Genomic DNA, 144179 nt, shown 5'->3' with positions numbered 1-144179 from the left:
CTAACTTTCCTGTTAAAAAAAGTTGCAACCAGACTAATTGTACTCTATATTTTAGCTAATAAAAATATGCATCATGTTCTTGTAAAAGATTTTAAGAAAGTTTTCCACATTGAAACTATTAAACAGGTAGATTAAATTATTATTTTTAAACTGGTGAATAGCATTTTCATTTCGAAAAGATATACCATTTTTAAGGAATTTATTTCCAAATCGAAAGCATTTTGGTTTTCAATTTTTTTATGATTATTTAATTACTATTATTTGACTAATTTAATAAAAATATGAAATAAACATAATTTTAACAAAAAAACATCTAGAGATATTACAATATAAAAATCTTATTGAAAATATATTTAAATCAATTTAATATGTCATTACGTCGCTCATGTTTCTTTTGATTATAGCATTTTCATTTATAAAACATATATTTGTGGGATTTTTTTTCCAATAATGGCTTAAAAAATACAGTAATTCTTACTATATAACTAGATTTTAACATGCGGTACACCGCGTGCATATTATTTTTATTACTATTTATATTTTATATTGTATTTGTTTGTTAAATATTAGATGTTTTCCGTATAGAGGAATAACTAAATTTCACGACCGTTTGTGCGGCTAAATGCAGAGCCAGCCCTTGATATAGGCAGGTGAAGCACATGCTTGTGATCTCCAAATAAAATAGTGAATATTCAGCCCTTTTTCTTAAAAACTTCATTAGTTCTACTGGTAAAAAGGTAGGATATTAGTACCAAAGGTCAATGACTCAAATATTTTTTAGTCTTCTTTATGTTTTTCATGTTTTTTTTTAAATATTAATGTATAATTGGCTCCACCAAAAAAATGGGCTTGTGGCCTTAATATTTTCAGAAAAGACTCTGGCTAAATGTTTATATTAATTTTTTAATCCGCAATATACTTCATTACCATTTCTTTGTTTTGTTTAGTGTTTGAAATTCTATTTTGATTGTTAATTATTATAACAGAAAATAAAGGATCTAAATACATAGTAAGTCATTTATAATCTATGATTAAATAACGTTTTTCCTAATGATTTAATTATTTTACACAATCTTAGTTAAATCAACTTAATTTTTATGTGTCAAATATTCTAATACTAATAGTATTGACAAATAATAAAATGAGGATTTGACCCGTGTTAGCACAAATTTAATGATATTTTATTAATTCTAACATGCTCTCTTTATAACTCATCTACTATATAACCATAATATATAGTATTTCAAAAAAAAAAATTACATATTTGTAATATTTTAAAATTTTATTAAGTTTATATATATTAATTACAATATTTAAATAAATGTGAATCAAATTTCTTCTTACATTAAGAATCAAAGCTTACAGGTTTTGAAAAATAAAATAGAAATCAAATTATTGTTTTATTTGTTTGCAAATGATTCATAGATAGAATATCCTTAATACACAATAAAAAGTGTGGTTAAATATATCATAGTTTCTGTTTCCATATTTATTTTGCTGTATTTTTTTTAGTTGGAATGGTATGTAAAATATTTAGAAAACAAAATCTGAAATAATGTTAATTTTAAAAACTTTTTAGAGGTTAATGTTGTAAATAAAATTTTAAATAAGCAAAACTAAAAGGGCATAACACAAAAAGTACTTCAAAAATGTTAATATAAATTGCTCCTATCGGGTTTTTTTGGACACTAATATTGTTTGTTGGTAAAAGAATTTGGAGTTTCTCTTGATGAGCTTTTTTTCGTTACTCTATTTCATCTTTTAGTTATTATTGATGCAAGACGTTAAAAAGTACTAAGAGTTGCTTCTGTCATTTCATTTGTTAAAATCAAGAGTTTCTCTTGATGAGTTGTTTCCCATATACAACGAGAAAAAACAGATTACATAACCAACAACATACTAATCATGTAATTAAGTAAGTAACTATTAACACATTATATATGTTACGAATAGTAACATGTAGAAGGGGCTAAAAGGAAGTGAACCCCACGATCCGTTTTATAAAAATTGACACTAAATAAATTCGGTACATGACTCATGAGAAATCATAGATTATTACAAGTTTCGTTTTTTTTTTTTTTTTTTTTTTTTTTTAAACAAAAAAAAAAGTTTCGTTTTTCATAGGTCTCATCAGGTCTTACTTTTATATATATTTGGCTATATATTTTCTAAAATATCAACAATTCTTCTTATACTTGGACCTCAACTTTTTTTTTTTTTTTTCTGTTTTTTTTCCATGTTGAACTAGTCTTTTTTTGTTTTTTGTACAAACCCATGTTGAACTAGTCAACATCCTTTTTTCTTAATAATTATACTAGGAGACTCCGAGACTGTGATTTCTTCTTGGAGTGATTTGCAAAATTGAGATAGCAAATTTTAAGAATTAGGAAAACAATATAAGGGAACACATTGTGGAGTTTTTTTGTAAAAGATTAAGTTTTATACTAATTTTCATTTGTGACAAAAGTTTACAAAGAAATACAGGTAGCAGTAAAAGATCAAAAAACTACAATGCAAAAAGAAAACAGAACAACAACAAGCAAGCACACACAACAAAGCACATTAAGATGAGACGAAAGAAACCACTATAGAGAAAAACAAATGCAGAGCGCAATATGAACTCGAAATTGCCGCGAGCGTACGCAATCAAGGCAGTCTTCAAACCTAATACCTACAGCTTTTTTTTATCACGAAAACGCTCGAAACCAGAGACCGGAACCACCATTGATCAATCAAGTGACAACACTAGCGGTTTGGGAAATGCTCATCAGAATCTAATGTTGTTGCTATAACATCTAATATTTCTTACATATATGATATCCATAAAAATAATGTTATGTTGAAATATGGTTTCTTAAAAAGAATTTAAAAAAAATCAGAAGTACAAGAAACACATAGCATGTTACTTGACTGCTCTATGGGCCTGCTGTTACTTAATTATACCGCATGATTTTAAGATGCTAAACATAATCTGGCGAATTGACATAATATATTAAAAATTAACATATACAAATGCATATATATGTAGTAAAACCTCTATATATTGTTTTCTCGAGTTGCATTTTTACATTACAGAAAGTTATAGACACAATAAACGTTTTCTTATGTGTAACAGGTTATAGAATATGTATTGTAAGAAAACTTTTTATTTTAATATCTATTATTTATAAATTACAAGAAATTTTGAAAATCTCTCTATTTATGTTAAAGTCTTGATATTATTAATTTATAGAGATTTTCGTGTAGTATTAACCTGCGAATAAAATGAAATGACGGCTAAGTAGTAATTTCTCTGTTTCAAATGGAAATTCTTTTTTGCAAGGTTGATTTCCTAATATCTCATTTGACTCTTTTCCAATTATTTTTTAATTCACTAGTTTCCTTTTTTTTGGGCAAACTAGGGGGTGAAAAAACTTGAGATAGAGAAAAAATAAAGAAGAAAAAAGATGAAAAGGGAATTGGGTGGAGGAGATTCTAAAAAAACAGAAAAAAAAATAGAAATAGGAAGTGATGAAAAATTCGAATATAAAAATAGAAAAAACGCAACCAAGTAGAGACGTCTCTATACTTTACACCCATCCAATCCTTTATGGAATCTTCTCCTAATGTTGGCCAAGGTGTCTCACTTCACTATCATCAACGTATCTATCTTCATACTATCTCATATTTCTATTTTTCTGAAAGATCTCATTATTCTTGATAAACTTCAAACTCATCATCTCTTATTTGGACCTTTAAAAAAATATCATAAACATAAATTCATTCGAACTGATTCCGATTGTTTTTGTTGTTGTTGTTGTGGCTTGTCATCACTTCGTATAAATGATTGCATAGGGAATAAAATAAATGATTGGCTATTACTTAATGTAACTCTTGTGATCTCACAAGAATCTAATTTTTAACGAGCTGTTGATTTAATTAGTACTCGATCACCAATTATAAGGGTAACTAAGAATATAATTTTTAGTGAGTTAAAGATATTAGATAGAATTAGTTTAATTTTTTTCTTAGAAATAATTTAAGAATAGATTTTGATTGTTGGAAGCCTGTCGGGCATTTGTTTTTCCCTATCCTTAATCTATGTTTGCCATTGTCGATGTAGTTTTTACCTTTTTGGATTGACCAAATGTTAAAGTCAAAAACACTTTCAAAAACAAGAAATTATACACTTTGTTACATAACAAATTATCCGATCAACTTCATATGATTTGAAAAGAATTAAACGTCAAAATTCAATTTGAAAAAGCATTTGTATAATTACTGTAGGATTAAGGAATCAATTTAGGCAAATGTCATATATAATATGGAATCAAGAAAAGCATGACGTGGTATATCAGTTGAAAGCATGACGAAAGTTGCGTGAGCCGTGAGGGTAAGCTCGTGGGAAAGAATACAAAAGCATATAATGCCCACCAAATTGTGTATTGTATCACCCTTTTTGGATATTTGATTTTATCTTATTTACATTTTTCATAAATTCTTTTTGATTCCCATTATGAACAACATCCAATCAATAGTTTTTTTTTTTTTGATAAATTATCTTGTTTCGGACAGTACCACCAATTTTGCTTTTTATTAATTAACAAAAAACGTTGAGGGGTCTTTTTTTGCCTGTAAACTACCCTTATAAATGATATACCTGAGTTGGGCCACGAAACAATCTAACAAAGAGGAAACCCAATAAAAAAGGTTGGTCAATACTCTCAAGTCATGACAAAGACTGTACATGCAATTCCCCTGTTCCATAACCGATTCGGTGCTCTGCAAGATAAGGATGATGACTAGCTCATCACAGCTGTCATGAGAGCTGTCACAATGACTCACCTCTTTCTAGATTGTTCTCTTTGTTCCTATATAAGACATGCGTTCTAAGAGTGTAAGATATATCTTGAGATTATAATAAAAGAATCAAGTTCTTCTCAAAGTTTTCTCTTTATTCTCATGGTATCAGAGCCTTGTAAACCTTAACAGGTTCTACAATGGCGACCTCGTATCCATTCCCTGACAACATTCATGTCACGAGTACAATTACTATCAAGCTCAACAACACAAATTATCTCCTTTGGAAGACTCAGTTTGAATCTCTCTTATCGTGTCAAAAACTCATCGGGTTCGTAAACGGTGCCGTGACAGCTCCTTCTCGTACCACCTCGACAACAAACGACGCAGAGGTTCCTAATCCACAGTATGAGGCCTGGTTCTGCACAGATCAACTCGTCAGATCGTGGCTTTTTGGTACTCTGTTTGAAGAAGTCCTCGGGTATGTTCATAACATTCCTACCTCTAGAGATGTCTTGCTTTCTTTAGCTGAGAACATCAATAAAAGTAGCATTTCTAGGGAATTTGCTCTTCGCCGTAGCCTATGGGTTCTAGAAAAGAAAGACATGTCCTTTGCTGCTTATTGTCGAGAGTTTATAGCCATTTGTGATGCCTTGAGTTCTATTGGTAAACCAATAGATGAGTCTCTGAAGATATTTGGCTTCTCAAATGGTTTGGGTCGTGATTATGACCCAATCGCAACTGTCGTCCAAAGCTCCTTGAGCAAGATCTCTCCACCAAGATTCGGTGATGTGGTTTATGAAGTTGAAAGCTTTGAAAACAAGCTTCAGTCGTACAATGTCTCAGATGCTGTTACTCCACATCTTGCGTTTCATGTTCAACAAAGTGGCTATGGCAACCAGTCGAGAGGAGGCTATCGTGGTAGAGGTCGTTCTTCAGGACAAAATAGAGGACATGGAGGCTACTCCTCTCATGGCAGAGGTTTCTCTCAACACCAAACAACTTAGCAGTCCTCTGGTGAACGTCCCATTTGTCAGATTTGTGGTCGAACAGGACACCTTGCGACTGATTGCTGGAATTATTTTGATCACAACTATCAGAGACCTGACGTAGCTCAAGTGTTTTTCTCCCTGCAAATCTCTGATGGTAATGACTGGGTAACTGATTCTGGAGCTACCGCTCATGTCACTTCCTCGGCCATTAATCTGCAGTCTGCAACAACATACAATGGGAATGACACCGTTCAGGTTGGAGATGGCACTTACCTACCTATCACTCATGTTGGATCAACTACCATTGCTTCCTCTACAGGTAAAATATCGTTAAATGACGTGTTGGTCTGCCCGGATATAAAAAAATCTCTCATTTCTGTATCTAAACTGTGTGATGATCTACCTTGTGGAGTTTGGTTTGATTCTAATAAGTTCTGTGTTGTTGACATACCAACTCAGAAGGTGGTAGCAAAGGGTCCACGAAATAGAGGGTTATACACTTTGGAGAATCAAGAATTTGTGGCACTGTTCTCTAATCGACAATGTACAGCCTCTGAAGATACTTGGCATCATCGGCTTGGACATACAAATTCTCATGTTCTCCAACACCTCAAGAACAGCAAGGAAGTTAACATTAATAAGAGCAGAACAACCTCCATTTGTGAGCCTTGCCAGATAGGGAAGAATAGTAGATTACAGTTTTTTGAATCGGATTCAAGAGTTTTTTGTCCCCTAGATCAAGTTCATTGTGATCTTTGGGGACCTTCTCCAGTTGTATCTCAACAAGGGTTTAAATATTATGCAGTTTTTGTGGATGAATAATCAAGATTTACTTGGTTCTACCCTTTGAGAGCAAAGTCTGAATTTTTCTCTATATTTAAGATCTTTACATCAATGGTTGAGAATAAATTCAAGACAAAGATGAACGTGTTTCAGAGTGATGGAGGAGGAGAGTTTACAAGCAATGTTCTTAAGCAGTTTCTCTCAGAAAATGGCATAATTCACAGAATTTCATGTCCCTACACTCCTCAACAGAATGGAATTGCTGAAAGAAAACACAGACATATAGTTGAGTTGGGTTTAACTATGTTGTTTCACAGTCACACTCCTCTACATCACTGGGTTGAAGCATTCTTCACAGCAAGCTTTATCACCAATCTTCTACCCTCTCCAACACTGAACAACTGCAGTCCATTTGAAGTTTTATTCAAAGAAAAGCCTAACTATTCTATGTTAAGAGTCTTCGGTTCAGCATGTTATCCTTGTCTCAGACCTATGGCAAGCCACAAATTCGATACAAGGTCTCTTCAATGTGTTTTTCTGGGTTATCATACTCAATATAAAGGGTATTGATGCTTATATCCTCCAACAGGAAAAGTTTACATCTCGAGACATGTTATTTTTGATGAAAGTTGCTTCCCTTTTCAACAACAATACAAGCATCTGCTTCCAACATATCAAACTCCCCTGCTCCAAGCTTGGCAAGCAGCATCGCCATCCCCACAATCAGTTCTTGTTCCTATTCCTTCTCTGGTTTATCCAACTCAAGGAACCACACCAACAATCATTTCAGAACCTGAGAATATTACTACAAACATTGGTGAGCCTGACAATTTGACAGGTGAGAATGAAGATTTGATAGGGGAGGACACTGAGAGTTAAGTTGCTGATGAAGAAGATCTTGAAAATCAACAAGAAGAGCTCCAAGAGATCAATGCTCATCCCATGACTACTCGAGCAACAGCAGGGATACACAAACCGAACCCAAGATATGTCCTTCTTACCTCACATTTCGTTCCTCAAGAACCAAAAAAACATAACTGAAGCTCTAGCACATCCATGATGGAATGATGCAGCACATGATGAAATCACAACAATACACATGCTTCATACTTGGGACTTGACGGAACCTACAGAGGATATGAACATTTTGGGGTGTAAATGGGTCTTCAAAACCAAACTTAGGCCTGATGGTTCTGTTGACAAGCTAAAGGCTCGATTGGTTGCAAAGGGTTTTGATCAGGAGGAAGGTCTGGATTATCTGGAGACATTCAGTCCAGTCGTAAGAACAGCAACAATTCACATGGTGCTTGATGTTGCGGTTGCAAAGGATTGGGACATCAAACAACTTGATGTTTCTAATGCGTTTCTTCATGGAGAATTAAAAGAACCTGTATTCATGCTCCAACCTCATGTTTTCATTGATAAGCAGAGACCTTCTCATGTTTGCCGACTCACAAAAGCTCTATACGGTCTCAAACATGCTCCGAGGGCCTGGTTTGATACCTTCAGCAAATATTTGATTGAATTTGGGTTCACCTGCTACAAGTCTGATCCATCCCTCTTTACCTATCACAGAAATGGTAAATCTCTAGTTCTCCTCTTGTATGTTGATGACATGCTTCTTACAGGGAGTGATAAGAGTCTAGTCAACACTCTGTTAGAGTCTCTGAATCAAAGGTTCTCTATGAAAGATCTTGGAGCTCCTAGCTACTTTCTTGGTGTTAGAATTCAAAAGTGTTCAGAAGGATTCTTTCTCCATCAAACAGCTTATGCAAAAGACATTCTTTATCAAGCTGCTATGTCTGACTCCAATCTGATTGCAACACCACTGCCACAAAATCTGGACAAGATGAATCCTGAACTCTTTTCTGAGCCTACCTACTTTTGAAGTCTTGCGGGAAAGCTTCAATATCTTACAATCACTAGGCCTGACATTCAGTTTGCAGTCAACTTCGTATGTCAAAGAATGCATGAACCTACAATATCTGACTTTGGTATGCTCAAACGAATCCTGTGATACATCAAAGGTACGTTACATATGGGTTTGTATATTAAGAGGAGTTCCAATTTGTCTCTTTCAGCGTATTGTGATAGTGATCACTCTGGTTGTAAGAAGACCCGTCGTTCCACAACAGGATTCTGCATTCTTCTCGGTCCGAACCTGATAAGTTGGTCTGCTAGAAGGCAAGAAACAGTGTCTCATTCGTCTATTGAAGCAGAGTACATGGCACTTACAGCTACAGCTCACGAAATAACCTGGCTCTCATTCCTCCTACGTGATCTGAGGATCTCTCAACAGTTTCCAACCTTGCTCCAATGTGACAATCTCTCTGCAGTGTACCTCAGTGCAAACCCAGCTCTTCACAAACGCTCCAAGCACTTTGACACTCACTTCCACTACATCCGAGAACAAGTAGCATTGGGACACATTGAGACAAAACATATACCAGCTCAACTTCAACTAGCGGATATCTTTACCAAATCTTTACCAAAGCATGAGTTCGAGGATCTAAGACACAAACTTGGTGTTGGTGTTTCACCCACCACAAGTTTGAGGGGGAATATAAGTGATATATGTGAGTTGGGCCACAAAACAATCCAACAAGGAGGAAGCCCAATAAAGAAGGTTAGTCAACACTCTCAAGTCATGACAAAGACTGTACCTGCAACTCCCCTGCTCCATAACCGATTCGGTGCTCTGCAAGATAAGGATGATGAGTAGCTCATCACAGCTGTCATGAGAGCTGTCACAATGACTCACCTCTTTCTAGATTGTTCTCTTTGTTCCTATATAAGACATGCCTTCTAAGAGTGTAAGATCTATCTTGAGATTATAATAAAAGAATCAAGTTCTTCTCAAAGTTTTCTCTTTATTCTCAACTCTATCTATATAAAATATTTTAAAAAATGCCCTAAGTTTTTTTTGAAAACTAAACTTATGTTTTTGTATAATAACATAACAATTACTAGGATTTAATTTGTGGTATACCACGAGATAATTCTTTATATATATATATATATATATATATATATAATTTTATGATTTTATATTATAATTTATTAAATTTCTTTGATTTTTTAAAAAGATGATTCGGTTTTATATATATTTTAGTGTACTGACAATAAAAAAATTGTGTTATTTAAATTGTGATTTTGTATAGACATTTCCATTAAAAATTGTAATTAAGAAAGGTAATATATTGTGGTTAACATTCTCGAGTAGACCATGATTTTATTACAAATATTCATCCAAGTTCTAATATTTATTCAAATAGAAAAAGAATAATTATGCAAGTCTAAAGATTATAATAAAATGTGCACTTCAAAAATGTTAATATAGATATATCTAATAAAGTTCTAAGAATTGTGCCAATCATTATTAATTCTGTACCAAAATTTTATAAGAGTTCAAATGATAGATAGTCGTCCTACTAGATAGAACCCATAGTTTTGTGTGAAAATTATTTTGAACCACACTTAGTTGAAATTTAAAACAAAACAAATTCATATCTGACATATATATTATCAAGTGTCAGGAAGATAGCAAGAAGCGAAATTGTGGATTTTAGATTTTATACTGAACTAATCATCACTTACATGTTGCATGTTGTCACATAATTTTAATAATGACTGAATTCCCTACTGAGGAAAAAAAATAATACATCGTAGTCACAATATTTAATTATAATTATTTAATCATTATAAATTATATAAATATAACAAAATTTATTTCAATATATATATATATATATGATTTTTTTTACAATGTATATTTTAGTCCATATAGGTATTAGTTAGGGAATTTAGTCGAAATTACTACATTTGAGAAAGATCTTTTCCAAAGTACCACATTTTTTTTTTGTAACTACCATATTTTAGATTTTAGAGAGAAAGAAGATGAAGAATATATTTTTGGTATAAAGAGCCAGAATATGGAAGCTTGATATATAAATATATATTGTTATGACACATTACCTATGTGATTGGATGTTATACATGCTTGAGGCAGGTTTGGCATTTATTATGGACAGAGAAAAAATTCACATTGCAAACGTTTGTAAAAAATATCTATAATAATAAAAGAGAAAGGACAAAAGGCATAACAAAGAAAAAGAACACTTTGAAAAAGCAAGATGATTATTTACAAGTTCGCGAGGAACTTTTTTTTTGTGCAAACGAAGTTTGAAAGGAGCTAAAACCTATTATTGGTGGTTGTTGTCCATACGGTAAATGAAAAATTGTTCACAATCAAGTAGAGGACAATTAGTCTACTGAAAAAAATTGTGGTTAAGTTTTGTATTCAATTATCGAAATTGTCTATTATTGCATTTGAACTGGTGGACTACTTGTACATAGATAGTTGTCCATGATATTTAGAAATTAGAGGACACACCTGTCCATCGATATAGTCTAAGATCAAATTTGACATATCTATAATATCACAAAAATGGTGGACATGATTTTAAAATGTTGTACATCATCGTTCATAACATGTCCACGATGTTTTATTTGACATATGAACATTTGAACGACTTGTTTTGAGATGAAATGTCCATTGTGTATGATCATTGCAACATTAGAGTATTTACAAACAAATCTAGTCCATCAACTTATCTAGTAGGATATAAACCTTGTCCACTAACTAACCTATTAGTGTATATACATTTTCCACCAACTAACTAGTCCATTAACTAAACTAGAAGGATAACAATCTTGTCCACATGTTCTAAAATGTCCACGGTTTATTCTTTGATATAAAAGCATGTATATGGTGGAATTAGTATTCCAAGAACACTTCATAACAACAACATCATAAACAAAAAAATGAGAAAGTTTGTTTCTGAAACGATCCGACCCGTTTTTTAATATAATAATTAACTAGTGGTCCCATACCCACTAGCCACCTGACCACAATCAAAGCAAACAGCGGAAATAACCAAATGATACCAATAAACAATAACCAATGACCAATTATTAATAAACCAATAATTCAATAGCAATATTAAACCAACCAACAGAATCAAAGAACATTAACCAGCAACCTAGCAATGTTCTGCTGACCCAGCTTTAGCAACCTAACAGAAGCCAGACAACAACCAATCGAGCCACTAGAACATCCTTCTCTTCATTGCCTTGATTCCACGATCACACTTTGCCTTTATCTACACCACAACACATATGAGATGCGTGAGTATTTAATAAACACTCAGTGAGGCAATCCTCCCATCTACTAGGCTCTAGTATATACACACAAGCAATTGAGATATCTCTAACCATCAAACAGTAATCAACAAACAAACAACAAACTAGGACAACTGCATCGACCGACACCAATCAATGCATCGACCGAAACCAACTGGGGTTGCATCGACCGACACAAGCTTGGATCGACCGATGCATGCTCCACATTGCACGAAATCCCTAATTGCATCGATCGACGCCTCCACATGACATCAACAGATGCTCCTAGGTCAAATCGCACCGTCCTCGCATCACATCGACCGATGCATTTTATGCATCGGTCGACACACATGCCGAGCATCATCTTCCCTGCAGCTCCTCACGGATCTCCGTCCCTAAACCACCAAAACACAATCCAATGCCACATAGAAGCCTCCCAAAGCCTTTTGTGACTCAACAACATTCTAACAAGCCAAGGAATCAACCATCTAACACATAAACAAGCAAAATCAGAGAATCTCAAGCTTAGATAAGCCATGGTCCTGCACTCACCTTTGACATAAAGATTCTGATTCTAAAACCACAGGTCTACACTCCTAGCAAGCTCCTACAATGATCCCAGCTACAGATCTCCACTCCTTAGTCAAGATCTCTCAGGAAAAAGGTAGAAAACTCCAAAACCCCATAAGAACAGTTTCTCTCTTCTTTTCTCTCTAAAAAGCGGCTAAACCCGACTAAAGACGACAACAACTCCTTTTAAACTCGACTTCAAGGATTTCCTAACCCCAAAGCGTTTAACTTACTTGTTCCATGACCAAACTGGCCTTGCATCAACCGATGCCACACTTGCAAGGATCGATGCACATCCCAAACAGGGATTCCGGTTCGCGGATGTTACAATTCTCCCCCACCAAAATAGATTCATCCTCGAATCTCAAACAACCATCAGTCAAGGACTCTCGTGCACCCATCTCCACGGCCTGCACTCCTCCGACCGATCTACGAAGGTCACCTCTAGGCGATGAACTCATGTTCCAGTCATTATTTGCTCTCGACTTTTGGACTTACCTTTACTCATAGGTCTCGACCTTGAGTTATGTTGGCTCCTCATCAGGCCTAAGCCTGCATGCCACAATATAAAAGGAAATCCAATATTTGACTCTCGGGTTACCATCCTACAGCGCGTCCCCGGATTGTCATCCGAAGTCGATATATCAACCATACCCTCAAGCCACAAAGTCTCAGAATATGGCAGTACTAGGAGAACTAAATTCCACAAAGATCCGTTCAAGACCAACTGTCCTTAGAGCAAACAATTTTTGAACACGTCTGAGCCCTATCCCTAACCAGGTTTCCTTCATGTGGCTCTTGTAAAACAACACAATGACCACATAAGGATCATCAAAACGCCATAAGGGCCGCCACAAAGACAAACAAATATCCTAAAAAGGACTGCCACCAAGGCCGAATGTGTAAACAGACCGCCAATAAGACCAAACAAATGTCCTAAACAGGACCGCCACCAAGGCCAAACGATTTTTTAAACAGGACCGTCACAAAGAGCACTTTTTCCGAAAGACTGTCACGAAGACCACTTGTCCCGAAGAACGGTCACAAAGACCACTCGTCCCGAAGGACCGTTACAAAGACCACATGTCCCGAAGAACCGTCACAAAGAACACATTTCTCAAATGACCGTCACGAATACCACACATCCCAAAGGACCGTCACAAAGACCACACATCCTGAAGGATCGCCTAAACATTCCACATGTCCTGAAGGACTGTCACAAAGACCACACATCCCAAATGATCACCTAAACAGACAACAATGACTAAACAACCCACCATAAAAACCACACAATTAGCTAAAAAGCCCTCCACAAAGGCCACACAATTGGCTAAACAGCCCACCACAAAGGCCACACATTGTCTAACAAGACTGCCCCACACGGCCACAATGACTCAAAAGTCCGCCACAAAGGCTACACAAGCCCCACCAAGGCTCACAACCGCTGAAAATGGACAAATTCTAACTCCCATAAAACTTTCTATTTTTAGCAACTTCCATTTCTGGAAAGTTTCCACTTTAAGAAACTTCAACTTCAGGAAACTTTCCTCTTTTAACATCAGCCTCGTGGAAATCTCGTATCCCGAACACCACCTCATCTTGGTACTTAGTCGCACAACCAACCACCCAAAGAGACCAAGTAACAAGAGAGATGGGCTGGAATACTCCATTCCCACTCCAGCCACGGACTACAGCTGGGACAAAGCTAGACAAGCTCAAGCCGCGCCCTGCTTCTCGAACAACTTCTTGAACCTTACCTTCATCCTCGCCTCTGGCTCCCAAGTCTGCTCCTCAACACCATCACAGTCTGAAAGGACTCTCATCAAAGGAATCCTCTTCTTCCGAACTTCCTCGACTCTCCTCTCGAGAACCCTCACTGGTCTCGCCTCCAAAGTCATGTTAGGCTGAAGATTCTTAGGAATCTTAGCCAACAACTGATCATCCTCGCAGAGATACTTCCGCAACATCGACACATGGAAAACCTTGTGGAACTCACGCATAACCTCAGACAACTCCAGCCTATATGCTATCGGTCCCACCCGCTCAATCACTCTGAACGGACCCATGTACCTTGGACTCAACTTAGTCTCCGTTAATGACCTATTCGAACCCTGCAACATGGCCATCTTGAGGTACACTTTGTCTCCCACCTGAAACTCAAGATCTCTGCTCCTCTTATCGGCATAACTCCTCTGTCGATCCTGAGCTTCCTTCATGTTCAGCTTCAGAACCCGAATCTTCTCCGAGGTCTCTTGAACGAAAATTACCCGGTACATGCTCCTCTTCCCCACCTGAGTGCAGCATAATGGTGTACGACATGGCCTCCCATACAATACCTCATAAGGAGCCATCCTAACACTCGCCTGATAGCTACTGTTGTAAGCAAACTCTACCAAGCTAAGGTGATCTGCCAAATGGCTACCCCTATCCAACACACACATCCTCAGGAAATCCTCTAGCGTCTCGATCGTCCTCTCTGACTGTCCATCTGTCTGGAGATGATAAGCTGTACTAATATGCACCTTAGTGCCCATCTCTGCCTGAAATGCCTTCCAAAACATTAAGGTGATACTTGGAATTCCGATCAAACACTATATTCGCTGGCACCCCGTGTGTAACATCCCTGATCCGTTCTAGGACTAAGACAAATCAAACGCGTTATTTGTGATACCCGTAGACGATCCAACCGAGGTTATTAGAACGAATCCAATACCTTAGTAAGTGATATGTATATATTTTACCATATTGAACCACTGTTTATTCACATTTTTTACATGTTTTATTAGCTTGTTTTGTCACTTCCATGTAGTTTAAGGACCGTTTATGCATTAGAGTAGGATTTGCATTGCATTTGCATTCTTTCTTGTGTTAACAAGTGAATTGGACAAAAAAAGGCATGGAAATAGCATTTGGGATGAGAGGAGTGTAACAATTGAAGCAGATGGGAGTTGAATCAAGGGGATGACCAGCAAATCATGAAGCACTCGACCATCACCACTAATGCACTCGACCGTTCGCATCTGAAGCACTCGACCGTGTGCGACTCATGGACTCGACCGTGTGATATTCAGCAACTCAACCGTCTGGAAGCAAGGGAATGGACCACTCGACCAAGCCACTCGACTGCTTGTGGTCGAGTACATCGAGCCGACTTTCTATTTTTTCATCCAGCCAAATCAGGGCTTCCTTCCCTCACTATATTTATTCTTTGTACCCCATGGCCGCCAACAACACTCTCTTTTAGGAAAAAAACACATCAGCAGCCACAAAAACCTTAGTTCTTACCCCTTAAGGGTTTTTAGCTATTATTTACTGTTTTTCTCAGATTTCAATACTTTGTAAGTCTCATAACTTTCTGGGTATTGAGAATCTGAGTTTGCTTCTTTATATTAAGTTGTTATTCATCATCTCATCTATCTTATCATGCTAGTTTTATCATTTTCTGGGTTTATGTTCATCATCATCATGTTTTGTTCATCTGAGTAGTGAGTTAGGATTCTGGACATGGATTAGGCTGGTTTAGGGTTGTGGCAGTCTGGAATGGTCAAGCTTGATTGTTGAAATATCTCTTCTGGGTTGGGTATGCTCTAAGCTGTTCTTATATCTGAGAGGGTAAAAATAGATCTTAAGCTTCCTAGCATCACATCAATGTCTAGGTTGTTAAGATAAAGCCAACACTGGAGATTATCATGCTTGTCCCAAGAGATTGGTTGCACAAGGTGATTTTTGACAAGTAATGGTCTGGTTCTTAATGCATGTTCAGTATGGTTTCACCAATGAGAGTTGGGTTAGGATGTTACTGTAACTTGATCACTTCTATCATGAGAGTGGATTAGTGAGTCATTAAGATCATTGTCTAGAGATAGCTCATGTTTGATTGAGGTTTGTTGATAAGTTTAGATAGCCACAACTTGAACACCAGCCCATGAATCCATCTTTGGAAGCCTACTTTGTTATCTGATTGTTTATTACCGCATCTTATCTTGTTTCATTGCATTTTGTTCTGTTTAATTTTGTCAAGATTGCATCTTTTATTCGTACTGTTCAACTCGACCATACACACGGTCGAGTGCTTGATCGAGCACCTTCAGTTCCTTTATTTACTTCATGTTTCATTTCTGTTTCATTTAGTTTAATTTCTGCATCTTTATAGTTTTGTTTAGTTCTTGCTCCTGCTTAATTTACATTCAACACTATTTTACTTTCTGCATTTACATTTCTGTCATTAGGATTGTTAGTATCAAAACCATTCTCATATTTGGCTTGACTTGAGTCTCTGGTTACATCTTGATTACATGCATCACACACTTTATGGATTGACATCCTTTATGATACAACAACATAAGGGAATTGAAACACCTTGCATCCCATTCTGATCATCTCTGCTTATGTCCATGTTTGCATACACTCATTGCATAAGTTAAGCTAGAGAGATCTTTGAAAAACAAAGTGTTCCAGTCAGTCCATCCGCGGGTACCGTTCCTCTCGAACACGGCCTAAGGCTTTCAACCCGTACCATGTCCGCGAGTTGTGCTAGTCCAGAAAAGAATAATATCGAGTGGAAAACAAAGCTTTTAATAAAAAACTCATTTTATTAATCTTCAAAATACCTTAAAATACATACGTGTTTGGCGCCAAGGCCTAATGCCCAAATCGAGTCATACAATAAATATTCCAAATTTTTTTTACAAAGGCAACAAACTCTACACCAGTGTTCAGCTTCCGTGCTTTCCCAAAGGTCTCCCAACTATGGTTCCCAAAAAAACAAAAGTAGAATCTTGAGTCATCTAAGATTAATCAGTGAGTCCGGGATCTAACAAACAACAACCCCAAACCCAATCCGCCCAAACAACAATCAAGCACACAACACACAATCAAGCTTAACAAGCAATCATACTCAATACAGAGTATTTACAACGGAAGCTAACTAACACTACAAACAACATGGCACCACAACCATCACACTACTCACTACCAAACCTAAAGGCATTTACTACTAATGCGACTCGGATTTCCCACAAGGCAATGTCTTCTAACCCTTAGCCACAAAGGCTAGAAGGATCACATCCCTTCCCCAAAACTGTGTACAAGGGACCTATTCCCTTACGGCAAAATTTACTACTTTGTCAAGTAGTGCCCGGTGGTAGTGAACCGCTCCGAGCCGTTGGGACAATCACGACCTCGCCACACCCTAGCCATAGAAATGACTAACACCAGACTACTTACTACGAGCCTAACATAATATCAGTACTACTCGCAATAAGGTCTACTAACATAAACAAGTCAATCAAGCAGCAACAAGATTAACTAACAACAAACAATCAATCAAACAAACAAACAACCAAGCAAACAAACAATTAACCAACACACACACAAAGCTAGCTTATCATGCCAACAAATACCAAGTAATGGCCATGAATAAACAAGCAGCATAACAGTTATACCAACGATAGCCTAACCTCATAAAATTGCATAAGCAACTTCACAACAACAAATAGATCTCGAAACTATACCAAGTATAGTTCCTAAACCTCACACACACTTCAAAAAATAAAAATAGATCAAGCAAGGATGCTAGATCTAAACCAACCAAACAAATTGATCTCACACAAAACGTAGATCTAACTATCATGCACAAGTATAAACATGCAACCTCAATCCTAAACCCATACACAAAATAAAATCCTAGCCATGTGCTACTACACATGCTTCGGTACTTTCCTTGGCCATAACGTCGAGAAAACGACGTTCTACCCTTGCCCGCCTATTGATCTCGATAAGACTAGCTTTCTCCAAGGATGGATCTAAGCTTCGGACCAAACCAAAAACTTAGAAAAATATTCTAAAAAGAATAACAGACTACGAGCAGAATTTACTTATCGGAAACCCGACCACGACTCTCGACTCGACCAACTTCTACCTGACTCGCCTCCACAAGGTACTCAAACTAACTAACGATCTAACTAATCTAAGGGGGGGATTTTTGGGTGGAAAGCTAATGAACTAAGCTAGATTTCGAGGCTTTATATAGGGAGAGGAGTTTTAGCTCCCAAGCTAAGGCAAGCACGAGGTGGTGGATAACCATTATCTAAAAGCTTATCCTTATCCACTTCCACTTTCATCCTTATCCAACTCAAGCTTGTGCCAACTTACGCTCCACACACGCCAAGCTCATCCAAACGTGTGGCACCATGTGGAAGACACACTCCCAGCTGGTGACACACCTACTTGCACCACAAGCACCTCTACAACAAAGCAGCTTCGCGGCCAAAACTGAACCGAGAGTTCTCCGACCGACTTTTACAACTAAACTCATGTAATGTGGCTTGTCTTTAACCACTTACTAACATGGTTGTCTCCGTATCCAAACACGTTCGATCATCACTCGTTTGTCTCGGCCATAGCAACTCCTTCTCGATAAAACTAGTTTTCTCGGTACAATTGATCTTTCCATCGACCAAATTGTTTAACCATTAATAGCAACCTCCATAATCTTTAGTAAACACTCGATCAGGTCTTTTGACCGAATGCATATCATCTTCCCATAGCCTTACTGCCCATTTCCACTGATAGCTGGTCCTTCCCTTCTCGATACTTGCCGGTAGCGAATAGAAATCTCTAACTTGGTCATGGTTTGATATAAAAATCAATTCAACCATTTTTCTTTGATCAATACTTCGAATAAGGCTTGGTTCACTGATGGCTCCATTGAATTTTTCCTTTCAAAATTTTTTTCAAGTCTCGGTCGCACGTCTACGTTCGCAGTCGTCCGTCCGTATACTAGGTCAAAGTCAGGATATTACACCGTGCAACCTGACTATCTTCTTCACATACTTCTTAGCCAAGACTGCTGTCCCATCGGTCTTCTTAATGGCCATAAAATGTGCCGACTTAGTCAACCGGTCCACGATGACCTAAATAGCATCAAAGGTCCTAGACACTAGCAAACCTACCACGAAATCCACCTTGATCATGTTCCACTTCCACTCTAGAATAGGAAAACTCTTCAACAAGCTTCCCGGAACCTGATGCTCAGCCTTCACTAGCTGGCAGACATCGCACCTTGCGACCCAACTAGCTACATCCTTCTTCATCCCAACCCAATGATAATACCACTTGAGGTCACGGTACATCTTAGTCGCTCCTTGATGAATAGAGAACATGCTCACATGAGCCTCTCTCAGGATCTCCTGCCTCAACTCCTCACCTTGGACACACAGATCCGACCGTGCAAAAGTATGGTACCATTGGTAGAGACCTAATTCTCCGAACCAACAACTCTAGAGGCATTCACCAGCCCCACATCCTTCATCTAAGCCAACAGCACACTGCTCAGAAGATTTGCTCTATCATCCACCTCCAAACTAAATGGCTCCCGAGAAATAGCACATAACTTCAATTCACTAATCTCTCTAACCAATGTCTCCATGTCCTGCTCCTGAGCCGAAGCCGCCAGCTTCCGATTCAGCGCATCTGCAACCAAGTTAGTCTTACTGGGGTGGTTAACTATCTCAAAATCATAATCTGCCACCAGCTCCATCCACCGCTTGTGCCTCAAATTCAACTTAGGCTGAGTGAATATATACTTCAGACTTTTATGATCTGTAAACACCTGTACCTTTGCACCATAAAGATAAGATCTCTAAATCTTCAGGGCAAAGACTACAGCAGCCATCTCCAAATCATGAGAATGATAGTTGTCCTCATGCTTCCGCAACTGCCGCGAAGCGTAGGCAATCCTCTTCCCATGCTGCATCAACACACACCCCAAACAACCTTTGGATGCATCTGTATAAACCACATAGGGCTCTCCCGGCTCTGGCAATACCAACACTGGCGTAGTAGTCAACATCTCCTTCAGGCTTGCAAAAACCTCTTTGCACTCATGTGACCAAACAAACGGAACATCCTTCCTTGTCAACTTAGTCATCGGTCCTACTCTGCTCGCAAACCCCTGCACAAACCCCCTGTAATAACCTGCCAACCCAAGAAAACTCCTGATCTCTGTGGCATTTTGCGGTCTAGGCCAATCCCTGATTGCCTGAATCTTCTGTGGATCTACAAAATCTCCTCCAGAAGACACAATGTAACCCAGAAAACCCATCTCCCTCAGCTAGAAACTACACTTTCTCAACTTAGCATACAACTTCTTCTCCCGCAGCTTCAGATGCACTGCATGCTCCTCAGGACTCTTAGAATAAACCAGGATATCGTCGATAAAAATGATGACAAACACGTCCAGAAACTCTTGAAATATGCTGTTCATCAATCTCATAAACGCTACTAGCGCATTAGTCAACCCAAACGACATCACCATGAACTCATAATGCCTATACCTCGTCCTGAATGCAGTCTTCCTTACATATGCCTCATCTATCGGGATTTGATGGTAACCCAACGCCAGATCTATCTTGGAGAACCAAGTAGCACCTCTCAGCTGATCCAACAACTCATCGATCCTGGGAAGAGGGTACTTGTTCTTCATAATGACCGGTTCAAACCACGATAGTCAATACACAAGCGAAAACTCCCTTAGAGATACACTAAGACAAATGAATCCCTTGTTCAACAAATCCTCCAACTGATTCTTCAGCTTTGCCATCTCTGCTTAGCCATCCTATAAGGAGTCTTGGATAATGGCTTCGTACTCGATTTCAGCTCAATATTGAAAGGATCAGACCGCAAAGGTGGTAACCCCTGGAACGACTGGAACACATCCTCAAAATCCTCAACATCCTGAATATTGCTAATCGTAGACTGCCCCACTGACTTCGACATCGATTTCGTAACCAGATAAGCCTCACGTCAAGATAAGACTCCCCGAAGTCGGTCTAACTCACTCAAGAACCAACTTTCCTCTAGGACGCTCAAACTCCACTCTACCCTGATGACAATCAAGGTGAACCATATGACGATGCAACCAATCCATCCCTAGGACAACATCATACATCTCCACTAGGCCGATAAGCAAATCCGCTGGCCACGACTCCCCTGCGATCTGAATATCAACTCTCTCGCTCGTCCAATGACTCTCAGAAACTTACCTCCCGCAACTCTGACAACTCCCGCTCACTCCCCGGGATCTCCTCTGATGTTAGCGCTCTTTGTGCACTCCGAAGTAATGAATCTATGGATTGCTCCAGAATCAAACTTAACGTGGGACCTAAACCCACCCACCAACAAGATCCTTAAACAAACTTCATGTGCTGGGTACCAGAAATTATCAGATGAAAAAACATAAAATCTGAACGTACTGAGATTTACAAAGTCTAGGTACCAGAAATTATACATGTGATCGCCCCGACACTAGTTCCACCAAACTCCACAGTCGTGTACACCCGTGGCACCTGCTCAATCCATGCCACCTACTGCATGCTGCACCGCTGCTACCGCCATCTGCTGTAACTTAGAACACTTGGGCTTGATATGCCCAGGCTCCCTGCAATGATAGTATACACAAACCGCTGACTGAGCTGCCGGTGTGGCACTCCTCTGGAGACAGCTACATACCTTGTTCTCCATGCTACCGCACCCATAGCATCCTGCACCACTCGGCCTCTGTGTAGCCTCCCACTTCATCTTGGTTCCTTGCGCAGGCTTGCCGCCTTTGCTAGAACCTCCATGATGTTGAGCCTTCTTAAGCTGAACTGCTGGACTAACCGTCATTGACTGTGTCGGAATGTCCTCCTTAATCTCTACCGTAGTCTCAACCAGCTATGCCCGCGTAGCGTAGCTCCGCCCTCTACAACGGAGCCTCAAACCTCACGAAGGGTCCTCATAAACCTTCTGATCTGAACCTCCTCGGACTCTATCTCCTGAACCCCAAATATCAGAAGTCTACTGAACTCCATGTCTAGCTCCTACATTGACCGAGTCCCATGAGATAACATAAGGAGATACACCTCCAACCGGTCTAATGCCTCCCTAGGAAAATACTTATGGTTGAACACCTCCATGAAGTCAGCCATAGACATCTCTCTCTGCACCCTCCTGGCAGCTATTGATCTCCTTCACAAGAGAGCATCACCAATCAAGTTGTGAACTTCTATGTCCACCCAAAACTCATGAGGAGATATGAGAGATTGGAAGTTACATTCCACTCTCGCCCTCCACGCATCTGAGATAACGAGAATGAGCTCCTACATCCGCAGCCACTAGTTGTTGTACCTCTACCACCACTGGCGATACCACCTGAGCTTGAGCCGGTACCACTCCCGGTAACCGCTTTAGCACTCGCGCCAACAAGTCCACAAGATCAACACCTCCCCCAGGGACTCCACCTGCTGGGATTCCCGCACCCGGAACCCTAGCATCACCGGTCAACCCAGTGCCGACAACGCCCACACCGACTCTCTCAGCGCATACGGTCCTATCGGTACCCCACCGGCTACACTCATGGAGCCCTCCTGGAAGCCCTACAACTCGTCGATGCCCTCTGTTATCACACTCTGGTCTACAATATCACTAATCGTTGGGCCTCTGCCCCTACCATGACCATGTCTACATCTACGACCACATCCGCATCTACGACCAGCAACAACACCACCTCAGACCATCTGCACTACCATGAACAGAAGGCTAAGCAAGCAATCTCAACAGAACACAAAACAAAACTCACCGTAGAATTACATTGTAGGCTCGTAGAGAATGTTCTAGGACTCAATGCCACACACAATTAACTAACTCACATAATCAGTCACAGCATGAAAATCCCCAACATCAACAACAGAAACCTAGTGAACCTAAACCTAGAACCGTAAGGGCTCTGATACCAAACTGAAACGACCCGACCTATTTTTTTTTAATATAATAATTAACTAGTGGTCTCATACCCATTAGCCACCTGACCACAACCAAACCAAACAGCGGAAAAATAACCAAATGATACCAATAAACAATAACCAATGACCAATTATTAATAAACCAATAATTCAATAACAGTATTAAACTAACCAACATAATCATAAAACATCAACTAACAACCTAGCAATGTTCTACTGACTCAACTCTAGCAACCTAACAAAAGCCAGACAACAACCAACTGAGCCACTAGAACGTCCTTCTCTTCATTACCTTGATTCTACGATCACCTTTTTCCTTTATCTGCACCACAACACATATGAGATGTGTGAGTATTTAATAAACACTCAGTGAGGCAATCCTTCCATCTACCAGACACACAAGCAATTGAGATATCTCTAACCATCAAACAACAATCAACAAAAAAAACAACAAACCAGAACAACTGCATTGATTGACACCAACCAATGCATCGACCGACACCAACTGGGGTTGCATCGATTAACACAAGCTTGCATCGACCGATGCAAGATCACCTGCATCGATCGACACCAACACTGCATCGACCGATGCATGCTCGACATTGGATGAAATCCCTAATTGCATCGATCGAAGCCTCCACATGGCATCGACCGATGCTCCTAGGTCGAATCGAACTGTCTTCGCATTGCATCAACAGACGCATAGAGTGCATCGATCGACGCATATGCCGAGCATCATCTTCCCCGAAGCTCCTCACCGGATCGTCGTTCCTAAACCACCAAAACACAATCCAATGCCACAAAGAAGCCTCCCAAAGCCTCTTGTCACTTAACAACGTTCTAACAAGCCAAGGAATCAACCATATAACACATAGACAAGAAAAATCAGAGAATCTCAAGCTTAGATAAGCAATAGTCCTGCACTCACCTTTGCCACGAAGATTCTGATTCTCAAACGACAGATCTACACTCCTAGCAAGCTCCTACAATGATCCCAGCTACAGATCTCCATTCCATAGGCAAGATCTCTTAGCAAAAAGCTATAAAACTCCAAAAACCCACAAGAACAGTTTCTCTCTTCTTTTCTCTCAAAAAAGTGGCTAAACCCGACTAAAGACGACAACAACTCATTTTAAACTCGACTTCCATGGTTTCCTAACCCCAAACCGGCCTTGCATCGACGGATGCAACACCTGCATCGATCCATGCACATCCCAAACCGGTTTTGCATCGACTGATACATATATTTAGTGGCCACTTTAATTTAAAACTTAAACAACGAGAAAAAGAGTAACCTTAGGTAAGGGATCTTGCTGTCATTTTACATGAACGTTGTGGTATAATAGAAAAGGTGAAAGAAATGTGGTATTTTGTATAAGTTTTGTCACTGTTCATGGTAGTTTATTAGTTTTATCTATTAGTTATAGAATAATAGATAAAGCCCGCGTAAATACGTGAAGTATTAAACTTAAAATGATAAGATTTTAGTTTTAATAGGTAAATTACGCACCTATTAAAAAATAGTTGAACATCCATGAATAATTTTAAGTGTGTAATTTAGTAGGTGTGTAATTTATGTGTGATTAAAAAAAAGATTTGAATCAAGTGTCTGAAAATGGATAAGGTCAACTATATGCAAATAATTGATAAAAAAAAATAACAATAAACATATAGTATAATTTTGAGAAACCCAAAATAGAAAAACAGTTGACATTAAAGATTTCTCCTCCTACATGCATTAACCTCAACATATCTGACACTACCTCCTCTAAGACGATTGTACCCGGATTCCCAGTCCTCTCACAGGATCCACGGGAAACGATCTAACCGAAACCCAATAATTTCAACGAGACAACTATCGTGAAAATCGCTCCTTACAAAAATCCCACTAATACACCAAATCCCACCTCATCTAATTAGTAAGTCGAACAAGCAACCACCCCTAACGACCGAACAACAAGAGAGGTGGACTAGAATATTTGATTTCGTCCAGCCACGGACAACATTTCCCACGAATACTCTGATTTCCTATCAACTCCTCAAGTGTCGATCGGCACCTCCACCTGGTACCACTCATCACCCAATGTAACACTTGCAAACCAACACACATGGTGTCGATCGACACCCTCCCAATGTATATAGACACCGACGCCCTCAGCATCACCTCCGTCGATCCTCCCTTGATGAACCCAAACTCCAGCCATTCTCCTGCGACCCAAACATATAACCACATGCTGGTGTCGATCGACACCACGTTGGTGACGCTCGACACCCCAACATAGACACAACACGACCATGGAATGTATCCATATTAACTACAGATTAAATCACAAACTAACTGTTCATTTCACAAATTTCTCATTGGATATGGAGCTTGTAGCACCACGAAGCTTCCCACCAAATTTCAGCAAAATCGGATCATGTTTCATCCTCCAAACGTTTCTGCAGTAGCTATCTCAGACCAGTCCGTGCAGTCCATCTACAGGTGTTGGTGTCGACCGACACCAAAATGGTGACAAATGAAACTAACCCATGAATCATGACCCGAGCCTCCCTTCAGACTCCTTCTCGCTGTAAACCCTAATCCTTCATTACTAACGATTTCCCAATCGATTAAACAACAACTAACACGATTTACCTCGATAACAACCATGACAAAGCCCCCTTGACTCTTCCAATCCACCACCAAGTAATTACATCCTTCCCCACACACATATAGAAGATGGATCTCCCTTCTCCTTCCCCTATCCCCAAAGCACAAGGTCCCTCCCTCCAGCATCCTTGCTGAACGACGAAGGAGAAGCTCCCCTGCATCCACTTCTCGATCTCTCCTTCTCTCTCACACCAAGACCTCCTTCCGTTTCCCGTCCATCCCCAAACCATCCTCCTTCTAATCCCTTTCGAGAGAGAACCGACAACTCTTTCCTCTTCTTCTATGGCATGAGACGGCTTGGGAGGAACCCCTAACACTAAGAGGGCGTTCTCCTGTTATAGGGAAAGTATAGGGTTTTTCCAAAACCGCTGAACAGCACAAAACCAAGAAAGAACCAAACTGTCTAACCAGAAACGTTGCTAGTGTCGACCGACACCAACGTTTCCAGGTTACGGACGTTACAATTCTCCCCCTCTAACAAAAGTTTCGTCCTCGAATCTAAGCACCAACAGCTCCTCTGCGAAGCGGCTCCACTCACCGTTGCAATGGTTCACACCATGTAAGCTCAAATTGTAATACCCTATAGGTAACAACAGCTTTGTAGTTATAGTACTTGGGGGTCGAATCCACAGAGACTCAAGATCACACAATAAATTAAAGAGTTTTATTATTACGCTAAACAAAAGTATTTGAATTAAAAATAGCAATGCAAAATATTAAATAAAATGTGTGTAAATTCAAGGAATTAAACGCTAGATTTAGGGAAATTCTCGGGAAATTATAGGATATTAAAACAATTAATAACTCAGGATTCAATCAATTAAAATCAGATCTCGAACTCAAAATTTTACTGTAAAATAAATCAGTTCTCACTGCAAATATTATCTAAGTTTAAAACACGAATATCCAAATCTCTTTGTAAAATTCAAGTTAAAAACAAGTTAAGTTTGTTCACAAAATTACTAACTCAAATCTCTTTGCAAAAAGTAAATTTGCTCATCGGTTTTATCAAGAAAATAAATTATATTAGGTTATTAATTCTTGGTGATCAGTCAAGAATTAATATGGCAAACAACCAAAGATGATGATCACAAAAGATACTGAATACTAAAAATCAACAGATCTAATAAACCATAAAAACCCTATAAAAACCATGAATCTAACAAGAGATCTACTCAGACATGGTGAAAGAAATAACCATCATGAATAAAATAGATATCATAAAAGAATCAAAAGAGAAAACAAAAGGAACTTAGAATCTTCTCTCAACATGCTGAGTTCTTGACTTGTCTCTCTAAAAGTTCTCTAGGTCTCTCTCTCAAAAGTTTACAAAAAAATAAATCTTACAGGTTTCTAAGTCCTAAAAATCATATCTATATATGTCGTAAAACACGTCGGGGACTAATGTTGCAATTAGGTAAAACTTCGAGTCACTTTGTAAATCTTAAAACTTGGGTTTCTTGGTCTGTCGGCAAAAGGGTGTCGAGTGAAACCAAAATTGGTGTCGATCGACACCATCATCCTAGATCGTCTCCAAGTTGATTTCCTTCGGTCTCAATGCTCCAAAACGTTCCAAATTGCTTCATCTATGCCAAAATCCTAAAAACCCTGTAAAGACTCACAAAGAACCTAAAAACACATCAAAAGACTCTAAAACACTCCTTATATCATGGTTAAAAACAGTATAAACCATGATATATCACACCACCACCTACCACACTGGTCAACCCGACTCTGGTCCCGCCAGCCAGCACAAACCTGACTCTCTCGGTCAACACAACTCTGGCCAGCATAAACCTGACCCTCCTGGTCAACACACAAAAACTCCGAGATTAAAACCCCATCAACCCCGAGATCCGCATCCGATCACAACAGAAAATTTGAGATTGAACCCCCATAAATCTCTTAACTCTGCATATGGTCGTTATCCTTATCCCCATGTCTTTGTCACTTTTGCCTCCAACTCATCTGCTCTTAGGTCGTAACCTTCAAGCCATACCGATCTCACTCTCAGACCACCCGTCTTCGAGCCATACTGTCTCACTCTCGAATCGTCACCCTCGAAACTTTGGAACCAGGAGAACCCTAATCTCCTCAGGAGAATCCTCATCTCCTCTGCTACCCTCAGAACCGCAATTCCTCGAGCTATATGTATCTAGAGAAGCCCATGTCCCCTCAGAAAAATCTTCATCTCCTCATGAGTTGTTCAAGACTCCCCGCCCTTAGAGCAAATGGTCATAACGTCTATAAACATTTGCTTAACCAGGACCACCCCCGTGATCCGCTTAAAACATCGTATTCTCCTACCAACCACCATATTCCCTCCTGGAACATCACCTCCACCTTGGCCACTCCTAGGCCACACTCCAAAACATCCTAACCACTTTGGATGTTCACACACACTCTTTCGAAAAATAGACAAGTTCTAACTATTCATAAAACTTTCTATTTTGCGAACCGCATAACCATTTATATCCATGACACACAAGTCAACTATCCTTTTCCAAAATCCTTGTCAGCAAATCCGCATTACGATCATCTCGGGTTTGAACAAAACCTGTTGTCCCAATGACAACTTCCACATTGGCTACCCCACCGGCAACACCCTCAAACCCCCTCTTGACCCACATGTGAATTCTTGACTTGCTATCCCGTGGTACTCACAGGCACCCGACGAAGAAAGTACATAATTTAGCTTCTCGGAACTACACTAACAGATCACATCATTTGAACGATTATTGTTATTTTTATTTTTTCCTACTTGATCAAGTATCTAAACAACACTACCATTTTTTTTAGCAACATTACCGCGTCCCCACAACCTAGACAAGTTTACTTCCATTCAAAAACATGTCGTAGAATTGTATACGCTCTAATACCAAACTAAAACGACCACACCTGGATTCCAAATCCTTGCACAAAATCCACGAGAAACGATCTCACGAGAACACCATAATTTCGATGAGACAACCGGCGTGGAAATCTCTCCTTACAAAAACTCCGACAAATACACCAGACCCCATCTCATCTAGTTACTAAGTCGCACAATCAACCATCCCTAGCGACCAAGAGAGAAAGGCTAGAATATTTGATTTCGTCAAGCCACAGACAACAATTCCCTACAAATACTCGGATTCACTATCAACTCCTCCATTGTCGATCGGAACCTCCACCTGGTGTCGCTCATCACCCAATGCACCACTGGCAAACCAACACACATGGTGTCGATCGACACCCTCCCAGTGTTGATCGACACTGACGCCCTCGGCATCACCTCCATCAATCCTCCCTTGATGAACCCTAACTCCAGATGTTCTCCTATGACCCAAACACATAACCACATGCTGGTGTTAACCGATACCACGTTGGTGTTGCTCAACACCCCAACATTGGCAAAACACAACCATAAAATACATCCATATTAACTTCTGATTAAATTACAAACTAACCATTCATTCCACAAATCCACCATTGGATATGGATCTTGTAGCACCACGAAGCTTCCCACCAAATTTCAGCCAAATCAGACTCTGTTTCATTCTCCAAACGTTTCTTCAAAGTAGCCATCTTGGACTAGTCCGCGTAGTCCATCTACAGGTGTTGGTGTCGACCAACACCACAATGGTGTCGATCGACACCAACCCAGAAATCACAAACCGAGCCTGCTTTCAGGCTCCTTCTCGCTGCAAACCCTAATCCTTCACGACTAATGATTCTCTAAATAATTAAACACCAAACAATACGACTTACCTTGATAATAACCATGAGAAAACCTCCATGACTCTCTCAGTCCACCACCAAGTAATTACATCCTTCCCCACACACATATAGAAGATGGATCTCCCTTCTCCTTCTCCTATTTCCAAACCACAAGGTCTCTCCCTCTAGCCTCCTTGTTGAACGACAAAGGAGAAGCTCCCCTCCAGCCACTACTCGATCTCTCCTTCTCTCTCATGCCAAGACCTCCTTCCTTTTCCCGTCCAACCCCAAACCATGCTCTTTCTCATGTCTTTCCAAAAAGAACCCACAACTTTCTCCTCATCTTCTAAGGCATGAGACGGCTCGGGCAGGAATCCCTAACACTAAGAGATCGTTCTCCTTTTATAGGGAAAGTTTAGGGTTTCTCCAAAACCGTCAAACTGCACAAAATGGAAGAAAGAACCAAACTGTCTAACCCAAAATGTTGCTAGTCTCGACCGACACCCCTTGGTGTCGCTCGAAACCAAACACACAAATGTTTCCGGGTTACAAGCGTTACATCCTCATCACTAAAACTACTTACAATGACACTTTTATCAACAATTGAAATATTTTAACAACAGTTGAAAAGCTTACAATGGTGTTGATAAAATGAAGTGGCAGGTTTGAGTATTGATAAAATTCAAAACCGTTAAAAAATATGGGTCCTTTTGGTATGACATGACAGATATTGATAGACCAAAAATAATTGTTGTTTATTAACATTTTTTTTGGTGAGGAAAAATGTAGATGAGGATAAGTGGGACACATTGATTGAATGTTTGAATTGTTTTTTCCCTGCAATTATTTAATAGAATTTGTTAGAAATGCACCTTTTGAGATACCCCTTTACAAAAATACTTATTTTTTTAACATTTTCATTTTTGCCATCTTTTAAACAATTACAATATGTTAAATTAATGTCTAGAATTTTTTTTTGTAGGTTTGAGTTCTTTATTTTATATTTAGGTTATAGTTTTCATAGAGTAGGGTTTAGTATTTGGAGTTTGGTAATTAGAATTTAGTCATTTTATACATAAAAATGGGTATTTTTTAAAATGGACAACATAAAAGGGTATTTTTGAAAAGTGGTCTAGGAAAATGAGTATTTTTGAAAATGACCCATTATTTAACATCAATTATTTCAAAATATATATATGTATATAAATAATAACACCAAAATTAATCATTTTCATATTCTATAAATAGAGACTTAATTCATTGAATTTGGAAAAAAAATCCATTGTTATATGTGTTTAAAACTATTTAATTTTATAAAGTTAGTTAACTCTTATTTATTTTATTTTAATTTAAATCAATAATTAATTGTTTTTATCAATAATTTGTAATCATAAAAAAACAAAAGCATAAAGAAAAATAAAGGAAAAAATGGTAGGGTCGGGTGGAAAGACTTAAACCAAACAGTAACCAACCTTAATACCCGGACATCCATATCTTAGAAGCTATTAAGTACATAAGTATCTTCGTCTTGATGTGGAGAATGGAGTTGTGAGAATGTGTTTGGTAAGAATGGGTAATGTCGTGATAGGGTGAAGTTTCTTAAAGATTTAGCCAAAGAAGTGAGTTTGGCAAATATAGCGAGCCAAGAACATAGTAAGGCACCAGAATGGGTAGAGCGAGTGATTGAGTGGACAGCCCCAATTAGGAGTTGGCTAAAGTTGAATACAACAGAGCTTCGCAGGAAAATCCCGGTCTTGCAACCGCTAGTGGCATGTTGCGGGATGGTGAGGGGAAATGGTGTGGAGGTTTTCTCAACATAGGAAGATGTTTGGCACTTTTAGCAGAGTTATGAGGGAGCTTATTATAGTCTATACATGGATTGGGAGAAGAGTTATGGGGATCTTATTATTTTTGGCACCTTTAGCAGAGTTATGAGAAGCTTATTATGTTTGACACCTTTAACATAGTTATGGGAAGTTTATTCTGTTCGGCACCTTTAGAGAGCGCTGTGTGTCGAGTTGGAGATTGATTCTAAGTTGGTTGTTGGGTTTCTTATAACAGGGATTTGTGATTTACATCCTATGTTTTTTTTGGTATGTTTATAGTATGAATTCTTTTAAAAGGATTGGTTAGTTCGAGTTGTTCACGTGTATAAAGAAGTGAATCCTCTTCCAGATGGAATGGCTAACTATATAATTAGAGAGATTCTCAAAAATAGCATGTTTTTCTTCCAAACTTAGCACACATTCTAAAAAATGACAAAACTAGCACAAATTAACTTATATATCATTAATAATAAAGTTAAAGAACTAAAAAAATGTTGAAATTGGGAGAATCAGAGACTCTATGTTCCTTCGGTGAGAGAATATGGTGAGAGAGAATCAGAGAAATATGAATCCGGCGAATCCAATCAAATCTAAAGCGGAGATGAATCATAACCTGAAATCAAGGAATCCGAGTGAATCATTAGTGAAAAATTTGCGTTGGCGACATCACATGCGAACAACGAGCTCTAATTTAAATCTAGTCGAAGATCTTAGAGCTCTGGTTCAGAAAGATGATCTACCCAAAGCTTCGTTTTCGTCTGGTTTTGTGATCATGCTTCTTCAAATGTTTTAAGGATTATGACGATTTGTGTACAGATCAGTAGAATGGGATCCATTTTGGTTCGATTTCTATGATTCCAAGGCTGCCAAGGTTTAGATTCTTCATTTCATAGTTCCCCATATATAGAAATTGTAGTTCTGCTGTAATATTCTCCGACAATTTTATGTTGAAAATGATGTTAGCTTGATAAGATTCACATTACAGTTTTGTTTTGTTTTTTTTCATCTATGTTTGCTTCAATCACTAGTTGTGGTTGAATTTGGTCACATTGGTAGATGGGTTGCATAAGTCTACTAGATCTATTTTTTTGTCTGCTTGCTTACTGCTGGTAAAGAGAATCCTCCAAGGTGAACTTCTAGTTTAAAGAATCATGGGCGCATGAATATTCCAAACTCTACAATGGAAAATATTTGTTGACTGTTTCAGTCTTATGTACCTTATTTCATCATGAGTGTCTCACATTTGTAGGTTTTTGACAAGAACATAAAACCATGATTTACACCATGATTTGGAAATGACATCTTTTACATTAAACCATGATTTACACTTGATCAATTCAACAGTTTAATTTTCGATAATGATGATTTTTTCCCATGTTTGTTTTGTCTTGCACATTAGATATGTCATTTGCTTTGGGAGCCACATTTTCTCTTACTTGCCTTTCAGGTTCGTCTTATGAAACCTGTGGTGATTGTTAATAAAGTTGAAACCTTTAAGTTAACAAAGATGATCAGCAGCAACTATTCCAGCAAGAAAATGTATGATGTTAGTTGGTTGTGATAATGGTGAAATTCAGGAAGGATTCCTTAAATTCATGATGACCTTCATAACAAGTTTAGATTTCAGGATGACTTTCATAAAAATTTGGATATTGCTAAACACCAAGATAGCACAAAAATGAAACCACTACCCTGTACTATGGAAACTTTTTGTATGTTTTACAATTTTTTTTAGTAATGCTGAGTTTTTATGTTGAATGTTTCCTTGTTTTATGAATTCAAATTTCTTTTCATAACATCATTATTCATACATGTTTCCTTGCTCAATTCAAAATTTTGTTGATAGCTCATAAAAATCCCTTCTCCTATTCTTGTAACTTGAAAAACTAACACCGAGCATCCATCATTACTATGAAACGTTTAAACTTTGGTTGGTAACCCAGTTACATTACACTACTTTTATGCACAAGAAAAATATTTTAGGAAGGAGATCTCGCATTTCAGGAAGGCCTTCATCAAAATAAAATAAAAGGAAAATAAAGAAAACAAAGCATTCACGCCCCATAACGATTCGAAGACACGACCTTTGAGTTTTGTACCAGCATGTAACTAGTAAGACAAAATTTTCATTCAAATATAATATAAAAATAAATGTATATATATGGATACTACCCGAATAGGTACTTCTTTGAAATTCAGGAAGTTTTCCATGAAATTCAGGAAGTTTTCCATGAACTTCATAGAAATTTAGAAATATACAAAATCAAACCATTGGTCATATATATATATATACATCTCTCGCTCCTTTCCTCCGCCTCTACCACCATTTATGCTGCCACGTCTCTTGCTCCTTTCCTCCACCTCTCACCACCATCTCCGTAGTTGTTCCTCTTCCTCTTCCATGATCATGACAAAAGTCTTCGATCCACCAACTCCAGCAAATCTATAAACCGTACCAGATTTTGTCATTATGTAATTAATACTCCTCAATTTGATATGTCCCTCTTCAAAGGCCAAATCGAGATAGATGACTAGCCAACGTCGGAACAAGCTGAGACGATGATGACAATATATTCCTTGTGTGTTGATTCGATTTGAGAGGACCACAGTCACGGAGAGTCTCGTCGTGAGTTCAGAGTAAGGTTGAGTTTTTCTTGCGACGGTGGAGGTCATAGCGGTTAAAGTGGTGGAGTACGGTGAAGAGAATAAACAAATCGTTTATGTTTTTCTTCCAAAAATTGATGAGCATGAACTAAGAAATGAAGATCTCATATGAAAAGATTGAACACAAGTTTTGTTGGAGAAATCTAAAATCGTGAATATGATTCTACCACCATCTTCTTTGACATAGCGGCGGAGACGACGACCAAGCCATCAGAGCAGCTTAATTGAGTTGAGACGTAAGGAATGTAAACACTTTGACATATTTATGCCATGTCAGCAGAGTTAAGTATATAACACAGAAGCATAATCACTCGTTTTCGAAATTAAAAACGAAATTTCTATTGTTTATATAAAAAATGTTACATTTGGAAAAGTTGAATGGGTGTGCTAATTTTGGAATAAAAATATAAAGTATGTAGTGGTATATTTATGTATGTAATTTTTCAATAAATTCATGGAGGCATCGTGTCATTGTTTCCTACCCAAAAAAATATCTCCGTCTTGATGGGCCGAAAGAAACAAAATTAAGCCCATATATAAATGAGCTTCGCAATCTCTCTAAAACATAAGTGGCGCCAAACCTTAAAAATTTGCATCTGAGTCATTTGGAGGCAAACCCATCCGTCAAATCCTTGGCGGGGAAATCAATGACTCCTCCATATTCCTTTGTTTTTTTTTTTTCTGTGTTAAGTTCGCCTTTAGTTTTTATTTTTTTCCCTTTTTTTTTTTCAAAACCATTCATCTTCCCACTCCTCCACATTCTTCTTCTTCTTCTTCTTCTCCCAAAACCTAACAACTCAGAGACCAAAAAAGAAAAAAAAAAATCCAAAATCGCAAAAGTAAACACAAAACCTTTCTCTCTATCGATTTCTCAGATTCTGGATCTTGTTTCATTTTATTCACCTGGATTTATAGATTCCCAAAATTTCTAGGGTTTCGCGATGGAGGAAGTTACGCCGGTGAATGAAATCGAGAATCAGAAGACGCCGATTGAGCCGAAGAAGTCGTCAAATAAGCGGAAGAGAGAACCTGCGGCGATTGAGAATCTGACTTCTGAGGAGAAAGAAGCTCAGATCTCGTCGTTGAATCGAGAGATGAAAGGGCTTTTTGATTATTTTCGTGAAATGATGGACGATGAGAGTAAGAGAACAGATCTGTTTTCTAGGTTTAGTGATTGTTCGTCTGTGAATTCTATGGTTGCTTTGTTGATGGAGGAGATGAGTTTGCCGTTGTCGAAGCTTGTCGATGAGATTTACTTGAAATTGAAGGAGAAGATTGAAACTGTTACTTTGGTAGCTGTGAAGAGTGCTGTTGTTTCTGTCGGTCAGAGAGTGAGTTATGGTTTGCCTAACGCAGATGCTGATGTTTTGGAGGATGATTCTGAATCTTGTCTCTGGTGCTGGGAGGTAATTTTTAATTTTCGATTGGTAGTTTTTAGCTTATTGTTCTTGCTTCTGTGTGGGTTTTGATCTTTGAATCTTGATAGAAATGGTAACTTTTAGTGTGGTGATATCATTTAATGTTGAGATGTTATGTTTATTTGATGTTATAGACGAGAGATTTGAAAATGATGCCGAGTTCTGTTCGTGGATTGCTTAAAGTTCGACGGACCTGTAGGAAGAAGATTCATGAAAGGATTACAGCAGTTTCTGGTAAATGTCTTATCTGTTTGATGATTCTTATTGGCTGTTTGTATAAGATGTGAGGACTTAAGCCTTGTGTGTTGTGTTTTAGCAATGTTAGCTGCATTACAAAGAGGAGAAACTGAAAAGTCGTGTAGATCTAATCTGAGCAAAGCTGCTGAAAAGCTTGGTAAAATACTGACTGAGGTGGATATACGATCATTTATGGATAACATGTTGCAGAAGAACAGCGCAGAGATGTAAGCATCTTATTTTAGTGTACTTGGGTTATATTTATTTCTTGTTTTTATCTGACTCGGTTATTGTGTTGATCGTTAAGGGCTGAGAAAGACTCAAAGCGAGAAGGGAAGCTGCTTCTTAAACAATTGGAGAAAAGTAGATGTGAAGCTGAGAAGGAAAAGAAGAGAGTGGAACGTCAAGTATTGAAAGAGAGATTGCAACAGGTAAGCAGATAGTTTTCTTCATTGTCTTCTGGAATTCTTGTCTGATGATGCTTATTCTCTTTTGGTCATCTTGGATGGTGTTATTTGTTTCCAAATTCTGACTTCTGACTGAGCATTTGTTTGCTGTGCCAGGAAAAAGAGCAGAAGCTAATGCAGAAAGCAATTATTGATGAAAATAATAAAGAAAAGGAAGAGACTGAGTCAAGAAAACGGTTAAAGAAACAGCAAGATGAGTCGGAGAAGGAGCAGAAGCGTAGAGAAAAGGAACAAGCCGAGCTAAAAAAGCAACTTCAAGTACAAAAACAAGCATCAATCATGGAGCGGTTTCTTAAAAAGAGCAAAGACAGTTCAATAACCCAACCTAAGCTTCCTTCCAGTGAAATAACTGCTCAGGAACCTTCATGTGCAAAACCTGAGAATGAAAGTGGAACAGTTATTCAGGCCATTGACAATGCCTTTTCAACAACTTGTGAAGCTACACTTGATGATATTCGCAGGTATGACAGTGGTTTTCCTTGGTGATTTATCTGTAAGGTGTCACTTTGGATATTGTGATCTGAGTTGTATTTCTTTGTAGGGAACACTTTGCTTCTTGGCGACAGTTGGGTCATTCGCTCTCCAGTACGAAAAAGCATTGGGGTATGCGTAGACAACCTAAGAGTGAACTGTTTCCGAAACTAAAACTATCTACAAATAGGGGAGCAACATCTGACGGTGAACCGAACATGGAGAAGCAAGTGGATGGATGTGAAGAGAAAAACTTTGATGGTATATCTTCCATTGGGCAGTGTGAGTCTTCGTCATCTGATCGTAAGAAGAAGTCCAGGAGGGCCAAGCAGTTGTTACAATTTGATAAAAGCTGCAGACCAGGCTTTTATGGTATCTGGCCTAGCCAAAGGTTAGTACTTAATTTTGAAAACTTTCATTCCCACAGTAAGCTAAGATAAGATAGATTGTAAGTTAGTTTTGTTAATATATGTGAAGCCTTGACTAATTCAAAGCTTTCTTATGAGTTTGTGTGTTACTGCTTTTTCATTTCTGCTTTTTTGCATAACATGTTTCACTGAAAAAGTCATGAAGTTTATCTCAGCTATGTGACTACTTTATTGTGGTGTTTAATAGAGCATGATAAAAAAGCCTCTGAAGTAAACATACTCCTGCTCTACCCTTTTATGTTCCTTTGTACAGGCTGATCCTTAAATTAACTAAACATCGTCTATCTTAGATCTGTGGTTAATATTGTCTGATGCATTTCAGTTTGGATTGAACATTGTAGTGAACACAGGTAACGTAGAGAACGTTTTTCAGTGATTCTGCTAGAGTTACTAGGAATATCAAGGAGGAGATAACTAGTGTTCACTCTCTAAGTTTGCTTACAATGGTACTGAGGGTTCTTCTTTTTAACATTTGCAGTCAAGTTGTGGGGCCACGTCGTCCTCTGAAAAAGGATCCAGAATTGGATTATGAAGTTGATAGTGATGAAGAATGGGAAGAGGTAGTTTTATTGATATCAGTACTTGGTTTTGGATATAATTATTTTGTTACAACCCAAAAAAAACTCACCAAAAAAATCCTTGGGTAATAAATTGCTTTTTGTTCACAGGAAGAAGCAGGTGAAAGCCTTTCAGATTGTGAGAAAGATGAAGAGGAAAGTTTGGAAGAAGGATGTTCAAAGGCTGATGATGAAGATGATAGTGAAGATGACTTTATGGTGCCTGATGGATATCTCTCAGAAGATGAGGTAACAAAAGCAATTTTTAGTTAACTCGTCATACATTCTTCTAAATCTAGGTTGACAATCTGGGAATCTATATAGCAAAATGTGTATTTCTCTGGAGGTTCCAATCTGTTAGCCAATTCAACTCATATTCCTCATTCATCTAATATATTAATAATACCTGGTTTTGTTCAAAGCATGTCCCATTCTTGTGAAGGGGGTTTGTTAACTATAGGCAGCTAGGCTTCATATAACAAATGTGAAGTTGCTTATGTAAACTTTGGTTCTCTCAGGGGGTCCAAGTGGATAGAATGGACATTGATTCGTCTGAGCAGGATGCAAGTACGCCATCATCTAAGCAAGATCAAGAAAGTCAAGAGTTTTGCGCGTTACTCCAACAACAAAAACATCTGCAAAGTTTAACTGACCATGCTCTGAGGAAAACGCAGCCACTGATCATATGTAACCTAACGCATGAGAAGGTCCCTCTCTTAGCCTCTAAAGATCTAGAAGGGACACAAAAAGTGGAACAGATATGTCTGCGAGCTCTCATGGTGCGAGCATTCCCTTGGACGTCTCTCATCGAGATATCGATCAATGACATAGAAGATGAGGATGAGGAAACTGGCAAGTCATCTTGTAGTCAGAGCACACCTCCATCTAATTCAAAAGCAAAGTCCATACCAGACTCGGATTTAATTACAGTTGTAAGTAGATTTCTCCATATAAATAACATGTATTTTTTTTATATACTGCTACCCAGCTCTAACAATAATTTGGCGTCCAGGTATCAACTATTCAATCATGCCCTCAAGGTATCAATAGAGTGGTTGAAACATTACAACAGAAGTTTCCTGATGTACCAAAGACCAAGCTAAGACAAAAAGTGCGTGAAATATCAGATTTCGAGGATAGCCGTTGGCAGGTTAGTTCTACTTCTACATTATACTTTGATCTTCTCTTCAACAATTTGCAATCATGTCTTGAGACAGAGTTGCTTATACTCCTGACACCTTTTGTTTAATAAACAGGTAAAGAAAGAAGTATTGACAAAGCTTGGATTATCACCGTCACCAGATAAAGGCGGTAAGAGACCAAAAATGATATCTACATTCTTCTCAAAACGCTGTTTGCCTCCATCCACAAAGCCACAACCTGCCGCAGTCCAAGAGGCACAGAGATTAGAAAACGAGAATGCTTAGGTCTCTTCACTGTTTCCATATTTTTTTGGTTACATCCCTCAACTTAGCTATATCCTTTTTTTTTTTTTTGCTTCTTGTGGATACAAATGTATGATGCAATAACATCGGAAAGTGTTTAGTTGAGGGAATGTTTTGTTCAAGTAAAAGTCTATAAATCTACCTTATTTTTCATTTCGAACCACTCCTACACTTTGGATATTACAATATCTTGTACGCTTTCATTAGAACAGTTTAATTGTTATAAATAAAGTAGCAGCAATAGCAAAGTGAAGGGAATTTCCTTTTCAACCGTATTATCAAATATCATAATGTGTTTTATAATTGTGAAGTAGTAAGATAAAGCAATAGAATTGCAAAGTGGAGCCATGAAGTCAGCAGAGTATCGTCAAACCAGTGTTGAAACTTGATCATCTCCTTGGAAGGCAAAGCAGCCAAGACCTAAACACTGTTGTTATCCATCGATGTCTGGATACAGCAAAACTATGCTTTCTGTCGATTCACAACGGGACAGTTAACACCACCAAGATTATGGTTACATACTTACATTTTTGTTTTCGTTAATTTTAGAGATTTAAGTTTTATGTACTGTTTAAAGAGGAAAAATAAGTTAATATTGAAAACTTACAAGTTTGACAGTCATGTAAAACACTTATGATAATTTCGATTTCTTTAGTATGTAGCTAAGTCTTTGGGCATAGATGCAAAGCTGAAACAAGTTATGCTATGATAATAGCACAAAAGGGTATGGTAGTGCACAATATTTATATAGTATATATATACATACTACGTCGACACATTTAATAGATGTACACAACTCATTGCATTAAGTTGGGAGTTGGCAATGCCATGGTGTTGTGCTCACTGCTCAACGCCATCAATTACGATTCTCCTTTTTCATCTTTTAATTCCCCCATATTAGCATTGATTTTCGTAGTGGTCTGAATGTCCCCATTTTAATTCCACCTATACTTGACTCTTTGTTTGTGATAAATGTTTTGACCGATCTTGAATAGATTGGAAAGGAGAGGTTACTTTGTATGGTCGATGATGTTTGATTTGTATGAGTTAGTCGGTAGATCTATAAGCAGCGATGGGATAAGTCTCATAGGTTTCCATCTTTCTTTTTTTGGTTACATCCCTTAGCTAAATTGTTTTCTGCTTCTTGTGGATACAAACAAATGTATGAATGCATGACATCACAAAAGTGTTTTAGATGAGGGAATGATAGGAAGCAACTTGAGTGACGTGCCGTGGCAATGAAATCGTCTCTCTAAAATCTATGAGCAATATGAAATCGTCTCTATATATATCCATTTCCAATCACCCTTATATTTTTGGAGATTATATAGTGTACAATAGCTTTTGTGTTTTCATTACATAGCTTTAGTACTTAAAACGTAAAAGAAAAAGAAAATACAAGAAAGATACGTTTGGTTGTCCTGAACTTGAAGTTCACATTTCAATCGTATTATCCATAATGTGTTTATAATGTAAAGTATAAAATAAAGCATTAGCAATGCAAAGTGAAGCCAGGAAATCAGCAAAGCGTGTCTTCAAACCAGTGCTGAAACTTGGTCATCTCCTTAGAAGGCAAAGCAGCCAAGACATAAACACCTTTGCTATCTCCATCGATGTCTGGAAACAGCAAAACTATGTCTTTCCGATGATACACAACAGGACAGCTATACTTAGGCTTTCCCCAAGGATACTCAACCTCTGCGAAACCTAGCTTCCACCACGAAGAAACCAAAACTTCTCCATGTGGAAACCCTTTGTACAACTCTCCCCAATCTATAGCAGACCGCGCGTACTCATCAGTTATCCTCTTCGCCCCTTCTCCTACAATTTCCACAATCCTACCAAACGGCTCTTCGAGCAACGCCTTGCATTTCGCCTTTGCGTAAGCCGTTAAAACCGCGTTTCCAGTGTAGGACGGTGGAAGCTCAGGGTTCAGCCTCCCTCTAATGTCCACTGCGTAAAGAATCGTTGATTCTCTTTCAAGATTAGCTTCTTCTTCTTCTTTTTCTGATGTTACAGAGAGTGCCTTGCACCTCCAGACCAAAGCCGTGACAACGTTGAACCCCGACACGCGAACATAACCACTACTAGTCTCCGAGGCTCTCTCCTTGAGCTTATTGATTTGATCAGAGGATAGCTTGAAGATTTTGAAGTCTAAGTGCTGTGAAGTGGCTTCGAAGACTGTTGTTGTCTCACAGTCTTGGAACTTAACCAGCTCGTGGTGTGGGAATGTGACACTTGGTGGCGTACGAGCCTTGAGAAGAGTACGGTCGTTGCATGGAGGTGTTGATAAGGGCTTCTCACTCAGTAGAGATGCTAAGTTCTCGAGGAATGTTTTGAAACTAAGTCCATCGAACGTTGTATGGTTTGTTGAGATTCCCATTGCAAACCCACCGCACTTGAATGATGTCATCTGCCCAAATTTAAATAGTAAGTACATACATGATATACATGATACATCTAACGTCTCCATGGCATGATAAACACAACTTCAAGGACCAAACTTGAGAAAACTTAATTTTGAATCACTTATGGGTACCCCTATATATTGTCGTTAATTCTCTGTTTAACATAAGAACTATATATGGCTAGTATAATAATAATATACATACTGCGACACATTCAAAAGATGTGTAGATAATGACTACTTACTACCTTATACGTTCATGATTAACATTGAGTAAAAAAAATTCATTAGAAAGCGATTACATGAAATAATGTGACAGAGACAGAGTTATGTCTCATTAATTTAGATTGCTTTATGTTTGGTAGATTCAATAAATGAGCACACAAAAAAACCAGCGTTTTCACTTCACGCGGAACAAGTAGATTTATGTTACAATCATATACTATTATAAAGTTTAATTAATACTAACCACCAACAACTATTCAAATTTGATGTGAAGAAAAGAAAACACTAAACCGGTTTTTTATTTTGAAATAATGAACATTTTTCACTTGCTTCGATTGTTTACAATGCTCAAGTGTAGACTGAAAATGTATGCCTAGTTTATATATAAGTAATATAACTAAGAATAGTAATAAATAACAAGAAAATATATGTGTCAGTATTGTGTACATTGGAAGGATCTGAAACTTATTTGGCATATTTTATCGGTAGGCGAAACTGAGACATGTTCGAGTATATATATATATTTATATACATGTCACATGTTACTTTGTGATTTCATGTTTCGTTATACTTTTTTTTTTTTTTTTACAAACTCATGTTTCGTTATACTTATACATGACATATGGTGTACATATTATAATCATGGTGTACATATAGTCTGAGTAGGATGGGTGATTTACTTAAAGATCTGAAGAATGTTTTATTTGAGTCAGTGTTTGTGGTTATAATTTTCAGTAAATAGAAGAAGAAAAATATTCCATAATGCTGGGACTTAAACTAGATTATGTACTATTTCGAAGAATAATATAATAGCCAACAAAATTAAGAATAAAAAATTCACAATTTTTTTTTAAATTTTTGTTTAACTTATTTAACTTCTACATATTCATTATTTAGAATAATTACTATTGAAAATAGTATAAAACATATTCATAGTTATACTCATACATGATAATTTTATTTCACACCAAATTCCGAATTAATCTATAAATTGTGTGGAAGATGCGAAGATGTGAATCTATTTACCATTTAATACGTCTATATACTAGACGATTATGCAAAGAGAAAAAAAAAAAAGAAACTTGTGATCTTAATTAGTTTAAGGATCCTTTTGAAACAAAAAGTTGGAAAGCAAAGGGTTGGGTTACCTGAAAGGCAAACAAGGGTTGGTCATCTTTAGGCAAACTCTGAAGCTGACTTGTAACCAATTGAGCAAAAGCTGGATTTGGATAAACCAAATCTCCAAGTTCCTCCAACGTGTACTCACTCGCCGCCGTCACAAAGCCAGCTCCGGCACCGTTACAGTCAACATCCAGCCGTCCAGAGCTAGGATCCACGCGGAGTCTCCCGGCCAAAAACTCGTAAGCGTCCATGGCTTTCACCAACGCCTTTCTCAGCTTCTCCGACACAATCTCCGGAGGAAAATCTTTGTTTGGTCGGAAGAAATGAACTGTTTGGACGTCAAAGTTGAGAATTTGGTCGACGTTGGACAAGAACATGGATTTCTTCTCACTTGTTTCTTCAGATGGGAAAATGAGTGTTGATTCTTTGATCGTCACCTTGAGATCTTGAAGAAGCAATGGTGGTGATTCTTGGTACAAAGAACCCATTTTGAACAATCTCTTTCTCTCTCTCTCTCTGATCTAATTAGGTTTTGAGTGAAGCTTGTGATTTGAGTTTTGTGACTTAATCTATATTATATAGACTAACACATAGTGAATGACGTTTTTTTATCCTACCTTTATGATTATATATGTACGTGTATCTTATAGTATGAAATAATCCTTGGAGAGTAATATTGATCCTAAAATAAATATGATGTTTTCAATACAAATATATTGTGTCGTTTTTTTTTAATATCGGTTTTATGACTATTTTACATGTAAATTAGAGAATGAAATAATACATAGAGAGTATAATACTGATCCCACAATAAATTAAAGGTGCCTTTTTTAATAAATAAGAGATTTGGTACGAAAGTCACAAGAACAAAACCAAGCATTTTCTTGCTACGTCGACGCCGGTTTTAATTTATCAAGTCACACTCACATGAAAACGTTCTTCTTTAAAAACAAAAAAAGGTTGTAACCGTTGTATTATTGTGTTGTGTTTATAGATATGGGAGAAGTGATGGGGCTGCCTTGGTGGGTGTGAGTAGGGTTGGTGAATTTATTTTAAGGATTTTGATTGGAGAGGTTTGACATGTCGGTGTTAGCTACATAATTGCATGTGATCGGCCCATTTTGAGTTGATTGATGTTTGCCAAACTTTAACTTATCCGATATGATTTTTACATATTTGCAGCATCTCACTACACTACGGTTAATATATATATATATATGATCCTAACACGTTGGTAAATCGTAAGTTGTAGAACATTTTGTACCCATTAGTCGTAGTTGTAAATAACGCTTTGAAAACCTATGGAGGTGTAACGAAGAAACTACAATGACTTTAACTTTATATGTGGATCTAAGGCTTGCCGTACGCCCGTACGTAAAGCCACCGTCTTGTATCGACTTTCTAATAAATCACTAAAAAGACTGAGAGTTTAGACTTAATACTTTTTAAGGGTAAACTTTTTTCTTCAAAAGTGTAATTAATTAGTAGATCACATCAATCGCGGTATGCGTGAGTTCGTGAGACCGGACAGAGGTCTCAACTTTGCCTTCACCCTGAGAAAGCTAAGAGAGACGCACGTTGTGTCTTGATGGCGTTGACACTTGACAGCCACCAAAATCTGTTCCGGTTTATTATTTACAGTCGCATTTCAACTAATTAATGTAACTCCTTCCAAAACCACTAGTATCACTGCGGTACGTAAAGCCGTGGATCTTGCATATTCGCTGGTACTATTGCTTCGAGGCTCTGCTTTCGTAAGATGCGATCCTCCCCTTAGCAGCTAGATTTCTTTTTATCTATTTTGTATCTGTTTGACCCCGCGTAAAAACTCAAGGCCTTACTCATTTTTGAAAAGCCCTTGTTAAAATTTACAAGGAAAAAAAAAATGTTGCCGCTACTACGTCACTCAAATTCTTTGCAGATGGTTTTGATATGCTTTGATTGTCTAGTTAATTACAAAAAGTTTTAAAAGCATTACAGAGTATCATTTTATTTATTTTTCCTATGGTTTTACCTATCACCGATTTTTTTTCATAGCATTTCTAAATTTTGAGTGGTTGTAATGTTAATAGCTAGTTGTGTATGATTTCCATGTAATGGGTTCATTGTTGACCATATGCAATTCACACTGAATTTGGAAAATCTATTAAATCAATATATTAAAAATTAAATATATCTTAAAATTTATATATGATATAGTCATATAGTTGTTTATAAAGACGGTCGAATCTACTTGGACTCATCCCTGTTGTATGCAACAAAACGAAAGTGTACCAAAGTTATTAGCTAGCCCTCGTTAGAAAGGTTCTCAAGGCATTGTGTCATTTCAAACTCGTGTTTATAGGAGCTTTGAGTAATGGCATGCAGGTGTAGCGTGGTAAATCAAAAACTGTGACTTGAGTAGGATAGATTACGATACACGAACTTTTCTCATTAATAAGAGAGAAACACACACAGTCAGAATATGATTGGAGCAGTCCCCATATGAAAAATTAATGTGGACTACAAATAAGTGACTGGTCCCGATTTCTATATCATGGATTCATGGGTGGGATCGATTACTGAAAATAGGACAGACATATACAAAAATAACTTTTGATTAGCATTTGAAACTAATACTGAAGAAGTGATGATAAAACTTCTTCGCATATTAACTTCTCTATGCCTCTTTGATTTTATGAACTTTTTTCTTTGGGAAACAAAATATATAGTTCGTGACACTCTTACGTTGCTTCTCGAGGAGCTGACTCGTTATAAAGAGCTATATATAAGAATTTTCAAAGAAAATATTATAGTTGGCAATTGAAGAGGAATTTTAGTGGAGAGATCAGAGACCATGATTTGTAACGTATTAGTTTATGTTAGTATTTTCGTCCTGTAATCATTTGAGTTTTGACCCCGTAAGTTGCTTTATCATACTAGGGAAAAAAAATCCTACGCACGTTATATATATTAAAGTAGTAAAATATGTAATATTTTATAATTAAATATATATAAAAATATGATCGGCTAATTTAATTTCAATATTAGTTAATTTTTAGTTATTTATAGTCCATAGTTTCAAATCTTTAAAAACTAAACATTCACACAAAACAATACTGATGTGTAGTATTGAAAGTAAATTTTTATTTATTTAAACTGAATACAAGTTTATGGGAATTCTGTTATTTTTTTCGTAATAAATTATTTAATTTCATTACTGAAAGATATTTATATATAACCTCAAGAAATAAATGTGAAATTTTGATTTAAATTACAGAAGAAAAGAAAGTTAAATAAAAATTAAATGAAATCTAAAATAAATTAATTAGTAAAAAATAGATTTAATACTTAGTTAATTGTTGTTAGAAGAAATCGTTGATGCGTAGTAAATTTTAACATGATATAAGAAAACTTCATAACCATCACAAGTTTACCAATTAATCACATGATTTTTTCTTATATGAAATTAAATACAAATTTGTTTTTATAATAATTAAGTGAAAATACTTTTTCTTTGGTTGGTTAAAGATGAAAGTAATAGATCCAAATACTTGTAGCCTCACAAAAATACAATGATGTTTTTGAACTAATCCCCCACCAGCAACAATTTAATTCAACTCATCAAAACATTAGTGTCTTCTATTCTTTTTTTTTTTAGTGTTTTTTCTTCATAAACCAACCAAAACAAGGAAAAACTTAGTTATAGTAGTGGACCATATACTACCATCTTTGAAGAGACATATTGAAGATACAATTTATAATTTTGACATTTTTATAAAAGCAAGAAACTCATATACATAGTTCAAAAAAAAAGAAATCTTAACTCCTTTACCACATCACAAAAGCATAAGATGGAAAAAAAAATAGAGATTCTAAAATGCTAAAAATAAAATCCACATATCCAACTTAAAGACATGACCTTCCCAGTATGTGCCCAAGCACCTGAAAGTGCAGATGCCTTAACACTTCTCAATCCGGTAAACTATCACGGAAGGAAAAATGGAGAGATTCATCTCAACGATCCTCTTTCTATTGGAAAATTGCATGAGGCAGCACAAACTAACAGTGTAACTGCGTACAAGAAATACTCGAAACTTATAAATAAATTGAACAAATACTCGAAACATATAAATAAATTGAACAAGTAGAATAATTTACGCGGGCTCATGAAGTTCAAAAAAGCAAATGTATGAATTCCTCTAGATGAAGTAGTGCTTGCTAGTGAAATTGTTAAGCGGTTCTGCACTGGTGTAATGAGTTATGCACCAATATAAATAACACTCGAGGCGAACACAACATAACAATGGCCATGAACAAGCTTGGGAAAGTCAGATACATGTATATTTTGTTTTCTCTATCATTTTTGTATTCCCTTGTTCTTCTTTACTTAGTTGCCTACTATGGAAAAAGACTTTTAAATAAAAATACTTATATTATCATTACTTCCAACAGGACAATAAATAAAAATACTTATATTATCATTACTTCCAACGACACAATATTTAAATAAAAATTGAAATTACTTGTGCAAATGACATTAACAAATTCTAAGTTAGGCTTAATGATCAAACTATATGGGGACAAATTTGATGTTAATATAAAAAAGTTAGAGTAAAAATGATGTATTTAAAAGTTTAGAGCTTATAATAATGTTTTTTATATATAAAGTTGAAAATCATACTATAATCCTACTTCTAAAACATAACACCAAGTAAGTTTGTCAATTAAGCTAGTAAAATCAATTCTTCTAAGGCATGAGCATATTACATCCACATTCTCACTGATCTTGGCACTTTCTTCGAAGATGTAGATATGGTTTTAACAACATAATATGATTTGCTAGAAGTATAGGTTTTGATTTGAGTTGCAATAGAGAGTATTTTGATGTGATCCAATCTTCTTCTGTGCAAATGGATGGGCTATTGTTGGGCCTTAGTCTGTTTTCTTTGTCAGTTTTTTTTGTCTGGTAGGTTTTTTTTTTGGCCCATGTATGATATGATTTCATCAATAAAATTTACATTTGTGAAGAAAAAGAGAGAGTATTTCATGTGGGTTGTAATTTTTTTCTTTCAATGAAGTATTATTTATTGAATTGCTCAAATTCTACATATAATATTTGAATACTTTCACTAATTAATTATAAGATAAGTTGATTTTTGTTTATTTGTGAGGTTAAAATATGATTTAAGGAAAAAATCGAATATACTTTTTAACAAAAAAAAATTAATAACTTATTTTTGTTTAAAGCGAAGAAAAAAAAAGGGTGAATGTCACTCAAACCCACTTTGGGTGTGAGTTCTGTCACAAAAACCCACTTTCCACTCATGGTATACTTTTCCAAGTTTTTTGCTTATGTGTCCACTTTTCTTTTACATTTTTGCCCTTACTAACAACTTACCTCTCTTCTTAAAAGTTACCTTACTTACCTATCTTTGTTCTCCACCGTTGGATGTATTCTCCTTGTTAGATTTGAAGATTGTTTGTGGATAGGAGACATAAGTTGAATGTAGGGTTTGTGTCCCCGTGAACGAAACATGGCTGCGCAGGTAGGGTTTACGTTGTGTGGATAGGGTCGTATTAATGCAACTCTGTTTGATGTTCGTGGATGGGTGTGATATCTTCCTTTGATTTGTGATGCAGGGTGAAGATCCGAGTTTTTGTGTGGTAATTTCCGGTAGCTGGAGCTGTTCTGACGACGGCGTTTGGGGATTCAAAGTTGACAATAAACTTCTCTCGCGTGTTGTTCCACTGTCTTCGACCACAACGTTAGGAGAGTTAGAAGTTTCTGTCGTTGGTGAATTCGGATTGGTGGAGAAGAAGGCTAATCTGAGTTACTGCATACCAACGTTTATGGATTTGACGACGGGGGTGAGGACGCCTCCGGTGGTTGTGACAACGAATTTAGGACTTCAGTATTATATTCAGATGCTTAGTCAGAACTGTGGGTTGAATTTATTTGTAACATTTGAGGATGTTAAGAAGAGAGGAATGGGTAACGACGCTGAGGTTTCCGATTGGAGAGAGCTAAGTCGGAAGAGACGTAGTTCGTGTTCTTCGTTTGGGCTTAGTAATAGCGGTAGTGAAGAAGGGTTTTTAGGGGAAGCCTCAATAGCCGGTTCGAAGCCATTTTCTTTTGAAACAAGCCAGGTTGATGAAGAATATATGGCTGAGTTGGCAGAAATAGAGGGAAAGATGAAGGGCAGTAAGGGTGTAGAAGATGGGGTTGGTCGTGGGATGACAAGTACACAATTAGGTTGTGTTGAAAAAATTGACGGTTTGGAAGATAGTTTTGAAGATGTAGACGAAGAAGAAGAATCTGTTTTAGCCGATGTAGCTGTGAGCCCAAGGAGCTATGATAAAGAGTTTTGGGGGAATTTCATTGGCGATCAGTTTGGTCGGGTGAACATGGTGGAGGTTATATGTAACACAAACTCCTGTTTTGATCACACTGTCTTAGTTAACGGAGCTGTTCCTTTAAAAGAGGAGAATAAAGTGAGGACAACTGGTGGTATGGAACAGGTTGGCGAATATGTTGATGTAACCACGTGGACAGGTGGTCGTGGTCAGGGAGTTTCAACTGCACTGGATGGTCGCAGGCTAGAAGATATAGATGACGAGGAGTTTGAAATTCCTCCTCTGTTTGACGACACAGATTATCTTAGTTCTGAAATACCGGATCTTGATTATGAGGATGATGGGAAAGGTATCTATAAGGGTAAGGTTTTTGCCAATAAAGAGGATTGCCAGATAGCTTTAGCTATATACGCCATCAAGAACATGTTTCACTTCACGCAGACGACGACCAAGAAAGAGTCGTTTGTAGTTAGTTGTTCTGGAGATAGGTGTGACTGGAGGGTACTAGCTTGTGAAATGAAAGAATCCGGGTACTATGTGATCAGGAAAGCTAATCTAGAACACACATGCCCAATAGAGACTAGGTCCAATTACCAAAAGAAAGCGACCTCGAAGGTGATTGCAGCAGTGTACAAGTCGAAGTTCAGTGATCCTACTAAAGGACCGGCACCTTTCGATCTCCAGCAGATGCTATTAGAAGAATTGAGGGTCGATGCGTCCTACCGCAAATGTCATAGGGCAAAGGGGAAGGCTTTGGAAGGAATATTTGGTCCTGATGATGAGTCTTACGAGGATCTTCCCTGTTATCACCATGTTTTAAAAGAAGCGAATCCTGGTACTATAACCGATATTAAAACTGAAGTGGTTGAAGATGGTAGAGAAAGGTTTTTGTATATGTTTTTGGCTTTTGGGGCTTTCATAGAAGGTTTTAAGAAGCTTAGGCGTGTTATTGTTGTGGATGGGACTCATTTGAATGGGAAGTATAATGGAGTTCTTTTGACCGCGAGTGGACAAGATGGTAATTTCCAGGTGTTTCCGCTTGCTTTTGCTGTTGTGGACAGTGAGAACGAAGACTCATGGACTTGGTTTTTTGAGAAATTAGAACGAATCGTTGCTGATAGTAAGAGCCTGACCATAATTTCAGATAGGTGCCCGTCAATATACACCGCCAAGAAGAGGGTGTTTCCTTTGTCACATCATGGAGCTTGCATAGTACATCTAGCCCAGAATGTTAATGCGAAGTTTCATAGTAAAGGACTTGCAAAACTTGTGACAAATGCAGCGTTTGCCTATAAGGTAACTGGTTACCTCGAAATCTACAGACAAATCAAAGCTAAAAACGCCAAATGTGCTGCTTTTCTGGATAAAATTGGAGCTGCTCATTGGAGTAGGGCTTATTTTCAAGGGAACCGTTACAATTTGATGACATCCAACATTGCAGAGTCTTTAAACCATGTGTTAGGAAAGGGTAGATCCTGTCATATTATTGAACTACTTAAGTACATTCGTGCGATGTTAAGTAGGTGGTTTAGTGCGAGGCGCAAGAAAGCTGAGACGCATGTAGGGTTGACTACGCCGGAGGTAGATAAACAGATGCAGAAGAGCGTGGTTGGTGTTTGTGGTAGCAAAGTAGGCAGTCTATCTAGTTGGAGTTATGAAGTGGTTGGTTTATTGAATAGAAAGCATCATGTTTTGCTTGATATGAAGCAGTGTTCTTGTAAGCAGTACGATAGGCTGAAAATACCATGCGGGCATGCATTGATAGCAGCTGATACGCACGGGATCCCTTATGGGACTTTGGTGGGTGACTGTTACAAGACAAAAACATGGAGAAGGACTTACGAAGGGATAATTAATCCTGAAATTGGTGATGCTGAAGTTCCTGTTGAAATAAAGAACCGTGTTTTATACCCTCCTAAGGCGCGACGTCCCGCTGGGCGTCCAAAAGAGAGTAGGATTCCTCAATTGGTGAATTTCGTGTAAGTGGGCTTAATTTGTGAGAAATCCTTTTTCAAATGTGTAGTTTTGGTATCCACATAAACATTTGTGTAACGTGCCACGTTTTTTTGGATATGTTATGTTGTTTGCAGAGTAATGGACTCGGGAAAACAAAAGTGAATCGTTGTGGTAGGTGCAAAGAGATTGGACACAATCGAACAAGTTGTTCGAACCTGTTGCCATGAGGATGAAGGTAGACAGTCTGGCGGTAGATTGGGAGAGCACTGTTTTTTGGGTTGTTCTTGGGGTGAAGCTAACCGGATTAGGAGCGGATAGTAGTCAATTGGAAGTGTCCAGATTTGTTGTTTTTTGTGGATGTAATTGGGAACACTGTTGCTTACATTGCTACCTTAGAAAATACATAAGGTATCCATTCCATCTTGTTTTAATGGATATGGTTTTATTTTGGGTAGTCAGTAACGGATTTTTTTGGTGTACTCTATTGGATTGTAATCGAAAAGAAAGGTTAGTAACCACGTTGTTAGTTTGTTATGGTTTGATGTGGAATTGAAAGTAAAATATTCTGAGGTTAGGATTTTAGTATCCACGCTTTAGTATCCACGTGGATTATATTATGCGGAAACGCAGACGTGATATAATCCATGTGGATATTAAAAATGTGGATTATATTATGTTGTTTGCAGAGTAATGGACTCGGGAAAACAAAAGTGAATCGTTGTGGTAGGTGCAAAGAGATTGGACACAATCGAACAAGTTGTTCGAACCCGTTGCCATGAGGATGAAGGTAGACAGTCTGGCGGTAGATTGGGAGAGCACTGTTTTTTGGGTTATTCTTGGGGTGGAGCTAACCGGATTAGGAGCGGATAGTAGTCAATTGGAAGTGTCCAGATTTGTTGTTTTTTGTGGATGTAATTGGGAACACTGTTGCTTACATTGCTACCTTAGAAAATACATAAGGTATCCATTCCATCTTGTTTTAATGGATATGGTTTTATTTTGGGTAGTCAGTAACGGATTTTTTTGGTGTACTCTATTGGATTGTAATCGAAAAGAAAGGTTAGTAACCACGTTGTTAGTTTGTTATGGTTTGATGTGGAATTGAAAGTAAAATATTCTGAGGTTAGGATTTTAGTATCCATGCTTTAGTATCCACGTGGATTATATTATGCGGAAACGCATACGTGATATAATCCATGTGGATATTAAAAATGTGGAGAATAACAGAACATAATTCATGTGGATATTTAAACGTGTATATTATGTAGATCAAAATAGAGATGTTAATGTATCCCTATGGATTTTATTAATGTGGATACTGTCATTAACATGATAGTTGGGTGTACATGATAGTTGGTTGTCATTTACTTTAATCTGTCGTTCAGTTTTATGTTAAGATACATACTGTAAGGGTTATCCGAACCAAAAAATTAGATTATTTAAGATTTGTATCCCTAACCAAAATAATAGCAAGTGGGATTGAAGTAGAAACGTTGTCGTATTCTAATACACTATAAATGAGTCCAAAACGTTGTATTGTTTCCATCCCCGATATTTCATTGTATCGATTGAATCTGTCTGTATGCATTCAATCGTCTCATTCTCCTTATGTGCCTGTTCGATCATGACCCCTATAAAACTCCTCTCATTGTCGACCGAAACTCCTGCAAGCAACCGTATCATTTCAAGAGTGCAGCGATGGCCGGAGAGGGTTCAACAGCACGTCCTAAACGCTTCGCAGAGGAGCCAACCACAGGAGCCAGTTCGAGCAAACGCCCCAAAAGGAATGATGATTTCGAATGGGAAGGGGAGGTTCTGGAGGCCATGCGAGCCGCGCTGACTAAGACACGAGAGGTGACCGAGGCGGAGACTAAGGATCACTACTTGGCAATAATTCATATGATGGAGGAACATTTTAAGAAAAAGGAAGAGAAAGCAGCCCTCCTTCATCAAGTGGAAACCATCGATGCAAAAATCCATCAACTTAATGAAATCATGTCTCTGGAAATTGAAGATTTGGTGGGAGAGTTGCAGAGTCTTGAGGAGTTGCGAGAAGTGGCGGACGCCGATTACGTAGGGTGTCGGGTTCCTCCTCCAATCGATTGGTCGAAAGTTGAAGCGTAATTGAAGGTTTATTAGATTTATTTTATGTTTTTTAGTTGTTTTTTTCTATTTTCGTACTCTGTAAACTACGTTCTTTCTCACAACCTCCGCACTATTTCTAACCTTGTTCTACGTTTTTAATTTTTCTATATTCCATTTTATTCTCAATCGTTGAAGTCATGGTGAAGTTTACGGTTTGGATACTATTAGATATGTATACATGTGGACACGTTTAAATTAAAACTCTTAGAAACGTATCCATGTGGACACGTATATATGTTAATTAGGGCTATCCACAACAGATGCAAATTATTGGGATATCTATAGACATGTAATTAAAGTGTGGATATCCGGGTGGATATTTAAATGTGGATAACAATAAAGAATAATCCATGTGGATATTGAAACGTTTATGTATTTGTTAGTTATCGAAAAAGCGAAGGTGCCTTCTATTTGGATACCGGGTCAACAATTCGATATTTTAACATCAATAATGATAGAAGAGAATTATTTGCAAGTAATGATCGGTGTCAGATTAGGGGAGTTTCAAAATTCGACGCTTAGAGGTGGAAAGGATGAGGACATGCCGGTTCATCTGTGAATTGATGCGTGCTAGTGTTTGGTCGTGCACAACGGGGGCATCTAGACATTTAGAAAAGAAGCAGTAGTATTTTGAGTGTTGCATTGACCACCACAAAAGATCTTTCGACTTGTCTATTTGGACCGTAGAGAGACATTCCTGGGAATAAACAGCTTCCAAACCTTGTTTTCCAGAGAGTAGCAAGTTCTTCAAGGCCTCCACACCATCTTCACCCAGAATTGAATCTACTTTGTCTAGTAAGTCAGTGGGCATGTGAAAGTCTCAATTGGACTCGACCTTGGAGTTTTGTTTAGCTAAATAAGTGTTTGTCATTGTTAGTGAATTCAATAAGGATGAAATGAAGTGAAACGAAACTTACGTTATGAGAAACCTCATGACGCTCAAGATTGGCCATGAGCAGAATTAAATGTTTTGTTTCTTTAGTCGTGGTAGGGGCTTAAACAGGTTGAAAATCTTTATATAGAGGTAGAGTAATATTTAGGTTTACTTAAGACTTGTTGATTGTATCCACATAGCCTATAACCACATGGTCACCTGTCAACCCCATGTGGTCTGTCGTTTTGGAGATATGGATTGTATACATGAACCGTTGTACGCCAATGTTTTTAGGCAGTTTACTAGTAGGTATTCAATCAATTTAGATAATATAGTGTTGTTCCTTTGTTAATTACTATCCACGTATTTATTAGCTACAGGTACCTAATATAATGAATGTTTCGAACACATGGATGGTTTGTTGTGGATTCTGATGTTTAGGCAAGTATATAGGGAACCATGGAAAATATATCCATGTGGTTAATAAATAGTGGATAGTAATGTCGCCCCAATGTACATCGGTTACGTTTTTTCAGTAGGAAGTAGTTTAAGTAATCATTATCGATGTGGATTCGTTTGAATTAGGAGAATCAGCTTTATAAGGAGCAGGTAAGGTCTCGCAAACAGAGCACAAAGAAAAGGAGAACATGGATCCAACATACTACACCGCCGACGAGGCTGCTAAACGTTTGATTAGCCGTAGACATTACCTTGGCCCTGTCGGTGCTTTGACAATGAAATGTGACCGAAAAAATGAAGAGGAGTCAATCAGCGATGCTATTGAGCAACTAAAGTTACAGGTTCGTTTTCTTACATATACTGTTATAGATCTCCGAACCAATATGTTATGTGTGACCCTTTTCTTTGGATTTTTTTGTAGCTACCTCCGCGAAGAGATCTTCACATCCCAGCCCCTATACTTGCCAAAATCGTGAGTTTGGTATCTGATGATGGCCCGATGGCGCTGAAAAACTGGATAATTGCTGGTCGCGAGGGAATAGTAGCTGTTTTTTCCACAGAGACGCTTTCGTCGGTAAAGTTGAATCGAGATCCATTGTTTGTGACATGGTCTAGGCCTTCGCATGTCTTCTATGGTTTCTTTGTAAGGTGTCTAAACCAGAAGAATCCGTATGCTTTGTATGTGAGAAGCTTGTTCTTAGCGTTTCAATGTCTTCAATTGAATGAGGCAATTGAATTGGTCGGAACGGTGAAGAGTCTGTACCCAGTGGCAGAACTATTGTGGATAATGTTGAGCAGCTGCGCTGGCATTCTAAATATGGATGTGTACTGGGAGGTTAAGAAGAAGTATGGATTTAGTGAAGCAGGCACACTCGCGGACTCTTTGATGTACCACATCTACTCTATCGGACCTCAAAGAAAAAGCACATACCAGAAGACATGGTATTTTGAAGATTTTCCAGAGTGTTTGTGGGAACACAAAGCTCTTAAAGAAGCGAACGGGGAGAGATGCATGGAGTGTATCTACTTTTACCTAGCTAAAGATATTGTGTATTTATCCTAAGTTATTGTAGTCTGGGTGAATTTATGTGGCTACTTTAACTAAACTCATTTTATTGATGATAAATCTAGAAGTTTGGTTGGAAAGTTACGAGTAGACCTGATCAAACGCATACTTTTCTATGTATTAGTAAGTGTTAGAGTTTTGTTTATCAGGTGTGTACACATTTGAATGTGATTGGAAGGACAATTGAACATAAATAAAGAAGATAACTTACACATAGTCCGTGGATTACTATTTTGTGGATACAAATAACATTAATCGTTTTGTTATGTGTGCGTGTTGTTGCTATCCACGTGGTTGTTAATCGGGTATTGCTATCCACGTGGTAGTTATTATGTGTACATGAACATCGATATTCAGTGCATTGTTTCGATATTTTCTTATACCGTTTCGAATTCCTAGGTGTCGTTCCGATATCTGGAGGTCATTTATGGCATTGAAACGTTGGCGCCTCTTGTCTTTTGGTTCTCTGAATACGTTCCCTTCTCCCTCTTAAAGCGGTGAGACGTTCCCTTCTCTTCAATCATTTCAACTATAAATAAACTCTCAGATCCATCGATTTCTTCCATTAGAGAGTCGATCTATGACGGGAGAGAGTTCAAGGAAACGTTCAAAACCAATGTCAGAGTGGGAAGACGAAGCAACACGCTCGTTGACCGTTGCCGGGGAGAGTTCCAGCAAACGCCCAGTACGGGAAGCTGACTTCGAGTGGGAGGAGGAAGCTCTTTTGGCCGTGAGCGAAGCCTTCAGTCAGACCAGAGCCGTGGCTGAGGCCGAGGCGGCTGAGCGCTTCAAAGATATTCTTCATATGATTAAAGATCATATGAAGAAGAAGGAAGAGTGTGCCGGCCTGAAGCATAAAGTCGATTTAATTGATGCCAAACTCTCCCTACTGAATGAAGTAGTGGTACAACAACTTGTGGACTTGGAGGCAGAGCACAAGAAGTTAGAGGCGATGAGAGTTGCTGCGGACCACGACGCAAAGCAGTGTGGTGTTCCTACTCCGATTGATTGGTCGGAAATTGCTGTTCGTCTCAACGCAGATTGATGGAAGGGATTTCACGTCTAAGAAGCTTCTTAAGTAGGGTTTGCTGTTTTTTTTTTTTGGTGAAAGGTTAAGATTAAGGTTTGCTGTTTTGTACGACATTTTGCTATGAATATTAAATTTTGCTACGGGTAAGACTTGTTGTCTGCATTTACTAAGTATCGTTAAACCTATTATGCTGTTGTTTCCAACCTTTTTTTTTGGGTTAAAGTTGTTTGGAACTTTTAATCTTAACAGTTTGTGGAATATTGTGTAAAGGATGTAAACTCAACGACGTATGATCTTTGTTATTGTAATCCACATATTTAGTATCCAAGTGGACAGATAGCCATTTCTTATCTAGCCGACGGATAATGTACAAAACTACAAAGCAACCTTTGCCTGCAATTAACCCGTTAATATAGCCACCTACAATTACCCTGTGGGTCGAAACCTTTGTCTTTTTAGGAAATGTATGTAGAGGTAGAGTTAACCTGCAGTAGCTTGTGGATAGGTTTGCTGTGGATATGTATGTAGATACTCTTTGTTGAGTCGAGTGGACATCATTAGATTGTCGGGTGAATTAAGAAAATTCAAATGCTAAAAGTAGAATTCATATTAGAGTAGCAAATCTTAAGCAGATCTTATAGGACAGAAGTTTTAGCGGATTTAAAAGCAACATACAAACATTATATCTAAGACAGAAGCACTATATCTCTGGATAGATAGTAGAAGATACAGTCGATACACCTTTCCCCATTGAATTCCCCGAACGCTGTGTGTTTATTACCGCAACTTGGCACATCTTCAAAGCGCCAAGTATTAGAATAAGTCCCCCATCGCTTTGGCCGCATGCTGAAGATGTGGTACATTAGAGAGTCAGCCATCCTATCAACATCACCAAAATGATACTTTTTTTTGTAGTTCCAGTAACAATCCGAATCCAGCGTCCCTTTGCAGCTCTTCAACATAATCCACAACAACTCAGCAACTGGGTACACATGTTTAATGGTACTCACCAAAGAGACAGCCTCTTTTAGATCACAACATTGGAAAGCTAAGAATATACTTTTCACATACAAAGCGTAAGGATTTTTAGCGTATAAACACCACCCAAAAAAATCATAGTACACAGAATCCGGTCTTGACCACTTAACGAATTTGGAATGGCGATCCAACCTAACCGATGAAAGTGTGTCCAACGAGTGAACTGCAACTCTACCTGCACGCCCTGCGACAAGCCAGTTCCTCAAATGTTTGATGCCATCCTGAGCTACGCAGCTGACAATTTTCGCCAGAATTGGTGCTGGGAAGTGTAGATCTTTACGTGTTGGAATCTTTAATAGCGACAAGTAAAAATATTAAATTTACCAGTGCTTAAAAATCTATCTGGATTCGTACTGTAGAAATAATGAAACAAACCTCAGGATTCAGGCGAACAAGAGGTTGGGTGGTTGGTTCTTCCGCTGGTTGGCGTTCAGTCACCGGTGTCAGTGCACTGTGCGGGCGAGGGAAATGTCTTTTAGGTAAAATTCGGCCATGTCCGCAATTTCCCTGAGAGCAGTTTTCACAGACGATTTTGTACGTCGGAATCATTTTCAGCTATCTCATAACAGATAGATACTCTGGTTATGTAGAATCAGAAAACGAAGACACTAACACGTACCCCTAAATAGTAACTGCAAAAACCTAACCACGCAGACGTTTCCAGGGGGAACTTTATTCGTAAGCATCTTAGTGGATAGTAGATAATGTTCAATTCTGCATGATTAGAAAGAAACAACTTTAATATCAAAACAATGGGCTAAGTACAGACATCCACGTGGACAGTATATTGTGGTCATAAAAGTTCTTATCGATTATTTGTTACAAGAGTAATGGTTGTGGGGTAATTATTGCAGTTGGTGTAGACATCTTTAAAAGCTGAGCCAACAGACGGAGTAGTCTACGGAAGAGCACAGTGAGCCTACGATTGTAGGCGCAAAAATGTTACATCACGACAGTGCTTTTGAAGGAGCATTTAATGTGTAACAGAGCAGACAGTTAGGAGAGAGAGGGAATACTGAAAACATGTTTAAAGTTCTGACAAATCTTTGAAAAATGGAGTAGATGGATTTATCCAGCGGAATACGCCACTACTCGGAACGCTTTATCCACATGGTTGTAACCACATAGAGGTTGGAAAGTTACAAGAACAAAGTTCGTATCCATGTGGACGATGTAGTGTGTGCCAAACAGATTCTTATGTTTTACGTAAAGGTTGTAATATGGTTGGTGGCTGTGGACTGTTATGAGATGTTGTTGTGGTCTGGAAATGTAATCAATCCCTTATTTTTTCTCAAATTTTTTTTAGTGGATTGTGTGTTTATTTGTTTTATGATCTTCTCGACAAGTTATTTCTAAAATGTTGGCCATCTGATGAGTGTAGAATAGGGTAACGGGAGCCAATTGTACGAGTCCACATGGATATGTATGTAACTGTATCCAAATATATATGTCCACATGGACGGTTGACATGTACGTATATCCATTTGGTGCTTGCTTAATAGGGACGGAAAACAATGTTATAAATTGTTTAGATGTGGTGAGAAAGAACGTGGATTAGAGAGTTCGAAATTTAAAACGAGTACATAAAGACATGACATAACACTACTCATCGTTGAATTTCACTTTCATCTTCAACCAATCAATTGGAGGAGGAACCAATTCTCGCATCTCCTCTAGTCTCTAGAGTTCACCAACCAAATCTTCAAATTCCTGACACAAAATTTCATTGAGTTGGGAGTTTTTTAGGGTTTTAGGGTTATTTCCAAACGATGTTTTAGGGTTTACTGTTAAGGGTTCATGGGGTAGGGTTAAGGTTTAGGGGTTAGGGTTTAGTGTTTAGGGTTTAGGGTTTAGGGTTTAGGGTTTAGAGGGTGTTGGGTAAAGGGTGTTGGTTTGAGGGTTTAGGGTTTAGAGGGTGTTGGTTTAGGGTTTAGGGTTTAGGGTTTAAAGGGTGTTGAGTCTAGGGTGTTGGTTAGAGGGTGTAGAGTTTAGGGTTTAGGGTTTAGGCTGATTCCTTCCATTTTGTTAAATCTACACTCTGGAATCAACACAGTGGGGGAGCTGATCGTAGTGGTTTATGTAAAAAATGTATTATCAGGTTTACCATAGCAACATGTATTTTTCGGTGTAAATTAAGTTTGAGTGAAAACTGCTAACTAGTTAAGTAGTGAGAGATATCCACCGATGTCTGACCACGTGGATATACGTGGCTATATGATATAGTTATGGGTGTATGTTATGGATTAATACTAAGCCGCAAATAGATAGTGTACATGAGCTGATCAATCGTACTTGTCATGTGGTCAGACATTGGTGGATCCCGGGGATAACTGTGAGGGGTTATTGTAGGTAACATGTCGATTTGGATACAGGGGATAACTGTGAGGGGTTATTGAAGGTAACGATATCCTAACGTAGATAGGCATACGGACAGAGAAGTTCAAGGATACAGGTCGCTAAAAGTACGGCATGATACAAACATACAGAGAGAAACCTAACAGAGGGTGCGAATAAAAGTTTTTAAACTAGTTGGAGTAGATGGGTGCGACATATTCCTTATAGATGTCCAACGCGTATTGTGACCTGATATCATTGACGATTTGGTCGGTGATCTGAGACATGAGTTCTGGACCAAACCCAGTTGCGACGATCTCTAGCAACTTCATGGCAAGGGGACCACAATCACCACATCTCTCATTGACGTAAATGTCCTGTACCCTCGACCAAGTGAATGGAGTGCAGCCATGATCTTGAGTTGGAGGCGGTGTGCAATGTTTTGAAATAAGGTATGGCAGCTGCTCTGTGAACGGGGCTATGTAGGTGGCAACCTTAGCGTCGTCGTATAGACTGACATTAGGATCGAGGATTTCTATGGTCCAATTGGAGAGGTTAATGACTAAGCCAACCCAGTGAGAATTGTCCCAAATCATCGGAATATATATTGTGTTCCAATCCACAAACCACTCTGAAGGAGAACCATAGGTTTTACGTTTTAGCTTATTGTCCCACTTGACTCTGGCCTTCACTTTTGCTTGACAGAAGGAAGGATACTTCCCTTGTAAGTAGTTCCCAAGCCAGGGTGAGAGGAAGAGAGAGCGTTCAATGAGTAGGAACTTTTGCAGCTTTTTTTGTAGAAAATCCACTAAAACCTCCATATGCTGTGAGAAGAGGGTGAAAATAATGTGTAAGTATAGATTTACTAAAAACGATTTCAGATTTTGGTAGATAGGAAATACTTACCAATGTACTAACCCAATTCTGAGGCTTCGCTAACTGTTTGAAAAACAAGTTGTCAACTGGGTATCCACATTTTGTTATGTGTACCCTGGAGGTTTTGAAAATGGTATCCACGGTTAGCTCAGTGGTCCGATATTGTTAGAATAAAAAATGGCATAGGGTGTGTAGAAAGTTACGTGTTTGGACATGATTTCATAGATTTTTTCATGAGGGATGCTAAATCTTTGTCGACAATGAGTAGTAGGTCAGGCAGTTGGGACGGTGAAAGTGTAGGAATCCGCAAAACAGCTGAGATAAGGGTCTCTTCTGGTCCCGAGAGAACACCCTTTTGTGTAGGTTTGCCTGGCGAAGAATCACTGACATCAACAAGGTCTGTGGGCGTAGCATTGCTCTGTGAGGTGATGAAGATTTCATTTTCAGCAAACTATTAGGCAGCAAAAAACTAGGCAAGGATTCGATGAAAAGTAGAGAAGGATGGAATACCTCGGTGGCTTCGCTGTCGGATTCGTTAGGTTGTATGGGGGACTCACGGCCATCATCCTAATAAAGCAAGTTGGGGTCCCAATTAAATAACTATGAGGTAAAAGTTAACAAAATGATTTTGAAGTAGTATTTGTCTGACGTACCTCATCGGCACAAGCTCTGTCAATGTCAACATTGGTGTCCTGCAAGAAAAAGGCAACGAATTGATGATGCATATCCATGTGGATACATTAAAGTTGTGATTAAACAACTAGCCTAAGTGAGGTGTCCATGTGGATAGGATATTCATGATAGGAAATATTAATAAACGGAATTGCTTACCTCAATTAACGTTAGGGGAGTGGCTTCCAACACATTATCAGCGTCAATTTTCTGCGTGAAGGTTAGCAAGTGTTTGAGTAGTGAGATATAGTTGAGGATAGAGACTTACTCGGAAAGTATATTAATTTGGTAAAAAGATACCTCAATATTGTCAGAAGGTGTACCGTCAAGGACATGACTAGGAGCAGGCAATTGAGGATTGACATTAGAGTTCCCAATAAATCCCTGTAACAAGCTGGTGTAAGGTTGTAGGGGTTGTGGAGATGCATTAGCAGCGGAGTTAACTCCGTTTTGATCAATATATGTCGCAGCCTGTATATTGAAAATGTATCCACATGGACAGTGTAAGTTTGTAAAGTTTTGGAAATTGGGGTGAATGTTGATATTGTAAATGTATCCACATGGACAGTGTAAGTTTGTAAACTGGGGTAAATGTTGAAAAAGAAAAAATATGGGATATGTACCGATTGGTCATCCAAGGGAACAGGTTTGGTGACGGTGTCATATACCAGGGATTGTTGTTTTCCAAAAAGTAGTTTAATTAACAAAAAGGAAGCTACTCGAAGTTTTATATAAAAGGTACAAGTGTGTCTAACCTTAGTCTCGGTGTCATAAATGGGATTGAGGCAAGAGTTCGGACATCCTGAATCACATCTTTCATAGGGGACGAGCAGTTTCCAACGGAATGTTCCTGTATAATTTGACTAAGATGAATACCAATGCATTCAGACTAGCTCCAAGATGATGGAAAACAACAACATACCGTTGTCCCAAACGGGTGGACATATTGTTCCCAGTCGTGTTGGTTAAGAAGGATATCGTCAGGAGACGTTACTGCTTTGGTCGGAGATTGTTGAGGAGTTGGGGGTGACGTCCCGACCGTAACATTCTCTGTTGCGTTCTCCGGACAGGTAAACTCATCGACTGCGACAGGGGCCGGTGGTGATTCCTTGACAGTAGAGGGAGAGACGGATGCTGGCCTCCTAATGGTGCGCCTTAGCGGTAGTCTTAACCGCCTACGGAATCGAAGGGAGTTAATCTGCTGCTGTAGTTTCCTGTTCTCAGATTGCAGCTTTTTAAACTTACTATATGCCGCATCCCTAATAGAATTAAGTTCTTTCTCTACAGCAGCTTTGAAATCAGCGAAACCATTATCCTCAGTATTGGAGAAGATAACACGGGGCCTCTTAGAACTCGAGCATTTGGACTTGGGAGAAGGTTGATTGACACGAAGTTTGGCAGAAATCTCTTTCCGCCTATGAATAATGTGCTTCCTGTGAAGCCCTTTGCCCTTCTTATCAGGTAGAGTTATTAAAGGCAAAGAACAATCACCCCCTGGCCATTCCTTTTTGGTGAAGATATGTCCTGCCTGAATGAGACTTTCCATATAAGCAATCCTTTTGTCTTTAATCTCATCGTCCCACTCTCCCCAACCAGATTCAACAATCCCTTCGTGTTGGACAGCTTCCAAAAACGGAGAAACTAATAGCTGCGGTTGGGATAGACAAAATGTCATAATGTGTGTATCCACGTGGATAATGTAATCCAAGTTAATAATGTGTATATAAGACAACTTACATTTGGATAATGATCAACACTTATGACGTCTGTCAAAGGTAAATTATTCTTTGGTAGGCCAACTGAACACCATTCCAGGAAAGTGCGGCTGTCACCAGCACCTGGTACCTTGTCTCGTAATCCAGAAATGTTACGATATGCGAGCAGTTGAAGCGCAAGAGGGAAGCCATGCAAACGGAAGGACTTCTATTGTAACTTCTCCGTGAAACTCTTCACGGAGTCCGTTGGTTGAACCTTGCCCTGCCGATTAAGTCTTTTAGCCACTGGTATGGATTGCGGTTTGAGATCAGGTCTTATAGTGGAAATAGTCTTCAAGAAGGATTCTCTGCCCCAAGGAAATGCTAGGAACGAGTCGATGTCTTCAAGCATCTCAACATACTTCAAAGTTGGTCGGCTCGTTTGGCTGGAGGCAATGAGTACACCATCGACTATGAGTAGCAACGCTAGACGAAGCTTCCGATCCAAATCCTTGATAGTAGGGTCTTCAAAAATAGTGGACACATCACCCAAGGTCGCCTTGCGATCTCTACCAATCAACGTGTCCCAGTAACATTCATCATGAGGTTCGGGAGCAGGGTCGTTTTCGGGGTCGTAATCTTCCGGAAATTCGTCACATTGAAGGCCAGTCACAACACCAAATTCAACTAAAGAAAACCTCAAAGGGTATCCACCGAATACAGTCCACAACTCGTATTTTTTTTTGGACAGAACCTGCCTACATAGCAAAGCGTGGAGTAATTTGCAGGAGATAGGAGACTCACCAATACGAAGCCGGAATAGAGAACCCAGACTTGAGCTAAGAATCGTATCGAATTGGGGAGTGCCTTTGAGAACATTGTGGACTGTCGTCAGGATATCAGGTCGTGAGTAAACATTCAACCTAGCGTCGGGGAAACGGTCAGTTGCAAACAGACGGAGAGGGAGCCGATCATCCCAATCTGCAGATTTTTCTCCATAAGTATCACCAACAGTTGTAGATGACGGTTCATCGGTCGAACATTTGGAGATGCGACGACGGGGCTCTGCCATGTCCGAAGGCAGTTACCGACGGCAAGTTAATCGGAAAACGGAACAAATGGAGCTAATGGAACAAACGAAACAAATTAAGGAGAGGTAGGAAACAAGAGATTCGAAACTCATGAAATGCAAAATTAGGGTTGAAGAGAATTGGGGATGTCGGGTTTGGGGGGGAATTGGGGTTTTGTGTTTTTTACGGTTGTAAAAAATAAATGTACTGATTGGAAAAAAAATTGAGATCGGTAAGTAAAAATAAATTGACTGAAGAGAGTTTTGAGGGATAAGATGTAATTTTACAGGTAGAAAGTATAGGAAAAGTGGAAAGTGGGTGTGGGTGGTATTTGTTTGTGAGAAAGTGGGTTTGAGCGTCATTTGCCCAAAAAAACGCAGAGAAAAAAAATTATGAGGCAAATGTCAGTATAAACTTGAAATTTCATCAGCCTTGTCCGACTTCTTCTTTGTTCGTGATTCAGAGGTCTTTGTCGCCTTTTGCTTCTGAAAAATAAAAGTCACACTGGTAAAAAAGCCTCTCTGCCTTTACCAACTCGTCTTCTTCCTTAAGCTTCTTCTGGGTTCCGCTTTTTGAAGAACCCTAGAAAATCACGAGCCCCTTCTTCTTCCTCTTTCCCCCTTTCTCTTGGCGAAATCAGAATCATAGTTTCACCCCATCGCTACGTTTTTGCAGGTTTTAGGGATTGTTTCGGCGTTGTCGCACTTCTAATTTGTTGAAATAAGCATGCCGAGGAACGCGATTTCTGACGATGAAGGTACCTATGTCGCCTCGACGAAACCCTAATTTTTCCTCTGTGAAACGCCGTAATTTCACTAGGGTTTTTTTTTTTTCTTCTTCTGATGTTTGGCTAAAAGTTTGAATCTTTTTTCCCCTCCGCGCAGATGATCATGAGCTCGAGGATGAGGACGGAGAGCCAGTTCTGGGAGATGAACACGGTGATAACGATGATGAAGAAGATGATGATGATGACGGTACACGTTTTGCCCTTGATTTTGACTTCTCCGAGTGAGAGAAATTGGTCTTCTTTGTTTCTGTACATTTTGATATTTTCCTGCCTTTCGTTTTTGCTTACTATCTTAAATCTGAAAGCTTTATACTCTGATACCATCCGATGCATGGGTCGAAAGAATCGAATTGAATGAACAGGCGTGTGTGTTGTTAGATGTACGACTTCTTGTTAATATCTTCGCTGTCTCATATACATCCTTGATTTATATGTGGTAGCATTTCCTTGTTTTGTTCCTTTAGACTTCATGGATTCTGTATATTTAGCTTTGAGTTCCACATGTCTCTCACTCTGGGTTTGAGTCAATGCAGTAATTTTCTATTCTTTTGCACTTAGATTCAGGTTATATTTGTTCCATTATGTGAGATCCGTATATTTGTGTTGTAGTTGGGAATGAGTATGAGAATGATGGGTTCATAGTGAATGATGACGACGAGGAAGAAGAACAAGAAGAGGACGACGAAAGGCAAGATAGCGATGAGGAAAGGCAGAAAAAGAAGAAGAGGCGAAGAAAAAAGTGAACATTATATCCCTACTTGTTCTCTTAAATTTATCCTTTTCTAATCTGTGAAAGTCTTAATGCCAGTGTTGGCATGCATTATACACGATAGAAGGTTGCAGGATGCAGTTGATAAAATGTTCCTTTAATTCTCAGCAGTCCCTTATGATTAGTATATTATTTACTGCGTAATGGACTATAGCAGGGCTGTTCTCTAACTGAGTAACACGTATGATGTTTTCAATAGGGACGAAGATCTTGATGAAGATGATTATCTGCTTCTCCAAGATAACAATGTCAAAATCCAAAAGGTTTGTCATATATGTATTTAACTATATCAAGAGTTTGTATATACACTAAAAATATATGTGCAGTATTGATTTTCTTTTTCTTGAACCATGACAGAGGAAATATAAGCGGTTGAAAAAAGCTCAAAGGGAAAGGGAAAATGGTCAGGGGGGATCATCTGATGATGAGTTTGCTGGGAGTGGTGGAGCTAGAAGAAGTGCTGAGGATAAGATCAAAGACAGGCTGTTTGATGATATTGATGGTAGGATCTCTTGTGCTTTCTGATACACCCCCTGGGAAAATCACATCTCAGCCTGCCTTGGTTCTTATTTTGACCATTGGCACATAGTTGACTATGTACTTTTTGTGTCTAGCAGATCCACCTGATGATGTAGGCGATGAGGAAGACCTAGTTGTGGGAGAAGATGTAGTTGGTAGCGATGATGAAATGGCAGATTTTATTGTAGATGAAGATGATGGGCTTGGTCCTCCTAAGAGGTATTGTTTTTTTGTTCTGTCTTTTATCTCTCTTGAGATTTAATATATCTCTTCTGTCACGTATATTTTCTGATTCTAAATAACTTATATTCAGGGGAGGCTTAAAGAAAAAGAAATTTAGGCAGGGATCAGATATTAGTGCTATGCGAGATGCTAATGAAATATTTGGTGATGTTGATGAACTTTTGACTATTCGCAAAAAGGGTTTGGCATCTAGTGAAAGAATGGAAAGAAGGCTCGAAGATGAGTTTGAACCAACTGTTCTCTCTGAGAAGTACATGACAGGGCAAGATGATGAAATCCGCCAGCTTGATATTCCTGAGAGAATGCAGGTATTATCTGCTTTAGTTTCTCTATGTGTACTTGTGGTGTATTTTTTATATGGTGTTCATGGGTAGATGTAAAGATATCTTGTCAACTTTGACAGATATCTGAAGAAAGCACTGGAAGCCCTCCTGTAGATGAGCTTAGCATTGAGGAAGAGAGTAATTGGATATATGCCCAATTTACTTCTCTACTTAAAGAATCTGATGGACAAGGAGTTCATAGTTTCGAAGGGCGAGGTTTCTCGGTTAACAAGGATGACATTGCAAAATTTTTGGAGCTACATCATGTGCAGAAATTAGAGGTTTCTTGGATTCATTTTTTTTGTTGTAATTGCTTCCTTGATTCGTTGATTAGCATGCTAATTTTCTTTGTCTCCTCTAGATACCGTTTATAGCTATGTACCGAAAGGAGCAATGCCGGAGCTTGTTGGACACTGCTGATGTTGATGGTGCCAATCAAGACAAGAAACCTGAGTCTAAGTGGCATAAGGTAAGCAGTTCTCTTGGAGGAACTACAAGTACTCAGTTCAAAATTTGTTGTCCGAGGACATTGGGTGGATTAATGTAAGGTATTTGTCACTGTAGGTCTTCTGGATGATTCAGGACTTGGATAAGAAATGGCTCCTTCTTCGAAAAAGGAAAATGGCGTTGCATGGTTACTATACAAAACGTTACGAAGAAGAGTCTAGGAGGGTCTATGACGAAACTAGGCTTAATCTAAATCAGTATCTTTTTGAATCAGTCATTAAGTCTCTCAACGTTGCAGAAACAGAAAGAGAAGTTGACGATGTAGATTCCAAGTTCAACTTGCATTTTCCTCCCGGTGAAATTGGTGTTGATGAAGGGCAGTACAAGAGACCGAAAAGAAAATCACAATATAGCATCTGCAGCAAAGCGGGGCTCTGGGAGGTTGCCAACAAATTTGGGTATAGTGCTGAGCAATTGGGACTTGCATTGTCCCTCGAAAAATTGGTCAGTATGATTTTATATTGTTTGATCTGTATGTTGTACTGGAAGGACAGTTCTAACACTGGTTGAGCTGCAGGTTGACGAGCTTGAGGACGCAAAGGAAACACCAGAGGAGATGGCAATGAACTTTGTGTGCGCAATGTTTGAAGACCCTCAAGCTGTTCTGAAGGGTGCACGGCATATGGTATACTCTGCAATAAAACTATTCTTATGAACTGTTTTATTGGAGTTAATATACTAAGAACTTCTCCTATCATTAATGATGAGAATATTCGAATTTCCCTTGTTAGGCTGCAGTTGAGATAAGTTGCGAGCCATCAGTCAAAAAGTATGTCCGTGGCATTTATATGGAGAATGCAGTAGTCTCAACAAGTCCAACAGCAGATGGAAATACAGTAATAGATTCATTCCATCAGTTTTCTGGGATCAAGTGGTTACGTGAAAAGCCATTGAGCAAGTTTGAGGGTGCACAATGGCTTCTCATTCAGAAGGCAGAAGAGGAGAAACTTCTTCAAGTAACCTTCAAGCTGCCTGAGAATCACATGAATAGGCTAATTAGCGACTGCAATGAACATTATCTAAGTGTCGGTGTTAGTAAGTATGCTCAACTCTGGAATGAGCAAAGAAAGTTAATTCTGGAGGATGCACTTCATACTTTTCTTTTGCCATCAATGGAGAAAGAAGCAAGATCCTTGCTGACTAGCAGAGCGAAGAGTCGGTTGCTTTTAGAGTATGGACAGGCTTTGTGGAACAAAGTTTCTGCAGGGCCATATCAAAAGAAAGAAATGGACATTAGCTCAGATGAGGAAGTTGCGCCTAGGGTCATGGCATGTTGTTGGGGACCTGGAAAGCCACCAAATACGTTTGTGATGCTGGATTCATCGGGAGAGGTGCTTGATGTGCTCTATGCTGGATCCCTCACATTACGATCTCAGAATGTCAACGACCAGCAACGTAAAAAGAATGACCAGGATCGTGTTTTAAAGTTTATGATGGACCACCAACCGCATGTTGTGGCTTTAGGAGCTGTCAATTTGTCTTGTACTCGCCTGAAGGATGATATTTATGAGGTAAGGATTCATGAAACACAGTGGAACTATGTTCTTCGACTCTAGCTAATGCAACATACATGTTCTGAGTTTAATCTTATATTGCTACACTTATATACATATGGTTGTGGAATTTTGTCTGTAGAGTCCTCAATTTTCTGTTTTATCAACAGTACTTTCGAACTGATATACCTTTTTGAGTTTGACTGCTTTCCCGAAATTGATGATGTTATATGTGGTGTAGTGCTTGAGTCACTGCTTTTGTAGCTCACCTTTTCAAAGTTATCTGGTTGTGATTTAGTTTGCATTGTTGTTTTTCTTGCTTAGTAAACTTGATCATGTTTGATTTTATATATCAGGTCATATTCCAGATGGTGGAGGAAAAGCCTAGAGATGTTGGACATGGAATGGATGATTTAAGCATTGTTTATGTGGATGAATCACTTCCTAGACTATATGAAAATTCTCGAATCTCGGGTGAACAGCTACCTCAGCAGTCAGGGATCGTGAAACGTGCAGTTGCTCTTGGACGCTATCTCCAAAATCCACTAGCAATGGCTGCCACTTTATGCGGTCCAGGTAGGGAAATTTTGTCTTGGAAGCTTCATCCCTTGGAGCATTTTCTTCAGGTAGACGAGAAGTACGGAATGGTTGAGCAGGTTATGGTTGACATAACAAACCAGGTTGGAATCGACATTAATTTGGCAGCTAGCCATGAGTGGTTTTTTTCTCCTTTACAGTTCATTTCTGGACTTGGGCCTAGGAAAGCTGCATCCTTGCAGAGGTCGCTTGTTAGAGCTGGTTCAATATTTGTTCGCAAGGACCTGATAATGCATGGGCTTGGTAAAAAGGTTTTTGTAAATGCAGCCGGTTTCTTGCGCATTCGCAGGAGTGGGCTAGCCGCTAGTAGCAGTCAATTTATTGACTTATTGGATGACACCCGAATACATCCCGAGTCATATAGCCTTGCCCAAGAATTGGCTAAAGATATTTATGATCAGGATGTCAGAGGTGACTCAAATGATGATGAGGATGCGATAGAGATGGCAATAGAGCATGTGAGAGATCGGCCAGGCTCATTGAGAAAAGTGGTCCTTGATGAGTATCTTGCCAGCAAGAAAAGGGAGAATAAGAAGGAAACCTATAGTAATATCATGAGAGAATTGAGCTGTGGTTTCCAGGATTGGCGGATACCCTTTAAAGACCCAAGTCCAGATGAAGAATTTTATATGATTTCAGGTGAAACTGAAGACACCATCGCTGAGGGAAGAATTGTGCAGGCTAGTGTTCGGAGATTACAGGGTGGAAGAGCCATATGTGTATTAGATTCTGGGTTAACTGGGATGCTTACGAAGGAAGATTTCTCAGATGATGGGAGAGATATTGTTGAGTTATCGGAACGACTGAAAGAAGGCGATATCCTGACATGCAAGATCAAATCAATTCAAAAGCAGAGGTATCAGGTGTTCCTTATTTGCAAAGAAAGTGAGATGAGAAACAACAGACACCAGCATAACCAGAATGTGGATGCTTATTACCATGAGGATAGAAACAGTCTCCAGCTTGTTAAAGAGAAAGCTCGAAAGGAAAAAGAGCTAGTGAGGAAGCATTTTAAGTCCCGGATGATTGTCCATCCTCGCTTTCAGAATATCACTGCTGACCAAGCTACAGAGGTATGCAAAATATTTACTCTCCGTAATGCATTTGTTATATATTTAGAGAAATCTCTGAGATTACTTGTTGGTGCCACGTACAGTATTTGTCTGACAAAGACTTTGGAGAAAGCATTGTTCGTCCAAGTTCTCGAGGACTCAATTATTTAACTTTGACGCTCAAGATTTATGATGAAGTTTACGCTCACAAGGAGATAGTTGAAGGTGGGAAAGAAAACAAGGACATCACTAGCCTACAGTGTATTGGGAAAACCCTGAAAATTGGAGAGGACACCTTCGAGGATCTGGATGAGGTTCGTTGTTTTATATATCTAGTTGTACTATCAATGAAAACACTTATTTGATTCTTGAACATCCTTTTAAGTGTTTTAAGATTCCTCTGACCCCATGTCATAACTGCAGGTCGTGGATCGATATGTTGATCCTTTGGTATCTCATCTTAAGACCATGCTCAACTATCGGAAATTCCGAAAGGGGACCAAATCAGAAGTAGATGATCTTCTGAAGATTGAGAAGGGCGAAAATCCTTCAAGAATAGTTTACTGCTTTGGGATTTCTCATGAACATCCAGGCACCTTTATACTGTCTTACATAAGGAGCACAAATCCACATCATGAGTATATAGGCCTATATCCTAAGGGATTTAAGTTCAGGAAAAGGATGTTTGAGGACATTGATAGGCTTGTGGCATACTTCCAGAGGCATATTGATGACCCATTGCAGGAGTCAGTGCCATCAATCCGGTCTGTTGCTGCCATGGTACCAATGAGAAGCCCAGCAGACCGTGGCTCATCTGGAGGAAGTGGTTGGGGTAGTTCTCATAATGAAGGAGGCTGGAAAGGAAACTCAGATCGCTCAGGCTCAGGTAACACATTTGAAAGTTGGTTTTTAACTTGCATAGAAGGACTTGTGTGGTCATTGTTTGACTTGTCGGGGTTTTTATTTTATTTAATTTAGATTCTGGTAATCTGGATTTTGGTTGCTGAGAAGCATTCATATATTAATATTGTTTATGTGGTCTTGACTATGATTCTGCACGAAATTGTGCAAATGTATTGTAGGGAGGGGTGGTGATTACAGAAATGGTGGTGGACGTGATGGGCATCCAAGTGGAGCGCCAAGGCCATATGGTGGTCGCGGTCGTGGTCGAGGCAGAGGACGAAGAGATCATATGAACGGTGATAGACAAGATGGGAATGGAGACTGGGGTAATAACGATACTGGAACTGGAGATGGAGGTTGGGGAAGTAGTACTGGTAAAAAGAGCAGTGGTGCAGGTGGCTGGGGTAATGAGTCTGGTGGTGGTGGTGGGAGTACTGGTGGTTGGGGAAGCGAGTCTGCTGAGAAAAAGAGTGACGGTGCGGGCGCCTGGGGTAGTGGGTCTGGCGGTGGCGATAGCGGTAGTGGAGGTTGGGGAAATGATTCTGGCGGTAAAAAGAGCAGTGAAGATGGTGGTTGGGGAAACGAGGCTGGTGGTAAAAAGAGCGATGGAGAGGGCGGTTGGGGGAATGAATCCAGCAGTCAAAAGAGCGGTGGCGGCGGTGGTGGTGGATGGTGAAGAGACACAACCGCGGCTACTACTACTGGTTGGGTAATTAAATTGCAAAGTCTAAGACAAGACATAAAAAAACACATTAGTAGTAATTTTAGCTTCTCTCTCTCTGCCTAAGTGCCTTATTTTTCAATTTAAATCTTTGCTTTGTTTTTTTTATTTTATTTTTTCTTCTTTTTGTCTTAACTTGACGGTATTAGTAGTGTCGGTTATGTATTGTTCGACTTTTTAATTTTCCAAGAAAGTCTTTCAGGCGATGCTTACATCTTATCTTTTTTTCCTCAAATAAAACTCATATTAATTAGAAATGTCATTACGAAGATGTTCAAATAACCAAATTGTGCTAAGACTATGAGCAGCTCGATTTGTATCTCGTCTGGTAAAGCAGAAAGATATGTCTCTGTATCTTGATTTCCAAAAAGTAATATTTCGCATCAAGTTGAGAAGTCTGACATTCGTTGAACCATCCAGAAATGTATTAATCAGAGTTTTACAATCTCCTTCAAAAACTTTTGGTATGTAAACCTTAACTATCCAAGTTGGGTATACATCCAATTCATGATCAAATTTTAGTTTGGATTCGGTTTCATAAATTCGGTTCGGTGTAGTAAATAAACGAAACCGTTCCATTAATTTTGCCCACCCTGAAAATAATACTCTCTCTCTCTCACCAAAATTGATGTTTTGGGATATTTTTTTGTCCTACAAAGATTGATGTTTTGTAAATTTAAAAAAGTAATCATTGAAAATATTTAAAATTTTGAATTGTTATTGATTTAAAATTTAATAATATCTGTTTAGTTAAAAAAAAAATATTTAAATTTAGTACTTATTGTTTTTTTAAAATGTGTAAAAGCTAACGCATTAAGGGGAGGTATTGGTTTAGGATTTAGAAAGAATTTTAATGACTTTATGTTCTTGTTGATTGTTAGAATCATAGAAAATTGAAAGTTAAAAATGAAGGATTCTAAGAGATTGTTTAGAAAGTTTTTTAAAATCTTGATGATTTGTTTTTTCTAATCTTGTAAAATCTTTCTATTTGATGAAAGAGTTTTCATGACTTTTGTTATTAAGGAAATGATATAAAATCCTAAACCAATAACATAAAATTTGAATTCATTAATAATCCAAGATTCTTTTGTTTTACTTGAATAACATAAAACTTTTAATGACTTTATAAAACTCTTAATCCAATAACACTAGATTTATCAAGATTTTAGATAACTTTTTACAAATCCACAACCAATAACACCAAATTTTTAAAGAGTTTTTAAAAGTCTTGATTGAATAACAACATATTTTACCTAACTTTTAAAGTCATTAAAATTTTTTCTAAATCCTAAACCAATATCTCCCCTAATGTTTGTGGGACAGACAGACTATCTGTGACTTTTTCTAAAATCAACGCCCTCACCGAAAATATTTGAACCAGTGTTTTGTTCCAATTGTGCGTTGGGATAAAATTGGAAGGATACTATTTTTTATTCCAAAGACACAAATTAAAAGTTTTATGAATAAAAAGCATTATTTTTTAAGAACGGCTGAGCTTAATTTACCCTTTTGCCATTTCTCCCATTTCCGATTAAAAACGTCTTATGAGGGAAGAGAAGAGAAGAGAAGAGAATCTAAAAAAAATGAAAGCGTGAGTTTGAAATCGATTCGAGAAGAAGCCGAATCAAAATCTCTATGGATGCTGATGACGATTTCTACAGCGGCACCGAAAACTATTCCGATTACGCCGACAGCGACCCGGAAGACGATGCCGACTACGAGTTCGTCGAAGAGGCCGCTGATGATTCCGATGACCTCATTTTCCGCCGCCGCCAGGTTTCTCCCCCCTCCTCCAATGTTTTCTAGATCTAAGGTTTTCCAATAATGAGAGATGCAGTTTTGGATGGCAAGTTTTTGAGTTGTTGCTCAAAAACTCGCCCGGACATTTTTGTAACGTTGATGATGATTTGAATTGAATTTGAGCAATTTTTTTATAGTCTTTTAAAGCTCATGAATTCGATCTTTTCAGGAAATTTGTAGATCGCAATGGCTCACGATAAAAATTACTTTTTTTTTTTTTTTTTTTTTTTGGGTTTGTAGCAAAATTATAGTGTGTTAAGCGAAGCAGATATCTGTAAGCTTCAAGAAGATGATATTTCAAGGATCTCTACTGTTTTGTCCATTTCCAGAAATTCATCTGCCATCCTGCTTCGTCACTACAATTGGTGCGGTTCCCAAATTTTTAGCCTTTCTTTTTTTTGTGTGTGTGTGTGTGTGTGTGTGTGTGTGTGTGTGTGTGTGAATATAAGTGCTTAGACGAGCTCAAATTTTTGAAAATGTTTAGGTGTGTGAGCAGAGTTCATGATGAATGGTTTGCTGATGAGGAGAAGGTTCGAGATGCTGTTGGCTTGTTGGAGAAACCTGTTGTTGATTTCCCAACTGATGGAGAAGTATGCTTCCCGTTGTCGTCATTAACATTGTAAATATTTTATCTGTCAGAATTCACCTGTGCCTTTCGTTTATACGTGTTTCTTTCTCCTTTTGGCAGCTTGATTGTGGGATTTGTTTCGAGACTTTCCTTTCTGACAAATTTCATGCTGCTGCTTGTGGTCATCCCTTCTGCGAGTCATGCTGGGAAGGTTTGTTTTACTGTTTTCTTGATAATAGTTGATACCCATTTCCAACTTTAATGTTTAGATTTAACTTGCAGTCTACTCTTCTTATTTCGTCGATTATCAATTAATGATGGTTCATTACTGTTGGGTTATCTATCTGACCTTTCCTCTATCTTTAGGTTATATCACCACCGCGATTAATGATGGTCCTGGGTGTCTTACGTTACGATGTCCAGATCCTTCTTGCAGAGCTGCTGTTGGTCAGGATATGATCAATTTGCTTGCTCCTGATAAAGATAGGCAGAAGTACACATCTTATTTTGTCAGATCATATGTTGAAGACAATAGAAAGGTTAGTTAGCAATTTCAGTTTGATCATACGTTAGACATTTGCATGATTCTTATTTCTCTTTTCTTAACCTTCAACTGAAAAGCAGTGCATAATTTTAGTGTTCTTTGTTCGTCCATATTATGTGCTCACCAAGTTAGTTATGTACCTTTTATTCTGTAGACCAAGTGGTGTCCCGCTCCTGGCTGTGACTACGCTGTAAACTTTGTTGTTGGGAGTGGTAATTATGATGTGAACTGTCGCTGTTGTTACAGTTTCTGCTGGAATGTAAGTTGCTCTATCAGTGAGAATCAAAATATTTTTAATCTTTCCTTTGTTTAGAATTATTGACACAACCATACCATGTGACTCGATCATCATGGGTTGCAGTGTGCTGAAGAAGCTCACCGTCCTGTTGATTGTGACACCGTTTCTAAGTGGATATTAAAGAATAGCGCTGAGTCTGAAAATATGAATTGGTACGTTGATTTATGAGATATATTTGAGATATGTAGATGCTTAAGATATTTGGGATTTTGTTGACGTAAAAGGGTTTTCAGAGTTTTAAAAAATATTTGGTTTCTTTACTTCTTTATATTGTATTGGTAGTGATGGCTACCACTTTGTATAGCCAAAGGAAACCAAAATGGTGGATACGTATGCATTTTTAATTGTTAGAAGAAAGTCAATTTGGTTTCTTATCTTTCATCTCCTAGCAGTAGGGTGCATCATGCTTCACACAATGTATTGTACTATTGATGCTGCTAAATTCCATATCGACTTTCAGGATTTTGGCAAATTCCAAGCCCTGTCCAAAATGCAAACGGCCAATAGAGAAAAACCAGGGTTGTATGCATGTTACGTGCACCCCACCATGTAAATTTGAGTTCTGCTGGTAAGTTGATAAAGTGGTTGATTTTACAAAATGCCATCATGTCATAAGTTATGCTTCTATTCTCTCTATTCTTCCTAGAATTCAACTCTGAAATGATTTTTTTATGTTTATAGCTCTGAAAAGAAATAGAAAATAAGTGGCTTTTTATATTTTAGGTTTTGCTAGTGTATCTTCTCTTTGTAGTTGTATCTTGTAATCTGATCGCCATCTGAATCATCTGGTTGTGTAAGATTCTTTGTTACTCACAATGAAATATCATGATAGGTAGTTGTACTGTATAAATGTAGGCTTTGCCTTGGAGCGTGGACAGAGCATGGTGAGAAGACAGGTGGCTTTTATGCTTGTAACCGTTATGAAGCAGCAAAGCAAGATGGCATTGTATGAGTTCTCTGACATTGTTTCTTTTCCTCACTGATAACTAAAGTTTAGTTTATCTTCGAACACAATTTATGTCTTCCATAATCTTTTTGTGCAGTTTGATGAGACTGAAAAACGCCGAGAGATGGCAAAGAACTCTCTTGAGAGATATACCCACTACTATGAAAGATGGGCGACAAACCAATCGGTATGTAGATATTAAATCATATAATTTTCACATGTTTTATCTAACTCTTAAGAAGGAACTTTAAGAAAGAGTTTTCAGCTGCCAAATTCTAATCCCTTCCTATGGAACATAAAATCTCTTCATGTACCTAGAAACGTAGATGAACTCTTTAACAATTAGATGTTTAATGACTAATCTAAAGTCTATACGCTTTTAATTGCTCGAGTTAGAGTACCAAAAGATATGAAAATCTATATATTGGTTGAGAACTTTCGAAAAATTAAGGAAGTGCAGCTGACTGATTTGGAAATTCAAAGAGACTATGAAACGTTGAGGTACATGTAGTGCTTGTGGTGTATTTTTCTAGAGAAAGAGCTGTTGTTTCTCCTGTTATGGGAATTCTACCAGCTCGTTTATATATCTGTTGGCTGTGTTCGTTTGATGGCTATGTTTTTGAGGGCTTAGGTATTGTGTCAAAATTGTTATTGGAGCAAAGTACTGTCGTAAAAGTCTCTGTCATATTAAGCATATTAATGAAATTAGGCTTAGGAAGGTTCATAATAATCCTTGGCATTTGTCTTATCCATATCGTCTGCTTGAAGTTTCATGTTTCCGTTTTGGTAAAATGTATTCTTTATTAAATAGTGACCCCAAAGAAAAATAAGTTTTGTATATACAAATAGCACATTGTTTATTTCTAAAACAATTTACAATTTTTATCACTACTTGCTGCAGTCTAGGCAAAAGGCGCTGGCGGATCTTGAGAAGATGCAAACTGATGATGTGAGCTTACAGTGCAACACTTGCTGATGTAAATAAGAATCACCAAGTATTGTTTGATGACAAAAAAAGTGTGAAATATCCAAAATAATCAGTGCTTGTTTTCATACCAATCCGTGATTCCAGTTTTTATTCAGTTAAAGTTCAGGATGTTTGCTTAAGTTATCATGATGATCTTTTACAAATGATACCATATATGCCCTACTTGACTTTTGTATATTTTGGCATAAGACGTCTAACTTTCGATGAATATTCTTGCGTTTGGTATTGTTGGGTTTGGCTAAAGCTTTTTTTAATGGGATTCACAGATTGAGAAGCTCAGCGACATACAGTGTCAGCCTGAATCACAACTAAAGTTCATTATTGAAGCATGGTTACAGGTAAAATCCGTTCCTCTTATGGCCTTTCTGAGACTTTTGGATTTTGCTCACTAATTTGCCCCAAAATCATAGATAGTCGAATGCAGACGAGTTCTAAAATGGACATATGCCTATGGTTTTTACATACCTGACCACGAGAATGGAAAAAGAGTGTTTTTTGAGTACTTACAAGGTAACTTGATTTAGCTCTAACATTTGAAATTAACTATGCTTCCAAAATGTTTGGTATTGATTCCTTGAGTTAGTTACTTTGTCAGTGTTTTTGCTGGTATTGGTCTTTTCCAAGCGGGAACAGCTGAACACAAGTTGAATTAAGAGAATTTAGCGATTGTTAAATCCATCAGTGATTCTTACGTGATTGAACTTTTCGTGATTTTATTGAACATCATGTAGTCATAGTAAAATAGGGAATGGTTTAGGATTTTCCCTACGTGAGATAATGTGGACTATATAGCCAAGTGTCACTCATAAGAAATTAGTTAAGCTCCTTAATCCAAATCTTAAACAATTTGGTCAGGGTTCAGTTCCATCTTTGACCCGCTAATTTCGATTTGTTAATAGGTATAAGCAGTTTTGTTTGTAACAGGCTTAATTATGCAAGAAATTAACTATTCTTTTTCTTGTCTATTTTATCATACATGTAGGTGAAGCTGAGTCGGGCCTTGAACGACTTCATCAATGTGCTGAAAAAGAGCTGCAACCGTACCTAGAAGCCAAAGGTCCCTGTGAAGATTTTAATGAGTTCCGCACAAAACTGGCAGGTTTAACAAGGTACTTTCCAAACCTACAGAACAAACTGATAAGCTTAATATGATAAGTGTCATGGCATGTTTATATGCTCTTGAACAGTCTAAATTTTAGTAGCTGTTCCGAAACTTTTTCAAGGACATTTAGTTATGACTGACAAGCTAACCGAAACGTAGTTCTGAGTAAAAGAGTTTAAAGAACACATAAGGATGTTTTAATTCATTTTGTTGGCTCTGTGTGATGAAAGAAGCTGAATAACGAACGTTTTATTACTGGGAATTTACAGCGTCACCAAAAACTACTTTGAGAACTTAGTTCGAGCTCTGGAGAATGGGCTATCGGATGTGAGCTCACATAGTGCATATGATCGAACCTCAAGTTCAAAGAGCTTAGGGGGGAAGACAAAGGGATCCACTTCTAAAGCCAGCAGCTCAGATTCAACACTGTGGTCTTGTGAATATTGCACTTATGTAAATCCAAGGTCGACCACGGTTTGCCAAATGTGTGAACATGGCCGTTGAAATGTCAGTAACTGGTATTTAAAGACTGTAATAGTAATGTAGGTCGCATTTGGTCATAGATATGATCAAGTGAAGAACTGTCTTGTAACTTCATATATGTTCTTGTATTGGAAATAAAGGGATACAATAAATTTGATTAGATTGGCCATTATTTGATTGTGCTAATGATGGAAAAAGCGAAAACATAAGAGCTGGATTATGTAAGTTCTTACAAGATAATTGTAAAAATTATGTGCTTGCATTACTTGGTCACTCCCGCTTTCAATTTTCTACATGATGTCCTTTTTTGCTCTACTTTGTCACTTGTGTGAGTGTCTGGTCTCTAGTGGCCAGTGGGGGTTTAACTTGTGCATTTAAACGTAAACCTACCCGGAGAAAATTGTCGTGGATTGTGTTTATGTGGAATAAATGCAGCAGAGAAGGCCGTGACAGCTTTCAGAAATGTAAATCATGTAATGGAACTTTTGAGGAAACTCGAGAAGAGAAGCCTATTTTTGTAAACAGATTATCATAAAACCAATGTTGCAAGTGTCTGCCCGAGTTCTTTTAAGAAATGGAAACAAATGGTGTGGAGGCAAAATGGAAATACACAAAGTAAATTGAAACTATCCCATCCCAGCTGGTAATGGTAGGAGGGAAAATGGTCTATCTTAGAGTGAACTAACAATGTGGTAGCCATCAAAGTTGTTCTTCTCATCCTCTATATATTAATAGAGAAGCACACTTGCAAAAAAAAGCTGACACAGAGCTCTAGACACTTTTTATCAAACAACCCTCAAAATACCAACTTAATTACAGCTTTCTGCCATTGTATTTTATATTAATCTTTATAATTTAAATCCCTAAAAATACCTGATCAAGTTTAATAATATCACTTTTAGGGATATAATAAATCATAAATTTAATACCTGATCGGATTTAATAATAAAATTACTATTAGGGTCAAATTAATCATATATTTTATACCACATATATAGTGGTTTGTTAACATAAAATCCATATATAATGATGTAATCTATATAATAATAACAATCCGAATAAATGCGACCAACAATTGTGTTTTTTTCAATCGTACCTTTTGGATATTTTCTGAAAAATCGTGATGTATCATTAAAACGGCTATTTATAAAAAGTTACAACTGTTCACTGTAAAGTTGTGTTGATTGGAACATTCGTATCTTTTGAAATCTATATATATTTGTCTGTATGAACTGTTTTCATTTTTTTGCCATAACATAAAATCAACTAAAATTTCAATCTCAACGGTTTATACATTTGTCTAAATTATTTTCTAGCATTCATTCTTTTAAAAGTCAAGAAATTCCTCTAATTCTTGATTTAACAGAAGATTTTTGGAATGATGAATCTAATTTACATCTTTTAGTTAATTTTAAATATAAAAGTTTAATGAAAATACATAGGAAGTTTTTCCAAGATTTAGATGGATTACATAGTGAGTTTTTGGATTTGACTTTCAATATATTTAAACCCAATCCGAATAAATGCCACCAAAAGTTGTGTTTTTTCAATTGTACCTTTTGGATAATTTTTTAAAAAAATCTGTAAAAAATTTAAATTATATCTTTTACAAAGAGTTGTGATTGTTCATTCTAACGGTTTTTTGTAAAGTTGCAACTGTTCATTGTAGAGTTGTGTTTATTCGAATATTCGTATCTTTTGAAATCTATTTGTTTGAACTGTTTTCATTTTTTTGCCATGACACAAAATAATAGAAAATTTTAATATCAACAGTTTTTACAGCTTTCTAAATTATTCTCTAGCATTCATTCTTTTAAAAGTAAAGAAACTCTTCCAATTCTTGATTTAACAAAAGATTTTTGGAATGATGAATCTAATTTACAACTTTTAGTTAGTTTTAAATATAAAAATTTAATGTATATATATAATAGCAATCTGAATAAATGCCACCAAAAGTTGTGTTTTTTCAACCGTACCTTTTGGATGTTTTTTAAAAATAATCTGTAGAAAAATTGAATTGTGTGTTTTACAAAAAGCTGCGATTGTTCATTGTAATGATTTTTTTTGTAAAATTGCAACTCTTCACTGTAAAGTTGCGTTTATTCGAATATTCATATCTTTTGAAATCTAGATATATTTGTCTTTTTGAACTGTTTTCATTTTTTTGCCATGACACAAAATAATATAATTTACAATTGTTTCCAATTCTTGATTTAACAAAATATTTTGGAATGACACAATTCTTGATTTAACAAAATATTTTTTTGCCATGACACAATCACTGAATAATCGATTTAGTATTCATGAAACACCAAATCAACAATAAGCTAGTTCTCAAGATGAGAGAAACCCAGCAGAAATATTTTAAGAGTTTTTTACAAGATTTTCTGAAAATGATTCCATAGATGAGAAATGAGAACAATCACATGATTTAAGTGTTTCCCCAACGGCCTTTCTTAGCCGCTTAATCCACACCCTCCACATGTCTGCTCAAGATAAACCGAATTATTTGGATGCCCTCACACGTGCCACCTCCCACGTGTGGTTCTACATCACAACTCCCCCTCTTAACAGAACCTTGACCTCAAGGTTTCAAACGCCAAACCCCGGAAACTTCTTCTGAAAATCATAAAGAAACTCCCAGGTAGCCTCCTCCAAAGGTTCATCGACCCATTTCACCAAAACCTTAGTAGCTGCTCGTCCTTGGCGATTCACCATCTTGCGCTCCACGATCATCTCAGGTTCCTTAACAAACACTTCAGGCATCACAGATGGCAATTGATTAGAAGTAGAGACATTACCCACAAGAATCTTCAGTTGCGAAACATGAAACACCGGGTGGATGAGAGAAGATGATGGAAGTTCCAGCTTATAAGCAACTGTTCCACACTTATCAAGAACCTTATAGGGTCCAAAGTACTTAGGGGAAAGCTTCTGATTCATCCTCATGATCACCGACTTCTGACGATACGGTTGAAGTTTGACATACACATAGTCTCCAATCTCAAAAGTCCTCTCACTCCGATGCTTATCTGCAAGCTGCTTCATTTGATGTTGGGCTCGTAGCAGGTGAAACTTCAGAAACTGCAACATATGCTCCCTTTCCTGTAACGAACGAGCTACCACAGCCACTTTACATTCACCAGGTAGATACGGAAGATGAATAGGAGGTACTCGCCCATACACCGCCTCAAATGGTGTCATATTAGAAGAAGTATGATAATTGGTGTTGTACCAATACTCAGCCAAAGCGAGCCACTTACACCACATATGTGGATGAGCATGGCACATACAACGCAAATAACTCTCAAGGCATTTGTTAACGACTTTAGTCTGACCATCACTTTGGGGGTGATAGGCACTCGACATCTTCAAAGAAACACCTTGCAGAGTAAAGAACTCCTTCCAGAACTCACTGGTGAACACAATGTCTCGATCACTCACAATCGACGTTGGACAGCCATGGAGCTTGAAAACATTATCCAAGTAGGCATATGCAACAGAAAGTGCACTATACGGATGAGACAAGGCGATAAAATGAGCAGCCTTGCTTAACCTGTCCACCACCACCATGATAACTGTTTTCCCGGCTGAATCAGGTAGTCCGTCAATGAAATCCATTGACACATCACTCGAATTAGCCTCCAGAATAGGTAATGGTTGAAGCAAACCTGGTGAAGCCGCATTGTCACTTTTACACTGCTCACAAACACTGCAACTGCGAATGAAGATTTGTATATCTTTCACCATGCCTCGCCAATAAAACAACCCTTTCACTCGCTGATAAGTCACTTCACGACCAGAATGTCCTCCTATCCCAGAACAGTGTAGCCAATCGAGTATCGTGTTCTTCAAAGTGGGATCAGCTGGAATAACAATCTTGTTTCTACGCCTTAAGATGTTCTGACTCCATGAAAAATGCTTCTTAGAGTCAGGGTTCTGCTTTAGTAGTGCGATAATGTCTTGGATAGCGTTATTTGTTGCATAACCGGCTTGGATATCCCGCATTAAGTCACACTCCAAAGTAGACAATGCCATATGTAACACTTCTGATCCCTCCACACGAGACAGAGCATCCGCAACCACATTCTCCTTGCCTTGTCTGTATTGGATCTCATAGTCAAATTCCAGTAATTTTGGAAGCCATTTCTGCTGGATTGGTGTAAGTCTCTGCTCCAATAAGTACTTGAGGCTCCTCTGGTCTGTCTTAATGATGAAATGCTTTGACAAGAGGTAATGACGCCACTTCCTAACTGCAAAAATGACCGCCAGAAGCTCCTTCTCATAGATTGATAGATGAAGTTGTTTCCCTTTCAATTGCCTGCTGATAAACGCCAACGGATGGCCATCCTGAATCAACACCGCACCAGTCCCTTGGCCACAAGCATCAGTTTCGACCACAAATGGCCTATAAAACAGTGGCAAGGCCAATATCGGGGCTTGACAAAGGGAAGCCTTGAGCTCCTGAAACGCACATTGTGCCTTATCCGACCACTCAAAAGCATCATGCTTTGTCAGAGCATGCAATGGAGCTGCAATCACACCAAACCCCTTAATAAACCTCCGATAATAACCAGCTAATCCCAAAAAACCTCTTAACTGCTTCAAGGAACTAGGTGTAGGCCATTCCATCACTGCATGTATCTTCGCAGGATCGGTAGCAATGCCTTCCTGACTAATGAAATGGCCTAGATATTCCACTCTAGTTACTGCAAACGCGCATTTGCTCATCTTAGCGAACAATTTGTGCTCATGCATGACCTCAAAAACATTCTGGAGATGCTGCTTGTGTTCTTCCAATGATGAACTATAAATCAGAATGTCATCAAAGAACACAAGGACAAATTTCCTCAGAAACGTCTTGAAAATCGCATTCATCAAGCTTTGGAAGGTTGCTGGTGCATTTTTGAGACCAAATGGCATCACCAAATATTCATAATGCCCGCTATGAGTTTTAAATGCAGTATTATGAATATCTGATGGGGTCATCCTAACTTGGTGATAACCAGCTCTTAAGTCAATCTTAGAGTACACCTTAGATCCTCCGAGCTCATCCATAAGATCCTCAATGAGAGGAATTGGGAATCTATTCTTCACCGTCATGCCATTAAGCTCTCTATAGTCAACACATAGTCGCCAAGTCCCATCCTTCTTTTTAACCAAGACCACCAGTGATGCATAGGGGCTAGAGCTGACTTGAATGGTACCACCAGTTAACATATCTTCCACGATCTTATCAATCTCGTTTTTCTGATGAAGTGCATAACGATATGGTCTCTGGTTAACCGGATTCGAACCCTCCAGTAACTTAATCTGATGGTCATGATTATCTCTGAACGGGGGCAGTTCAGTTGGTTCTGCAAATACATCTGGAAACTCCTTGACAATATCCCCCATAATTGTCTCTTCTCTATCATCGCAAGCCATTGTGTTAAGTGTACAAGAAGTCAATTCGTCTCCATCCTTAGCCACTTTCACACATACCATTGCAAACTGGGCCTGCTCTTCTTGTAACTTTTGCAATATATGTGCCTTAATGTCACGAACAGAACCCTGTTTAATGTCGTTTAGCAACACACACTGTTTATTATACTTGACCCTCATCTCTAAGTTTAAAAAGTCCCAATTGATCACTCCCAAGGTTTCTAACCACTGAATTCCCAACACCATATCTACTCCTTGTAGGGGAATGAGTAACACATCTGACTGGAATTGAGTAGTGTGTAACTTCCACTTGAAATTCCTCACTTTCCCTTCGACTCATAACTTCCTACCATCTGCTACAGAGACACGAGTGAGTCCTGCCGATTCGATCTCACACCCTAACTTGGCAGCCATTTTTGAATCCACAAAGTTGTGAGTAGACCCTGAATCCACCAACATGAAGAGGATCTTCTTGTCATAAGTTCCCTGAACTCGCATTGTCTCATAATCCAAGGCATTTTTGACTCATCTTCCTCCACCAATTCTTCCACTGCGTCCTCGAACTCCTCCTCCACATCCATTCGAAACAACTAAGTCTTCTTGTGAACTAAATAGTGCTCTGGAGTGTATTTTTCATCGCAAAAATAGCATAATCCTTTAGCTCTCCTTTCACCCATTTCCTGTTGCGACAACTTCTTAGCTGGATTTCCTGGAGCCTTCACAGAATTCTTTACACTCTGCTGCTCTGTTTTTGTTTCCACCTCTCCACTTCCCTTCATAACATTGCTTGGCCTAGGAGACCAGGTCGTATTGAGAAACTTTTTGGGGTATGCCTTCTCATACAACCTGCCTAGTAGAAAACAATGCCTCACCGATTGAGGTTGAAACATCCTAACATGCATCTGAGTGTCTAACCGCAGCCCTGCCAAATAAACACTCACCAAATACTCCTCAGAAAGATTAAGTCGGATCTTAATCAATGTGAACTTCTGGTGATAATCCACAATCTCATCTGTTTCTTGCAGCTGTTTAAGCTTAGCCATGGGATCATCACAAACATCCTCAAATCGTTCTTTTAACAACTCGACATAACCCTTCCAATCATATAAAACCTCCAACCTCACTCCGGACTGAATAAAGGAGTGGTGCCAAGACGCAGCATGGCCATCAAAATGGATCGCCGCTGTCTTCACTTTCATTTCATTAGGCGTAAAGTCCACACCAAAAAACTCTTCCGCTTTAAACAACCATTCTTTGATTTTAGAACCATCAAATCGAGGAAAATCTATTTTTCCCAACCTAGTAACACCACCATAATAGTATTGAGCTTCTGGTCTTACCAAGTCAGGTCGATCGTCTCTCCTCACATCCCTTAATCCCGATCGAACCCGTGCTGTTGGAGAAAATGTCAAACCCTCCGGTTTCTCTTTCGGCGAAGAATCTGGTGAGATCTGCACCGATTTCCCCTTAGTAGCAGCATCCACCGACGGTTGATTAGTTGCTCGCCTCAACAACTCATACAGATCTGAGAAATGTTGCAGAGTCTCTTGGTGTTGCTCATCAACCATAGCTTCCAACCGCGTCATCCTTCCCTCCAATGAACTCCCTCCTAGATCTGGTTCCTCCATTTCCTTCTTCGTCGCTTCTCCTGCTTGCGATCTCATTTCCATCATCTTTGATCCGAGAATCGTCTTTTCTCTGATACCTTTGATACAATAAGAACCACAATCGCACAAGAACACAAACAAATCACTGAATAATCGATTTAGTATTCATGAAACACCAAATCAACAATAAGCCAGCTTTCAAGATGAGAGAAGCCCAACATAAATATTTTTAGAGTTTTTTTAGAAGATTTCTGAAAATGATTCCATAGATGAGAAATGAGAACAATCACATGATTTAAGTGTTTCCTTAACGGACTTCTTAGCCGCTTAATCCACACCCTCCACGTGTCTGCTCGAGATGAACCGACTTATTTGGATGCCCTCGCACGTGCCACCTCCCACGTGTGGTTCTGCATCACTAAGGCATTTCGAAAGGGAAAGTGTATTCAAGTGGATCTCTCCTATAAAGAACTCCGATGATGATTCAGTTTCAGTTTGGAGGTTGGGTTTGATTTCTTCAATTATGCTGTGATTGAAGCCTCAAGGGAGCAGGTTGGGGTCAGATTGATGTTTCAAAAACGAAGTTAGTCTTTTCGCAGGGCAAAGTCTTCTTCATCTCATCTTCTCATTTAGCCTCCTCACCACTCGACGATCTCTATCTTTTTTTTTTTTTTCCATCCTTTCTCTATCCCAGCATTACGGTGAGAGTAATGGCAGCAACCATCGAAGAGGAAACTGTGGTGGCTGTGAATGGAGGAGAGGACATTCATGATTCCAGGGAAAGATTTCTACTTAGATACTTTTTGCGAGAATGGGAGATTGTTAAATCACTTGTCGATGACATTGTCGCAAATGGCCGTGTCGTTGATCCTTCTTCTGTTCACAAAATCCGCTCAATCGTACGTACGCTTCTCTTACTCTTTTTAGCTACTTCTTCTTCTTCTTGTGTGATGATTCCTTTTCCCGACGTAGTTTGTTTTGTTGTCTACATGTCTTGTATTTTGTTCAAAAAAAAAAAAAAAAAGTCTACTTGTCTTGTAGATGGATAAATACCAGGAGCAAGGTCAACTAGTGGAACCTTACTTAGAGGCCACAGTTTCACCACTCATGTTAATCATTCGCTCTAAAACACTTGAATTAGAAGCGAAACCTGATGAAGTTGTCGATATTATCAAACCCATTTGCACCATTATCTATACTTTAGTTACTGTCTGTGGGTACAAAGCTGTTATCAAGTTCTTTCCGCATCATGTATCCGATTTAGAACTCGCTGTGTCACTTCTGGAGAAATGCCATACCATGACTTCTGTTTCATCCTTGAGGCAAGAAAGCACTGGTGAAATGGAGGCTCAATGTGTTACTCTCTTGTGGCTTTCCATCCTTGTGTTGGTCCCGTTTGATTTTTCTTCGGCTGATACAAGCATTGCAAATTATAAGAGCTTCTGTGGGGACGATCTTGCTCCTCTGGTATTGAAGATTTTGGGTTTCTGTAAGGACTATCTGCGCACTGCTGGCCCTATGCGCAGGATTTCGGGATTGCTCCTCTCTAAGCCTTTTACGCGTCCGGATATGGGAAAGGCATTTAAAAGGTCTGATTCTGTCACTCATAAGTGCTAAAGTTTTGAGTTTTGTTTATGTGTTTGTTCTGGTTTGAACACTTGACTTCATCAACAAAATTGTTCGGAATACTCAGATGAACAAACTTATCTTTGTTGCACTGTGGCGTTTCTGTTTCAGTTTTTTTGAGTGGACACATGAAGTTTTATCTTTTGAGGAAGATAATCTTGTGAACAACTTTTGCTTGCTTGGTGTGATGGAGGCTCTGGCAGCCATTTTTAAGGTTTTTTTTTATTTTTCTGTAACCTGGAGTTATTGCTGGTTTTGATTACTTAAGTTTTCGTATCTTGCATCTGGGTTTATATGTCTTACTAACATTGGCAGACTGCTAGCTGAGAAGTGTTGCTTGAAGCCCTTCCTAATGTTTTAAATGATGTGAATGTGCTAAGCAAATCAAATGCAGCAACTAGAAGTCCTCTGCTTCGCAAGTATTTGATCAAGTTAACTCAGAGGATAGGGCTTGTTTGTCTTCCTCATCGCTCACCTTCCTGGCGCTATGTGGTAAATAGTTAAATACCTTTTAGTATGTATAATTTAGTGTAAATAGTACGTCATGTGTTTTAATATTGTAGAATTTCTGGTTATGCCCATAATTGACATAATCTCATTCTCAAGTTAGTCATCTGAAACTTGTTTCTTGAATTTTTATGCAGAGTCAAACCGGCTCCCTTTCTGTGAATATTTCGACCCAAACGGTGGCGCCCCCTGATTATGCTGTCGTTGTCGTCTCACAACCAGAAAGTTCAGATGACCAAGAGGATGAAGATATGGATGTTCCTGAAATCTTAGAACATATAATTGAGATGCTACTCTCTGGTTTGAGAGACACGGTATGTTTAGTGGGTGAGATACTATTGTTAGGCTATTTACTAGAGGTGGTCACATCTCAACTTATACAAGTATATTATTGCTATATGATCATCTGAGTAAAATTACTCTGATATGCACCAGTTAACACTTAAAATACAAATATATATTTCTTGGATGCTATAAATCTTTGTATGCGACATGAAACTCTCTGCTTCCACCCAGAAAATCTCACGTGTTACTAGTATTTGCAAGCATTTTCCTCTAAATCTTTTTACTATGGGTGATTTACTCAACTGTTATCCAAATTAGATAATATTAACAGAATCTACGAACAAAGATTTTATTATTAGAATATTTCGGATATTTTCAAAATACCCAGCGTGCTCTTGTTTTATGTTACTGGAAAAAACGTAATTACAAAAATGTCATTGCTACGTTAGACGCCACGTCAAAAACGCTGACGTGTAGTAATAACTCAGTTATAACGCGTTACAAAGGTATGTTGCAGCTGAATTATAGGTATATTCCGGCTGAGTTATGGAAAAAAAACATTTGAGTAAGAGTGGACGGCTGAGTTAGAGCATAACTCAGCCAAGCGTTACGGCTGACTTATCAAAATCTGGCTGACTTATCAAAATCTGGCTGAGTTAGAGCATAACTCAGCCAAGCGTTACGGCTGCCTTATCAAAATCTGGCTGAGTTAGAGCGTAACTCAGCCGTCCTTACGGCTGAGTTTTCACCCGATGGTTGAGTTGTTAAAATTTTGGCTGAGTTATCACTACGACACGGCTGAGTTATCATTACGACACGGCTGAGTTACCATTTTCCGACTGGATGAGTTATCGTACAACTCAGCCGTGATAGGCTGACTTATCGTACAACTCAGCCGTGATAGGCTGACTTATCGTACAACTCAGCCGTGATAGGCTGACTTATCGTACAACTCAGCCATTCGACGGCTGACTTAGTAGCAAAAGATTAATTACTAGAATGTTATTCAGTTACGGCTGACTTATTAAACGATACGGCTGAGTTACATATTTTCAGTTGATGAAGCGGCTGAATTTGGCAGCAATTTTTTTGCTTTTTAATTACTGTAATGTTTTTCATGTTGTGACTGAGTTATAATTTGTTTGATGGCTGAGTTTTATATAGACTGAGTTATTAATTGTTTGATGGCTGACTTGCCACGTCGGACGCATCATCCATGTCATCTTTTTTTTTCCTCCGGAAATAGGAAATGTCATTCGACTCTTGTTCTTTAACTGGTAAATAAGTGAACTATTTACCTTCTTCTTCACCTTGTTCTTATACTTCTTCTTCACTTTTCTTCTTCACCTAGTTCTTTCTACTTCTTCTTCACCTTGTTCTTCATTTTCTTTCATGGATCCAGTTCCGATACTAATTGTTTTCGGTAATTGGGTAAAGAAACAGAGATATGTATTTAACACCAACGATAGGGGGTGTATAGTTATGCAGATCGATGGTGGCATAACACACGACAAGCTTGTGGAGCTTGTTCTTGAAGACTACGGATTGAACGCGTTTAGCCATGAGCTAAAGTTGAGCTACATGTTCTCGAACAAGGCACTGAAACTAATGGCGCATGATACTCCACCAGTTTTTGTCTCCAATGATCGACAGTTGCAATGTTTTTTGGGGCTATGGAAACACGATCAGCTACGTCTCTGTGTAGAGTTTTCGGCGAAAGAGTCTACAGAAACTAGTGGAGCTAGAGGAAGTCTGATTCGGCCAAGCAGTGAATCGAAATTAGAATCTACATACGAAGTGTACGGTGGGAGATTTGAAGGCACTTGTTTTGATTATGGTAAGATCGTTGACAAAGAAAACCAAGAAGAAGAAGAAGCTGTCGAAGTAGCATCTGACGAAGAAGAAGACGATGAATTTTCAACCCGATTTGATTTTTTCGACGACTCCGATATATCAGCCATTAAGGATTTATAAATCACTATAACTCAGCCGTCACATGAATCGAAGATACCTTTCGTTTTCCCGTAAATATTATAACTCAGCCGTAAAGTCATATATATCAGCCATTTACTTTCATATTGTTTCTTGTGATAACTCAGCCATAAAACACTATAACTCAGTCGTAACATGAATCGACGAGACCGTTTGTTTTCCTGTAAATATTATAACTCAGCCGTCAAGTCATATATATCATTCATTTACTTTCAAATTGTTTCTTGTGATAACTCAGCCATAACTCACTATAACTCAACCGTCACATGACCTTTCGTTTTCCGGTAAATATTATAACACAGCCGTAAATTTATATATATCATCCATTTACTTTCAGATTGTTTCTTGTGATAACTCAGTCATAACTCACTATGACTCAGCCGTCACATGACCTTTCGTTTTCCCGTAATGATTATAATTCAGCCGTAAAGCGAGATTTTGGTGGGAAACCATTAGTTAACCTAATAATAGACATATTTCCATTCTAAATTTAAATTTTGAGTTATAATAATTTTATTATTCACTTATTGGAGAAATTCTTTTAGAAAAATAAAATTCTAAATTTGAATAATAATTATTTAATTATTTGCAATAATATATTGTGATAAAAAACTCACTTTATGAATTTATTATGCGTGTGGATTTGAGCAGACACATAATTAGTGATTTTTCGCGCTTCCCTAACAATACTTTTTGTGACATCGAGAGACGTTTTAATACTTATTAGGAATCTGACAGAATAAAAGACCCAGGAAAGAAAGAAGAATATGTTTTCATATTATTGAGAAGACCCTAAACCGACCAAACCGAACCGAATCGGAAATAATAGACATATTTCCATTCAAAAATTTAAATTTTGAGTTATAATAATTTTAATATCCAATTCTTGGAGAAATACTTTTAGAAAAATAAAATTCTAAATTCGAATAATAATTATTTAATTATTTGCAATAATATCTTGTGATAAAAAGCTCACTTTATGAATTTATTATGCGGGTGGATTTGAGCAGACATAGAATTAGTGATTTTTCGCGCTTCCCTAACAACAATTTTTGTGACATCGAGAGACGTTTTAATACTTATTAGGAATCTGACTGAACAAAAGACCGAGGAAAGAAAAAAAAATATGTTTTTATATTATTGAGAAGACCCTAAACGATAACTCAACCATAACTTTACCATAACTCAGCCAACCCTCAAATTAGAATGACTATTTTTTCTATTATTTTCGGTTAATTACGGTTATATTCGGCTTGCTATCGGTTATATTAATTTAATCGATCTAATTTGGATTATTTATGTTATATATTCATCTAACCGACACATAACCGGAAATAACCGAAAAGTAATTTCAAAATTTTTTAAATTTTCAAATGGTTATCATATTAGTATATCCAAATTACCACCTTAAACCAAACACAATATAACTAAAACCAAACTGTTATATTAAAACTCATAATGTTGGAAATATGAACCCTAAACCTCAAACCCTAACCTTAACCCTAACCCTAACCTCTAAATGTCATGTTTTGAATGTTTTACACATTTTGATCAGATTGTGTAAAAATCAATCTTTGTCTATAATTATTACTTTTTATTGCTTATAATAATTGTAATATTCATTTTTTCATTCTATATTTTAATTTTGAGTTATAATAATTCTAATTGATAAATATTTCATAAGTCAGCCGTTTATGTAGATAACTCAGCCATATCAGTCAATTGTTTGAGAAATACTTTTATTAAAAAAAAATTTAAAAATTCAAATTCAAATTTTGAATTCCTTTTAAATAAAAAATCGTTAAAATCTCATTTATTACGCGTGTGGTTCTTAACAATAAACATTGTTTGCGCCTCCCCAACAACACTTTTTGTATTCTCGAGAAGGTATATAATAAATTAATATATCTGTTGCATAACTCAGCCATAACTTTACCATAACTCAGCCAACCCTCAAATTAGAATGACTAAATAACCGACCAAACCGAACCGAACCGAAAAAAATATTTTTTCCATTTTGGTATTTTTGAATTGGTATGTTTGGTTAATTTCGGTTATATTCGGCTTACTTTCGGTTATATTAGGCTAATCTACTTAATTACAATATATTTTGAGTTATTTATGGTTATATATTAATCAAACCGACCCATAACCGAAAATAACCAAAAAAAAATTTGATTTTTTAAAAAAATATTCAAATGGTAATAATATTAGTATATCCATATTACCACCTTAAACCAAACACATTAAGACACATTAAAACACATTAGAACCAAAACAAAAAAACAAATAATGTTACTCATCTGAACCCTACATCTCAAACCCTAAACCCCAACCCTAACACTAACCCCTAAACGTCATGTGTTGTATGTTTAACACATTTTGGTGAGAATGTGTAAAAATCAATCTTTCTCTATAATTATTATTTTTTATTGGTTATAATAATTGTAATATTCATATTTCAATTGTACATTTAAATATTGAGTTATAATTATATAAATTTACAAATATTTCATAAGTAAGCCGTATAAGTCAATAACTCAGCCATCACTTCATCACTTTGTCAGAATTTTTTTATTTTTTATTCGAATTTTGAGTTCAATTTTTTAATTATTTTATATAATATATTGTAAAAAAAACTAACTTTATAAATTTATTAAACGTGTGGATCTGAACAGACACAAAATTATTGTTTGGATTTAGCCATTTAATCTTTTCACATAGCATGGGAGATTTTGATATGCACTTCGAATGATATTTTTTCGAAGTAATCATGTGATTGCAGAACTTACAGCCTGTAAAACTGAAAAGTGAAACGCAACCGACATTGCTCAAAAATAAAAATACAATCAAAGCTGCCAAATTAGGTCTGTACGTTAGCTTCTTCCTGTAGTCAGCAAGATCCATAACTCTCTGAGCAAAGGTCTGTACGTTGCTCAGGTCAACTGGTGATAAATCCTGGCCTGTCAACAAGTAAGAAAATAACCGTCTCAGAACAATTGATACTAAAAACACATTTATTCATTGCTATAAAAAAAACACGGGCGTAAAGAGAGTTGTCATTAACTATCTTCACTAGCTCGGGGAAGTGCCACGAATACCATTCCCTGTAAGAACATTGTAAACCGTTCAGCTACCAATATTTCTCAAAGGTAAATTGCAACACAGAATCTGAAAGGGAAAAGCAAAAAACAAACCTGACTCTCATGGCAAAGGAATTGATATCCTTGTCAAGGGTGTCAAGGAGGAAAATAGCTTGAATAACCATGTTATCCACTCAGTTAACATTGAACTTCACCTTGGCTCTGCTGTAGCTATGAGCTAATCCAAGCTGAGATTTTTCAAGATCACCAGGCTACATAAATAGAAAACGTTTATGAGAACACAAACCAGAGGTTACAAACAAAAAAAGACAAGAGAAGGCCTTTAAATACAAAGAAGGATAGCACACCTTTAGGTCCTTGATGAACCTATCAAAATGCTGGCGTACACCCGCTTGCTGGGGTCACCAGGTGGGTAACGCTCATGGTTATGGTCGTCATAGACAATCTTTGAGTAAGGTGTCTTGACAGCTTCCACGGTGGCTGGGACTTCCGAAGCAAAACCTATCTCATTTCCTTGAGCAAGAACTTGGGAAGAGAAACCTGAAAATCCATGAAACATTAATATATTCACACACTAAGGCAAACTTTGTTTTTGATCAAGTGTTTAACAATACCTAAATATCAAGCAACGTTCAAGAAATGACAATGGAGAAAGGACTACCACAATCACGACTTGGCATTAATGTTATGGTTCTAAAGGAAAACATAAGTACAGAAAAGTGGAATCCATGAGATAAAAGACTAATACTAACAGACTTATTCAAACAATCCTAAAATCAAATTCAATGATAACTAAACTCTATTTAATGCAAAAACCAAGGTAACAAATTCAGTGATCAGATTCCTCTTCATTATTATAGAGATGCTTTCAAAACTCTTAAGCTAATATGACAAACGTAGCTCTCTTGGTTAACAATACTAAATTTCAGATTCTTCTACTGATGCAAGCTCCTGCCTTTAAGCTGCTAATGAATCCGCCAAACAAAGTATAATTAGCTAACATGATATCCCCACAGACGATAAAACATCAATCTCTCTAATAACAATACAATTGATGGGAGACTCTTACTCAGCGAGTGCTAGTGATCCTGAAAACGATGACCTGTCTCTTTTTATTCTTATCAAGACTGAAGTGGTAACTACTTTACTGAAAGCTCTTGATGACTATTCAGTTGATAACAGAGGTGATGTTGGTTCTTGGGTTCGTGAAGCTGCAATCCATGGACTTGAGAAATGTGCATATATGCTCTGTAAGAAGGTCGAAATGAACTCAGCGGGTGATCATAACAATGATTCATCCTCGCTTTTGGATTCAAATCTCGCTAACCATCTGATTGGAGGTATTGTAAAGCAAGGAATGGAGAAAATGGATAAATTAAGAGAAACCGCTGCAAAAGCTCTTCAAAGGATTTTGTATCACAAAACTGTTACTGTCCCTTTCATACCTCATAGAGAAACACTGGAAGAAATTGTTCCCAACAAAGCAAGCTTAGAATGGGCGGTATGCAGATCCTGGAGCCTTCTTGCGTTGCTTCTTATGTTTCCTATTGTTTATCTGACTATAAGTTATCTATTCTTTTGTAGGTTACGGAGTTCTCGTTCCCACGCTTTGTTCAGCTATTGAAATTCCATTGTTATAGCAAACAGGTAATGTCTGGATTAGTAATATCAATTGGAGGGTTACAAGAGTCGCTTAAAACAGCTTCACTCTCTGCATTACTGGAGTATGTGAGCGAAGAAGGTGAAGCTAAACAACAACAATCTAGAGAATCTGCGATTTGTGATGACATCGTCTGGATACTTCAAGAGTACAAAAAATATGACCGAGTTATTGTACCCTGTCTAAAAGTAAAAACACCATTGTCCTCTACTTTACTGTGTCAATCCTGAATATTTATGTTTAACACTTTTCTTTTGACACAGACAATTCATGAGCTCTTGGACAAGATATATCGGAATCAAGAGGTTGGTTTTATAGTTTTACTTGTTTCAATTAGATTTTGTCAAAGCTTGTAGATTCCACGTAAAGCTTATGTGCCATTTGATTTCAGGCTTATACGTTGGGTTTCTACACAAGAGTCATGGATTCCTTAGCCATCGAACTAAGAGCTTCAAAGAAATTCGAAAAGGTAGAGGCAGGAATTGGAATACTTGGGTCTATTGCTTCTGTCTCAGAACTCATCAGCACTCAAGCGTTCTCTCATCTTCTACAACTCCTTGCCCACCAATATCCAAAGGTTCATGTGAATTCTCTGCATCTCAAACTCTATTTCAGAAAGTTCATGTTGCTTACATGAATATATTGTTTTCACTTGATCCAGGTCCGAAATAAGGCGGCTATTCAAGCCTATCTAGCGCTCCTTCAAAACAAAATCTTAGTACCAGAGGACAAGATTGAGAATGTGAAAGATATATTATATCAGACAGTTGGGATGCTGACATGGATTCAACCCAATCTCAGAGGTTAGAACTGTGTGAATTGACTGGTTTAGATCATAAAGTAGTGTTCAGGACAAGAAATAGAAGGGTGACTAGGGATATCATGACGGCTTTGGACGAGAATGCGTCTTACTCAGCTCTGGTTGATTCCTCTGGCTTGTGATTGGTAAGCATATATATGCATGGTCCTCGAGACAATTTTGAATACTAAATTTTCGTTTTGCTTTGCTTTTCACAGTTATACAATGCAATAGTCAAACTAAATTATGCAATAACATCAAAGAAAACACCAACATTCATATAAGACTAACAAAGAAACTAGTGGTTAATTATCATAGCGGCAGGTAAGGTTCCCAAGCACAGTTGTGTAAGCTCTTAAGATCTCGAATCATACTGCAACTTGGTTTTATCACAAACATATTTCATCAATCATCATACCTATCGTGCTTACTTTGCAATCCAGAAAAAACAACCACGGTCTGGACTACAGTTCACTTCTCTCCTTAAAAAAAGAAATCATCCATGATACTATTTCCAATAGCACCATTGATATCTTCTTCGGATAACTGTGATCACTGGTTTACCCAGTTAGTTCCTTGTAACTACTCCGTAGAGTCCTGGATTTTGTATTTTATCATCAGTACTTCCAACTCGATATACTTTTATGAGTTAAATTGCTTACCAGGAAATGATGATGTTATAATTAATGAAGTAAGCTTGTGTTTCTGTTTTTGTAGCTCACCTTGTGCAAATCATTTTTCTTGATCAGTAAAACTTTGGTCCCGATGAAGAATTTTATATCATGTTTCAGGGGACACTGAAGACGCCATATCTAAGGGCAGTGTTCCGAGATTACAAAGTGGAAGAGCCATACGTGTATTAGATTCTGGGTTAGTGGGATGCTTATGAAAGAAGAATTCTCAGATATATGATGGGATAGATATTGTTGAGTTATTGGACTGACTGAAAACTTGCTTATTACCACGAGGATAGAATTAGCCTCCAGCTTGTAAAAGTGAAAGCTCTAAAGGAAAGAGAACTGGTGAGGAAGCATTTTAAGTCTCAGATGATAGTCCTACAGAGGTATGCCAAACATTTACTTTTCACTGATGGATCTGGTAGTGAATTTACAGAACTGATGATTCATAAGTGCACTGATGGATCTGTTAATGACTTTATTGAACGTCATGTAGTTTTCGACTCTTAGTAAGATGGGTAATAGTTTAGATTATGATCTATGGGTGATAATGGGGACTCAATCGTCTAGCTCCTTAAATCTTGGTGCACTCGATTTGTTGATATTGTATAAGGACTTTTTTGTTTGAATTAGACTTTATTGTGCAAACTGTTTTATCATTTTATTTCTTCTCCTCTGCTCTCAATGCATCAATGTGCTGAAAAGGAGCTGCAACTATACTTAGATGCCAAAGGTCCATGTGAAGATTTTAATGCGATGGAAACGTTCGTTCGAAAGTCACACAAGAATCTCCAAGTAAACTTTTAAAAAACCTCTCTGTTTACCATTCAATTTAGGTCTGGTCTCTGAACAGTACTCAAAGAATGATTAAAAAGACTCTCTCTAAAAGCTATAAAGAACATCAAAGCCAAAATCACTAGGAAAGGGAAAGCAAGATGAAATAAAATAGAGAAACACAAAGTAAAACCAGACTTGGAAAACACATATAAACATCTAAAGATGTATTTTGCTAACAGGACAAAGACCTGGTGCAGTTTTGGGTTGTTCCTGCGGATTCGTCTGGGGAAACCGTGAGACTCGATCCTCGATCTCCATTCTATTGAAAGAGACAACTTGAGTCGCATTAGTTCTTTCAGCGGAAGCCTCACTAATATTTCCTCTATGACGTCGTCTGGTAGTGATGATGGAGCAATCCCTTCCATTTCTTCCTTCGTTTTTTTTTTTTTTTTTTTTTGATATGCAGGAACGAAAGGAATGCCCCTTGTTTTTTTGTGTAGTTTAAATTTGGTTCATTTCTATGCTTTTACTTTTTAGCAATGTTAATTTTAATTTTTGGACAAAGAATAGGATTTTCATTAAAAAGTAATATAGAAATATGCAATATAATTAGTCCAGATTTTCTAGTATTATTAATCATTATTTTTGGAAGGAAATCTTATTTTTAATGATACACATAACACATGTTACTCTAATAATAAACCCAAGACAAAACCAAACAAAGGCCTAAACCATGGCCACCGCAAGTACCAACACTAATTCAGATTAAAACCACCGACCGACCATTGAAACCCGATTGGCTGACCCAAACAGATTTATTAGCTTTCTAGAGGTTTTGAAAAATTGTTCCTAAAGTAAAAAAACTGTGTGAAGTAAAATGTAAAAAGTAAAAAGTTGTGTGAAGTGGATGAAATGAAACTAAAAGAACCTTCATCTTCTCAAATCTGACACTCATCTTCTCCGATCTCCATTGTTTCATTCGACTCAAGCTTCTTGCTTTTTCCTCTTAAGATCAATCGGGCTAAGCTTTGTTTTGTCTTCGCTGTGACGTAGTTAAAAAAACCCTAAATCTCAGAAAAAATCGAGACTTGTTTTCTAATGGCATGCCAAATTCAAGCTTCACGCGTCTCCCCAGTTCTGGAAATTGATAAAGGTCTCTCCTTTATGATAAATGTCTTCCATAGGAGAAGAAGAGCTTCCTCCATTACCCTTACTTCATTTCCTTATCCCATCATGAAAAGGTACCGTTTTTGCGTTTCACGTTTCGATTCTGTGCATAAAATCATCATCATTGGTTTCAACCTTGCAAATATTTTGAATTTGAGGCGTAATCATCATTGGGTTTGATTATTGAAAAGTTTCTTCATTTTGTTCAATAGTTTTCAGATGAGGAGACCAAACCGGAAAATAGCGTTTGCGTTAGACACAGGTTCTTCTGTTCCTGTTCCTGGAGATAATGATGGAGGAGGACAAGAGATGAATGGAGACAGGACCGGTCTCGGTAGCACTCGATTGGGTAGAATTGCGATCGCAGGAGGCAAAGAGCTGCTTGGGAAGATAAACTCTGCAAGAAAAAACTTCCCAATGAAGATATTTTTGCTGCTTCTTGGTTTCTACACTGCCAATGCATTGGCTACGATTCTTGGACAGACCGGTGACTGGGACGTGCTTGTTGCTGGAATCGTCGTGGCTGCGATCGAAGGAATCGGTATGCTTATGTATAAGAGACCCTCTTCTTCAATGTTTTCAGGGAAGTTGCAGTCTTTTGTTGTGTTTATGAATTTCTGGAAAGCTGGTGTTTGCTTAGGTCTCTTTGTTGATGCTTTCAAGTTAGGCAGTTGAAATAAAGCATCTTTCTCTTCTTCTAGATGAGTAATGTTTGTGTATATATACATTTGTTACTACTGTTTTGGAGATTCTGTTAAAAGTTTCAGTATGTATGAGAATGCAAGTCTTGTTCTTGGTAGATTATAACCCCAATCCTCATTTATGCATTATATAGTGAAATCTCACAACTTACAATGCTTTCCTGATCTATGCTTCTAAGAATAAAGAGTGTTTACAAGTAGGTTAAGCTTTGTTTAGGAGGAACTGAAGTTTCTGGAGAACTAATTGCTCTCAGACGGTTTCTTGCAAATCTTAATGGGAAGCCAGAGGTTGCCAGAATCCAGACATATGTTGTGTGCCAACCGTGTCTCGTCATTTCTTCAATCCCAAATTGTCTCAGATTGCGTCCCCTAGTATCTGATTGGTCCATCGAGGCTGCCTGTAGCAAACTGAGAGATACAAAACAAAAATTAATGACTCAAACTGCATCCCAAGTACGTCCATGTTGATATTAGATGTGAACATGTGAAAAGAAGGGACCTGTTGAACTATTGGATTAGTTGACGTTGTAAATTCATGTGTCATTCCTTGCCAAACGATCTTTCCTTCATACAGAAACAATAACCTGAACGGAAGAAGAAACACAACTTTCCTAAGTGATGAAGCCAAAGCTGCAAAAAGCAAAAAGCATATCTTGTAATATGGACTGAAATCAGAACCTGTCTACAGCTCTTTGAATGGTGCTATGTTGATGTGTTACAACCAGATAAGACGCAATTTTTCCAGGTTTTCCAACTGCATCATCATCCGTCATGTGAACAGACCGTATAAGATCTTCAACTACAGTTGAAGCAATTGGATCGAGTCCAGCAGTTGGCTCATCGTACAAGAGCACCTAAGAAAAGGCAGCGCATGATCAAAGTAACTTCAAAACCCATAAATGAATGCTTAATTTTCGCCACATGATAAGTTAAACTTTCATCATGAACTATGAGATGCAGGAGTCGAGCCTCTAGAGAAGAAACAACATGAGCAGATCTTCAGATTACCTCTGGCTCTATGACCTCTTTTGTTGTATCAAAAATTAGTGAACGAGCTAAAGCAACCCTTTTCTTCATTCCACCAGATAGCTCAGAAGGTAATCGATTCTCAACCCCCTGATCTTATTAGAAACAAAAACAATAATAAGCTGGATGTGGACTATTCACCAGGTATTTAACTAGCCTATGTTATGAAGGTTGTACTGAATTAAGATACCTTCAGTCCAACAGCTGCTAAGGTTTGTGTCACAAGCTCAGATATTTGATTCTCCGGCATTTTCGATCTTTCATAACTGTAATCAGTTACCATAGACAAGTTTAATCAATATGTCTAAAAACAAAACAGCATCCGCAAGGCAAAAAATGAGGCTATATAGGACGTTAAAGAATAACATCTTACAGTAGAAAACCAACATTTTCACGAACTGATAGAGAATCAAAGAGAGCTGCACTCTGAAATACCTGTGTGATAGAAAAAAATGCCATTTATATACACAAACTCGAAACAAATAATCCACGACTCATGATAATCATATCTCAGAACAGCAGTTACCAGGCCAATACGAAGTCCTGATATTTCCTCATCACTTATCAAACCAGCTCGTTTTTTTCCTCGTATATAAACTTCTCCCTGAAAACCAAGCATCAAAGACAATCCATAATCTGAAGGTTATGATCTGCCAGATAGAGTAGAGACAGTTGCAGACCTTGTCTGGAGCAAGAAGTCCAGCCATGATCTTTAAAATGGTTGATTTCCCAGTCCCAGAAGGACCGATCACCCCAACAGCTTCCCCATGTCTAATCTGCATACACAAAAATTGGTTAAATGTTTGTGTGACTTTCAAAATCTGAAGATCCAAGACAAGTAAGAGAAAAGATAAATATACACTAAAGTTCTTTGCAATTCCCGGGACTTTCAAGAGTTCAAAATATGATAAAACAGCTTACTTATCATCAATTCAATGCTACAAATAGCCAAAGCAGTACACTTTATATGGCCAGAGGTTTGTCAATAAGAGCAAAAGAGTAGCAAAGAAATTCGCTAAGGTAGTCTAGACTGACAAAAAGACGTGAGGAAGCCTAAAAGCTAACGCCTTACAAGATGAGTAACACCATCCTTTTTACATTGGATTTAAGAAAGGGTAGGTAGTAAGTATGCTCAATGTACCTTAAAGCTAACACCTTTCAAGATATGCTTTTCCCCAAACGATTTGTAAACATCTCGACATTCAATAAGAACATCAGAATCATTCTCAGGCTCTCGCTGTTTACGCATACCTCCTCCTCCTGACTTAGAGAGACTCTGCAGATATATATCATCAGAGTATCAAAACATTTAGACAAGAGACCCCAAGTTCCAACCAAAAAAATCACAAGTATTTAAGGCAGATTCCACCACAGTCCACGAAATTGCTTTGGAGAAAAACAATGCAAGGAGCCAAAAAAGACAAAACAATTGATAGCAAAATTGTAAAAACAAAATCAATACATCGAATTTAGTGGCATCGTTGTCCAAATTCTGAGGTGGAGCTATGCAACAGCAAGAGACTTTCCGACGAAACGAGATAACACTCCTTCTTGGTACAACGACGGACCGACCAGAAGAAGAAGAAGAACCATCATGGCAGTGTAAACTCGGACGAAGCAACGACGAGGAAGAAGAAGAGGATAACGAAAGCATGATTGATTCTTGTGGGTAGATGAGATCCTGAAGAAATCGAATTCGATACCAATTTGGGAGAAACCCAGAATCAAGATCGATCAAAGGTGTGGACTTTGCGGCGAAATTTCGCTTTTTTTCCCCCTTCACCGACGAAAGCGAGTGAGCGAGATATCAATCACATTGCCATTTTTGTAATTTATTTATTTTGTGAGATAGAAACGAAATTGAGAATGATGATGAATGTAATAATACTTTTTATTTTTTGCATTTTTCCAAGTGTTGTTCATCAATTTATCCGAGTGGTATACGGACAACCCGAATTTAACTGGATACCAAGTTCTTTTTGTTTTTTGTTTTTTGACAACAAACGAATCAGCTCAAAAAAACCAATTAGGGGGTAAATTGTTTACAAACAAAACATGCTACAGAGATAGACGCACTTGGCGTGCCAAAAAATCCGCACTTACATTCGCATTACGGGGAACGAGAGATAGGGAAAAGGAAGAAAACTCCGCTTGATCTATCTTGATGTCGTCGAGGTAGGGGGTGAAAGCCGGCCAGTCGTGAGGAGAAGACACCATCTTCACCAAGTCAGAACAGTCCGTGTAGAAAGCCACGTCCCGATAGTCATGTCCGATCATGCACCGCATAGCCCAAATGAAAGCTTCTACTTCAGCATGTAGAGGAGACAAACTTCGTCGGAAATTGGTTGCTCCCATGTTTGACCTCGAATCTTGAGAGGAAGAACAAACCCAACCTGCACCTGCAAGAGCGTCAGTCGCTTTCCAAGAGCCATCAACGGAACACCGATAACCCATAAAAAGGTTGGGGAGGGAACTGGATACCAAGTTGGAAAATCCAATACAATTGTTTTTTTTTTCTTTTCTTTTCTTCTAATAACAAGTTTGAACCACCACTTCCTTCGTGAGGACAGTCTGGTGGAACTGTTCGGGTTTTGACATAGACCTGACGGTTCGACACCTTAAGAAGATATCACGGAAGTATCTTCTGCACATCATTTACCTTTCCGAAACTAAGCAGCAAGATGATTACATCTGTGACAAAGTTGTAAACTAAGATTCCCCAATTATGTAACAGTTCCTCATTTAGGTCTAAGTCGTGGTTTAGTAGTTTTCTGGAAGTCTTCTGTTGATGTTTTAGTTCTGTTTCAGTCTCCTAATCTTGTAGATTGCTATGTCAAAAGTAATAGAAATGAATCTATTTTTCTTTTGTCTATGGCCACCCAAACCCAAGTTATAGGAATGACCTTTGGGAACAGATAGAGCAGATTGGAATCCAAAGGAGGAATTTACCTTGGCTTATAATTGGTGATTTTAATGATTTACTAGGTAATAGTGAAAAGAAAAGGGGATGTTTAAGACCAGAGGCTAGTTTCCAGGGTTTTAGAAATATGGTGAGACATTGTGGTTTTATTGATCTTACATTAGAAGGGGACAAATTTTCATGGGCAGGAAAGAGAGGGAAACATTTTGTTACCTGTTGCTTAGACAGAACAATGACGACCACAAAATGGCATGAGCTTTTCCCTTCTTCAGAAACAGTTTTCTTGGAATTTGGAGAATCTGATCATCGGCCTTTGATAACCTGTTTCAGACAAGAAAGAAGAGAGACAAGGTTGCTTCAGATACGATAGTCATTTGGTGAACAGAGAAGGCTTCATAGATTCGGTTTTATCAGGGTGGTATGTCAGTACCATGGCAATGCTATAATAGCAATGTTGGATGAGTGACAAATTGTAGAAAACACATTTATAGATTAAAACGGCGAAACATAACAAATGTTAAAGATAAAATAGAACAAATACGAGCTCAGTTGGATAAAGCAGTTTCTTCTGGCACATCTACACCAACGAAGAGGCAGCAACGTAAACGAGACCTCAATTAAGTATACATTGATGAAAAAAATTTCTGGAAACTCAAAAGCAGAAACACTTGGGCTCAAGCAGGGGACAAGAACACAAAGTTTTTTCACTTAGTGGTCAAAACTAGACAAGCTCGAAATAAAATTCTCTCCATTACAGACCGGAATGGAGTTTATCATCAAGGTGATACAGAGACAGTAGAGGTTGCGGTTAAATACTTTGGAGAACTTTTTCAGTCATCAACACCATCATTGAGTCACCAAGAGGAAGTTTTCAAGGGCTTTGACAGAAGAATTACGCCAGAAATAAATGACGAGCTAACAAAAGAGGTTAGTCTTTCAGAAATTAAAAGAGCAGCTTTCAACATTGGTCAGCCTCGAGCCCCTGGATCAGATGGTTTTACAGGAGCTTTTTATCATCAATTTTGGAATGACATCCAGTCCACCATCGTGCAAGAAGTTCACCGATTTTTTTATGAAGGCAAGATGGCACCACATCAAAACCATATTAACATCTGTCTCATTCATAAAACAGAAGTACCAACTACTATAAAAGAATTCAGACCAATAGCTCTTTGCAATGTCAGTTTTAAAATCATTTCCAAGATTTTGGTAAACAGACTCAAGAAACATCTTTCAGGCATAATCTCGAAGAACCAAGCAGCATTTACTCCAGTAGGATGATCACAAAAAACAATATTATAGCACATGAGGTGTTTCATGCATTAAAAGCACGAAAGAGACAGTCCAAGTCCTACACGACTCTCAAGACAGACATTATGAAAGCCTATGACCGATTAGAATGGAGTTTCTTAGAAAAAACTATACAGCACATGGGGTTTGACGGAAGATGGATCAAATGGATAATGGAGTGTGTTTCAACAGTCAGCTTTTCAGTGCTTATAAATGGCTTATCCAAAGGTTACATTACTACAAAGAGGGGATAAGCTATGGAGATCCTCTATTACCTTATCTTTATATCCTATGTGCAGAAGTCTTATCCCATTTGGTTCAAAAATCAGCGACAGCAAAACAATTGCAGGAAATGAAAATAAGTGATCATAGACCATCAATCACACATCTTTTATTTGCTGATGTCTCTTTCTTCTTCATGCTAGCCAATGACAAATCCTGCAAAGCCATGAAAAACATCTTAAGCACCTATGAAGAGGCCTTAGGTCAAGCTGTCAACCTAAATAAGTCGGCAATAACTTTTGGTAAGAGAGTTAAGTCAGAGGTCAAGACAAGAATGCGACGCATATTGGGAATTCATAATGAAGGTGGAGGAGGAAAATATCTTGGTCTACCAGAAGAGGTGGCTAGTAAGAAAGCTGAGATGTTTCATTCTATCACATATAAGGTCAAAACCAAGAGTAAGGCTGGAACAAAATATTTCTATCAGGAGGAGGTCGTGAGCTCCTACTCAAGTCAGTTGCTATTGCGTAACCAGTTTATTCTATGAACATTTTTAAGTTCCCTAAAGAGACATGTGAAGAAATCAATGGTGTATTGTCAAAATTCTGGTGGGGTGATAGCAATACCAAAAGAGCATGCACTGGTTTAAATGGAATCGAATGGCAGATCCAAATCAGAAGGTGGCATGGGTTTAGGAAACATAGAGCATTTTAATCTGGCCTTACTATGGAAAAAAGTTTGGCGAATTCTTCAACACCCAACCTGTCTTATGGCTCTGATGCTAAAGGCTAGATACTTCAGTGACACAAATATACTGAATGCTACTAAGAAACGACAATAATCTTTTGTTTGGAAATCACTTATGCACGGTCGTGATTTACTCAAACAAGGCATGCACTTTATTATTGGAGATGGTTCAACGGTAAATGTATGGATTGATCCCTGGCTGCCACTACATCCGCCCAGACCTCCTAGGCAAAGAGTCACTAGATTATTTATCCTCTAGTTAAGGATTGGATTAATGGCCATTCTGGTCAGTGGAATGAAAACCTAATACGAGAACTGGTTGTTGAAGAAGATGCAAACCTAATCCTATCTCTCAAGCTCTGTAAGCATACTTCTCAAGACATACTGGGATGACAATATAAAACGAGTGGATTATACACCGTTAAATCGGCGTACTGGCTAGCAAATCAACTCTATAATGATCCACAAATTCAGCCACCACCAAGTAACCCTGCTCTTAAAGCCAAAGTATGGAAACAACATACAACTCCAAAAATCAAACATTTTCTTTGGAAAATATTGTCGGGTTCTATTGCCGGTGGAGAGAATCTACAAACATGACATATCAACACTTAGTCTGTCTGTAAAAGATGTTGTCAAGCTGAAGAATCTACAAAACATATACTATTTGATTGTTCTTATGCCCAGTTAGTTTGGAGAGCGTCTGGATTGCCTATCAACATCACTTTGGCTGAAAATGTTTCTCTAGAAGATAAAATGATGCCATTCTTTCAAAAACTATTGCCCAAACCAATCCACAACTACATCAAGTTGCTCTACGCATACTATGAAGATTATGGACAAGTATGAACTATTTAATCTTCCAACAAAGAAATTTCTCCTCGCATTCGGTGTCAGTTAGGGCCATAACAGATGCAAATGAATGGCTACAAGCACAAGAGTATCTTCAGAGCCTAAACGACGAAATCACTACTCACACCCAGTCCGCTGCCAATATGTCTACATGTACAAATTGGCAACAACTACCTGGTGGATGGCTCAAGTGCAATTATGATGGTTCTTTCAATAATGATACAAGACAATCAAAACGGATTGTACGCAACGAGATAGGTGAATTTATTGGTGCTGGTCAAGCTGTTAGTCTTTTCACTGAATCACCATTGGAAAGTGAGTTACAAGCACTCCTCATTGCGATGCAACACAGTTGGAGCAAAGAACACAGAAAAGTCATATTTGCAGGTGACTGCAAGCAGCTTACATATATACTCAACGGTAAGAGCCTTAACTTTAGAAGCTATAACTGGATTCGTAATATTAACTATTGGAAGACTCGATTTGATGAGGTAGCTTTCAAGTGGACACCAAGAAACAACAATAGGCCAGCGGATCTGTTATCAAAAAGAAAGATCTCAAACAATCTTTGTTACCATGTTTATACTTATGTTCCTTATTTTCTATTACAAGAACTAAGTTGTAATATTTACTAATTCTTCGTAATAAAGAAGCTGTTAAAAAAAATAATAATAAGTCTGAATGTTTCATGTTAAAAGTTCTGTAGAATGAAAAAAAACACATTATTGAAAATATATTATTTTCGGATGTTAAAACAAAAAAATTGGAGATATATTATTTTTCTAAAAATACATATATATACCAATAACTACATATATTTTATTTAGGGGACGGATTTCTCATTAAGTCGTTTTTTTTATAACTTTTTTATGGCTTTGAATGGTTGGTCCATAAAATATATACTAAACAATGCGTACTAATAATTTGTTATGCTAAACTCTATACTAGAGTATAGAATATTTTTTATAACAGACTAACAAAATGCAGATATATAGTTATATTTTCGTATAAAGCATGATAACAAAGATAGAGAGAGGTACAAACATGAAGAGGAAGAAGACTATTTGACACCGGATTCTAATATAAGAGGTAAAAGAAAACAAACTCATGGTCAATCGGATGGTGGAGGAACTGCTGCTGAGGAAAATAAGACTCCAAGGATACTTACGCCAAGATCCGGTGTATGGTGCCACTTCACAAGAGTACCTAGAAGCCGAGACAGATGTACCTGCAACTATTGTGGGAAGGAGTTAGGATGTGCTACAAAGTTAGGGACAAAAAACTTATGGAATCATAACAATATATGTAAGGCATTCAAGGCGTGGGAAGAAGGTCAAGATGCTACGCAAGGACAGAAAGTTATTAATCAAGAAGGAAACCTACAGAGTGCAAGAGTGCCTGAGCATGTTTTCAGAGAAGCACTTAACCAGATGGTGGTGATAGGAGAGCTACCATTGTCGTTTGTAGAATCCATGGCATTAAGATTCTTTTGCAACAAGGTTAGTCTTCTCTTAACATGGTTAACATTCTCTTAGCAACTTCTTTATTATATATGTTTTTACTAATCAAAATTTATCTTGTATAATCTGTTTAGGTAAACTTGTATAAGCCTCACTCAAGAAGGACAACAACAAGAGACATAGTGAAAATGTATCATGAGAGGAAGGCCACATTTAGACAATGGTTTATTGAGAGTAAGCAAAGAGTGTCACACACCACTGATATTTGGGTATCCTCGGTAACAGGTATGTTTTTTTCAAGTATATTATGATCATTCTTATTGTCGATCATGTTCTCTTCTCTAATATGAGCTCATTCTTTTCTTTTTTTTTTTCTATCAACAGGTTCAAGTTATATGGTCATAACAGCACACTACGTTGATAAACATTGGCGGTTGAAGAAGTTAATAATCAGATTCAAGTATGTGCCGGATCACAAAGGTAAGACAATTGCTACCACTCTTCTACAATGTCTTGCTGACTGGGGGATAGAGAAGGTGTTTACTGTGACTGTGGATAATGCAACTGCTAATAGCAATGCTTTGGATGAGTTTCAGTCTACCTTCTCTCAAATTAGAACAGATTCTCTAGTGTTGAATGGAGATTACATGCATATGAGATGTGATGGGCATATTATAAACTTGATAGTTAAGGATGGATTGACTGAAATGGATGCTAGTGTTAGTTCAGTCCGCAATGCCATATCTTATGTCAGATCAGGACCAAATAGGAGAAAGGCATTTGAGCTGCGAGTGGTAACTGGTAGATTTACGAAGGGTAGTTTGCCTTTAGATGTAACCACTAGATGAAATTCGACATATTTGATGTTGACAAGAGAAATTAAGTTCAAAGGAGCATTTGATAGGATGGAGTGCGAAGATAAGCTCTACAATGATTATTTCTTTGGGTATGATAATGGAGAAAAAAGGCTAGGACCTCCTTTGACGAATGATTGGCGTAAAATAGAAAGGTTTGTGAAGTTTCTTAATGTTTTCTATCAGGCTACATTGGTAGTTTCTGCCTCCACTACTTTGAATGCACATAAGTGCTATGGTGAGATAGTAAACATTGCAATGAAGCTTCAGTTACTCTGTCTTAATACCGATGCTGACGTGAAGGTTAATGCCGAGAAGATGTATAAGAAATTTGACAAATATTGGGATGGCATCAAGAACATAAACAGTATGTTGGTAATTGCTAGTGTTTTTGATCCGAGAAAGAAGATGGAGTTTGCAAATTTGTGTTTTGCGGAGCTGTATGGAGAAGATAGTACAACGGCTAAGGGGTTGAATGATTCGATTTTGATTGTCATGCGTGCGATGTATGCGGAGTATAGTGAAAGATATGCTAATTCAACATCTCAAGCATCCGGTCAGTCTCAATCATCATCTCCGGCTACTGATGTGAGGCAAACAGATGGGTTATTCGACTCAATGGAAGATGAATTTGATGGTTATAACCCAATGGAGCAGAAGTATGATACATTGCTTAGAAAGATAGGAGTTAGAGATACTAATGAATTGGAAACTTATTTGAGAGAAGAAGTAGAGAATCCTGAATTGATTATGGGCATTGAGTATGATATTCTCTCTTGGTGGAAAGTCAACAGTGCAAGGTATCTCATTTTATCCAAGATGGCTAGAGATTTATTTGCTATGCAGGTTTCTTTAGTTGCTTCTGAAAGTGCTTTTAGCACTAGTGGAAGGATAATAGAACCATATAGAAGCTGTCTTACACACTACATGGTGGAGGTTTTGATGTGTATTGAACAATGGTTAAAACAAGATATTCATTTTGAAGAAAAGGTTCTTACAAATGCACAGATTCTTGCAGAAGTTGAGTTTGAAGATGAGCTTGAAAGATGTATTTTTTCTTTTGTCTATTTGTTTGATGCTGATTACTAAGATACAATTTCTAATACTTTTTTTGTTTGTCATTTTCTTTTCAGAGTTTGAAACTCTAACTCTCTAAGTGGTTAAAGAAGAAGAGGGGTTCTAATGAGATGATTGTTTTTGTAAGTCGGCAATTGGGATCGTTTGGATGAAGAAGATGAGATGATATGATTGTTTTTTACTTCTCTACTTACTCATCTCTAAGACTTTAAACTTAGTTTTGGTTTTACTTTTTTATCTCTTTAAAACTTTAACTCTCAGTTCAGTATTTCAATTCATATAAGACTTTTGATTTCGGATTTTTTACTTAATTTCGATTAGTTTCAAGAATATCGGGTATTTTTATCAATTTCGGATAAAAATACCCGAACCATATCGGATATCCGTCGCCAAATTTGGATTTCGTGTAAATCCGAAAATACCCTAATTCGAATACATCCGACCCGAACCCGACCCGAACCCGACCCGATTCTATAAAATACTTGATCGGGTTTAATATGTGTACATCCGAAAATCCGAACATCCGAAGATCCGAACCCGAACCCGATCGGGTACCCAAATGCCCAGGCCTAGCCAAGACTGCCATCAAACAGATAAAGAAGGAAGGAATCTATACCAAATAAAAGTATGAGCTATAAGCTTCTAAGGCTGTCCACATAGGATTTTAAACAATCTATCAGAATTTGACGTGTCACTAATTAACATTTTTAAAAATTTACAGAATTTTGTATATTAAAAATTATTTTAAACAACCAATCAGGATTTGACATGTCATTCATTAACATTTTTTAAAAAATTCTGGAATTTTCTGTATTAAGAACTTTTAGAAAAAGGAAATTTATGGAAATAAAAGAACTACGTACAACGTCCCACATCGAGTAGAAAATTTTTAGACAATGGTTCAGAACCAGTATAAATAAGATTAATATGTTTCCAACAACGAATGAGCAGGAAAACTTGATTTATCAAATATTATATTTCGAAACCTTTTAAAATTTTAAAATATTATAAATATTGAAATTCTAAAAGTCTTAGCTTTTAAAAGGTTTCAAAATATTATAACTTTTAAATTATTAGCTTTTAAAAGGTTTTTAAAGTTTAAAATTTTATTTATATTGAAACCTTTAAAAGGTTCAAATATTAAAAATATTTAAACTTCATAAATGTTTTAAAATATTACAATTTCTTAACCTTCATAGAAATTTTGAAATATTATATCTATACTAATTAAAATTTGAAGCTATAAACTCCAAAAGGTGTCCATATAGGATTTAAAACAACCGACAAGAATTAGATATTTAACTAATTAATATTTTTGGAAATATAGTAGTAATCTATATTATTAAAAAAATTTAGAAAAATAAAGTAAAATCTATAGAAATAAAAGAAATATGTACAACGTCCCACATCGGCTAAAAAATTTTAGACAATGGCTGAGAACCATTATAAATAAAACTAATATGTTTTTAACTATAAATTATCAGGAAGCTTGATATATCAGGTTTCCAAATTTAAAAGTTTTATTTGATTTTTTTTAACAAATTAAAATTTTTTAAAGGTTTATATTTAAACTTTAGAGAATGTTTAAAAATATTATAAATACCTCCATAAAAAGTTTAAAATATTATAACTAATTAAACTCTATAAAATGTTAAAGTGTCATTAATATTTAACTCTAAAAGAAAAAAATGTTACAAATATTTAAACTACATCTACAGTTTAAAATATTTTAAATATTTAATCTCTACTAAAAATTTTAAAGTTTAAGAATTACTAAATATTATATATCAAACAACATCAAATCAAGATCTTGCAACGTCAATCCTTCTTCTTTTGACCCAAAAATAATTTTACAGAAACAATAATAAATCATCTACAAAGTCATACATAAAAACATGTTTTAAATTTTGAGAGTTAAATAATAATAATACTTAAACTTCTTATAGAGTTTAAATATTTAGAATATTTTAATCTTTCTATGGAGGTATTTATAATATTTTTAACATCCTATAAAGTTTAAAAATTTATAATATTTGAAATTTTTAAAAGTTTCAATAATTATAATATGTTAAACTTTTAAAATTTTATCTCTATTAAAAAATTAAAAGTTTAAGAATTACTAAATATTATATATCAAATTTTTTTAATATCTTGAAAATATCTTACTTTTCTTCATTTGTGTTTTATATCTCTTATGAGCTGTAAAACATATTTTTGTGTATGACTTTACAGTTGATTTGATATTCCTGCAGTAAAAATTGTATTTTTAAGTCTAAGAAAGAAGGTTTGACGTCGCAAGACCTTAATTTAATGTTATTTGAGTTTAAAGAGGAAGGATCGACGAAAAGTTGTTTTAACTATACATTTGTTTATATTACTTTCTCTGCAAGTAAATACTTTCTCTACAAGTAAGGATTTTAGTTTGAGAAGTTTCAATACGTGTGGATCTAAAACCGAATAAGTATATGGATGAAATTATCAATAATTGGGTGCATGTGTTGACTATGCTGGTCTTCATGAATTGCACAAATTTTATGAGAAAAGAAATGATTTTGGTCTTGGAGTTTGATGGTTAACAAATTGTGTGGTAGTCTAAAAAAAGGTTTTTCAGTGGAAGAATGTGAAGATGTTGACGAGGAAGAAGAAAAATAAGATGAGTATAACAAAGAACCGGACGGTAAAAGTAACGATGACAATTACCATAAAATTTGACAATGAAAATTACAATAAATTAATATGAAGAATAAGAAACATTGAATAAAAAACACGAAAACATAGGTTGTAGCTATCAATTAAATATGAAAAATGAGATAAATTCATGATTATAAATTTTTTTCGATTTATAAACATAGGTGGTCAAAGAAATGGTTTAGGATATGTGAGGTCACCAGTTTGATCCGCTTCGCCAGGACATCAAGTTAAATTTATGGGTTTTTTTTATCAGATTTGATTTTATAACACAACTGATTTTTATATTTTTTAAAATTATGTATCTGAAATTTAATTTTGTCTTTAATACTAATTTAAACTTTTTATAAGATAATATTTCATTACCGTCATTAATCATATATAATTTTCATGAAAATATATCAAATAAACCCACGTGTAGCTTCAAAACCTAGTGAGTAATAAACAAAAGGAGTATAAGAAGAAACCGTTCAAACATACCCGTGGGTTCAAAACCTAGTGAGTAATAAACAAAAGGAGTATAAGAAGAAACCGTTCAAACTATATACACAAGTGAATGAAACCGAGAGATTATAGTTAAATGCGAGCATTTCCACTTCACATCTCAGACCAACAAACATACATATGCGAGTTACAACTGAATATACACATCAATCAATCTGTAGAGTTTAAGCTTTGGTCTGAAAAATATAACTCCGAGCACGAGCCGAGCAGAAGATACCTAGCACTCCAAAATCGAAGCTAATAAACGCGCTCAAGCAAAATATCCAAATCGATATCGGTCCTTCTACCAATTCGTTTTGATATATTTCCTCTTGTGATGCATCAATATTAGCCGGATCACACTTGCTCCCAGAAGATTCTACACAAAGTTCCGGATTTCCAGCCAAAGCCCCTGGAAACTTCCCAAGCCCTTCTTTCTCGGTAATGATTCCAGAGAAACAGTTATGAGATAGGTTCAGAAGTGTGAGTCCTGGAGGAGCCGAGATGTTTCCGGTGACTTGACCTGACAGAGAATTGTGTGAAAGATCTAAGGCCTTTAACCTTGGCAGCTTCTCTAGACGTGGAAGCTGACCTTCAAGGAAGTTGTAGGACAAGTTCAAGTACTCAATATTCTTCTGTCTGAACAAAGCTTCTGGGATCTCTCCGTGTAATAGATTGTCAGAGAGATCAATCCCAACCATGGATAATAGATTGTAGCTGAAGCTTAGTTCGTCTTTGGCAACCACAGCTGCTGATATTTTGATCTCTACTTTCCCTGGTGGCTCTACGGATCTTTCTTCTCCGGCGGCCTGAAGATCTTTGAAGCGTGTGCTGTTTAAGTTATCGTCCGGTATGAACCAGGAGAACCTGTTGCTGGAGTAGTCAATCATTTGGATTTTATCAAACTTGAACAGCCAAGAAGGAAGGGTTCCACTGAATTTGTTCCGGGCAAGAGAGAGATATTTGAGATTGGACCATTTGGTAATGGCTTCATTCAGGTTTCCTGAGAGGTTGTTGGAACTGATATCCACAATCTCAAGAGACTTCAAACCAGCCAAAGTAAGTGGTATCTCACCTGAAATATGATTATTGCTTATGTCAAGTATCTTCAGACTGTCCAAAGCATCAAGCTCTGGTTGTATTTCGCCAGAGAGGTTGTTGTTACTAATCATCAGAGCAAGCAACTGAAAGCAACCAACAATGTTGAGCGGTATCGAGCCGGTTAATGCGTTGTGGGAAAGATCAATGACCTGGAGATACGTCAGATTCCCAATCTTAGCCGGGATATCTCCGGTTAGAAGATTGTGAGAGAGACGCAATGCTTGTAACCTCTTCAACTCAGTAATCCTCAACGGTATATCACCAGAAAACCTATTGTGAGAAAGGTCAAGAAGTACCAAACCCAATTTCTCAGTTGTTTCAGAGATTCTGCTAGGAAGACGACCTGAAAACCCGTTGTGACTCAAGTCCAACATCACAAGCTTCTCTGAAAACATAAGCCTTGGAGATATCTCGTAGTTAAAGCCATTCAAGGATAGATTCAAATGACTCAGCTCTACTAAAGAACTCAAACAAGAAGGTAACCCACCAACCAACAAATTCTCAGCCAGATTCAGAACACTAAGAGAAGGACGAGAGGAGTAGAAACAAGGCAGTGTACCAGAAAACCGATTTGAAGCAAGATTAAGAACCACCAACGGCTGCTGAAAATCTCTAAGTGTACCAGTCAAGTTATTGCTCTCAAGATTCAAGTAGTTAAGAGACTTCAAATACAGCAAGCTCTCAGGTAACTCTCCAAGAAACGAGCAGAAACTAAGATCAATTCTCTCAAGATTCATCGAGAAACCCCCAAACCAGTGAGGAATCACGCCGCCTAGATCTCTATTCTCACTAAGAACAACTTCTCTAAGCTCCTTAAGACTCACGAATGTGTCAGGAATCGAACCAACGAATCCGTTCCGGCTAAGATTAAGTGCCCTAAGATTACGCAACGAACCAAAGCAAGAAGGTACGTTTCCAGAGAAATTGTTCCGAGAAAGGTCCAAGCTTTGAAGAGAAGAGAGCTTACAGAGCGATGGGTGAAGCTCACCGGAGAGATTCAGACCGGATAAAGTGAGAGAGAGAACTTTTCCGGTCGGATTGTGACAAGCTAGACCTGTCCAGTTAGAACAAGATGAGCCGTACCATGTCGATAAGCTTCGATTTATGTCGTGAATAGAAACCCTGAATATCAGTAAAGATGCTTTATCTTGTGGGTCGATGTCGGGAAGCTGGGATTGAGCTAGAAGCGACGCGGGAGAGGAGACGAAGTAGAGGAAGAAGAGAGTGAAATCTGCAATCTTCAGTATGTTCATAGCTCAATGGAGAAGACGAAATTTACGTTAAGTGGCAAGTAAATTGAGAAGGTCTCAGGGGTGAATCGCAGCGACGTCTCTTTGGCTCTTTGCAGTGGTAGTGGAAATGTGAGTGGAAGATTAAAGACAGTGAGAACATTCTTATTACATTCCAATTTAATAATTAGGAGACTAATCAGTAAAGCATGAAACTCTATATCCCAACCAATTTTTGTCAATTTTTGGATTCTAAATTTCTTATTCAAATTTTTTTTAAACTGAACCTCAGCTGAATCAATATCCGAAATAAAAGTATACATTTAAAAATATTAGTTATATTTACATTTTTAATAGTATAGATACATAAAATAGAATTATAAATTTAAATATATTAGTTTTCCATAATTTGGATATTTTCGGTTATATTTGGGTAAAGTAACCAATATTTATTTTTTCTAGATATTTGTGATATTTTATGTATTTTCATTCTCAATATAAATACACGAAACTGAACTGAATTTTTGAAATGCCTAAATGGGTGTAGACCCTCTACTTAAATGGCACCAAACTAATCTCAAACACTAATAATTATTCTGCTTCCAAGGTTGGTTTTTTTTTTTTTTTTTTTTTTTTGTGTGCAAACGCTGCTTAAATAAAGTACATCCATTACAAAATAATAATGATAATAACGTCCAAACATTAATTTACAATTTTAAACGAATTAAAGTTTTGGACTTTAGATCAAAGAAGGGAAAATAATAATTTTGAAAAAAAAAAAACACTCAGTTTAATATTGTTTGAGAATTGTCTGATGTTTTATAAGATTGTCTTATACTTTCAAGGGTTTTATTACTTCTACAGTTTATATGAGGTCTATGGTTGATTTTTGTAAAGGTTGACCTATACTATGAGAAAAATACTCAAATAAAAACAAATATGTTTCTTATTAGTATCTTGTCATCACAAATTTGGGTAAATAATAGAAATAAGTTTACGTATGAGATTCAACACGTAAACTTGTTCGTGGAGTGTTACATTCAGAACAAACACACTGGCTGAAAATACATTGTGTGTTCTTACATCCCGGACATGTATCGTGACAAGTATTGTCGTTGGTGCAAGATCCTCCACGTTGTATTGTTACATCTTTCATTTTTCCACTAACTCTTGCTTCTCCCTCCATCAAACCTATATAATCATTATAAAAAAGAAGACATTAAGACATATATATGCACATAACATAAACATAGTATGAATCTTCAAGATCGGTAACTGTGACTCATTACAATTAATCGTTAAAGATTAAAAACACGATGGAATTAAATTTAAAGTTGAAAGATGGACTCACATGAGAGGGACAACAAGAAGGCAAAAAAAACAACTTTCATGAACACCATGTTCTCCATTTCTGATGATAATACTGGTTCTCATTAGACAGACGTATATTTATACAATTGTACGTGTGAAATAAGCTGATTTGTTGCCAATTAAAAACAGTATTGATATATATATATATATACCATTTTACGTGTGAAATAAGCTGATTTGTTGCCAATTAAAAACAATATTGATTCTCATTATACAAACGTATAAATTTATGACATGTATAAGTTATTGCATCGACAGGTTTAATGCAGAAGATTTGGAAGATTTTCATATACTATATTTTGACATGAACTCTCTATATATAGTTTTGACTTTTGAAAGAAAAAAATCTCCGATCAACGATATCGATTAAGATATTATTCCCATTAATCATGTATAATTAGGAAATTGATGTTTTAATTGTTTAAAAAGTAAATATATATCCTATTAAAACGAACGGTGACAAAAATGTCATAATTAATTAATATAGAGAAGACACTAATGTGTAAGATTTTACTTATATTTATCGTTCGTTTTTCTCCGATTCTAAAACCTAAATCGCTCTTCAAAACACTCTTACGATTCTTTTTGCTGTCATGGGAGTCATCATCACTCAAGAGAAGAGGACATTGACGTTTTGACATACATTTGACTCTGGACAGTGCACACGACTAAATATAAGCACATGAAACCGAATAGCGCGATAAATTCGTCAGAGACACTATTTTGGGTTACTTGATAGCGGCAAGAGACACAACCAGTTCAGCTCTCAGTTGGTTCTTCTGGCCACTGTCCAAGAACCCTGAATCAATAAACAAGATCCGGAAAGATATATATTAACAGGAAGATGCTGAGGTTATCTAGACGGTGCCGTGTGTTAGACGCTAAGGTTATACCCACCAGTTCCATTTAACCGCAAGTCACTGGCAAAGCCAGACGTGCTTCCAAGTGGGAACTGAGTACTCGATGATGAAATTTGTTTGAGGAGATTATTAACTTTGATGTAAAAGATTATTTCTCGTTAATGAACCATAGTCATAGTACAAGCCTATATATACTGTACAATTAGTATACTAGTATAGTAAGCTAAAGAAACTTACATATCCTAAAATACAAGATATAAACTATGGTATATAAGTTAATATACCCCCCTCAATCCAATATTTCCTTTGAGGAATATAGGCTTGAAATCGACATGCGCTGAAGCAGATGGTGAAACGGTCAAGGTTGTAAAGGTTTCGTAAGAATATCAGCGAGTTGGTTTTCAGAACCGAGATGGAAAAGTTTGAGAAAACATTTTTTTAACCTGTTCACGTGTAGTATGACAATCAATCTCAACGTGCTTCGTCCACTCATGGAAGACATCATTGCTCGCAATATGTAAAGCAGATTTGTTGTCACAAAACAACTTAGCTTAAGAAGTAGGTGTAATACGCAGGTCGCAAAGCATCTGTTGAAACCAAAGTAGCTCTTTTGTCGTCTGAGCCATACTTTTGTACTCTGCTTCAGTACTGTTGGAGTTCACGATATCCTGTTTCTTCGATTTCCAAGATATCAAAGAGGTGCTGAGAAAGATACACATACCAGAGATAGATCTCCGGGAGTCCTTGCGGGTTCTCCAGTCTGCATCAGTAAAGCCATTTAAGCAAATTTTGGAATTTGCATAGTAAAATAGTCCTTGACCAGGATTGCTCTTCAGATACTTGAGGACGTTCCGAGCCGCTTGAAAGTGGACATCAGTAGGACATGAGAGAAACTGACTAAACCGATGAACAACAAACGTGATATCAGGACGAGTGATACACAAGTAGAGTAATCTGCCAATTAATTCTCTATATGGTCGTCCATCCGATACAAGAACACCAGTCTCTTTAGTCAATTCTTCCTTAGGATCCATCGGAACAGATTTAGGCTTACAACCTAATAGACCTGCATCAGCCAATAAGTCTAAGCAATACTTCCTCTGACAAACTGATATACCCTCTGCGTTCCTTTCTATCTCCAAACCAAGAAAGAACTTTGCAGGGCCAAGATCCTTGATCTTAAACTGGTTAGCAAGAGTAGCTTTAACCGTAGTAACAACCATGTCATTGTTACTCGCAATAAGGATGTCATCTACATAAACCAGTAAGGCAGTGTAAGAAGTACCTTGCTCCTTGACAAACATTGAGTTATCAGCATGAGACTGAATAAAGCCATCATCAAGAAGTGCCTTCGAGAAACATTTGTACCATTGGCTTGAAGCCTGATTTAAGCCATATGTAGACTTATGGAGCTTACACACTGCATTAGGAGGAAGAGAAGTACCAGGAGGTGGAGTGTAGCCTTGAGGTGAACTCATGTATATCTCCTCATCTAAGTCACTGTGCAAAAAGACAGTAGTAACATCCATTTGAGTTAAACTCCAACCTTTCTTGGCCGCTAAGTCCAAAAGAAGTTTCACACTTGCCAATCGTGCAACCGGAGAAAAGGTGTCAAAGTAATCCACACCCTCCTGTTGTGTAAAGCCTTTGGCAACTAAACGTGCCTTGTACCGCTCTATGGAACCATCAACATAGTATTTGATGGTGTAAACCCATTTACAACCCACCACATTCTTACCAGGTGGTAGTGAAACAACACTAAACGTTTCAGCAGCCTTCATAGAATCCATTTCCACATTCATGGGTTTCATCCAATATACAGAAGCAATGGCCTGTTGAAAATTCTTTGGTTCTGTTTCGATGGAAACAGAAAGAATATATGCTTGATATGATGGTTTGAAATTTGTGTAAGTAAGATGAGAGGAAATAGGATATGGAGTGGTAAAAGTGATAGGAGAAGATGGGGGAGAAATTTGAGTAAGAGAGCAATGATAGTCAGATAAATAACTCGGTACCTTAGATGTTCGCTTTGGTCTGGCATTCAATGATGAAACAGTGGTCGTTTCTGCAGGCACAATCTCAGTGACCAAACGAAGATCGCTAGAACTGGAGGATTGTGATGATGGTTGATGAGAATGAATATGAGATGGTAAAGTAGAGGATGAGGATGGAAGAGGTGCAATATGATGATAATGATCTATGCTAAGAGGAAGAGATAATGGCAAAATGACACTATCAAATATATCAGTAGAATTAGCAGGAACATGTTCTAATTTGAAAGGAAAAATATTTTCATGAAAAACAATGTTCCGGAAAATCGAGATGACATTACTATCTAAGTGTAAGACCTTATACCCTTTATAGCCAAAAGAGTATCCTAGAAAGACACATCGATCAGCTCTAGGACTAAACTTGTGTCGATCCTTTTGTAAAGTAGAAACATAGCATAAACAACCAAAGGATTTGAGAAATTGATAATCAGGTTGCTTCTTTAGTAAAACAGATGGAGTTCTATTGATAAGAAAAACTGCAGTAAGCAAGCAATCACTCCAATACACTAAAGGAACATTATATTGAAACAATAAGGCTCGTGCAACATTAAGCAGATGCTGGTGTTTGCGCTCAACAACAGTTTTGTTGAGGGGTATATGCACAAGAAAACTGGTGGATCATGCCATGTTCTTTAACCAAGTCAGCGAAAGCAAGCTCAAGAGCATTATCAGTACGGATAGCTTTAATATTCGTTCTATATTGAATAAAAACATACTCCCTCTGTCCCTAAAAGATTGATGTTTAGAATTTTGTACACATTTTAAGAAAACAATGATTATTGAGTTTAAATATATATATTTTTTTTGACTAAAAATATATTATTTAATTTTAAACCAATAACAATTCAAAATTTTAAATATTTTCCATGATTACTTCTTGAATTTTACAAAACAGAAATCTTTGTGGGACAAAAAAATATCCCAAAACATCAATCTTTGTGGGATAGAGGGAGTATTTCATAAAAGTAGGAAAAACAGTAGTAACTTCACTTTTATTTCATAGAAGATAAACCCAAACTGCTTGTATACAATCATCTACTATTGTTAAAAAGTACTTAAAACCCTCTATAGACTCAGTTGAAAAAGGACCCCAAATATCTAAGTGGAGAAGATCAAATGGTTGTGAAGACAAATGATTGTTGGACTCAAAAGGAAGACGTTTCTATTTAGCTAACGGACAGACTGGACAATGACTCTAATCAACAAGAGAAGACACATGTAAAGACAAAGTACCAGAAAGAACTTTTAACTTGTCTGTAGATGGGTGTCCGAGGCGTTGATGCCAAAGATGTCCATCAACCTTCAAGGATCCAGAGAAATGCGGAAGCAATGCGGATAGAGAGATATGTGTAGGTGACGATGCTTCAGGTTGTAAGACTCCGGAAGGTAACATGAATGAGGGTAAAAATGAGCATAACCATGATTATGTTGTAGTAAGCTACTAATAGAAATTAAATTGAATCTTAAAGATGGAACATGCAAAACATCATGCAATATGAGTGATTTGGACAAATGCACAGTGCCACAGTGTGTGATATCCACTCTAGCTTCATTCGACAGAGAGATTGTGACTCCAGAAACTGTTACTGTGTCATTAAAAAAGGTCAGATCAGAGCAAACATGGCTAGTAGCACTAGTGTCAATGATCCAACTACCATGATGAATAGTTTTTGATAAAGAAGAAAGACATTGATGTTGAAAAGTAAGTCGATTGTCTTCAAAACGAAGTGAAGAATAAGGAAAAACAGTAGGACAGGAATGGATACCAGAAGATGATTGGATTGCCATAGCACCATGCTCTGTAATAGACGAGGCTTGTGAAGATGATGTTGGAGCCTCTGAAAGCTTAACCTTTGTATTTAGTTGTTGAATCAAAGAAGTAATTTGATCATTACTCATTGTGCTGACATCAAGATTAACCACAACATTCGTAGTTGGAGTGGAAGAAGACTCAGTTATCACATTGGCCACAACATGTGTCATTGGTCGAGGATTAGAAGACGTATGTCCTCTGAATTGTGTAGACGACATTGCTGGACGTTGACTTCCTTGACTTCCCTGATAATTGGCCAGACTACTCTTGAATCCAGGAATGTAACATGGGGGATATCCATGCAATTTAAAACACTTTTGGATAACATGTCCATTTTGACCACAATGGGTGCAAACAGGTCTTGGTCCTCGTGGCCTATAGTGATTCTGATTCTGAACTGCAAATGTCATATTGTCATAAGAGCCAGTGTAGGAGACCTGATGTGTATCGGATACCTGAGATGGTACAGAGATAGGGACCTCTATGGGAGCAGAAGCCTGAAAAATCATATTGTTTGGCTTAGGTGTGATGTTCGTCTGTCGTTCATCAAAAGTAACCATGTTGAAAGCCTCTTCAATATTTGGTATTGGCTTAAGCATGAGGATGTGTCTTCGAGTGGATTCATAAGAAGCATTCAACCCCATCAAAAATTTAGTAACACGACTCCTTTGTTGTAGCTTTTCCCAAAGAGTGGCTATTACACTCACATTTGCCACAGGTACAAACCGGTAGTTCGACATAGTTCTTATACTCTTCCCAAAGAGTGACTAACATTGTATAGTAGGAAGTAACATCCATAGATCCCTGCTGCAAAGAGTTCAATTTCTGCTCTAGCTCAAACACTCTAGGAGCATCATCTTGCTTAAATTGGGACATCAAATTATTCCAGATTCCCTCAGCAGTGGAGATATACAGCAAACTCTGACCAATATTTTTATCCACAGAATTGATAATCCAAGTGTTGATCATATCATTACACCGTGATCATGATCCAAAATCTTGATGATCCTCAGGAGGTTTACGAATCTTACCATCAATAAAACCAAGTTTGTTTCTGACATTAAGAGCAATACACATTGATCTCTTCCAAGAATAGAAATCAGCTCTAGACGTGAGACGATCAGATACAATATTCATCCCCGCATGATCTGAGCTGTGGAGGAAGTAAGGATTTGCGTAATGATCTATCGAAGAAGATGAATTAGCCATAACCGAAAGCAGAATCAGAGAACAAGATTGTGCGATACTGAGCAACAATCGAAATCAATCCAATAACCAAAATAGGCAAGTGAAAGCAAACATGAGATGTAGCGCGAACGAATGAAATCAGCTAGAAGAAGATAGCAATGAGTGTTACAAGATTCGCGAAAGAGATTGATAAAATCTGACGCCGTGAAGCACTCATTAAAGAAGATGATCGTCTCGATGAGCAATTGAATCAAAAAGATGAAGATGAACAAGCTGGGTGAAGCTTAAGAACGAAGAAGATGAGCTCAATTGAAGCTCTTATCAATGGTGATTCTGGGTTTTACGAATGAGAAAGAAGATAAGAGCAAAAAAGTTAGTTAGTGCTCTGATACCATATTAACTTTGATGTAAAAGATTATTTCTCATTAATGAACCATAGTCATAGTACAAGCCTATATATACTGTACAATTAGTATACTAGTCTAGTAAGCTAAAGGAATCTTACATATCCTAAAATACAAGATATAAACTATGGTATATAAGTCAATAGAGATGACGTGGAAGATGATTTCATACAGTGGAAGGTTAAGAAATGAACCTTCATATAAGGTCTTGGCGTTTAACGTTGGTCCAGCTTGGGGAAAAAGTTAACGTTCTTGGTCAGTGGCGAAATTAGGAAATCATCACATCAGGATCAAAAAAAATTATTAGGGTCAATTATGTGATTTAAAAATTTTACCAGGATCAATTGTGCTATTATACCAAGATCAATTTGATTTTTCTTTAAAATTTTATCTAAATTTAAAATTTCACCAGGATCAATTGATCCACATGATTATACTGTGACTCCGCCCACTGTTCTTGCTCACTCATGAAGACATCGGCTGCGGAAATGATAAGAAACTATGACATCAAGTTCGTCGAAGGGCACACAAAACAGAACATGGTCTCGAAGTTAATATCACGTAGCTAGTGATAATTTTGTTGATAATTTATCAAATCTTTCTAATAAAATTTAACAAATATTTCTTAGTATACTGCGTTGTTACGCTGGCTAAATCTTTATAAATTATCATTTTAGAATTTTCTTTTCAACTTATACATTTGCCTTTTGCAAAATTTCTCCTTATATTATTATATTATCCTAATGTTTGTAATTTAAAAAAAGATGCATAACTAATTTCAAATTTCGATTAAAAAAAATAGATAATCGTAATGTGATAACTGTTAGATACATACATCATACACCTTGAGATATTAAATTGTGTATAATCCAATCAGGTACGGTAAATATAAAGATATTCTTATTCCTTCTTTTCCTTATTAAAATAGGCAAACAAATCCAAGTCAAATTTGTATTAAGGTCTATCTTTGGCTATATATATGAACACCGACGCTCTCATACATTCATGATTCATTACAAACAATTCAACAGCCAAGAAAACCCTAAACGCACTACCTTCTCTTCAACAATGGTAAATAATACTTGTACAATCAGCTTCATCAGCATCATGATCCTCATGCTCTATATCAACCAATCTGCTCTTTCTTCTTCTGTCCGCATCCGTCTTCAAAAAGGTCGAGATCATGTTCAAGACCGGACGTTTGATGAGATTGATTGAGCTGATAAGGCACGTCTCAGTTTCTTGTTTAAAATTATGGAGGCTGATGATACTCCCCCGCTTCTACCATGGCCTCATGCTAATCCTATTGAAATCACTGAATCCATTCTAGCATGGTGATCCGATAGTTTGTACTTCTTATTCTGCAAGCACCATATCTAGGACTTTGTTTATTTTTTATTTTTTTTGTTAGGTTTTGATACTACGAGTCTACTATTGATTCTCGAAGAAACATGTAAAACCTCTTTGTATTATGACAATTTGTACATTTTTCTTCAATTTAATGGATATTTTCTTGACATGTATTTTATTAATTGATAACGTTGAATATCATGGTACAAACATATATGGTGTTAGCTAGCCTAGATGGAGAGTAATACAACTTGATTATAAAATATTGTTATAGGAGCGTTTTCTAGCTAAAATATGAGCAGCTTCGTTAAAGTTTTACATTGACATAAGGGAAGTAACTTAATTGAAATTAAGATGCCAGAGTATTTGATAGCATGCATCTTTGCCCAAATTAATAAATGTAATGTCCTCCTATATCTTTAAAACGTCTTGATCAAAAGGTGGGAATCACCCTCGAAGCATACCTCATATGCCAGATACTGTGAATTGTATTTAACAAAGTTTACTACTTCAGCCTCTGGCACCAATGAATTGTATCCCAAAGAGACGTCACATCCCAATATCATGGAACTTCACAATGATGATTTATGATAATATATCCACCGCCCACGCATCTTAGATTCAGGTTGTAAACTGAGAATCCGGGTTCGGATAAAACAAGATCGGGTCCAGGTCCATTGGGTTTATGTAGTTACTACTCAATAGGATAATTACAAACATTTGGTTCCGATTCAAATTTCAGAACCGATCTCAAAAGAATAAATACTCTATCAGTTCAGGTATTTTGTATCTTATTATACTTGATACTGAATAGTTTTGGAGCCTATGTATCAGTTGGTCATACCCATAACCAACCCGAACTGGTTTTTTGGGGTGGTTCCGGTTTGGTTTTTTTGAGTTCCGTTTTTCTGCCCAGTCCTATGTTGGATATGGGTTTCACCCTGCCTTAATATGCCTCCAACCTAGCCCATTCCCGAATAGTCAACCTAACCTTTAGAATCGTTGACTGACCAGATCATCCTTATCGGACCGACAGAGTTTCTAGAAGGCCCAATAAAGATGGACAGCCCATTAAACGACAGCCTGCAAAGAGGCGATCACCGACCTTGCCCTTAAGCGGTACCACATCGATCTTGAGGTATGAGGGTGAGACGTCCCATCAGCTATAAATACCGAGAGATAGGCATGGAGAATGCATCAAGGAACCTGGAGTAGGAGTTTGGAAACAATCCGATTCTAGCACTAAGTTAAATAGTCAATTTGAGCATACATCATTCTGTAATTAGCCGGTCGGCTTAAAGCAGGATATCTTGTTAACTCAGCGATCTTTGACTATCTCAATAAAAGTCCTTTGTTTTGCCCTCTTTAAATCATTATTCTCGATCTTTAGTATCAGTCTTTCAACATTTGGTGCGCATCCAAGGAAAGAAACAAGGAGAGCTTTTAAAGGAAGTCCAACATCAAAGAGCAGTACATCTTAAAAATGAGAGAAGAGGAGACCACCGGGAGCGATGGCTACGTAGCGGACACGCCAGACCGCATTCAACAAGTCCAGGAAGAGCTCCCACAAATTCCACCGACCTGAGCCCCGACAACGCCGAACGGATCGGTAGGAGAGGGAACAAGTGCCCTCGACGTAGGCGCACTAATGCAAAGCATACTCGAAAAAGTAGACGCCCAAGACAGAAAGACGGAGGAACGTTTCGCTTCACTCTCTAACATCTGTGCAAAGTTACAAGAAAATGCCGACCATCCGGAAACCACCAATAGAGTCGACATGAGTCAGAATGGCGAAGTGGCCAAGCTCAAAAGCCAGATAAAAGATGTCACAAGGAAGTTCCACCAGGCTACCAGTGCAGCGCCTGACGTCGACCACATGTTAGAACAATCCCAGAAGACTCCGTTCACTGCGCGAATTCGCCGAGTCGTCGTTCGTCTGGATTGAAAGATCAAGTACCTGCCCCCATACAAAGGAGACTCGGACCCAACCCATCATCTAACATCCTTCGAGATCGCAATTCACCAATGCGAATTCCCCCCAAAAGAACTCGATGCTGGAAAGTGCCAGCTGTTTATAGAAAACTTGAGTGGTGACGCCCTGGGCTGGTTTTCCTCCTTGCCGCGCAACTCGATCGATAGTTTCCGCATGCTCTCATTGACCTTTCTGAAACAATATTCGATCCTGGCTATCCCTACCGCGACAATCGCCGACCTCCACAATATCGAGCAAGGAGAACACAAATCATTGCGAAAGTTCATGGAGAGGTTTAAAAAGATTGCCACACAAGTAAATGCCCCCATAGCGTTTCGCTTGCAGCTCTCCAAAGGGCTCTATGGTATGAGTCAAAATTCCGCGAAGATCTTAAGCTGAACAGATTCCCTACCTTCCAAGACGCCCTCCATCGAGCGGTAGTCCACATCGAAATGGAAGAGGAAAAAGTTGTCCTCGCTAAGAAGCGTTCCTCCACCGGAACCCAACTATCGACCGACAAGACAAAAGAGGTATACCACGAGCCCCGTCAGCATCTCGACAAGGAGTACGTCATAGATAGCAAGAAACGCGGCACGACATACCTCGTCAACGAAGCCCCATTGCCCCCAGTTGCTAGCTCGTCAGTTCTAATACCGAAGACCCCACCAAAGGGCGCGAGAGAGGACCCGATCATAACCTCTACTGCGAGCTGCACGAATGTACCTGCCACGCTACACAATCCTGTATACACTTGCAAAATGCATTGCTTGGTAAATACCTCAATGGCGAGGTCACGGTTCAGTTACGCCAGTATAAAAGTAACGCATTGCGGGGCCGTGGTAACGCACATGACTTCTTAGGACAGCAAGGTCGTTCAAATAACCGGCCTGCGCCGAACAACCAGGTTAATCAAGTTGAGGCCGACAATCAAGTAGGCGGCCAGGAGAATCTACAAGCCGACGCACCCCCACCTTCGGCCCGTCGCAAAATTAATGTCATAATAGGAAGCTTACCGTTCAATCCCGATTCACCTAGAGCTACACTTCCTGCCAATGATTTTGAACGAACAAAGAGCGCCCGGCTAGCTGGAAGCCCGCCTATTTGCCGGTCATACGCACCAATCACGTTCAGAGAAGGAGACGCCGCCGGACTGCCCAATTCGCCTACCGGACCCGTAGTCGTCGAGCTGAATATCGGCAACTGCCTAGTTCCGGATGTCCTAGTTGACACGGGAAGTTCAGTGAACATCATTTTTAGAAGAACGCTCTCCCGGATGAGAGTCGACTTGCACCTTATTATGCCGAACGCACAAACCTTAACTGGTTTTGACGGGAGCTCCCTCACCTCCCACGGCACAATTGTACTACCCCTATACGTCGACGAAACAGTCCACATGTTTGACTTCGCCATCATCGACAGACCAACACCCTACAATGTCATCCTTGGGACGCCATGGCTCCATCAGATGAAGGCCATCGTCTCAACTTATCACCAGTGCGTCAAATTCCCAATGGCGCTCGGCACTTATACCCTTTACGGCAACCCAATGGCGACTCAGTGGCCACCGCGCCGTCCTGTCAATATGATCATGGGAGGCTTGACAGCTTTTAGGGATTCCATACGCTCCATCCACGATTACGTAAAAGCCGGTACGGCAGTAGTATGGCCAGTCAAGAAACCACCATTCGTCCCGCCAATCACATTCACATCGGACGACCTACTTGGTGTTAACTTCCCACACAATGACCCTCTCGTCATCGAGTTACACATCGGCGAAAGCGAAGTCACAAGGATCATGGTCGACACAGGAAGCTCCGTCAATGTCATCTTCCGAGATGTCCTTGACAAAATGGAGGTCAATGACGGCGAAATCAAACCATCAATCCGACCTCTGACGGGCTTTAATGGAAATTAAATGATGTCTTACGGCACCATTAAATTGCCAATCTACAAATCTGGAGTCGCATCATGGCAAATTCGTCGTGGTCTACAACATCATTCTAGGATCCCCTTGGATCCACGATATGAAGGCCGTTCCGTCAACGTACCACCAATGCGTTAAATTTCCCCTGAATGGCCAAATATGCATAATTAAAGGAAATCAAGCGGACGCCAGGACTTGTTTTGTCATCGAGTGCAAGCTACAAAAATCTGCTGACTTATAGTAATCATAGAAGGCGCTAGACGAGTCGCCGACCCCCAGCTCAGAGGAAATTCCAAGGCACCACTTGATCGACGTAATTAATATCGATGAAAGCGACCCGAAGCGATGTGTTGGAATCGATGCCAACCTCGATCCAACAATAAGAACAACTTTGATCCAATTCTTGAAAGACAATGCTTCCACCTTCGCTTGGTCCTTCGAAGACATGGTCAGGATAAGCATGGACGTCATAAGTCACGAGCTTAACGTCGACCCGACCTACAAACCAGTAAAGCAAAAGCGGCGCAAGCTCGGTCCTGAGTGGTCAAAGCAGTAAAAACGAGGTCAAGAAATTACTCGCAGCTGGGTCGATCATGGAAGTTAAGTATCCCGAATGGCTAACTAACCCAGTGGTAGTGAAAAAGAAAAACGGAAAGAGCAGGGTGTGCATCGACTTCACCGATTTAAATAAAGTCTGCCCCAAGGATAGCTACCCGCTGCCACACATCGAAAGATTTGTTGAAGTCACGGCAGGAAATGCGCTACTCTCCTTCATGGACGCCTTCTCAGGATATAACCAAATTTTAATGCACACTGACGACCGCGAGAAGACTGCCTTTATCACTGATCATGGCACATTTTGCTATAAAGTTATGCCGTTTGGTTTAAAGAATGTCGGAGCCACCTACAAGCGCCTCGACAATAAAATGTTCTCCGACCAGCTGGGGGTAACCATGGAAGTGTACATAGACGACATGCTGGTTAAATCCACAAGCGCGAGCGATCATGTCGAACATCTGCGAAAATGTTTCCAAGCATTGAACCAGTATAGCATGAAGCTAAACCCGGCGAAATGTTCATTTGGCGTAACGTCCAGCGGGTTCCTAGGATATATCGTCACTAAAAAAGGAATAGAGGCAAACCCGAAGCAAATCAAAGGCTATACTCGATATGCCTTCACCGAGGAACAAGCGGGAGGTCCAGCGACTGACCGACAGAATAGCGGCCCTCAACCGGTTCATCTCGCGGTCAACTGATAAAAGCCTGCCATTTTACTAATTGCTACGGTCGATGAATAAGGAATATGAATGGACCACCGAGTGCGAACATGCATTCGTCAAGCTGAAAACTTATTTGACCATCCCACCCATACTCTCGAAGCCTGAAGAGGGAGAGAAGCTTTATCTTTATATCGCCGTGTCCGGATCTGCAGTCAGCGGGGTACTATTCAGGGACAACCGAGGTGAACAAATGCCTATTTTTTACGTCAGCAAGACTTTAGACGGGGCCGAGCTACGGTATCCAAACCTAGAAAAAATAGCCTACGCCGTGGTCATCTCGGCTCGCAAACTTGGGCCTTACTTCCAATCACATACAATCGCTATCCTGACAAATCAACCTCTAAGGCAAATTCTTCATAGCCTGGGACAATCTGGTCGTATGTCAAAATGGGCGGTTGAATTAAGCGAGTACGACATCGAATACCTCAGCCGGACATGCATGAAGTCTCAGGTATTGGCAGACTTTATCGTCGAACTACCACAACATTTCACCTCTTCTACGCCAACCGAAGAAAACTGGTATTTACACGTCGACAAAGCATCGTCACAACACGGTTCAGGAATCGGATTTCGCCTGACATCACCTACCAGGGAGGTTGTTGAGCAATCGTTCCATCTCAACTTCACAGCAACAAACAATGTGTCGGAATACGAAACATTACTCGCCGAGATGCGACTCGCAGCAAGGATCGGCGTAAAGCGACTTCATGCCTACTGCGACTCCCAGCTTGTCGCCAATCAGTACAATGGTAAGTACGGCACCAAATGCGGTCGCATGGATGCCTACTTGAAGATAGTAAGGGAGGTTGCACAGGAATTTGATCACTTTGTAGTTGACAAAATACCCCGAAGTGCTAATGCTCCCGCATATGCTCTGGCTGTCCTAGCATCAACCTCGGACCCAGACTTACGTCGAAAGCATTTCTACAAGTAGTATCGACGCCGGAAACCACATCAATATGATATCCGCTGACCCTCAGGATCCCGCCAATCTCGATGAAGATATGCGACCCTACGAAGCTGAGCAAACCGACTGGCGACAAGAGATACTTCAATACATAACCGAAGGGACAATCCCAGCGGACAAGTGGCAAGCTCGGAGGCTCAAGAAGGGCGTCTTTATCGATGGAGTGCGGCCGACATATTATTACAATGCATTTCGGCACAAGAGGCCCACCGGGTAATGCAAGAAATGCACGAAGGGGCCGGCAGAAACCACTCAGGTGGACATGCTCTAGCACTCAAGATCAAAAAGCATGGTATATACTGGCCAACCATGGTCAACGATTGCGAGCAATTTGCCGTCAAATGCGAGAAGTGTTAGAGGCATGCGTCAGATATACACGCCCTGACAGAATTACTCTCCACCACAACGGCGCCATACCCGTTCATGTGATGGGCGATGGATATTGTCGGACCGTTTCCTGCCTCGCGCGGCAAAAAATTCCTCCTCATACTGACGGACTACTTCACCAAGTGGGTCGAGGCAGAATCTTACAAGAAGGTTCAAGCAAACGAGGTCCAGAATTTTGTCTGGAAAAATATAATATGCCGACACGGGCTACCATATGAAATCGTTACAGATAACGGGTCGCAATTCATCTCCAAGAAATTCGACGACTTCTGTGCAAGCTGGCGCATCCGCCTTAGCAAGTCAACCCCGAGATACCCCCAAGGTAACAGCCAGGCGGAAGCCACTAACAAGACGATCATAAACGGCTTAAAGAAGCGACTCGAAGAAAAGAAAGGACTTTGGGCCGACGAGCTAGATGGTGTGTTGTGGTCTCACCGAACAACCCCGCGAATAACGTCGGGACAGACCCCTGAAACATGCTATTTATATGGTTATGGTGGAATGATATGATAATGGATAGGTGGATGCAAGGTGTTTCAATTACCCTTATGTAGTTGTAGCATAAAGAATGTCAAACCATAATGAGTGTGATGCAAGCAATCAGGATGTGAATACTCATCTAAGTCAAGCCAAATATAAAGGATGTTTGTCACTAACAACCTAATGATGATTATGAAATGCAGAATGTTAAGGTACTAAAACAAGATACTAGATGCAAAGTAAACAGAATGATCAAAGCAGTAATAGAATGAAACAGGAACAAGAATTAAACTAATGCAAAACAAGTAATGAAACAGGATTAAACAGGAACTAAACAAAATGCAACAGGAAATGCAACTAGAATGAAAAAGGGAATGAAACAGAAAGATGCAGAACATAAAACAAGAACTGTGGAATGAGCTCGAGCAAGCACTCGATCGGATGCTCGATCGAGTGAATGGTCGAGTAGATGAACGAATGCCAGAAACAGAGAATGGTCGAGTAGCAAACAAGAATCAATTAACAGGATTTAAAACAGGGAAATCAATAATCATAGAAAGGTCTTAAGGATGGATTCATGGGATGGACTCAAGCTATGGTTATCTAAATTGGTCAACAAATCTCAATCAACAATGAGCTATCTCTAGACAATGATCTTCTAATACATGTTAATTCATTCTCATGACAATAACAATCAAGCCAAGATACTTCTTAGACCTAGCTCTCACTAGCTATTACATATCAAAGCAGACATTAAACAACCAGATCATTAATGTCAAAAATCAAACAAAACATCTAATCTCTTAGCCTGCTTCATGATAATCTATAGTATTAGCCTTATCTAGCAACTTAGACATTGGTATGATGCTAAGAAGCTTAAGATCTACCCTTACCCTCTCAGTATAAGAATAGCATAGAGCATACCTAACCCATAAGAGATATTAAGCAATCAATCTTGACCAATCCAAACAACCATAACCTTTATCCACCCTAATCCATCCTCAAGATCCTAAGCCACTACTCACAATCACAAAACATGATGAACAAAGTCATACACCCAGAAATCAATGAAACTTGCATTATTAGATAGATGAGATGAAGATCTACAATATTGAAGAAGAAATCAAACTCAAATTCTCAATACTTAGAAAGTTATGAAACCAACAAGTATCAAAGATTTCTTTGTTTTTCTACAAAAGTGGCTAGAGAATCTAAGCAAAGATGTGCAAAAAGTAGATAATTCCCAAAAGGGTAAATACTAGGTCTAGAATTGTATTCTAAAAAGTCTCTCACTTGGTGGCTACAGGGTACAAGGCCTTTTATAGGAAAAGGAAGGGAAGCCCTAAAAATGCTAAAAGACAAAATAGGTGGGCGGCTCGGTCAACTCGACCAGGTGCTCGGTCGAGTGCTGGTCGAGTGGCCTCTTCTTCTGCTTCTCCCATCCGGTTGAGTCCTTCTCCGCACACGGTCGAGTGTCTGGTCGAGTGAGTGGTCGGGTCCGGACCTTGATTCTTCAGCTCCAAATCCCTTGTTTCCTTCTTTTGACAGCTCCAATCTTCTTCAGCATCACTTCCATGCTCCTGAGGATCCAAAATCACCTGTTTATACAAGTAACTATGCAAATGCAATGCAAATCTACTCTATTGCATAAACAGTTCTATAGCTACACATTAATGGACAAATGAGATAGAAAATCATGCAAAATATGTGAATATGATAAGGGAAAACATGGTAAAATATATGAACATCAACCCCGTTCTCACTAGCATATGGCTTAGAAGCAGTTGCACCAGCCGAAGTAAGCGTCGGCAGTTTACGCCAAACCCTGCTAGTCAAAAATCTAGAGTTAAACGAAGAAATGCTTTACGATAGCCTAGACGAGATCAAGGAGTTGCGAGATCATGCCTTACTCTGAATTCAGAAATACCAACAAGCAGCAGCTCGCCATTATAACAAAAAGGTCAATCTGCGATCTTTCAAAGAAGGAGATCTCGTGTTACGCAAGGTATTTGAGAACACCGCCGAACTCAACGCAGGGAAGCTCGGCGCAAAATAGGAAGGCCCCTACCAAGTGTCCAAAGTCGTCCGCCCAGGAGTCTACGAGCTAATGACTATGTCCGACGAAGCAATTCCGAGATCTTGGAATGCCGACAACCTTAAGCGTTATTTCTACTAAATATATATATATATATATATATATATACCATTTTATGTAATCTGAACTACGAGCGGCTTGATTCTTTTTATATATAAAAAAGGTACGTAGGCAACCTCGAAAGGTGCAGCCACTACTTATAAAATTTCTTGGTAAAGTTACTTCGTTATTCCTTTTATTAAGCATACTGCCTTACAAAGTTTCACCCTGTCTTAACAGGCCTCCAACCACAATGAACTAAAGGGGGGGGGGGGGACAATTGTTGGATATGGGTTTCACCCTGCCTTAACAGGCCTCCAACGTAGCCCATTCCCGAATAGTCAACCTAGTCCTTAGAATCGTTGACTGACCAAATCATCCTTATCGGGCCGACATAATTTCTAGAAGGCCCAATAAAGACATACAACCCATTAAACGACAGCCTGCAAAGAGGCGATCACCGACCTTGCCCTTAAGCGGTACCACATTGATCTTGAGGTATGAGGGTGAGACGTCCTATCAGCTATAAATACCGAGAGATAGGCATAGAGAATGCATCAAGGAACCTGGAACAGGAGTCTGGAAACAATCCGATTCTAGCACTAAGATAAATAGTCAATTTGAGCATACATCATTCTGTAATTAGCCGGTCGGCTTAAAGCATGATATCTTGTAAACTCAGCGATCTTTGATTATCTCAATAAAAGTTCTTTGTTTCGCCCTCTTTAAATCATTATTCTCGATCTTTAGTATCAGTCCTTCAACATCCTAGAACTACTCAAAACTTCCCATTATGTTATGATGTCCTTCTTTGTTGATTTACTTCTTTCTAAATGTCAATCTATCAATAGGTAACGTTAAGCAGTAAATAAAAAATTTTATTAGCATTGACGAACATAGGCTGGTCAACAATCGGTGGCACCATAACTTGACAGTAAAATTAATTTTACACTTTCCAAGTAGGCATCAAATATACCGAGTGTTTTTTCCATTGTCCCTCTTGTGTATAGACTATAGAGAGATAGTCTAGATGAACATGACAAAGAAACACATGTGCCCATCTCAGCCTCACTGCTCTTCTCTGTCTCAATGAATGAACATGTGCTCACCTTTTTGTGGTCTTTAAAATTCTTTTGACCATTTTGTTACCATTATGGAACCATTTCCTAATAACTTTTTAACACCCAAAATTGATCATATCCACATTTATAATATAACATGTATCTTCTTAAGATTCTTTTCTTCTCTAGTCAAACAATTGTTACCTATTTTGTAGTATTTTGTCTTATCTATCTTATGGTCATTTTTTTTATTAATCTGATTACATGAAGATCCAAAAAGTACATATAAGTACATAAGACAAGAGATACGTCCAACATAACTGTATGTTTCATCGTGTTATGTTTATTCTTCTTTCTTAAGAATACAATTATACGGACACAACAAACTCAATCTCTCTATCCACATAAGCTCTGATCAAAGAGATCGCTTCATGGGACTTCAATGGCGAATTCTCTTCTTCTCCTTTTGATCCTTCTCCGATCACCCATCACCGGCGTTCACCTTCTCCTCGTCTTTCTCCACTCTCTTTTATAACTCTCTCTCTGCTCCTTTCGACCTCCAAAATTCACAGATCTATAGCGAGATCTCTCTGATGGCGTCAGTGTTCTTGTATCACGTGGTTGGAGATCTAACCGTAGGCAAGCCAGAGATGGTTGAGTTCTACGAAACAGAGACGGTTGAATCTGCGATTCGAGCCATCGGTGAGTCGACGGAGTGTGGGATTCCGGTTTGGAGAAAGAGATCGACGCCGGCGCTTCCTGGGTTCGTTGAGAATAGTGAGATGAGGCAACAAAGATTCGTTGGGATTTTGAATTCTTTGGACATCGTTGCGTTTTTGGCTAAGAGTGAGTGTTTGCAAGAAGAGAAAGCTATGAAGATTCCTGTCTCTGAGGTTGTTTCTCCCGACAACACTCTCCTTAAACAGGTTGATCCTGGCACAAGGTTAGTTTTTTTTATCCTTAAAGTTCAATTAATGTAATAAAGGACCTGACTTTGAGTTACTGTTTCTTGGTTTGATTGATTCTGTTTGGTTTTGAGTTTTAGTAGTATACACGTAAGATCTTAACTTCAGTAAAAAGGGTCATAGCTTAGAGTAAGGTGGCAATAAGATTCTAGTGTCATGAGGATTTAGTTGAATTCAAAGTTGGTCACTTGACCAAGTGAGTCTTGGGCTAGTGGTCTTTCCTAGGACTCATTGCTTGCGAGGGACATTAACTTCTTGAAATTGGAGATTACTGCCCCAAAGGGTCACTTGCTTAAGCTTCATAACTTAGTAAGATCTCGTTTTTTTTTCTTTTTAGTTTATTTGGTGTAGTTATAATTGAGTGAATCTTAGATCCGTGATTGCATTTAGTCCTCTGAACATGGTTGGATCTAATCAGAGACTACATGTTCGGTATTGATATATATAGGCCATGTGCGTTGACACTTATATTTTGATCCAAACTTCAGGTTCAATTATAGATACAAGAAAGTGGGACGACCTTGTGTTCTTCTTATTTTATTGATTTGATTATATATAGTTAGGTAGATTTCCTCGTGCTTCAAATTGTCAACCTTGGTTAGTAAAATGAAGTTTTCTATGTTTTCAGCGCCTTGTTTTCTTGTGGTCAGTGTTTAGAAACATGTTGCAAACATCTTGGGAAACCCAAATACTAAAAAGAGAATAGTTTCAAGTGTATCAATCTCTTTTTGACTTTTTTTTATTCACCTCAACTTCTACTTGCTTAGACCTTAGTCAATCCTTCTTTTATGTCTGCAACTAACTTTGTAGTTGACTGTGATAAAAACTTTACGTCATCTAACGAGTACAAAAACAGGAAAACACATGTTTTAACAAGTTGATAGTGTAACAATTCTGTTAGGATTTGTTCTCTAAGTATGCAACCAGTGACAAACTATATTCTGTAATGCTATGACCAACTGGATTTGAAATACTGTTTATATCCAAAAATACAGTGTTCCTTGCCTTTATCTGCATCTTTGTTCTTCCTTGCTCAACCTTATTGACCAAATAGGATATGCCACACTTCTCGAGAGTGCAGAAACTTTTTGGTTTTTCAATTAGAATGCTCTCTTGTCCAAATGTTTTTGATTTCATGTTTCCTTTGTTGCAAGGAATTCGATGTTTCTGTTGATGGAGTTAGCTTCCTTGTTTAATATCTTTACTTTTTCTATGATGGTGATTTTGTTGTATCAAATGTAATGTAAGGTTGATAGACGCTTTGGAGATGATGAAACAAGGAGTGAGACGACTTCTAGTTCCTAAAAGCGTTGTTTGGAGAGGTATGAGCAAGAGATTCTCCATTCTTTACAACGGAAAATGGCTGAAGAACAGTGAAAACTCTAGCAGTAGCAGTGGTCTCGCTGCTGACTCCACCAACAGGCCTACTACGTCCATGACTTCAAGCCGGGACAAGTTTTGCTGTCTCTCAAGGGAAGACGTGATCCGCTTCCTTATCGGTGTCCTTGGAGCGTTAGCTCCTTTGCCACTCACCTCAATCTCTACCCTGGGAATCATCAATCTAAACTATAACTTCATTGAAGCCTCTCTTCCAGCCATTGAAGCCACCAGAAGGCCACAGTGTGACCCTAGTGCGATCGCCGTGTTGGAACAAACAGAAAACGAACAACAGTTCAAGATAATAGGAGAAATATCAGCTTCGAAGCTATGGAAATGTGATTATTTGGCTGCAGCTTGGGCTCTAGCTAATCTCTATGCAGGACAGTTTGTGATGGGAGTTGAGGACAACATGTCATCAAGATCTTTCAGCGACTTCCTCCAAACTTCATTTCCGGGAGGAGAACAGAACGGAACAGCAACAAAGGCCAAGAAGTTCAGCAGCAGGAGCATCGGTTTTAATCCAACAAGCCCGACAAGGTTGAGCATCGGTAGGAGCATGTACAGGGGAAGAAGTGCGCCGTTAACTTGCAAAACATCGAGCTCTTTAGCTGCGGTTATGGCTCAAATGCTGTCTCACAGGGCAACACATGTTTGGGTTACCGAGGCTGATTCAGATGATGTTCTTGTTGGAGTTGTGGGATATGGAGAGATCTTGACTGCTGTAACTAAACAGCCTTCTGCTTTCGTTCCTTCGAATCGGTCTTATGAAGGTTTTGGGAATGATACTCAAAGCTAAAGACTACAATCAAAATGATCATTTCTCTTTCTGTTATCCTGTGAAAAAAGTTGCTATTAAGACGTGTTCTAAGGATATAGAAGGATAATATTTTTGGGTGTTTAGTCTTTTGTGTACTATTATTAGTGTCAGCTGCAAGAAGCAAAGTTAAATTATCTCTTTTATTTTTTATTTTTTTTTAACTTCTTTTTATTCAACAAACACGGTCAAAGCTGTTACTCATTCATTACAATGTAAAGTTGTGAACTCTCTCCTCCGCAATGCTGGGTTTATTGTATCAAAGTTAAAGTTATATATTTTGGATTTTGAATACATTATTTAGAATAATCTGATTATGAGTTAAGACAAGTATGTATATTTGTTGATGTAAGAAATCGACAATATAAATAATAAAAATATTAATGGGGATAAATTGGAACTGGTCTTTTTATTAACGTAGAATTAAAAGTAAGAGTTTACGGAAAATACAATTAAAGATCTAAGCACAGTTAATACGATAATAATTGCTCTTTTCTCTGATTGCCAAGATTTTGGAGCCAGAGCTCTAACAATGACATCTCTATTTATAGTGGGCCATTGACCTAGGGTCCCCTCTATCTCTTCCGCAAATGATGATTTTGCTCTTGCGGCCAAATAGGCCAGGTCCATAATTTTAGACCCTAACTTTCTTGAGAATCTTCTGTTTGGGCTTCCTAAAATGTTGGGGGCGAAGTCCATATGGCCATATCCAACAATAGTCCCCTCTAGTCCGATGAGCGATGACTTGCTTGAGCTCGTCGGGTGCAACTCCACGTCTCTAGGTCCGTCATTCACAGTGAGCAGAAGATTTTTAAGAGCTTGAAGATCTTCTGGAACGTTCCTGGATGAATAGTGCGTTGCGCACGTTTTTTGAGGTATCCGAAAGATTCCGGGATGAATAGTGCATTGCGCACGTTTTTTCGAGATGCCCGGAAGATTCCAGAATGAATAGTGTATTGCGCACGTTTTTTGAGATGTCCGGAAAATTATGGGATGAAAAGTGCGTTGCACACGTTTTTCGAAAAATCCGGAGAGTTCTCGGATGAATAATTTGTTGCGCACGTTTTTCGAGACATACATAGAGTTTCGGGATGAATAGTGCATTGCACACATTTTTCTAGGTCTGTCAGGTTTTAAACGGGAGTTTTGCGTGTTCTGCACGTTTCCCGAGATGCAGGAAGTAGATATAGCTTCAAAATTAGGGTTTTCTTTTTTACCTCGGTCAACGTGCTGGTCCCCCATATATATATGTCTCCTTGACTTATTTTTTTACTTCTAACTTTCTTCTATTCCCATAAGGTAATTTCTCTCTCCCTTATCTCTTTGCTTTTTTTTTATTTTTGGTTCGTATGGGCCATGGTCTCGCCGAGCACGCCGAACCTGCCTTCTCGCCGCTCGCCATGGCTTCTTCACCAGTCACTCCCAATCTCTTCGTTGCTGTGCGCCGCCAACTATTCCCCTGCTGATCCGCTTTTCCCTGTCACCTCGCGGCTTCGGTCTCGCCGGAACTGGCCGAGACCTATAGGCGCTCGGCCTAGATGCCGCTCGCCCCCGCATCGGGGGTTAGTGGTTCCGTGCTATTGCCGTCACTCCATCGCTAGCGGCATCGCTCTCTGATGGTGCGGGCTGAGCTGTCGCTAGCCAGATCTGGCGGAGACCGTTAGGCGTATCGGTCCAGGAGACGCTTGGATCGCTATGGTGTGATGTTGTAAAGATGATGGCGCGCTGGAGACGCGACTGCGAGATGGCACGCTAGGTGGTATTTTAATCGTGATGTACAACAGATAGCGTGATGTGGCTATGGCGTGATCGTGGATAGTGGTGCTTGAGGCTCGAAGTGTTTTTTGTTTGCGATATGCTCGCTACCCAAGTGTTGGTGTCATGGTGCGAGATTGTGACACTTTCGGCGACGAGGTTGACGGTGTTTCCGCGAGATACGCGTAACGGCGCCGTATTATCGAGATGGAGAGATGGGCGTATTAGCGAGATAGACGTCATACGGGCGAGATAGACGTATTAGCGAGATCGAGGTCGTGTTGAACCTGAGATGGCGAGCTCGAGTTGCCGAGGTTGAGTTGACGAGATCGGCCGAAGTCAAGTTGATTGCTTGCATACGGGATATGCTGGTGAGCCCAAGGATCGTGTCGAGGTCGCCGTAAAGAGATATGCTTGCGAGATCGAGATGGGTTGGCTTGCGAGATCCATGGCGAGATGGCTGATGGCTTGCGAGATCGTACGCGTTTAAAGGCGAGATGGCTGGCTCGCGCATGTGTTAATGGACGTGTTCGCGTGACGATGTGCCAAGTTCGATGTTTGTCCGATTGGTGAGATTGAGGTTTTGGTGACGAGGTGACGAGGTTTCTTCCTCCGAGGCCGTGTGATGGCACATTGGCGTGATGGTGCGATTCGTGTTGTTCACGGATGGGCTGATTGTCGGCGAGATCGAGAATTTAGCGAGCTGCGAGGTGACGAGCTAGAGGGTGCTCGAGATGCTGTGTTCGCGAGATGATGTCAAAGGTTGGTGGGGTCGAGACACGTCGACGAGATCACCGCTTGCGGAGAAACTTACGAGCTCGTATGAGTCGAGATGTGCGCGTGTAGCATGAAGGTAGATGTTGTATGCGAGATAGGACAGTATGCTGGATGGTACCTGTTGTGTAGTAAGTTGGACGATATAATTCGGGTGTGATCGATATGTCTCGAATATTATAGCGTTTTTGATGTGGTTTGTCGCTTCAATACTGACTTGTTGCTTGGTTTGTTTTGCAAGGTCTCGCGCCATGGCTTCTGGAGATGATATCTTTGGTGACGTTCCGGAGGAGTTTGGAGATGATCAGTATCGTACGCTAGAGAGAGGTCTCGACTAAACTAGAGCGGGTTGTCCTTTATGGTGGAATCCAACGGAGGAGAAGGGCGTCCTACCTGATCTTACGGACGAGGATGTTCGGAATCTCGAAGATATGTTTCCTATGGGTAACCAACACCTTAGTCTGATTCCACATCCTTCAGGTCAGCGCCGCGGGAAGGTGCTCGCGTACGAAGAACGCACTGGTTTGGAGTGTGCTCCTAGGTCTCTGGTCGCTAGCTTAGCTGTGGGTAACAGGGTTCCGAGACGTCGCAAAGGTCGTATGGGAGATAAAGAATGCATCCCCAGCGATGTAGGAAGAACCCTGAGCAATGAAATTTCCATAGCCCGTATGTTCGACCTCTGCGAAATGCCACACAACCTGCAGCTTGCGTTGCCGAGTATCAACGAACGTCCATGGGACTGCCTAGCAGGTCATCTCTGCGTCTATGTTGATTTTTTTACTAAGTGCGGCATGTGGTTCCCGATTCCAGAATTTTTGACGAGTTACTGCATGAAACGACTCGACCCGTTTTTTTAAAAATAAATAATAATAAATAATAAATAATAAATAATAAATATATAAGTATAAAATAATAATAAAAAACTAAGCTAGTGGTCCCATACCCATTAGCCACCTAACCACAATCACACCAAACAACGGAAATGATAAAACCAATAAATAACCAATAAACCAAGGAACCAGCAATCTTAAACAACATTCTAGGACTCAACTATAGCAACCTAACAAAAGCCAGACAACAACCAAGCGAGCCACTAGAACATCCTCCTTTTCATTGCCATGATCCCACGGTCACACTTTGCCTCTACCTCCACCACAAACACAATGAGATGCGTGAGTATTACCAGAAATACCCAGTGAGGCGATCCTCCCATCTACGAGCTATACACACAAGCAAATCGAGAGTACAACTACAAATAGAATATAACAAACCAACCATTAAACAGAACAACCAATAACACTTTCACCATACCTACACATCATCACACAAAATAAGTCATACAACCCAATCGCTTAGATAAGCTCATGGTCACGCGCTCACCTTAACAAGTGATTCACGAAAATAACAACAACCAAATGAGAGGCTCTCCAATATCCAAGAACAACCAAACTCGCTCCTACAACCGATCAGAACAATAAACAAACATTGAAAACAAACTGCCAGAAAAATCAGAAACAAACAACCGCACAAGTGAAACCACAAAATCAAAACGAACCGTTAACTTTCTAATATCTCCGGTGAAAAGTAAGGACTATACATTCCAAATCTTCCCACAAAATTTCAGCACGATCAGATCTCAGATGAAACCGCAATCGATCCCGAAACACCCGCTGGTCTCAATCCGCGACTGAAACAAAACGCCCCACGAAACTGCCAATATCTCCTAGAATATTAACTCAAATTCACTTCTGTAAAAAGGAGAGTGTACAAATATCAATACCTTTCGAAAGTATTTGACCAATCGGATACTCCTTCTCCCAAACCCTAACAACTCTGTTTCTCTCTTTGCCCTAAGAAAATAGTTTGATCTCCTTCTCTTCCTCCTTTACACCATAAAACCAAGGGTTCTCACACTTTCTCTCCCTCTCTATCAATGTCAATGTCGACAAAAGCACAAAAGAAGAGAGGAGGCGTGACATGAGATAAAATTAGGGATTTTTGGTTTAATTAGATTAAACCAAAATCCATTAAAATCCACTCCATTGGTTTACTCAACACATCCCAAACTCTAATCCCGGAACACGGATGTTACAATTCTCCCCCACCAACATAGATTCATCCTCGAATCTCGGACAACCAATAGTCAAGGACTCCCGTGCAACCATCTCCACGGTCCGCGCTCCTCCGACCGATCTATGAAAGGTCACCTATAGGCGATAGACTCACGTTCCAGACATTATTTGCTCTCGACTTTTGGACTTTCCTTTACTCATAGGTCTAAACCTTGAGTTTTTATTGGCTCCTCATCAGGCCTAAGCCTGCATGCCATAATATTGGCTCCTCATCGGGCCTAAGCCCGCATGCCATAATATATAAGAAAGTCCAATATTTGTCTCTTGGGTTGCCACCCTACATCGCCCCCCCGAATCGTCATCCGAAGTCGATATACCAACCATACTCCCAAGCCACAAAGTCTCAGAATATGGCGGTACTAGGAGAACCAAAGTCTCCCAAGAGTCGCGAGCAAACAATTCTGAACACGTCTGGGTCATATCCTTATTCAGGTTTCCTTCCCGTGGCTCGTGTAAAACATCACAATGTCCTACCAACCACATATCTCCTCACTGGAATACCTCATGACCACACATGAATCATCTCATTGCCACTAGGGCCGGCACAAAGGCCAAACAAATGTCCTAAATAGGATCGCCACAAAGGCCAAACAAATGTCCTAAACAGGACCGCCACCAAGGCCAAACAAATGTCCTAAACAGGACCGCCACCAAGGTCAAACAAGTTTCCTAAACAGGACCGCCACCAAAGACCTATTGTCCCAAAGGACCGTCACGAAGACCACTTGCCCCAAAGGACCGCCTAAACAGGCAACTCTGGCTAAACATCCCGCCACAAAGGACACACAATTGGCTAAACAGCCCGCCACGAAGGCCACACACGGCTAAACGGTCCGCCACAAATGCCACACAATGGCTAAACATCCCGCCACAAAGGCCACACAATGGCTAAAGAGCCCGCCCCAAAGGCCACACACGGCTAAACAGCCCACCACAAAGGCCACACGATTGGCTAAAAAGCCCGCCACAGAGGCCACACAATTGGCTAAATAGCCCACCACAAAGGCTACACATTGTCTTAAAAGACCGCCACACACGGGCACAATGACTCAAAAGTCTGCCACGAAGGCCACACAATGTCTCACAAGACCACCACACCCGGGCACAGTGACTCAAAAGTCCGCCACGAAGGCCACACTAGCCCCTCCAAGGCTCACAACCACTAAAAATAGACAATTCTAACTCCCATAAAACTTTCCATTTTTAGAACTTTCCACTTTTGGAATCATTCCTCTTTTAGAAACTTCTAATTCAGGGAACTTTTCCTCAACACCATCATAGTCCCAAAGAACTCTCATCAAAGGAATCTTCTTCTTCCGAAGTTCCTTGATCCTCCTCCCGAGAACCCTCACTGGTCCCGCCTCCAAAGTCATGTTTGGCTGAAGATCCTTAGGAATCTTAGCCAACACCCGATCATCCTCACGGAGACACTTCCACGACATAGACGAATGGAAAACCTTGTGGAACGCATACATAACCTTAGACAACTCCAGCCTATATGCTGCCGGTCCCACCCGCTCAATCACTCTGAACGGACCCATATACCTCAGACTCAACTTAGTTTTTGTCAATGACCTGTTCGGACCCCGCAACATGGCCACCTTGAGGTATACTCTGTCTCCTACTTGAAACTCAAGATCTCTCCTCCTCCTATTGGCATAACTCCTCTGCCTATCCTGAGCTTCCTTCATGTTCAGCTTGAGGACCCGAATCTTCTCTGAGGTCTCCTGAACAAAATCTACCCCGTAAATGCTCCTCTCCCCCACCAGAGTCCAGCATAACAGTGTATGACATGGCCTCCCATACAAAGCCTCATAAGGAGCCACCTTAATACTCGCCTGATAGCTGTTGTTGTAAGCAAACTCTACCAGGTTCAGGTGATCTGCCCAATGGCCAACCCAATCCAACACACACATCCTCAGCAAATGCTCCAACGTCTGGATC

The 144179-nt window shown here is 38.4% G+C and overlaps 12 protein-coding genes and 2 pseudogenes across 18 annotated transcripts; 7 read left to right on the top strand and 7 right to left on the bottom strand.

Moving 5' to 3' along the window:
* Positions 1-34520: 34520 nt before the first annotated feature.
* LOC104704614 (chromatin assembly factor 1 subunit FAS1) lies at positions 34521-39104 on the top strand. Its single transcript, XM_087459167.1, has 11 exons — positions 34521-35334; positions 35481-35580; positions 35663-35810; positions 35891-36014; positions 36147-36511; positions 36592-36912; positions 37428-37509; positions 37618-37755; positions 38025-38438; positions 38519-38656; positions 38763-39104. Exons 1-11 carry the CDS (start codon positions 34870-34872, stop codon positions 38931-38933), a joined length of 2466 nt encoding a protein of 821 aa, XP_087315293.1. The 5' UTR covers positions 34521-34869; the 3' UTR covers positions 38934-39104.
* A 1116-nt stretch (positions 39105-40220) lies between these two features.
* Positions 40221-43667, bottom strand: LOC104701139 (acyltransferase GLAUCE). Its single transcript, XM_010416780.3, has 2 exons — positions 42732-43667; positions 40221-41364 (listed from the first exon to the last, which is right to left on the bottom strand). The coding sequence occupies exons 1-2, from the start codon at positions 43191-43193 to the stop codon at positions 40471-40473; spliced, it is 1356 nt and encodes a 451-aa protein (XP_010415082.1). The 5' UTR covers positions 43194-43667; the 3' UTR covers positions 40221-40470.
* Positions 43668-48221: 4554 nt separating this feature from the next.
* LOC147941312 (uncharacterized) lies at positions 48222-51159 on the top strand. Its single transcript, XM_087458465.1, has 3 exons — positions 48222-48233; positions 48328-51020; positions 51132-51159. The coding sequence occupies exons 1-3, from the start codon at positions 48222-48224 to the stop codon at positions 51157-51159; spliced, it is 2733 nt and encodes a 910-aa protein (XP_087314591.1).
* A 13400-nt stretch (positions 51160-64559) lies between these two features.
* On the top strand, positions 64560-72381 carry LOC104774564 (transcription elongation factor SPT6 homolog). Of its 2 annotated transcripts, none has more exons than XM_087458776.1 (17): positions 64560-64762; positions 64931-65012; positions 65140-65229; positions 65652-65781; positions 66011-66074; positions 66169-66313; positions 66429-66549; positions 66644-66881; positions 66977-67177; positions 67258-67365; positions 67461-67847; positions 67921-68028; positions 68135-68914; positions 69253-70566; positions 70650-70859; positions 70969-71431; positions 71628-72381. In XM_087458776.1, the coding sequence occupies exons 2-17, from the start codon at positions 64982-64984 to the stop codon at positions 72122-72124; spliced, it is 4887 nt and encodes a 1628-aa protein (XP_087314902.1). In that variant the 5' UTR covers positions 64560-64762; positions 64931-64981; the 3' UTR covers positions 72125-72381. The 2 variants fall into 2 exon arrangements, with proteins under 2 accessions (XP_087314902.1, XP_087314901.1); XM_087458775.1 differs by having other exon boundaries at positions 64590-64762; positions 66426-66549.
* An 886-nt stretch (positions 72382-73267) lies between these two features.
* On the top strand, positions 73268-79070 carry LOC104750336 (putative E3 ubiquitin-protein ligase ARI8). 4 transcript variants are annotated; one of them, XR_015562050.1, is made up of 15 exons: positions 73268-73945; positions 74210-74334; positions 74454-74559; positions 74658-74748; positions 74904-75076; positions 75236-75340; positions 75443-75531; positions 75840-75947; positions 76235-76325; positions 76423-76512; positions 77227-77302; positions 77580-77651; positions 77724-77823; positions 78296-78422; positions 78685-79070. XR_015562050.1 is itself a non-coding variant. In XM_087458777.1 (15 exons), the coding sequence occupies exons 1-15, from the start codon at positions 73805-73807 to the stop codon at positions 78917-78919; spliced, it is 1701 nt and encodes a 566-aa protein (XP_087314903.1). In that variant the 5' UTR covers positions 73268-73804; the 3' UTR covers positions 78920-79070. The 4 variants fall into 4 exon arrangements, 1 of the variants encoding a protein (XP_087314903.1); XM_087458777.1 differs by having other exon boundaries at positions 77227-77274; XR_015562049.1 differs by lacking the exon at positions 77724-77823 and having other exon boundaries at positions 77227-77274.
* A 7284-nt stretch (positions 79071-86354) lies between these two features.
* On the top strand, positions 86355-88540 carry LOC104701137 (tubulin-folding cofactor D-like). The gene is made up of 5 exons (XM_087458778.1): positions 86355-86828; positions 86971-87518; positions 87667-87769; positions 87871-88047; positions 88200-88540. The coding sequence occupies exons 1-4, from the start codon at positions 86640-86642 to the stop codon at positions 87880-87882; spliced, it is 852 nt and encodes a 283-aa protein (XP_087314904.1). The 5' UTR covers positions 86355-86639; the 3' UTR covers positions 87883-88047; positions 88200-88540.
* Positions 88541-93080: 4540 nt separating this feature from the next.
* On the bottom strand, positions 93081-94123 carry LOC104701136 (nucleolar protein 56-like; annotated as a pseudogene). Its single transcript, XR_015561981.1, has 6 exons — positions 94105-94123; positions 93886-93983; positions 93791-93838; positions 93537-93694; positions 93407-93446; positions 93081-93302 (listed from the first exon to the last, which is right to left on the bottom strand). The product of XR_015561981.1 is annotated as a nucleolar protein 56-like (transcript).
* A 4027-nt stretch (positions 94124-98150) lies between these two features.
* Positions 98151-99322, top strand: LOC104701134 (ycf20-like protein). Its single transcript, XM_010416774.3, has 2 exons — positions 98151-98597; positions 98736-99322. Exons 1-2 carry the CDS (start codon positions 98455-98457, stop codon positions 99196-99198), a joined length of 606 nt encoding a protein of 201 aa, XP_010415076.1. The 5' UTR covers positions 98151-98454; the 3' UTR covers positions 99199-99322.
* On the bottom strand, positions 99317-102152 carry LOC104701133 (protein TRIGALACTOSYLDIACYLGLYCEROL 3, chloroplastic). Its single transcript, XM_010416773.2, has 10 exons — positions 101713-102152; positions 101392-101526; positions 100931-101026; positions 100777-100854; positions 100624-100685; positions 100441-100516; positions 100233-100340; positions 99903-100078; positions 99724-99808; positions 99317-99632 (listed from the first exon to the last, which is right to left on the bottom strand). The coding sequence occupies exons 1-10, from the start codon at positions 101902-101904 to the stop codon at positions 99594-99596; spliced, it is 1047 nt and encodes a 348-aa protein (XP_010415075.1). The 5' UTR covers positions 101905-102152; the 3' UTR covers positions 99317-99593.
* A 156-nt stretch (positions 102153-102308) lies between these two features.
* LOC147941311 (uncharacterized) lies at positions 102309-102704 on the bottom strand. The gene has a single exon (XM_087458464.1). It carries the CDS (start codon positions 102702-102704, stop codon positions 102309-102311), a length of 396 nt encoding a protein of 131 aa, XP_087314590.1.
* Positions 102705-112881: 10177 nt separating this feature from the next.
* On the bottom strand, positions 112882-115356 carry LOC104701132 (receptor-like protein CLAVATA2 pseudogene; annotated as a pseudogene). Its single transcript, XR_015562871.1, has one exon. The product of XR_015562871.1 is annotated as a receptor-like protein CLAVATA2 pseudogene (transcript).
* Positions 115357-116096: 740 nt separating this feature from the next.
* On the bottom strand, positions 116097-116591 carry LOC109125624 (defensin-like protein 266). Its single transcript, XM_019227613.2, has 2 exons — positions 116525-116591; positions 116097-116364 (listed from the first exon to the last, which is right to left on the bottom strand). Exons 1-2 carry the CDS (start codon positions 116580-116582, stop codon positions 116168-116170), a joined length of 255 nt encoding a protein of 84 aa, XP_019083158.1. The 5' UTR covers positions 116583-116591; the 3' UTR covers positions 116097-116167.
* A 1364-nt stretch (positions 116592-117955) lies between these two features.
* On the bottom strand, positions 117956-122008 carry LOC147941310 (uncharacterized). Its single transcript, XM_087458463.1, has 2 exons — positions 120874-122008; positions 117956-119673 (listed from the first exon to the last, which is right to left on the bottom strand). Exons 1-2 carry the CDS (start codon positions 122006-122008, stop codon positions 117956-117958), a joined length of 2853 nt encoding a protein of 950 aa, XP_087314589.1.
* A 12554-nt stretch (positions 122009-134562) lies between these two features.
* Positions 134563-137817, top strand: LOC104701130 (CBS domain-containing protein CBSX6). Its single transcript, XM_010416771.3, has 2 exons — positions 134563-135358; positions 136629-137817. Exons 1-2 carry the CDS (start codon positions 135009-135011, stop codon positions 137554-137556), a joined length of 1278 nt encoding a protein of 425 aa, XP_010415073.2. The 5' UTR covers positions 134563-135008; the 3' UTR covers positions 137557-137817.
* The last annotated feature ends 6362 nt before the right edge of the window (positions 137818-144179 follow it).

This window comes from Camelina sativa, chromosome 7 (assembly GCF_030686135.1).
Source record: "Camelina sativa cultivar CO46 ecotype springtype chromosome 7, ASM3068613v1".
NCBI lineage: Eukaryota > Viridiplantae > Streptophyta > Magnoliopsida > Brassicales > Brassicaceae > Camelina > Camelina sativa.
This window is presented reverse-complemented; position numbering and strand designations above follow the sequence as displayed.

Coding starts and splice junctions, on each gene's coding strand:
- LOC104704614 (XM_087459167.1), top strand. CDS start 34,870: ATGGAGGAAGTTACGCCGGTGAATGAAATCGAGAATCAGAAGACGCCG. Junction 35,335..35,480: donor CTTGTCTCTGGTGCTGGGAG/GTAATTTTTAAT, acceptor TTGATGTTATAG/ACGAGAGATTTGAAAATGAT. Junction 37,756..38,024: donor GATATCTCTCAGAAGATGAG/GTAACAAAAGCA, acceptor TGGTTCTCTCAG/GGGGTCCAAGTGGATAGAAT.
- LOC104701139 (XM_010416780.3), bottom strand. CDS start 43,193: ATGGGTTCTTTGTACCAAGAATCACCACCATTGCTTCTTCAAGATCTC. Junction 41,365..42,731: donor AACCCTTGTTTGCCTTTCAG/GTAACCCAACCC, acceptor AAATTTGGGCAG/ATGACATCATTCAAGTGCGG.
- LOC147941312 (XM_087458465.1), top strand. Junction 51,021..51,131: donor CCTCAATTGGTGAATTTCGT/GTAAGTGGGCTT, acceptor TGTTGTTTGCAG/AGTAATGGACTCGGGAAAAC.
- LOC104774564 (XM_087458775.1), top strand. CDS start 64,982: ATGCCGAGGAACGCGATTTCTGACGATGAAG. Junction 65,782..66,010: donor AAGAAGAGGCGAAGAAAAAA/GTGAACATTATA, acceptor TGTTTTCAATAG/GGACGAAGATCTTGATGAAG. Junction 68,915..69,252: donor TGAAGGATGATATTTATGAG/GTAAGGATTCAT, acceptor TTTATATATCAG/GTCATATTCCAGATGGTGGA.
- LOC104750336 (XM_087458777.1), top strand. CDS start 73,805: ATGGATGCTGATGACGATTTCTACAGCGGCACCGAAAACTATTCCGAT. Junction 75,341..75,442: donor GTTACAGTTTCTGCTGGAAT/GTAAGTTGCTCT, acceptor CATGGGTTGCAG/TGTGCTGAAGAAGCTCACCG. Junction 75,532..75,839: donor GAGTCTGAAAATATGAATTG/GTACGTTGATTT, acceptor ATCGACTTTCAG/GATTTTGGCAAATTCCAAGC.
- LOC104701137 (XM_087458778.1), top strand. CDS start 86,640: ATGGCAGCAACCATCGAAGAGGAAACTGTGGTGGCTGTGAATGGAGGA. Junction 86,829..86,970: donor TTCACAAAATCCGCTCAATC/GTACGTACGCTT, acceptor CTTGTCTTGTAG/ATGGATAAATACCAGGAGCA. Junction 87,519..87,666: donor ATGGGAAAGGCATTTAAAAG/GTCTGATTCTGT, acceptor TTTCTGTTTCAG/TTTTTTTGAGTGGACACATG.
- LOC104701134 (XM_010416774.3), top strand. CDS start 98,455: ATGGCATGCCAAATTCAAGCTTCACGCGTCTCCCCAGTTCTGGAAATT. Junction 98,598..98,735: donor CCTTATCCCATCATGAAAAG/GTACCGTTTTTG, acceptor TTTGTTCAATAG/TTTTCAGATGAGGAGACCAA.
- LOC104701133 (XM_010416773.2), bottom strand. CDS start 101,904: ATGCTTTCGTTATCCTCTTCTTCTTCCTCGTCGTTGCTTCGTCCGAGT. Junction 100,855..100,930: donor GACTTCTTGCTCCAGACAAG/GTCTGCAACTGT, acceptor CTTGGTTTTCAG/GGAGAAGTTTATATACGAGG. Junction 100,686..100,776: donor CAGGACTTCGTATTGGCCTG/GTAACTGCTGTT, acceptor TCTATCACACAG/GTATTTCAGAGTGCAGCTCT.
- LOC147941311 (XM_087458464.1), bottom strand. CDS start 102,704: ATGGGTTATCGGTGTTCCGTTGATGGCTCTTGGAAAGCGACTGACGCT.
- LOC109125624 (XM_019227613.2), bottom strand. CDS start 116,582: ATGGAGAACATGGTGTTCATGAAAGTTGTTTTTTTTGCCTTCTTGTTG. Junction 116,365..116,524: donor CTTCTTGTTGTCCCTCTCAT/GTGAGTCCATCT, acceptor ATGATTATATAG/GTTTGATGGAGGGAGAAGCA.
- LOC147941310 (XM_087458463.1), bottom strand. CDS start 122,008: ATGTCGAACTACCGGTTTGTACCTGTGGCAAATGTGAGTGTAATAGCC. Junction 119,674..120,873: donor CTTACTACAACATAATCATG/GTTATGCTCATT, acceptor CTTTCAAATTAG/AACATGTTCCTGCTAATTCT.
- LOC104701130 (XM_010416771.3), top strand. CDS start 135,009: ATGGCGTCAGTGTTCTTGTATCACGTGGTTGGAGATCTAACCGTAGGC. Junction 135,359..136,628: donor CAGGTTGATCCTGGCACAAG/GTTAGTTTTTTT, acceptor ATGTAATGTAAG/GTTGATAGACGCTTTGGAGA.